Genomic DNA, 144,179 nt, shown 5'->3' on the forward strand with positions numbered 1-144,179 from the left:
CTAATTATAACAGATACTAGTAGATGAGCGATCATTTGTCCTCCTCTAAATTTAATGAAACCATTGTTTTTGAAATCCGCACATTGCACCAAAACATCTCATGATTTACGCTTTATAAATGCAGAAAATTGAACTAAATGAATCTATTGATTATTTACGTTTGAAACATGCACATATTATAAGCGCAACGCAGCGCAGCTTAAAAACATGCTAACTTTCTTACTTTTCAGAGTTAATTGCTCGAAAACGCGCATGCGTAAGATTCTTATTAAGTACCTTAATCAACCAAATTTATCTTTTAATAGGATGAAGTCTGTATTTCCAGGGGAACTGTCTTATCATGTAATTATTTACTTTTGCTCTTCAGGGACAATGGAGGAGATGATTTCAACCTTCTGTATATCAAGCCCTGGTGCAGGGTAGGGCCTTACGCTGTGGGCATATTCACCGGATATGTTCTTTACCGTACTGAATGCAAAGTTAGGATTCCTAAGGTACATGTATTGTTTATTAATAAATATATACACCGAATCTTACCAGAACAATTTTGAAAACAAATGCTTTAGTTTAAACTATTGTTGCAAACTTAAGACTGCATTTTAAATAATCAAACTTAATATCTTTTGGTTCATTCACTACTAAAACCTTTTTGCTCTGTTACTTTATTCTCATCACAATGCTTATATACTAGCTAAGAAACATGAAAATCTCATGCATAAACTTCGCTATAAATAAGAACAAAAACGGAGTAAGTTTTATATAATAAATTACAGAACTTATGTAACATAGCTGGCGGAGAAATGCTAGTAAACAATAACAAACGGAGCAACCTTTAAACAATTACTCAAAGACAGAGCAATCTAACGTAAAAACAACTTGCATTACACTAACTGACATATATATGTTTATTTTAATGACAGTTTATTAATTGGATAAGATAAACCTTGCTATTTGCGACAACTATACTCTTTTTTACAACGAACGTGGAGTAAGTTAATTTAACTTAAACCAAGTCCCTCCCGTTGACACGATTTTGCACGAGAATGCGGTTGTGTTTTTGGGAAAACACAGCTCCGGGAGAAATACCCCAGACCTTTTTTAGAAGCGAGTTGCAACGGGAGTCAAGGTGTCCGATTAGCTCTACGCTAAGCGCAATAATGTTATTGCTTTAAGGGCTACGCCTTACTAAGTTTAGTTCATACCACAAACCATGAGATTTGAAAACGATATACAATTTTTGAAGGTCTGGAATTTGCTTGGATGGGCCATAGCCACAGCAGTTGCTCTTGCTATACTTTATGGACTGTGGACGCCTGACCTGACACCGAAACTCGGAGAGGACATGTCAGCACTTTACAATGCGACAGCGAGAACGGCCTGGGGTGCCTGTATTGCATGGGTTATATTCTCTTGTGCAACGGGGCATGGCGGTATGTGATCTTTACATAAGAAACAAGTAATTGTGGTCATATTTTTGGACAATGGTGGTGATCAAACCAGCACTCTTGTATTAAAACGGAAAACCTACACTAATAGAACAATCTCACCATCACATTTAACCATTATATTTATGAAACACGTTCGAATATCACGCTAAATTGTATTAACAAAAGCATTGTTCGGGATTGCATGACTTAAGAAATAGGTCATTACAATATGCTGAATTTTTTTTTTCATATTAAGGTCCAGTGAACGCCCTCCTGTCCTGGAAGGCCATTATACCATTGAGTCGGTTGACCTACTGTTGTTACCTTGTACATCCGGTGGTCATGTACACGTACTATTACAGTCGACGGACTCTTATGCATTGGTATGATTTGGATCTGGTAAGTTATATTATTTTATTGTCCTTATAACCTGCTTGTATATTTTAGCCATTTGTTTTGCTTAATCCAAATGTATTATTAACTTTCAGTGGTTTTACTTTTTAAATGTGTATCCAAAACACATTTTCTGTACTATCACATTTTTACTTATCGGTTTATTATAATCCGGTATAACAATTTAAAATAGGTGATAACTGTTTAAACAAATTGAAATGTTTTTCATATTCATTGTTATTGCGATCCCATTTAGATTGTAACCGTCATACGCGTTCAAGCAATCAAACATTAATATATCATTTTTATGTATCAATTTATCGATTTTGATTTGTTCCTGTTTACATGACGGTTTTTGGTGTTCATTTCGTCACACCCATAATTCATTGACGTTTATACTTTAGAAAGTTATTTAATAAATTGGTATAGCGCCATAATTAAAAATATATTATCTCTATTTCAGAGTTACTTGTTCCTGGGAAACCTTTGCCTCTCATATGCAGTTGCCTTTGTCGTCTCACTTGCCTTTGAGTCACCGATGATGGGGTTGGAAAAAGTAGTGCTTGGACGAGGAAAGAACAGCTAGATCCGCCAGTCCCATTTTTGTTCTTGATATTTGTAATGTGCAATAGTAAAGTGACTTGATATTTATAACGATGAATGTTCTTGCGTTGTTGTCTAATCATGTTTTGATAAAATGCGTATTGGTTGTCCAAATTCGAAAACCTTGGAAGGAATTTTACATTTATCTTATATGTCTTTATCGTAGTTAGTTGAAACTGATCGAGTTGTATCGAACATCATTGGGGAATGTGTCAATATATGTAAAAACAGGTTCACAATCTTATTGATTTTATGTCGGCAGTTGTTCATTTAATGGGCAGTGAATTACCCTTTGATTTACGCCGTTGAGGGCAAAAAACGGAACGTTGTTTACGTTCTTGTTTGTTTGTTTTTTCAAATATAACTCCATTTTTACATTTGCTATAGTTTGTGTAAAAATATTAGTTTTTTTAAATTTGAAATGAAAGGAAACGGTCGAACATCCAAAACTCGAGTAATATTGCCATGCCAAATGTTAAAAATACATATACAATAAATTATCAAGGCGCCGACTATATTTGATATTACTCAAGATATTGCTCCAATTAAGGGACCAGTTCAAAAAATGCAGAACAGTGCTTTCAATATTTTACACGTTGCACGATAAAATGTGAAGTTCAATGTGTCTTCTAAAATTGTACACTTTAATTGATAATAAAACCTTAAATTATAATAGCCTGATTATCATTTTTTTTTTTTTTTTTGATTTCAAATACCAACTTTCCCCCAAATAGATGAAGGTTACACGATACTATTACAATATCCTTTATGTTTTTAAACCTCCTACGCAATAATCTCCCTTGGCGAGCAGCAAAAAAGCGAGTTTTGAAAAATTAGCATTGATCTTAATTGTTTGTTTTGAAAATGCTACTAGTATTCGAAAGAATAAATTCCAGATAATTCCCTCTTTATATATTGCATATTTATCCCCGTTCTATAACTCTTAAGAGTAGAATGTGTTCACAAAAACAAATACAATATATAAAGCCCGGAATTCACATAACATGCCGGTACAAATAAAGGTGAATTGCATGCTAATGGGATTCATGTATTAGACCATTGACCCTATTGTTTTCGAAGTAACGTGTATATATTTTGGGTATAAAAACCAAAATATCTATACTTCCGGGCTTAAACTTTTATAACAATATAATCAACCATAATTTCCTTCGGACATATGTATACCCAACATCTAATCATTGAATAATAACCTTTTTTTGTTATCTACATGCACGTTTTTTTTCTTATTTTTTTGTGCCGACTTGATGCTATGCATAATTTTTTTTCTTGTATTTATATGGTCTTAATTTACCAATAAGCTGCTTAGTTACTTCTTGTTTTTCAAACGTTAAGCGTGTTTATCGAAATTTGGATTCGCAAATGCATTGCGTAACTTCTATTTATAAATCTCTAAAATATAAGTGCGCACGCCGTGTGACGTTGTTATTTTCTTGAGTAAGCTAGAATTGCTAAAGCAAGCTTCCGTATTGATCTAGATTATCGAATTATAAATCACGTCTGGCAAACGCGTGTTTCAATGTGTTCGAGTTGAGAGTATTATTTGGATTTGGCCTCTATTAAGTAGTGATATCGTTTTGCTAATGCCTTTGGCATATTTTTTACTCAAACGGGGACGTTTTGGATTTACGTATATATTGTTTTTTGTTAAAAACATTCTTTACAAGATTGTATGTACTGAATTTGTTGGAAGATAATTGGTCAACACATTTCACATGTAGCATGATATTATTTTGAAACTGACAAAGCAATTTATCAGATGGAAACAAATTCAGATATGTCTTCACATTTTTTTATAATTATGACATTCACATATGTTAATGTAAATAAAAACGTGTTTTATCCTTCTCTGTTTTATATTGAGTTGCTTTTTTGACTCGAACATAAATACATACAATAGCATTAAAAAATGCAAATCAGAATAAGGAGAAACTGTACCAAGTTTTTGAAAATGCAAGGAAATACCATACACATGATTGACGAATATAATACCCTGCATTTAGTTGTACAATGGATTAATAGATGTAATATGCAATTGATAATACTGGGTTTTCCAATGCTGGCACAATCAAAAGTAAAATTCATCTAACAGATCAATGGGCAAAATGAATTAATTCGCCAAGCAAGAAGATGTGTTAAATAATTGAATGCATGCAACGTTTAATACATTGTACCTGCATTTAGCAGCACCCAGTTGAGCATCTTTGATGCATTATGATATATATTGCACATGATTATATTTTCAGTTATACTTAGTAGATCAATTGAATTGTGTAGGATTCGTATCCAGAAATATTTACACTAGATACTCTCGCTGGGGAGGGAGGACGCCCATGGATAGGCCAATGACGTCTTACAATAAACGTACGTCCTTCGTTACCTAGCGATAACCACTCTACATGTAGTACATGTATCTTAATAGTTGGGAAGGACCCTATTGTTCGTCCATCGAAGACTATTGGTTAAGGTCCGGATCGTCTGGAAATAAATACAAAATTTGACAGTACAGAGTGTTCATTTCAGGTAAAATGTTTTTGGCACACCGATAACAAATGAAAAATAGTAAAGTGCGCTTGTTAGATTATGTACTCATTTTGAGCATGTATATGTTAATCGTTTTGCCTATTCTCCGTTTATTCTTTGACCACTTGCATCAAAGTGTGGGTGCATATTAATACAGATATTGACAGAGTGAATCCCCGGGGGCACTGAATACATCAATAGTAAGAAAATAGCAGTTTCTATTTTGTAACACTGAACACGCCAGACAATATCGGCTTTAGTGATATAACATCAACAAGACAATATTTGCTTCAGTGTTCAAAGAATAAAGACAATATCGGCTTTAGTTATATTACATCATCAAGACAATATTTGCTTAAAGGCCTAGTTTAAGGAATGTTTGTCATGATAATCCCCTGTTGTGCATCTCCTGCTAATTGCACTGGTGTCACAGTAGGGGCCAATTTCTTGTGTATTCGTTTATTGGCTCAGGGCCATTTAGGTTCCATTTCTATCATAAAACACACCAAGCTGCACAGCAGGATACTCAGATCGGAGAACTGATAAGACAATTAGGCAATTAGGATAAGATCAATTAACAGAGGTTGTGTACAAATACACGTTTGTTTGTTTGTTGTTGTTGTTTTTTTTTTTTTTTTTTTTTTTGGGGGGGGTCACTTAAAGAAGGCTTCAATTAGGCATTTAAATGATATTACATCACCAAGGCAATATCGGCTTTAGTGATATTACATCACCAAGGCAATATCGGCTTACGTGATATTACATCATCAAGACAATATCGGCTTTAGTGATATAACATCAGCAAGGCAATATCGGCTTAAGTGATATTACATCACCATGGCAATATTGGCTTTAGTGATATTACATCACCAAGGCAATATCGGCTTTAGTGATATTACATCACCAAGGCAAAATCGGCTTTAGTGATATTACATCACCAAGGCAATATCGGCTTTATTGATATTACATCACCAAGGCAATATCGGCTTTATTGATATTACATCACCAAGGCAATATCGGCTTTAGTGATATTACATCACCAAGGCAATATCGGCTTAAGTGATATTACATCATCAAGACACTATCGGCTTTAGTGATATTACATCACACTGGCAATATCGGCTTGTATATATATATTTATATGAACCAAAGGAAAAGTGATGATCCCCTGATGAAGTTGTACTTTAATAGTTATGTATGAGTTTTTAATATACGACATTGTTCTAACCTTATTAGTCAATGCGAGAACATTTGATATCAGACAGACGATAAATTATTGAAATTAATCTAGAGGTCACTGCTTATGACACTGACTAAGACAGATACATTTCATTATGACTTACCTTTGCTGGACTATGTTAAAACAACAGTTTACTTTTTAGACTGAACTTAATATCCATTGAAAATCATTCGATATATATGGTTTAGCAACTGGTTGTGTCAGTAAGATTAATATTAAAGCATTAAGTGTTATGTACATGTTAAACTCGGTTAGCATTGCATAGCCGCCAACAGATATATTGGTTTTTACCTCCAGTTAAATAAGATTACGACCACACCCGTTCGCCGTCAAAGTATCAATTTATTAAATAATTAATATCATGTTCCTTTAATGGACCAATATGTTCATTTTCTTCCTAATCAAACACTCACGCACACCAACATTAGTCCACGCTATTTTCACATTGAAATAATATGTATAAAAAAATCATGCCTTCAAGGAAGATCAGACCTTTGGCCAGCTTGCAAACACATATACAAGAGAGTACAAAATGAAAGTGCGAGAAAATCAATTTAAAAATTAATCAACCTAGTATAATGATTGATTGATTAATCATAAGATTGATTAATTGATTGATTGTTTTTTTGATTGACTGATTGATCGTTCGATAACTTGATTGATATATCGATCGATCATTTTTTCGGTTGATCGACTTATCGGTTGATTGACTAATTTATCAATAAATCGATTGATCGATAGATAGATTGAATTGATTGATTGTTTGATTGATTGATTGAATGATTGATATATTGATTGATTGAAAAAGTTTGAGTTCAATATAATTTAATTTCGGTCTTTAATCTTGATGCTTGCTTAAAGGTAACTGTTATTTTGTAGAACGCTGTGTATGTTTTAATGTGTTTTAACCCGTACCAAAAACTGTTTGACAATTCAGTATTGATTGCACAATGATTACTAAAATTGTTAAATCATGTCAACTCCTATCATGACTAAATATCTTATAATCATGATAATACAAAGTGAAGTGATACAGATACGAAACTTTTCGTACAAAATATAGGGCTACATACGGGTTAACACAAGTCATTATCTAGCTCAAAACTCATCTAAACAATATCTAAATATTTTGCCTTATTCGTTTGAAATTTACAATACGTGAATACGGACACCAAGTTTAACAATATGGTTAGACCAACGCTTTGGTGCATGTTTATATTAACATTTTCAATACTTGTACATTGTCAGAATAACTATGTGTTTGGGGACTTTTTGAAAGAGATCAACCACGCTTATGATGGTCCCAAGTCTGTTGAAAATTGGTCAAAAGAAGTAAACAGTTTTCGAAATGGTTTGAAAAGCGCTACCGACAAAGCCGCAGGATATTCCACAATAAGGGATGACACCATCCAGCAAGCTGCATTCCTATTGGTTGAAAGTTTGGCAGCACCCGAATACAACGTTAGCGAAGAATGTTCCAAGAGCACCAATCTTGTTTTACAAGAATTGACCGCAGGACAGATGTGGGCAATACGAAGTAAGTTTGAATAACGCTGAGTTTGGGCTTAACTGAGAAGTGTTTATAATTATTGTTGCAATTTATCTGCACGGTAGCGATATAACGGTTTCAGGTCCATTCTACATGTTACTGTCCCACAATGGCAGCTAATGTGGAGATGAAAACAAAGACAACCCTCTAAAACATGGTGTGCAATGGAGTGTATTCTTCAGTGATTTTAATTCATTCAGGAAAACTTAAAGCTCGAACGATGGTTTACTTATGCATTAATCAAGATATAAGACTCTGAGTGAGTGTTTACATTCAAGTATTTAACGAATTCATGTCACATGTTTGTATTAACCTTTAAGGTTGATATCGGTAACTGTTGAAGGAGATATGCAATCAGATCCGATACAATGGGAGTCTAAAACACTATTAAAGTCATATCTTAATAATCTAAAGAGATTATTGAAAATTTATGTCACTGTTTCTCTGATGTTATCCCGTTTCACTGTAAAAAGAAATAAACGCACACAGAACCGGAAAGAAAATTCTATGATGTCATGTTCGATATGATGTCATTTGGCTAAAATTCGGCACAGTATTGCTTTTAAAAATCAGTTATTATTTTGAATTAAATATACTTATGGAATACAGAGAAACTGTTTGAATCAGTGTACGATAGCAATATATTTAACTACATGTTAACCAAAATTTGAAATTTGCAATTTTGCAGTATTCCAATCCCATTATATAAAGTAATGGCTGGTGCTGCTTGAAAGGCCCTCAGCCGATATTTGTATGTTCGGACCTGATGAGTAGTAATTAACGTACACGATTACTTGAAACAAATCATATGTTTGTACCTTGTATATCCAAATGTTCAGTTATCGACAATGACGGAAGACCCCTGGCGTCATTTTCGCTTTCCTTACGGCGTTATATTCGGGATAATGTACATTACACTCCTTCCTATTGTATTCATGCAAATCTCTTCCAACCTTTAGTGATTGATGCCGCCGGGAAGCTCCCTAGCGGTCTGTTCGACCTTCACACTACATGGCTTGGGGATTGGGAGGAATGTCTAGCTATCGAGCCGTTAGTGAACGATACGAGAACGAACATCTCATACAAGCCGTTTGATACACAGTACTGCACGGCTGTGTTTCCGATTGGAACAAAAGACGTAAGTTATTTTCTGAGTTCATTGTTCGCACTTAATTATTACTGAGTTACATGTTAAGCTTATAAAACATATTCTCAGTTTCTCAAGGAACCATCTAAGGAATGCATATAACAATGACAGTTTGATTGAGGCAAAGTGAACAATTCATTAGCAACATTTGTTGATGCAACGTTGCCTCTGATCCAAAAGTTATTTCATGAATCCCTTGTTTGTTAGAATAAACAATTAAATAAAATATTGATATTGGGTTTTTTCTTCAGTCTCTCATGAATAGAATGATATACCAACCAGCCACAATATACAATATGGAATGTATCAAGTATGCATCAGATGACATATACTGTGTCTGTGCTCAACAAAAATATTTGAATGTAACTTAAATTTAAAACAAAATAAGAGTGTTTTGATGAGACTCTAGAATAAATTGGCCAGTAGTCTAATTGAAATCAATGAGGTATGTGTCAGGATAAGGAGAAGTATAATATTAAATACAACCCCTGCCACCGACCCGGCTCAATTGGTACTTGAAACCACAATGCCATGTTATGTCACGGAAGAAGTTTACCAATCGTTTCTTTATAAAATATTTATTTCTATTCTATTTTTAGCTTGTATATGGTCACCATTTATGAATACAAGAAACATTTCATATTCAAAGGACACTGACAAGTATAATTGTGTTTTGATTTATCTGTTCTTTTTGCTATACCAAGCGTTATCATCAGCTGCTTTGTTAAAGCTAGGGGTAAATTTTAAGGTTATACAGAGATCGCATTAGCATGAGTTGTGTACCTTGTTGCTAAAGACAACGCAAACAAAGAAAGCATTCTCAAACATGTTACAAAAATACACAATTCTCGATCACTAACACTCAGTTTCCTTTAATAGTATCATCAATTTGTCACCGACAACCCATGTGTTACACGATAGTGTACTCTCAGTTTGATAACAAAATATTTCTACTTATTTTTTCAAAAGACAGTTTAGCGTGTGGAACATTTTCAATACGTAAAACTTTTATGACCACTTAACGATGCTAGAATGGATGTTGTACCCGAACCGCTTTGTCTATCACAATAAAACAATAAAAATAAACCTCAATCAAACCAAGAGGTGCTATGTTCACACTTGGGACTTGCTATCGATGGATTACCCTTACCGAATGTAATAACATGTTGTTGTTTGTTTTGTTTCAGTCCGCCACTTCTTTTTTGACTGGCGGAAATGTTTTAAACCTGAGAGTTGGTGTATGTGTCCCCCTGACATGTTCCAACTGGTCTACTGCCATCCTGATTCATAATGGTATGATGGTGTAACACACCCCTCCCTATTAAACCATTTGTAGCATAATTATGCTTATATCTCAATCATGCCAAAAAGCCAAAAAAAAACACAAAAAACGTTTGAGTATTTGCGTACCTGATAGTGATAGGTTCTACGACAGCCATTTGAAGTCACGGATACTAAATAACAAAGGCCCTGAATGGCACATACTGAAAGTACGTCTCACCTTCAACTTAAATGACGCATTGCAAATGGTTTGCCATGATTAAGGTGTATTTTCCATCCACCCCGACATTTTGATTGTGTGAGCGTCCATCGAACATGTAATAGTAACAGCACACACAACCTGAGTAAATGTACATTCTAGTACGAGTGTTGCGGTTGTCGTAACTGCTTTGTTCCTTATTGTCAAGGACAACGTTCAATAAATAGCATAAATAGCGTCGTTATTTAATAGTAAATGGCAAAACTGTTACGCCCGTTCTGATTGTTACCGTCCCGATATCGGTGTTATTGTGTAGACAAAAACAAAAACGTCTTAAACATGGTACAAGCGTGAATTAGTCTACCGATGGAGGGCATGAGGACAGGGTATTCTAGGAGTGTTTAAGTACCCAAATACATCTCTAAGCCGATTAGTCGCCCTTAAACTGATTGGGTTTCAATGCCTCTATGGTTATTAGAGAATTCACTATTCACGATGTGTTCTTGCACTACCACCTGTGGCTACCTGAACATATGAACGATGCAGTTAATTTAAAAGTTAATTGAGCAATGTATCTTTTTGTTTTTGTATGATCGGTGATATTCGCATAAATCACTTACATTGTGTTATCGTACTTGTCTTTGTAAACGTGTCCAAATTGCACATATCTGGATGACCTAGTTCACAAAAAGAAGTCTCTACATACAGTATGCTTACACGGTGTGTTTTGCAACCTCTCTATTTTTTTGCTAAGAAAAGTGTTCTCTTATGATATCTAAGAGTTTATTTTAACATGGGAAGAGTTCCATAATTGAAACTTTACATTTTATCTTTTTCGAAAAAGTAATATACCTTTAAAACGATGGAAAATATAGTTATAAGCATATGTTAATGATATGCCAATTCTATAAAACAAAAAGGTTTCGCTGTTCAATACCACATTATGTGATTGTATTGATGATGTTTCCAGGGATCTGAATCTGGCTTAGTATCTTCATCTTGATATTCTTATCCTGAATTATCATGTGTTAAGTGAGCACATTTAAGGATGAAGAAGTGCACAAAAAGTAGTTAAAGTGATTTTCACGACGTATATTATTTCCTTCTGATTTGTTTTCATTCTGTGTAAAATAAACACATATCTGGATGACATATAATCAACAAAAGTAGTCCAAACGTGTTTCACAATCTCTATATTCTTTCCCTTTTATTTTTTCTCAATCAGGTTCTATTCAAATGAATGCATATGTGAATAGCGTTGTGCACAAAAGTACTCCAAACGTGTTTTGAATATCTGTATTCTTACCATTTCAATTGTTTCTCAATCTGTTTTCCTTGCAGCACTAGTCCAAATGAATAAACATTTGAATAACGTTGCGTACAAAAGTTTCCAAAGATGTCCAACCGCTGTATTCTTACCCTTAAAAATGTTTTTTTTTTCAATCTGTGAATCTGTTTTATTTGCAGCACTGCAAGCCATTCCTTCGAATATAACCAGAGATATCGTTGGGCCTTATGTGACATGTCAGCAAAACTCTCTTCCTTGGTCAACGAACGCAATAGTAGTGCTGTGAGAACGTTTTTGATTTTTAAATTAAATAGCAATTATTCCAAATTGTTGATTAAGCTTTATACACACATTATATAATATTTTCGATGCGACGGCTACAATTCAACAGCAAGTGTAAAATTATATTATTGCAGGAAAAAGGCTTGTTCGACATTGTCAGATACAGAGAGTACTTATGTTACTATAACATGTAAACCATACTTTCCACTTTTTGATGGACTTGATCATTTTATTACAGAACATTTGTTTAATAAATGTTAATAATTTTAAGGGTCATCTGTGGTATGTTTGCTTTCGTCATGTTAGCTGCAACTGCGTATGATGTTACAATCAAGCACGTGCTAAATACACCACCAAAAGAATACCCACCTTTGGTAGGTATTACTTTCAAACATATTATTTAAGATATAAGTGAGTCCTTTTTAGAATAAGTCAAATTTTGTTATATCTTTCAAAAATAACCTTAAAATTATGTTCTATGGACGTAGACCATGGCTTAAACTTTAGATTTGATCGTTTCTATAAGTTATTCGTTCAAGCAAATCGGTATTCATTATTCATCGGTATAACATTATACGTATTGCCATATGAAATTCGTTTTCAGAATCGTGTTTGAGTTTTACCCAAACGACGAAACAGTCTTTACTTAACTGGGGTTCCTTCATTAAAATATATTTCGTTTACCTTAAACTTCAGCCTTCAGGAAATTATCACCATGACAACAATTACCACTCAAGAATGAACGGGAACGAGTCAAGAATGACAAAATATCAACAAGGTAATCCATCGCGATACAGCTACGCGTATTGTATAATACTACAATACTTGTAGAGTAATAACTGTATTTACATGTCTTTCAACATTATTTGCAGCTACTGTAGTTCAACACAAATCAAATTATTTTCCATTTAATTCTAATGATATCTTAGCATTAACCACATACTTATGTTCTGAAAATATTGACCTCGTTAAATGTTAGTGTAGTACTGCTATTCAAGTTTAATAGTATTATCTATTCGCAACTAGAACACGAACGTAATCCATCGGTTTGTTTCTGTACAAATAGCACTGATAAATAAGGGCAAAAAGGATCCATTTAAAAACAAACTGTACACATGTTTATTACATAGAGGGATTATTTCTAACTTTACTTTGATTAAGATGCACCTCTATAATTTAGACGTATTTGTTTCTGTTCCCATAATAATTTTGACCCATGTGGTACACCTTAATATATTGCGTTTGTCTTGTTCGTTTGTGTCTTTCGGCTTGTGTGTTTCGGTCTACTTATACTTAACAAGGTGTAATATTAGTTTGTTGTGTATTCCTGTTGATGCATACAGTTAGGTGACATAAAACAAATATACTTTATTTACGTTAATTGCAGGCATACATGGTCGTCTTCTGTTATCTTTTTCCGCCTATACGAATGCGCAGAGGATTTTGAGTACAATGCAACCTGCAAAGACACTAACCAGCATTAACGGCATCAGATTCATAAGTATGACGTGGGTTGTCTTGGGGCATACGTACGTCGTTGGGCTAGGAATGATAGGTTTGTGTTAAATTGAGGCCCTACTATCACGCATTATCTAATCAGCAGTGAATGAAGGCAATGATGAATGACCATACGATTAATTTAAGTTAACTATTGAATACCAGTTTCAGAACTCACACTCGTCAATCTGCTCGTACGACTCTTGATGAAAAAACTTCCCTCATTTTATTAGGAGTTGTGTGATCACTGAAAACACTTGTGATTTTAAGCTTAGAGTTATATCAGTGTTTTTTTTATGTAACTTAGTATATCGCCAGACTTATTTATACCATGTAAGTTCTCATACGACACAGTAATGTCTTTTGACGGAGAGGTTTATTTTAAGTGTTTTAATTTCTAAAACTAAAGTGGCAATGGCAACACCATTATAAGTATGTCATTGGTAAGCTAGGCTTTCCTTTGACTTTTGTACAATCTTGTCTTTGATATGCAAGTGTTGATTAAGAGTATGATATATATTAATATGTATTTATATGGTATATTCGATTAACTTTTTCAATGAAAGTACAATATTTTTTACGGAATTGCATACTTATCGATCGAGCGTTTATGTATTTATACAATATTGATTGGGAATTCATCTATTATATATGTTTTCATCGGGAATTAATGTATATCATACATTTTTCATCATTTGGTACTGTGTGAGAGTGGTTTTATACAGTTTTGATCTAGTATAAATTTCTTTTTACTTACAGATAACGGTGCAACATTTCTACCGTTAGTGTTCAAACGATTCTCCTATCAAGTAATTGTTAATGCAACCTTTGCCGTCGATACATTCTTTGTTTTGAGGTATGCTGATGACAAGATGTTTTGTTTTTTAGTTATTTCTTGCACCTTGGTCCATTGGAACAATTAAAGTGTTGGTTTGTGGAGTACACTATGATTTTGTTTCTACTTGATTTGAAAACTTATATAGTGGTAACACTCCATTCATTTTAAGAAACAATAGTAATTGAATTTAGTAATTGTAACAACTTATTATTTATCATTTCCGTGTGTGAATATATATATGTGTGTACAGAAAGATCTACTACTTTGTCAATTTATCAAGCAAAGAAGAAGAGGAATTTAGTGTATTGGACTTAAAGATAAAGCTCATCATCCATCAACATGCTTTCAAATATAAATATTTTCAATAAGCTATTTTATATTCAAATCAAATTAACGTAAGACATATAAACTAATCATACATACATAATAAAAAAAATCCATTATGGAGAAAATGCATCAAGACATATCATGAAAGTGATACAGTCACTTATAATTGTATCACTATTAATACGAAATAGTTTAATTATATACAATGCATACATTCTAATAATTAATCTTAAATACATGAACATTTATAATGTGAAAATAACAGAAGAACTAACTGTACACACATTTTTAATGGTTTTCTCAGTACAATTTCCATGAAATTTTCATCTGATCTATTACACACAGCGGACTTCTTGTTGCTTATCTTACGCTGGGAGAAATGAAGAAACGTGGAGGTGCAAGAAAGTTCAACTGGGGAATGTTCTACTTTCATCGATTCTGGCGGTTTGTTTGCTGTTGCTTTTTGATTCCCTTTCTGTTGTGTGTCTTTTTGCCGGCAATGTTCCGATCATTGTGTAATAGTTAACATTCACTTATCCTAAAAATCTGCTTAAAAAGCTGATGTATAAGCTTTTACGTTCACATATTACGATAAAGTGTATTGTTGTTTAAAACAGTTTAAGAGAACGTTCCAAAGTACAATACGTTTCTTTAAAACACTCGTTAACATAATAATGTATCGATTGTTCTGTCACAATCGAAACACGCTCGTATGCTGTTATGTTCCCTGCAGATTGTAAAATCACACTCTTTAAGATGCCTTTTTCTATCAATATCAATCACGTCATTTGACAACAAACAGCGTGGATATCTTCGTCCTTCAGGCTGACACCCCCATACATGTTGATTCTAATGTTCTACATTCCTTTGATTAAACACTGGGGAAATGGTCCACTCTGGCCCCAGCAGGGGATTGAGGTCAACGATTGTAAAGACACGTGGTGGACAAACATATTGTATATAAACAACCTTGTTCGGACAGATGAGAGGGTACAGATATTTCTTTGTATTTCAAATATCAGTCTGTGTGCTCGTACATAATTATTCGTACATATGCTGTTGTTTTTTGAAAACCGTATTTTCGTTAATTTTATATTCAAATGGATGTGCCAAGATATACAAAGTCGTATTATATTAAAATGTCTCAATGTATCCTTTAATATATACCGTCATAATCTTTAATATATGCATGTATACAATTACATACTGTTACTTGGTATAAGGGGTGTCACTGTAGTTTTGTGGCATGATTTACGTGTGACTAATTTATCTTGAAAATAAGACGATGTGTGCCATCATACCCTTAAATTTGTATATTAACAATTTCATTTTAGTGCATGGTGTGGTCATGGTATCTTGCGAACGATATGCAGTTCTATGTTATAAGTCCGTTGATGATAATATTGCTGTTCACGTAAGTTAATTGTTCTAAAGGACCCAATCATACTTGCACGCTTTTCTACATTTGCTCCGCTTGTCAAATATCTTTGAACTAGCTGGCTTGCAAACTACTTGGCAACCTTGATGTACAACGACGGGTGTTGTTTGGTCATAACTGTTTCACCCTTCTAACACAAGGCTATCTTTGTGCAAATTTGCAGACCCTGTTTAGTTCATGACGTGGTCCTTGTCCCTTGCCAAAGATATGCAATTTTACATCATAAGCTCACAGTAGCTGGTATTGGTTATGTGGAAAATTTATATCATGCTCCTTAAACCACAGTTTGTTTCTGTTATAACAGTCTGCTTAACTTTGGTTTTGCTGTTTTACCATAGCCTTGGTGTTGTCGTTTGCGTCTTCGGGATTCGTATTTTAAGGTTCCCATAACTCAACACTTGTTAAAGATAGGCACATAACACGTTATCATATGCCACATGTGACAATATGCCCGTGTGTTTATTTCACATTCATTTCGCTTCATTACCAACCATAACAGTACAATATAATACTTTGTCCTCCAGTTTATCACAGCATCAAAAAATATATAATAAAACATTGCATGGAATGGTCATATTAAGACCAACTGTGTTCAAGTATTTACATTTAATACAATTAAATAATAAAATGAACTTATAAGCATTCTTAAGATTAGATCGTAATTGTGTTTAACTGTTGTATCCTCTGATTTAAATATATATCTATATTTTTTTAATATTACAACTAATAACCTATAAATTTAGACGTACCTCATAAAATTGTAATTTTTTGTATATACTCTTGTATGTATTTTGTTGTGTTCCTATTCGTGATTACTTACATACATGCGCACTGTGCATAATGGCGTATCATGTTGTAATCATATGTCATTGACTATGTGTATTGTACAAGTCTGTATGTCTCTCTGCCTGCCAGTCTGTCTGCCTACCTGGCTGTCATATCGAAATCTTTTTCAGTTCGCGACTATGTGGAACTATTTGTTGTGGCGCATTCGTACTTCTAAACTTCATCATTGCCGGTGTTATATCAAAGGTTCACCACTTACCGGCAAACATGGTTTTGGGGTAATTATTTTTAATACAAATATTACTTTGATTACTATTTTTCTCAAAAATAGATTTCCGATTGTTTGTTTGTTATGTTCTATCAAAGGTTTACCACTTTCCGTCAAACATTGCTCTTCGGTAATCATATTATTAATAAGTATACATTTATTTCTTCGAATACTATATCATTGAAAGGTAGTTCCTACAGTCTTTTTGCAAAACAGAAAATGAAGATAATTCTTTATACTAATAACATACAGACGACATTTTGATTTAATTATATATTCGTGACCGAAATCAGTTAATTGTCTTCAGTACACATAACTTACACGCAGATATTTTAAATATGTTTAACTACATGATTCAACGAGTTCTTAAATTATGCAAGAAAGTGCCAAGTGTGAGCTATCATGATAGGATGAGTCATCGTCCGTCATCCATTCGTCGTCCGTTGATTATCGTCAACATTTTCCTTAAAACATCTCTTGCGAGAATAACCTTATTCGCTTATGTTAATCATATCGGTACACATCCAGGGTTACTTCAGCAATCTGACTGTTTTTGTTGTATATTACTAACGGGCTAAATGTCCCGTTGCCTTTGTATTAGCCAGTTCGCATGCACAAGCCTCTTAATTACTCACTGAACAAAACAAATTAATGACTAAATTGAAATTTTATTGTTTTTGTGTTAGGTACTAAAAGGCAATTTGGCCGTTGTAAATTGCTGAAAGGATTATTGGTTGTCTGGCGTTTCAAAATGATTAAATGATTTAATTAAGTGAATCCGTCGAAAACTAAACATATGTACTGGTAGTTATAAACAATCACAAACATTCTTTTTTGCCATATATTAGAGTGTTTTTGTTTTATTTGTGCACTTCAGTGATACCGGGGGAGATGATTATGACCTGCTGTATATCAAGCCCTGGTGCAGGGTAGGGCCATATGCTGTTGGCATATTCACCGGATATGTTCTTTACCGTACTGAATGCAAAGTAAAGATTCCTAAGGTAGTGTTTATTAGATAGTATACATAGATTCTCGCCACATTGATACCACTAATAAGATCAGTGATTAAAGAGTTATGAACGGACTTAGCTTTTGAAACTGTCATCAATCGGATTTAAGTTGTTTTACCGTTATTCGGACAGCAAAATGAATGAGAAATAATCCAATACAGTGATATGTGTTTCACTGCCCGTGCTCTGCCACTTATGACAATTATGATAATGGCCTTACTTCTCGTCTTGTATGTGCTATTGTACATGTATTTATCGCATCGTCGATGTATATTGTAGAATACATGGTATTATGTTGCCCTTTGATTTGGCTCATGGGAGCTTTAACTAGAACTATTTCATAACAATTTAAGATAAAGGTGTATAAACTTGTGCAAAGTCACTCTCGTTGGCACAATATTGCTCGAGAATGGAGTACCCGAAGAAAACCCACATATCCGGCTTAGTGGCAACAAACCAAACTCACATGCACCAGGGTCGGGAATAGTACTCAGAACGCCTTGGCAATTGCTCTAACCATTGCCCTAAGCGGACAGACTGACTGCAGTTGCAACTAGGATTTATCACATCTTTAATTTTAATTCAATAATGCAATCGCCTTGAATGCTACGCTATACTTTCTGTAGCTAATACCACGTATTAAACAAATGAAAATACTATATACAATCGATTGCAGGTCTGGAATATGTTTGGATGGGCCATAGCCACTGCAGTTGCTCTTGCTATACTTTATGGATTGTGGACGCCTGACTTGACACCGAAACTCGGAGAGGACATGTCGGCACTTTACAATGCGACAGCGAGAACGGCCTGGGGTGCCTGTATTGCATGGGTTATATTCTCATGCGCAACGGGGCATGGCGGTACGTCATCTACACATGTGATGCATGACAGTATATCAAGCATTAACTCTGAAGTCTTCATTCGTAGGAAATATATGTTGCGCGCAGAATACTTTTAACTTTATAAGTGACTGGGATGTTTTCTGTGACATGTCATAATGCTGGCAAACAAGTTCATATTTCAACTCAGTTATTTATCACTCGCATTAAAAGAATGCATCACGCATATGCTTGTGATTTGGTAAGATTCATTGTCTTATGATTCGTCTAGTATATTAAACTATACTAGTTTCCTTAAACTCGATTGTGACGAAAGCTGACAGTTTATAGAATCAGCCTCAAGTCAGACTTTTTGGTAAAAATAAGTACTGGTGCTCATTCGAGAAATCACGAGGACGTAGCCTTGGTTTGGATCAAACTATCAATATCTTGGTGAGAAGTGGATACCTTTACTACTTGACCACTCTCCATTTCACATTTGCCTATTACAAGTAGCCAGCACGTCCAAATATTATGATTATGAACAAACAATATGTTACTTCAAGATGTAAGAATAATGTTATTACAATATGCTGAAACTGTTTTCTTATATTCAGGTCCCGTGAACGCCCTTCTGTCCTGGAAGGCCATTATACCATTGAGTCGGTTGACCTACTGCTGTTACCTCGTACATCCGGTGGTAATGAATACGTACTATTACAGTCGACGGACTCTTATGCATTGGTATGACTTGGATCTGGTAAGTTTTTACGTTGTTGTTTTTATACCTGCTTGCGTTACTGTTCATACATTTGTTTAAATAAGCAGAGTGTAATGTTGACTGTTTTACTTTTTCAATGTTAAAATAACAATGCCCTTTCTGTACTTTTTTATATCTGTTCATTGTAGAAACTAGTTTTAAAATTAAAATTTTACAATTATAACGGATGAACTTTATTTATAATGGCCGCATTTGGGTATAAATAAAAAATAAATTTAATTTAAAACCTTAACTAGTCATCAAAAGTTGAAAGCAATTTTCGAATATTGTTGACACTCACGTTCCAAAATGTCGTGTCCCAGTTCGTGTGTCAAGCTCTAGATTTAGAGTCTAATTTCGCGACTTTAATTTCGCGCTAAAGCAGAAAACTACATATCCATGGAACGTGTATGCACTAATTCAGTATTGACCAATGATTGTTTAACACGTCTAAATCACAGCGAGCTATATACAAGGCCCGTAAAGCTACATAGTTTTTTTCAATAAAACAAGATTTACGATAAATCGGATTTAAGTCAAATAAAAGTAAAAATGCTTGAAATCATTAATGTAACTTTATGTTGAACGCACATTTATAAAACGAGACTGTTTTATCGAAAACTAGAAAATCTTCCAAGATGACACAGATTTACATAACAATCTTTTGATGTATATGCCCAGTAAGGCCTTGCAGTAAAATATAAAAATAAATTGGGTTCATCCTTGACATAAACAAATGTAAACAATTTCTATAAGATATTTCTCTTTGCGTGTGTTCATTTTATAAACTATAATACGTCATTTTTATGTATCCAACTTTTTTACTGGATATGTTCCAGTTTCCGTACCTGTTAAGGTACTCATTCCGTGGTGTTCATACTTTGGGAATATTTATCAATGGGTTTAGGATAATAATCAAAAAATACAATTCTCTATTTCAGACTTATCTGTTCCTGGGAAACCTTTGTCTCTCATATGCAGTTGCTTTTGTCGTCTCACTTGCCTTTGAGTCACCGATGATGGGGTTGGAAAAAGTAGTGCTTGGACGAGGAAAGAACAGCTAGATTTAATATAGTCCCAAATAGCTTCTATTTGTTGCTTGACACATAAGTAAGGCGAGATAGATTTGTTTTTTGTTACTCAAACTTGCCGACACCATGTTTTGTTATTTTCGAAACAATATACGTTCCAAAAAATGTGATGTTTTTTCGCCCGTTTCGGCCCAATAACGCTGATGTTCAAGCCGACAACGATATTTTCATTCGATCGTCAACATCTGGTTTTGCGACTTCATGGCTTTAATCCAAGCAACATGGCCAAGATGGCCAAAAACATAGAAAATATTATTGGGCTTTGCATTCAGTTCTTTGGGACCATTGTTACACAAATCCCAAGAAATATTATAAACGGATATTCATTAGAACGTTTGAAAATCAGAAATGGACACTCTTCATTTAATAAAACGTGTAAAATAATCCCAAATAGCTTCTTATATTTTAGACATTGGTAATGTGCGATGGGAAACAGTCTGAATATATATATATATCGATTTGACACAAAAACTAAGTTATAATGTATACAGTTTTTTTTTTCCGAAATAAGTGAATGCTTTTTGGACTAAAGTCTGATAAAATGTTCTTTCATAAAGATTGGTCAACTTCTTGCTACCCAAAAACATGTTACAAAGAATGTCTGTTTTACTCCCGAAAAAGATCGTTCCTCAAAAAAATTCAACTTTTGGCCTTTCCCATAAAACTGTTGCACTGTGGAAGGCCCTTAAAAATGATGATGTTATCGGTTCTTCCAAACAGGTGTTATAATTTAAAACGTGGAAATGTTATCGGTCCTTGTGTAGGTTTAAGGAAAGGGCGCTGGTATCAGTTGTAAATTTATGTTTGATAAAAACTATTATATTGTTGTAGGTCATTTTTACGTCTAAAGCTATCAAATAAACAACTTTATCCTAAAATCACATATATGCTGAATTATAATTACTTGTTTTCAATATTTAGAACTGTTGATGCTATTTTAAAAGTTTAACATTTCTGAACGAGGACGATTAAGCATGCATTTGTGAAGCATAAACCCTACGTATAATAAATACAGCGGTGAAAAATATATTTATGATTCGTTGTCTTCCAGGCGTTATCAAATTACAAATGTATGTGTAAAATTGTTAGAAGCTAATTTGCCACCTATTGCGACATTACCTTTACAAAAGTATTTAACTCCAGAAAATAATCACCATAAAGATAGTTCTAAGAAGCATATTCAACGTTGATTAATTTATTTACTGGAGCGATTTAACAATCAAGAGGGAGAGAGAGAGAGAGAGGGGGGGGGCGAGAGAGAGAGAGAGAGAGCGAGAGCGAGAGAGAGCGAGAGAGAGAGAGAGAGAGAGAGAGAGAGCGAGAGAGCGAGAGAGAGCGAGAGAGCGAGAGCGCGAGAGAGAGAGAGATGATAAATATATGTATTATAATGTCTAACTTATTTTACTCTGATAATAAAAAAAATGTATTATTTGTGTATAGTTAAATAAATATAAGCTATATTTTGGCGGTTTTTTTTTACAGGGGCATAAGTGGCAGCGTAGCTATTTAAAGAAAACAAACCAACATTTGTACATGTAATTTTTATCGGTTTACAAATCATATTCTGTTTTTGTTTTGATAAAAATCAAATGTCAGTTAAATAAAATCATGCATTAAGATTAAATAACATAATTTGTATAAGCCGATAAAATATGCCCCTTTTAAGGTTAATAAACCTTGTCGTTTCATTACCTTTAATTATTGATTGATAGATCAATTGAAAAATCGATTGATTGAAAGATCGTTCGATTAATTGATTAATTAATTGATTGTTCAATATATCTTTTGATTAATTTATTGGTTAAATAATTGATTGATTGATTGATTGAATGATTGATTGATTGATTGATTGATTGATTGATTGATTGATTGATTGATTGATTGATTGATTGATTGATTGATTGATTGATTGATTGACAACGGTTATTGCTCAAATCGGTCTTGCTTCAAGGTAATAGCTTTTTGTAGAACGTTGATTATTTGGCCTGTACATAATTAGTAATGAATTGATAAAACGTATCATGGCTAGATACAGATAAGATACTATACAACTATAGAGGTACATACAAGTAAACACAGGTCATAATCTAGCTCAAATCACGAGCCAGCGTTTAAATATTTCCTTTCATGTGAAATTTACAATTCGTGAATACGGACACTTAGTTTAAGAATATGGTTAGGCAAACCTTCTTGTGGATTTTGATATTAAGTCTTGCAAAACTTATACATTGTCAGAATAATATTGTGTTTGGGGACTTTATGAAAGAGCTCAATCAGGCTCAAAATAATCGTCAATCTGTTGAGAGGTATTCAAAAGAACTTAACAGAGTTCGAAATGCTGTGAAGAGGACTACCGACAAACATGAAGCCGCAGGATATTCCACAACAACTGATGACACCATCAAGCAAGCTGCATTCCTTATAGGTGAAAGTCTGGCAGCACCCGAATACAACGTTAGCGAAGAATGTACCAATAGCACCAACATTGTTTTACAAGAATTAACCGCAGGCCAGACGTGGGCAGTACAAAGTAAGTTTCCATTACACCGAGGCTATGATTTGGTGAGCTAAGTAATAGTCACGATACCCACAGCCTTAGTTTAGAGGGTTTCGGATAACGTAACATGTTGTCAAGAACACAGGGCTACGTCCCACGTAAAATAATTCTTTTGTAGCACACTCAGTGACAAATATTACTTATTTTTATTACTTGCCTATAATGGATATAAAATGACATTTAATTGTGTTTTTCCATCAGAAAAGTACGCCGATATATATGCAAACGGAATGTCAATTCGGAAATGACGTCCGAGTCATGTGCCCACTTACGTCATATTTGGAAGTTAAAGATGGAAACATGTCAAAACAGTGAACCATTCCAAATTTAAAACTATGAAGTGTCATTTAATCTCATTAATAAATCTCTACATTTTTCATGCTTTTCTGATGTTCGATAAAAAACGGTGGATTATAGTTTGATAATAAATGTGAGGGGGTTAATGGCATAATTGGCATAATTGCCCGACGAAGATGAGCACGTGCACCACTCACGTCAACTGGCGAGGGGTAGGCAAATATTTACACATGCATTTGCTTTCCATTGTATTTAAACGGAACAATCGGTGCAAGAAAAAAGTGCATTCGTTTTACCGTTAACAACACGCCGTATGTTTCAGTAACCAGAAGTTTAAATTTCGTATTCTGCTACAAAACTTAATTTATCCAAGCAAAATGGCTAGCTCATTCAAGCCATAACCTTACTATTATTTTAACGGTTAATGCTGCTTGAAAAAGCAATAGAGGAGCACATGTAAATAACTTATAGGACATGAATTTTTGAATCCCATCGTGTCCGTCATATTTTGACTAAACATGCAGTGATCGATGATGCTAAAAGCTCCCTGGCTGCATTTTGATGTACAATACACTACTTTCGATTACATTCTAGTAAGTCTCTCTTATCCTTTAGTGATCGATGCCGCCGGAAAGCCTCCTAGCGGTCTGTTCGACCTTCACACTACATGGCTTGGGGATTGGGAGGAATGTCTAGTCATCGAGCCGTTAGTGAATGACACGAGAACGAACATCTCATACAAGCCGTTTGATACACAGTACTGCACGGCTGTATTTCCGGTTGGAACGAAAGGCGTAAGCCATTTTCTGAATTTCTTGTTTGTATCTCAAAAAATGTAATAAACAACTGAGTTACACATTGATATGTAAACAAAACACGCTCTGTCTCTCAAGGCCAGAATGAAATTCCATCCAGCTGAGATTTTTGTACATAAATGGAATGTATCCAACAAACAGATTTTGCAGTTTAAAAGTACCTTCCATGTCGGCTCGTGTAAGATAGGTTTATCCCAACCCGAGGGTAAGGTGTTTTGCGAAAACAAAGTTTTTCTTCCACCTCAGTGAAGCAAAGTAAAGGGAAAATGTATTTTTAAGCTGGAACTCATTTGTGCGTAGTGGAAATAATGCGCGTATATATTTGTAATGATTTGTGGTTGTCATAGATATGTGTGCAGTGATTCAAAATATTTAATAATCAAATCGTACTTTAAATAGCTCTGAGTAGAGTGCATCATTATTTCTTGAATGCTGCGTGAACATTTTTGGGGATGTCATTTAAAATGATTTATTTGGATTTTGAATATTGCCACAAGACATGGTTTCAATGGTGCTACAGACGACAGTCTTCAACAAGGGGAAAATTGCGTTATGACAATAAAAAAGTAATTTCATACGGGTATGTGTTTATCTTTGCCCGTGGGAACGTATCTATCATGTGTTTCCGGTACGAATAGAAAATTCTGACCCGAGGGCACGCGCGAAAGCCGGTAACGAGGCTTGCTGAGGGTCCCGAGGGTCGGTTTTTTCGATCCGGACCGGAAAAAACTGATTGATATTTTTTCTTGCATACCTAAAATTATGAACTTGTGGAAAAATTGACCTAGAAAACGCACTTTTGTATGTTTCACCAAAAAGCGCGTGCGACGTTGTGTACTGTCATAAAGCACAGTAATTTTAAATCACTATCGACGTCAAATAGTTCCTTTTAAACCGCACTTTTACGGTTATTTTTTTCAATTTTAATTAAAAGTGTTGTATACTTATATTTTTGATTGGGCTTTATTAGAATTGCATAATATACTTTTTATAAACCATACAATAAAAGAAACAAAAAGTGGCGCGTTGTTGCGCGTGCCTCATCTTACATGGTGGTGTAATCTTCATCACTTCATCTTTGACAACCCCTACACAAACCTGAGCATGTACTTTCAGTTTGATAACAAATTATGTCCATTTATATTAATAAGGCGGTTTAGTGTGTGAAATATTTTCAAAGACCTCGTTGTCAAAGATAAAAAAAAAACATCATTTAACGATGCTAGTCGGAATCAATGGTGTACACAATACTCGTGTGAAAAACTACAGAAACAAGCTCATTAGCCAAAAGTTTAAACATAAACCCCGTTTAATGGCATATGTTAACCACCTAAGACGTAGAGCACACAAACAAAAAATCACAAACAAGAACGGTCAGTAAAATGTAAATTTACTGGGGGTTTAAATCAGTTTAGTGCACAAACCTCACTCTTACCCCTACAATCATAGATAAAGAAAACAAGTAAAAGGTAAATCTTATCAAAGTATGCATTAACTTGAGGAAACTTAATAATTAAACAAATAATAATAAACTAATTAGGTAAACCCCAAGAAATTCAATGATTTGAGATCCCAACTCTATCTGCAGACGAAGGAAAATAATTCAGAGTACCTGAAAAAAACAATATTACAAACCGCTTTGACTTTGACAATAAGACATTGGAAACATGTCCTTATCAAACCAATAGGTGCTTTACTCTAACTTGGAACGTATTTAGTGTTGTCGAAGAATTACTCATCCCGATTGTATAGCACGTTGTTGGTTCTTTTGTTTCAGTCCGCCGCCTCAGTGCTGACTGGCGGAAATGTTATTAACCTGAGGGTTGGTGTGTGTGTCCCCCTGACATGTTCCAACTGGTCTACTGCCATCCTGATCCATAATGGTAGGAAGGTGTATCACAAAAACATTATGATATTGACATTTGTTTTTACAGATATGTTCCTTTAAAACGATGGAATATATGGAAATTAAAAAAGAAAAACAAACAGTAAATGAATAAAATGTAAGTTGATTATAGTGTTGTTTGTTTGAGAAATCTGAAACTGGAGTAGCATTTACATTTGATAATATTTCTTTTATAAAGTATCTCAACCTGTGTTAATCAAATATCTGAATAACGTAGTACACAAAAAGTAGTCAAAACGTGTTTCACAATCTCTATATTCTTGCCCTTATATTTTTAACACATATCTGGATGACGTCGTGCACAAAAAGTAGTCAAAACGTGTTTCGCAACCTCTCTATTATTTTCCGTCGAATTGTTTCTCAATCTGTGGATCTGTTTTACTTGCAGCACTTCAAGCCATTCCTTCGAATATAACCAAAGATATCGTTGGGCCTTATGTGACATGTCAGCAAAATTATCTTCCATGGTCATCGAACGCTATAGTCGTGCTGTGAGAACGTTTTTGATGTTTAAGTATATGATAATAAAAATTGATGCAGAATTACTTACCTATCTTTAAACACATAAGTAAATAATATATTTTCACATGAAGTAAAACTACTTTGAAGCTACAGAGACGATTTCAAGGCAGGTGTAGTATTATATATAACTTTTGGATAAAGGGCTTGTGTGATATTGTTACAAACAGGGTACCACCGTTACTATATGATTGTGATATGTTTTTGATAGACTGGATTATTGTACATTTAGAGTAATACTTGTGGATCCAATTCTAACATTCAAATTTAATCATACGGCAAATAGCACGGTATCGTATTAAAACTTTTTATTTGTTTACAATGTTCCGAAGTGTTTTTTGTACATCACTCTGTTACCATCGCATTGTAGACCATTAACATGAACTTCTTATGTTGTATATATGTTACAGTGAATGCCAACAAAATGCAGATTTAAGAATATCACTGTAAATAATATTCAGCGTCATTTGCGGACTGTTTGCCCTCGTCATGTTAGCTGCAACTGCGTATGACGTCATGATCCAGCAAGTGCTTAATGAACCACCAAAAGGATACTCAACCGTGGTAGGTAGTACTTACATACACATAATTTAAGATTTTGGAAGGTACTTTTAAAAAAATAATAAGTTCAGTATTTAATAAAAAGTAACATTAATGCTATAGTTAAGCTCTATTAAAGTAAAAACATGGTGTAGTTTGCTTATACTATTTAACTAAACTGTTTTTTGTGTAAACTTTTGATTGACTTATATTAGTATAAAGTAAATTAGGGATGATATAAAAGCTCTCTTTTAAGTACATGTAAATACTTTTCAGCCAAACGGTCTGTCTAAACTTTCGTTATTCGTATTCCCAAAATGAAATTCGACACAAAATTGAGCTTTTTTTAGGTTAAATATTGTTCGTTTGCTTCCAATTTTAGGCTTCAAGCAATCACGAAAACTACAACAATCACAACTTAAGAATGGACGGTAACACCGGAAATGGATATGGGTCCAATGGCAACTTACGTAATGATCACGTGATAGACGAAGCTATGGCCATTTTAGAAGGCTCTGCTGGAAGAGTTTCACACTCAGGCAGAGATATGGACAAGGTAGAACACGGCGAACATAGATTGAAAAAATATCAGCCAGGTAATCCATCGCAATTGCTACTTTTGATACACCTGCGTGAACTAGTAATGTAATATCAAGGTAGATGTTTTGCTAAGGATAATGGCTGTATTCGCATGACTCTCAATCGTATTGCAGCCGCTGAAGTTTTACTCAAATAAGGATACTTTTCGTTTTATCATAACTTTTTCTTAGCATAAACCACAACATCTATCTTTGATAATATTGACCTCGTTAATTATTTTTGCTGTCATAAAAATCACTTTCAATACCTTTTCAGCAAATATAGCATGAACGTAGTACATCTTATTTTTCCTTTAAATTCAAATAAATCTATAAACAACACTAATACATTTATTCACAAAGTTAATCATAACATTTAAACACTGTACACATGTTTCATTAGACAGAGGGAGCTTCTTTAACTGATTCTAATTTTTAGGGGTTCAACTGTTAGATTGAGACGTCGACCTCTATATGTTGCGGTTTATCCAATATGACTTTCGACCCACGTGGTTGACCACAAATATGTTATATTTCGTTTGTCTTATTTGTTCTTCGCTTTTGGGTTGTGGGTTTTGTTTCACTAAACAAGGTAATATGACGTTTATGCGTATTCCTGTAGCTTTATACAGTTAGGTTACATAATTAATACATGTGTTATTTACATTAATTTCAGGCAAAGGTGGTCGCCTCCTTTTATCATTCTCTGTCTATACAAATGCGCAGAAGATATTGAGTACAAGCCAACCTGCAAAGACTTTGACCAGCATCAACGGCATTAGATTCATTAGCATGTTGTGGGTTGTCTTTGGTCATACGTACAGTGCTGGTACAGCCATAATAGGTTAGTGTTTAATTGAGCCATGCCAAAGTACGCTTGGAATCACAGGTATGTTAGAGACCATATAATTGAGCATTTGGGCTAGGAGTCATAGGTATATAATATACCATACAATTGCGTATACGGGCAAGGAATCATATGTATATCTGAGACCATACTATTGCGCATTTGGGCTAGGAGTCATAAGTATGCGAGAGACCATACCATTTCGTATATGGGCTAGGAGTAATAAGTATATGTGAAACCATACTATTGTGCATGTGGGCTATGGATAATAGGTATATAAGGGAGCATACCATTGTGCATTAGGGCTTGAAAAAATAAGTTTGTGAGAGACCATACCATTGCGCATTAGGGCTAGGAATTATGGGTATTTGGGATACCATATCATTGCGCATTAGGGCTAGGAATTATAGGTATTTGGGAGGCCATATCATTGCGCATTAGGGCTAGGAATTATGGGTATTTGGGATACCATATCATTGCGCATTAGGGCTAGGAATTATAGGTATTTGGGAGACCATATCATTGGGCATTAGGGCTAGGAATTATGGGTATTTGGGAGACCATATCATTGGGCATTAGGGCTAGAATTTATAGGTTTGTGAGAGACCTTACCATTGCGTATCGCGGGTAGGAATATTTGTTTGTTAGAGACCATACCATTGAGCGTTAGGGCTAGAAATAACAGGTATGTGAGAGACCATACCATTGCGCATTCTGACAATGAATTGTATGTATGTAAGAGACCATACCAGTGCGCATTAGGGCTAGGAAAATGGGTTTGTGAGAGACCTACCCATTTCGCAATAAGGCTAGGAATGTTTGGTACATGTAGAAGCATGCCATTGTGTATTAGAACTAGATATCATGAGGTATGTGAGAGACCATGCCATTGCGCACTAGGGCTAGATATCATAGGCATGTTAGAGAGCATACCATTGCGCATTAGGGCTAGAATTAAAGGTACGTGAGAGACCATACTATTGCGCATTAGGGTTAGGAATTATAGGTATGTAAGAGACCATACCATTGCGCATTAGGGCTAGGAATTATAGGTATGTGAGAGACCATACCATTGCGCAAAAGGGCTAGAGTTAAAGGTACGTGAGAGAAAATACTCCTTTTTTCAAAATACCATTGCGCATTAGGGCTAGAATTAAAGGTATGTGAGAGACAATGAAAATTGCGCATTGGGGCTAGAAATGTTTGGTTCGTGAGAGACCATATCATTGCACATTAGGGCTAGGAATAACAAGTATGTAAGAGACCATACCATTGCGCATTAGGGCTAGGAATTATAGGTAGAGAGAGGCCATACCATTGCACATTAAGACTAGGAATAATAGGTATGTGAGAGACTATGAATTGCACATTGGGGGAGAAATGTTTGGTACGTGAGAGACCATATTATTGCGCATTAGGGCTAGGAATTACAGGTATGTACAAGTCCATACCATTGCGCAATATATGTTAGAGACCATACCATTGTGCATTAGGGCTAGGAATTATAGGTAGAGAGGGACCCTTACCATAACGCATTAGGGCTAGGAATTATTGGTATTTAAAAGACCATATTATTGCGCATTACGGCTAGGCATTATAGGTATGTATGAGACCTATTTATTAAGCATTAGGGCTAGGTAGTGATGGGCCGATGATCGCCGATAATCGATTATATCGGCAGATATTCGTAACTTGGCGTTCGGCGACCTCGTTGTTCCATAATCGAATAATCGAAAAGAAGAAAGGTTGCTTGAATCTAGTGAATTTCTAACTTGTTATAGCGCAGTAACTTAGAGCTAAGGGAAGTAACAGCTCCTACGAGTTTTAACAGTACTTTTCTTTAGTTTTTCATTGTGTTCAAATCGCTTTATAATGGCAGACAGCGGCCCCGATCTGAAAATAATTTATTACCCTGGTAATTGGTCGTCCAGGTGCTGGAAAAGCGCAAATTATTTCGGCAAAATGGTTAGGGTCATTCAAGCCCAGATTTTTATGAAGCTAGGCTTGAACGACCCTAGCTATGCTCACAATCATATGAAATTAACGTAAAAATCAGTTGATGTAAACACAGGAAATATTTGTAGAATCGAAATATTTGCCGTCTTATTCCAAAAAAACGTAGGAAAAGGTTTGCTTTTTTAATTTCCAGTTACTTTTAATTTTAATAGTTAATTCCATCCAAAACCAATTTGTTATGTCTCTTTTTTCAATTTAAGTCATTGACAAATGACAAAATGTATGTATTATACAGGATAAGACATTGTTGACCATCGCTTTCGGTTGATAACTGCCCCAGTGAAAATTTTATACACTCGGGCAATTATTCTTTGCACTTGAGTAATTATAAACCAAAAGCCATGGTCAACTATGTATAATTTTATAAATAACAGTCAACTTAAGTGAAACTTAACATGAAATATTCCCTTACTTCAAAAAATTTGGAATATTTATGTTTTTAATTATTTTTAGAATTATTCAATGTGCAAGAAATAATACTTGTTTTTCGGCTGAATTTTAGAAATGAAATACACATGAAAACTAAGGTCCTTGTTGATATATATATCAGAAAATGATGCTTTTGTGACACTGTCCGATTAAAATTACAGCCGATTAATCGGATAATCGAACGATCAGGGTCTCCGATTAATCGATTATGAAAATACAAGCCGATTGCCCATCACTACGGCTAGGAGTCATAGGTATATGAGATACAATGATACGATTGCGCATTGGGGCTAGTAATTATCGGCATTTGAGAGACCATATTATTGCGCATTAGGGTTAAATATTATAGGTATGAGAGACCATACCTTTGCGCATTAGAGCTAGGACATTTAGGTATGTGAGAAACCATACCATTGCGTATTAGGGCTAGAAATTATAGGTATATGAGAGACAATACCATTAAGCATTAGGGCTAGGAATTATAGGTATGTGAGAGACCATACCGTTGCGCAATATATGTTAGATACATCCTACAATTGCGTATAAGAGCTAGGAACTATATGTACGTGAGAGACCATAACATTGCGCATAAGGGCTAGGAATTATAGGTATATGAGAGACCATGCCCTTGCGCATTAGGGCTAGAAAATTTAGGTATGTTAGAGACCAAACCATTGCGTAATAGGGCTAGAAATTATAGGTATGTGAATTACCATACCATTGCGCATTATGGCTAGGAGTCATTGGTATATAGAGACCATGCCATTTTTCATTAGGGTTAGGAAATTTAGATATGTGAGAGTCCATGCCAATGCGCATTAGGGCTAGGAATTATACATATGTAAGAGACCATACCATTGCGCATAAGGGGTAGATATTATAGGTATGAGCGACCATACCATTGCGCAATAGGGCTAGGACTTATAGGTATGTGAGGGACCATACCATTGCGCATTAGTGATAGGAGTCATATATATATGAGACCATATCATTGCGCATTAGAACTAGAAATTATAAGTATGTTAGAGACCATTTCATTGCGCATTACGGCTAGAAATTATTGGTATGAAAGACCATACCATTGCGCATAAGGGCAGGGAATTATAGGTATGTGAGAGACCATACCATAGCACATTTGGACTAGGAATTATAAGTATGTGAGAGAATATATCATTAAGCATTTGGGATAGGAATGACTGGTATGTAAGAGATTATACCACGGCTCATTAAGGCTAGGAATTATAGATGGAGTGTGTGTGCTTTTTGGGAGTTTCGTGTTGTTATTCCGTGTATCTGATTTGTTTTTCAGTCCTAATAATAAGTCCCTGTGTCATTAAACGGGGTAAATGTTTATAATTTCCACAACTGGACATATTTCTGTTGTTTTCCATATAAATATTAATGCATTGATACATATTGATCGGAACTTATTAAATGTTTCATCAGTAACTCATGTATATGATGGATTTAGATCGTGAGATAGTGTGCGTCCGTGGTTTTAAACATCTTGATCTAGAGTTAATGTGTTTTAATTCCAGATAACGGTGCAACATTTCTACCGGTAGTGTTCAAACGATTCACCTATCAAGTAATTGTTAATGCAACCTTTGCCGTGGATACCTTCTTTGTTTTGAGGTATGCTGTTGACAAGATTTTAAGTATTTTGTTATTCCTAGTTCCTTGGCTCATTGGAGAATTATGCAACAAAATACTCTGTCTCATTTCTTTAAATTACTTAATGTGACACTCTTATTCAAAATCAATACATGTACACGTATAACAAATAAATTTTAAGTGATATACCTTCAACTTCTTACTAAATAATGAATTTATGGAAACTATTATTAACTGATAACAATATTATAACCATGTATTTAAAAGCTAAAAACGCAAAACTATAAAAATGATTGGTGAATGCTTAAATATTTACTGCGATCTTCTATCGTCTCATAAGGTAGCAATGCCGTATTTTCTGCAAACTTCCTTCAAATTAAACTCCGAATCCTTCATAAACACCATTGTTTTCGACATTTGCTCATCCTTTTTAATATCTTAAAACGATTGTATGAAATGTGTTAAATCTTATTTTGGAGTAAGACTGCATCTTTAAAAATAACAGTTCACCGTTTCTTTCTACCAATACTACTACTAGTACTTCTCAAATAAACAGAAAATGTATTTGACTTCAACATTAAGTTCATCATCCATCAACACATATATACAGTCAAGATCTGAATCTAAAATTGAAATTATCGTAAATCCTATTCATTAATCTTCAAAACGTATCATACATAGATAACATGTCAACACATATTATTTTAAGTAAGAGTTATTACTGTATTCGTATAAAAACAAACTTACTTTAATTATATACACAGATTAAAAATTAATAATTTATTATCAATTTTTAACATTCAAAATATGAAAACAACATGAAACTAAGATTGTATAAATATTTACAATGACTTTCCACGAATTTTTAATCCGATGTATTATTACACATAGCGGACTCCTGGTTGCTTATCTTACGCTGAGAGAAATGAAGAAACGTGGAGGTGCTAAGAAGTTCAACTGGGGAATGTTCTACTTTCATCGATTCTGGAGGTTTGTTTTGGATTTTTGTTTCTTTTTTGGCTTTTTTATATATATTTTTCTATTGTATCATCGTTCAGATACACTGATGTTAATGACTTGCTTAAACTATGTTTGTGTCTGCGTTAACACGTTATGATATTGTGTACAACGAAATTGTTTTTGTTAATTCGATTTTAAAAACCAATTTCATTTCACTATTGCACATAGTACATACAAGTTTTTAAAAGTTCTTTCCACTTTTTTTTTAAAAAACACTTACCTTCAACATAATAACTACTATAAATGTCCAGATTGTTCTGTCAGAATCAAAATGTGCTCATTTGAAGCTATGGTCAGTGTATGTAGATAAATTCAAGATGCATAGTTTAATAGATGTTATTAAAGATGCCCATTTTCCATCAATGTCAATCACGTCATTTCAATAATAAACATGGACATATTTCGTTTTTCAGGCTGACACCCCCATACATGTTGTTTCTGATGTTCTACATTTCGTTGTTCAAACACTGGGGGAATGGTCCACTCTGGCCCCAGCAAGGGATTGAGATCAACGATTGTAAAGATACTTGGTGGACGAATCTTTTGTATATCAACAACCTCGTTCGAACAGATGAGATGGTATTTACTTTTTGATCTTAAGATCGCTGGGAATTAAATAGCCCGCTTAGTCAAAATTAAACTCGGTACTAGTAAAGGGGCGTCGTATGTGTCGCATGTTTGCTTTTCTGTTTGTAGATTCACATAGGATCCTCATGCAACTAAACAAAGATTAACCATAGAACGTTTGGCAACAATGCTTGTATACATAAGTAGTCCTTTATAGTACGCGTTTCTTTAAAAATCGTATTAGTGTTACAATGGATGTGCCAATGAGAATGCAAAATAATCTTTATTTCTCATATGTATAAATCTGTGCAATCATATCATTCAATGCGTATGCTAATCATTACATTTAGTGCATAGGTTGGTCATGGTACCTCTCGAACGATATGCAGTTCTACATTATAAGTCCGATAATGCTAATACTACTGTACACGTAAGTTAAATGTCGTAAGCGTTTTTCTAAATTTGCTCTGCTTGTGAATTAACTCCTCTGCACATTTCGACCTCTTGTTTGATATTCAGTGCATGGGTAGGGTTTGGTACTTCGCAAATGATTATGCAGTTTTATATAATAAGCCCAATCATGTTTGTATTGCTTATGTAGTAAGTTTATTTTATGCCTCTTTGGCCACAATTAGAACATTTCATGGTTTTAAGACACAGTTTACATGCTTTTATTTCACATCATTTTGCATGTTTAACGCCATAGTTTGCATGCTTTTATTTTACATCCGTTTGCATGCTTTTACGTCACAGTTTGCATTCATTTTATTTCACATCCGTGTGCATGCTTTTCCACCACACTTTGCATTATTTTATTTCATATCCGTTTGCATGCTTTTACACCACAGTTTGCATTTCTTTATTTCACATTCGTTTGCATGTTTTTACGCCACAGTTTGCATTATTTTATTTTACAGCATTTTGCATGCTTTTACGCCATAGTTTGCATTCTTTTATTTCATATCCGTTTGCATGCTTTTACGCCACAGTTTGCATTATTTTATTTTACATCATTTTGCATGCTTTTACGCCATAGTTTACATTATTTTATTTCACATCAGTCTGCATGCTTTTACGCCATAGTTTGTATGCTTTTATTTTACATCCGTATGCATGCTTTTACCTCGCTTTTACCTCACAGTTTGCATTCTTTTATTTCATATCCGTTTGCATGCTTTTACGCCACAGTTCGCATTCCTTTATTTCACATCCGCTTGCATGTTTTTACGCCACAGTTTGCATTATTTTATTTTACATCATTTTGCATGCTTTTACGCCATAGTTTACATTATTTTATTTCACATCAGTCTGCATGCTTTTAAGCCATAGTTCGTATGCTTTTATTTTACATCCGTATGCATGCTTTTACCTCGCTTTTACCTCACAGTTTGCATTCTTTTATTTCATATCCGTTTGCATGCTTTTACGCCACAGTTCGCATTCCTTTATTTCACATCCGTTTGCATGTTTTTACGCCACAGTTTGCATTATTTTATTTCACAGCATTTTGCATGCTTTTACGCCATAGTTTACATTCTTTAATTTCACATCAGTTTGCATGCTTTTACGCCATAGTTTGCATTCTTTTATTTCACATCAGTTTGCATACTTTTTACGCCACAGTTGCATTCTTTTATTTCACATCAGTTCGCATGCTTTTACGCCACAGATGCAATCTTTTATTTCACATCAGTTTGCTTTCGTTTACGCCACAGTTTTCATTCTTTTATTTCACATTAGTTTGCATGTATTTACGCCAGTTTGCATGCTTTAACGCCACAGTTTGCAATCTTTTATTTCACATCTGTTTGCATGCTTTTCTTCCACATCCGTTTTTATGCTTTTCATACCACAGTGTGTATACTTACATCACCACCGTTTGAACAGCTCTGTCTTTCACTACAGTTGTATGCTTCTGTAACCACAGTTTGTATGAGTCTTTCACCAGCGTTTGAGTTCTTCTTTGACCACCATTTGTATGATTTTATCGCTACTATTTGTATGGGTTTTTTTACCACAGTTTAAGCTTGATTTTGTCATAGCATTGTAGCATTGATGAAGTCGCTAGCGTATTCGGCTTTCAATTATCAACGTGTTCAAAGCTCAAAAAGTGTTAAAGATATGTACATAACAAGTTGACAGTGACAATATGTACGTGTGTATAAAATACAAAGACGACTTATTCATTTGAAAAGAATAAAACTTTATAAACTTGGTGAAAACTAACAGCCGAGCGTTAGCATCTTGTTGTTGTGTTCTTATTGAATAAGTGCTCCTATTTACCTTGATAAAACATTTTCGTATGGTTTGTTTTCAGTTGCTGTGTTTCATGTAATGTATTTGTATTGTAAGAAGGTAAAAAAAGAATCACTCTCTTACTCTCTTGTGAGTTTGTATTTAATTTATTCGTTGTCCACAAACTTCTTATTTTGCATTCATTTCACTTTATTACTGAATCATAACGGGACAGTGACAGCACAGCGTCTAAACAAATGTATCTGTATGTAAGTCTGTCATATATGATTCCATTTCAGTTCGCGAAAATGGGGAACTATCTGTTGCGGCTCATTTGTACTTCTGAATTTTATCATTGCCGGTGTGCTATCAAAGATTCACCACTTAACGGCAAACTTTACTCTTGAGTAAGTTATGTGCATACAACTATATCTTTGAATACTATCATTTCTAAAAAACAGATTGTGCGATTGTTGTCTTATATGTCTAAAAATAATACAAAATAGCCTCACGGATTTCTTCTCGCAAAGATAATTCATTGTAAGTACAACATATAGTGCTTTACACTAAAATATCACCTAATTTATACTCTAACATTTAAAATATTAACATGGAGTAATGACTTATCATACCATACAAGGTGTACAAGTTATAGGGGTATTGCTGTTTTTATAATTGGTAATGATCGGTAAGCAATCAGTCGAAGTGCAGTCTCTTTACATACGTTGGGTGTGTTTTGTCCGACGGATCGTTCCATCAGCTTTTATATTATTAATTTTAATTCGATTTTTTAAACAAACAGTATTATTTAATCGATTTTACATACAGACAATGGAATCGTTCCATGTTTTCATCTTTGCTGCTAAGAGTGTTGCAGCAGAATTTATATTTTGGGATACTTCAGAAGATGAAAGATGAACTTCATTTCTTCGAATGAATGTTATAAAGAAATAAGACAATCAAAATTTATTTCTCCCGTTCTATCTAACCGCTGCAATTATTCATGAAGTTGATAAATCGTGCTTGATTTGTTATAGAATGTCAACTGGTAAATGTATTAGCAATAAAAAGATTATTCCTAAATGGTTAATTTAGAAATCTGACCGGTTGCATTGTTTTTGTACTAGATGGGCTTGTATTCAACACTAAATATAGTTTATGTTTAAGTTTGGTTTCTTAACGAAGAAGTCGGTTAGCCAGGCGCTTCTAGGTGCTCAGCTGGACATGAACAGCAAATGCCTTTATTATTGAGATCAACTTATCAACTTATTCCGATTAATGACTAGATGGAAATTTGACGGTTGTTTTTGATACTAAATGGAAATTTGCAAGAGCTCTTCAAAAAGAATAAATGTATTTTTTTCGCTTTCTCATTGCCTCAGGCATGAGGCTGAAACTAAACAGATATAGTTTATAAAGTTCCATACAGCTTCTGTATTTCCCAGAGATCTCATTTTTAAAAGTTGTTTGGACCCGAAAAGCACTCAAAATCTTAAATTAAAATCTGTTTTTCTTACAGAAGTCATACAATCATGGGTATTGTTTACATATAAGACGGATACTGTGATCGTAGCAAAAGAAATTATATGGAACAACAGCAAAATAAAACTCCCTAATAATAAAACATTTTTTTACAAAGAATGGCATAATAGGGGTCTAAAATATGTCGAACATTTGTATGACTACAGAAAAAATACTTTTTATGACTTTAACGACTTATCGAGACTATATGATCTTGGTACACATGATTTTTTGAAATACCATGCTTTAATCAGCAGTATTCCTGATGACTGGAAAACCCGGTTGAAAAATGAAGGCATATCATATAACACACCAACTTACTTTGTAGATAAAATGGAGGAAAATACAAAAATTAGTAAAATAGTCTACAAGAATTTTATTATACAACTTAAACCTGAAAATAGAACTCGAGAAGAAAACTGGGAATCTCAATTTGATCTTAACTCTATACAATGGAAAAATGTGTACACACAGGCGCTCAAACTAACAATACATACGAAACTTCGGGAATTCCAATATAAATACATAATGAATATCCTTCCAAACAATGATAAGCTTTACACGTGCAATATTGTTGCATCAAGGTTATGTGATTTTTGTGTAATGAACATCGACTCAAACATCCATATGTTTTGGGAATGTCATATTTCGCAGACGTTTTGGGGTGAATTTAGAACATTCATAACAAATTCTTTCAATGAAGTGAGCTTTAGAGAACTATCATATAAAACCATAAGCTTTTGCGATTTAATGCCAAACAAAGAAAAATTTGGTTATCAAATAAATTTTATGATACTTCTAGGAAAATATTTCATTTTTAAATTAAAATGTGAAGGAAAGATACCAACATGTGCCATGTTTGTCCAATATCTCAAGAAACGACTAAAAATAGAGAAAACAATAGCAACAATGAAATATAAAATCAACACCTATAATAGACGATGGCAACAATTAGAACACTTAGTATCTTAGTAAAACAGCTTCAGTATATAGTAGTATTGTAAAGCGCATTTGAATGAAATATCCACCAAAGAACTGTACTTTATAAGATCCATTTTTTTTAAATCAAGTAGGTTTTTTAAAGTTAGCAGGTGTTTTTTATTCATTTTTAAATTTAACATTTATGTTAGGAACACTATTCCGAAACATCAAATACACACCACCTCTCCCATTTTTTATTTTTTTGTCTACCTTTTTAAGTCCCAAACGCAAATAGGTGTTTTCAAACAAAGAGTTAGATCAATATTTATTTGTTTACATTGATATTATTTAGTATAACGGTTTGTATTAAATGGTATACATATATATGTCATTTATAAATGTTTGTATGAATGAACATTTGGGCAATAAAAAACAGAAACCAAAAAACAAAAGATCTGTCTTTATATGAGCGTATTTATGTTAACACTTCAGGAACGCCGGTGGAGACTATTATGACCTGCTGTATATCAAGCCCTGGTGCAGGGTAGGGCCATACGCGGTTGGCATATTCACAGGATATGTTCTTTACCGTACTGACTGCAAAGTTAAGATTCCTAAGGTAGTGTTTATTAATAATAATACAGCGATTCTCGCCACCTTGATGTTTATTTTAACGTCTTAGAAACGGACATAGCTTTTGAAACTGTCAGAAATCAGAATTAATATTATAAATTAAAAAAATATTGAAAATTACTGGGACAAGCCTTAAGTCTCAAAAATGAAATAAAAAACACTAGGGGCGCAAGGAAAGGGCCTAAACGAAAATGAACTAGAGACAGAAATATATTTACTCCACATACATAAATACAAACACCAATAACAAACTAACACCACATTAAGTTGTTTTCCCGTTATTCTGACAGCGGATTGAAAAATCTTGCTCCGGTGAAGTTAGAAGTGTTTTGCTGACTGTGCTATGCCACTAACATCAGTTATGAGTAATGGCCTTCGTACTCATCTTGTAGTGCAGTGTGTGTATACCGCGTGATTATTTACGTCATACATGCTACGTCGAAAGGCAGCATTTAGCTTAAAATGAAGATCTAAAACAAAGATAACTTTTGTTTTACTACACCATTTTAAATGAAACAAAGGGCAGTCTATACCGCTTAAAGAGCCCCGCCTTCGTTTTGTAAACGGAGTTTGATAAGGTGATTACTTTCACCAACCACTTCGACAACTAAACTTTCAATCCAACTCTGGTAAAAGACAGATTGCTGGGCTCCGTAAGCGGCGTCGATTCATCTATGTTTCATTTAAAATGGTGAAGAAATGGTGAAGTAATCTTTGTTGTAAGTATTTGTTCGAAGCAGAATGTTGCCTTCCGACGTAGCATTTATGACGCAATTTATCACGTGGTATACACACACTGTAGTTGCTAATTGGAACATGTTCATGTATACCGCTTCGTACATATGTTTGGCAAAATACATGGTAATTACTTGCGCTTTGATTTGACTGCTGTTAGTTTGAACTATATATAATTTAAAACGAGTATAATAACTGACGCTAAGTCACTCTCGGTGGCACGAATTTGCTCGAGAATGAATTCTTGTTTTTAAATGGAAAACTGGAGTACCCGATGAAAACCCTCTTGTCTGGTTTGGTGCCCACAAACCAATTTCACATACGACCTATCTGTGAATTGATCCCGGGACGCCTATGTGAGGAGCGAGGTCCCTATCTACTGTGCTAACCGGATAACCTAATTCAAGCCAAAGCTAAGATTGTTCCAATTGGTAATGGTAATTAATCTATGCAATCGCTCTTCAGGAAACGATCTATACCATTCATTTCAGGTGTGGAATCTGTTTGGATGGGCCATAGCCACAGCAGTTGCTCTTGCTATACTATATGGACTGTGGACGACTGAAACGACACCGAAACTCGGAGAGAACATGTCGGCACTTTACAATGCGACATCCAGAACAGCATGGGGTGCTTGCATTGCATGGGTTATATTCTCATGCGCAACAGGACATGGTGGTATGTGACCGACACGTGTTTTGCATTACAATATTGTTTTCGTTAAGTAGTGATATTTCATTAGAAGCTGATACCTGTTACACTCCGTATACGTTAAACCGCATCAAGGAATAGGTAGCTCTTTCTGTAATATGTCATTATGCTGAAGACAATGTTCACATTTTCTGTATAGAATTAATCACTTGCATAAATATTACGCATCACGCATATACTTGGGTAGGTAAGTATCTTATGATTAGTCCTGTAGATTGTTTCATACTTGTTTCCAATGACTCGATTGTGGCGAAAGCTGATCAGTCTCAAGTTAACTGGGTAGATACACGTGCCTGTGCTCATTCGAGAAATAAATAAAGAAACCTTATTCGGGATCGATCCCATAATTTGTGAAACGGACAGGAATACTTCCAGACCTCCCTCATCCTAACATTTTCTTTTTTATGTACATAGCACTTCACAGTGTGTCATGATTGCAGTAAAACCTGTGTTACAATTATTCAAGACAAAGAAATTTGGTCACTGCAATGTGCTGAAACCACTTTCACATATTCAGGTCCCGTGAACGCCCTCCTGTCCTGGAAGGCCATTATTCCATTGAGTCGGTTGACCTACTGCTGTTACCTCGTACATCCGGTGGTTATGTTCACGTACTATTACAGTCGACGGACTCTTATGCATTGGTATGACCTGGATCTGGTAAGTTATAACGTTGTTTTTTTTGTTGCAAAACCTGCTTGTTTTAGTTAATTAATACAATGGAAACTTCAGAAGTCAAAACTTTAATAATTAAGCCATGTATTTTTCATACTCCGAATATATTATTGATTTTCACAAATTTATTTTTAAATGCTCTTCTCAAAATACTTTCTGTCATTTGCCTAGAAATCAGTTTATTATAGATGTCAGTTTAACAATTTTTAAACTACTTCTACGAATAGTTTTAATGTCATTTCCGTTAAGATTACTTTATGTGCGTTAATTCTAATAAAACATTAAAATATCTATTTTGTGTATCAAACTTTTGGACAGAATTCCCGTACCTGTTTCCGTTACTCATTTCGTCGCTACCATAACCATTCCGAGACGTTTATTCTCAATTTCAGAGTTACCTATTCCTGGGAAACCTTTGTTTTTCATATGCGGTTGCTTTTATTGTCTCCCTTGCCTTTGAGTCACCCATGATGGGATTGGAAAAAGTAGTGCTTGGCCGAGGAAAGAACAGCTAGATCAGTCATAGTCCTAAATAACTTTATATTTTCTAGTTCCTGAAAATGTATACCAATGTATGTTCTTGTTTTGATTTCTTCTCTTTTTTTACAAGAATCATTCAATGCCTAGCTAGTGAATATATTAAATTGTTTTGAATATTGATTGCTAATTTTTTAAAGGAACATATACCAGTTACATGTTTACCAGTAACATGTTTTTATCTACTGAATCTGTTGAAAAGTTATTAGACATTACATGAAAATGTGTAGCATGGTTTTATTCTGCAATTGACAATGCAATATATCGGACATTTTCGCCACTCGTGAAAATATGTTTTTCTATGACACTCGTGAAATAAAATACGATCTTACACTAAAAGAAACAATTATCCGGTACATATTTATGCTATTGAAATGCATTAAACTGATAATTTGATTATCTTATTTCCGATGTAGCGTGTGTGCAATTTGAATACGGAACAATTCTGTTTATACCGGTTAGTTAGCTAGGTGAAAACGAATGTTTATTATACTAGTGTACACCTTGTTATATACAGATTATTGACTTTCATATAACAAGCCAATGATTTCATTAATTCTGAGGTAATATGTGTCAATTAAAACGGTACAATGTCTGTTTGCATTCCGAGGATCAGTGCTTGCAAAAAATATTTAAACAGTTAATGTTTAGAATTTTATTGTACAAAAACAGTTTATATGTTGCAGGTTACATTTACAAATATCATGGTTACTATTTACACCATCTATCAGCTGTTAACTAATATGTGTCCACTTTGTACTGGAGCAGTAAGTTTTATCCAAGTGTTCTATGCCTGAAAATAATAAACATGTGTCAGATTACCAGTTTTTCACTTCAAAAACGTTATATGAGTAAAATATCTCCATATTTGTATCATTTAAATAGAATGACCTACAGTAATGTGTGTGAGAATGAAAACATGTATTTCCAAATCTCATTTAGTTCTTGGGCTAATTCAAGAGTACTGTTTATTTTTTATTTTTTTTTGAAGAATTGCTTTGACAATAGTTGGCAGTATCGTAAAAATAACATACATATCAAGAAAAGTATCAAAACTTAAAACTTATAACCGGTTAAAACAAAACTTCTTGTTTGATAAACATGAGCAAGAAAAGAAACATAACTCCATCAATGATTGATACTTCAGTGCTACCTTTAGAAATGATGAGTTTGCGGTAAATTATACTTATTTTCAAGGAATTAAGAATTACCCACTTACATTTCGCCAAAGAAATGGGTCCCTCCTGCTATGAACCAGCGCTTTGCTGAAAACATAATGTCAGTGATATGTTAACTAGAGGAACCGTGCGCGTGTGGATTGCCCGTACAGCCGGGAAACCTTGTTGATGTTATCCCTGTCTACAGTGCTATAATCCATCCTACATTTTTGTAATTTTATGCATGAATAAACAAAGGAAAGGCTGTTGTAAATACTTGTTTCAATATTGTACCAATTTAAAACTATATGCTTTTATTTCCAGGTCACCAACTCCTTGTTATGTTTTGATATGTTACGTATGTTTGTTATTCATTTATTGCTATTTTTGTTAGCATATATCCGACTTTAACTACGATTATGTTATCCTGTATCTATCCTGTATCTGGTAGTGATATCGAATTTTATATACAAGCATTGTGAAAAGTCGTTATAAACTTGAAGGAGTGATGATTGTGTGTAAAAGTGTACACTCTATATGGTTTTGTCTTAACAAGAAATATAATGGAAGGTATCAATGCGGTCATTTACAGTATGTTTTGCAAAATACATTTAGCAAAGGTGGGTTGGCAAGGAAACAAAAGTTACGATGACTGCACGAAAACTTACATTTGATAATTAAATAAACAAATGTGTGAATCATTCTACACTTATCGTCTAAAACGAAAGCAGTTTAGTCGTAAAGATCTCTTCCTCTCGACGAAAGGGTCGTATCATTCGAGTCAAACCACAAGTGTATACACGTAGCAGAACTGACATCTGAGTATAGCTATCCTAACAATTGAGTCGATGTTAATAACTATTAACTATTATAAGTACGTTTCAACTAGACTACTTACTCGTATTCGTTGGCTTCGCCCATGGAACTTCTTGTCACCCATGTACTCACATATCTAGAAGAAAGAAAAAAACTATTTATCGGTACTGTTGTGAATTATTATACATAAATAAGAAATCCGAAATTGAAAAACTAGATATGTTTCCATTCTAAAACTATTGATGTGAGTTAAGTTTGTGTTCAACAAGCCGGACAAGCGGGTTTCCTCCGGTTTCCCTCACAAGACCACACTCTCGCAGTTTCAAACCAACTGCAATTTCATAGTATACCTTCAAGTCGTGTTTTAAACCTCTATCTTGTTTGACATATCACATACTTGTGTTTGCCTGGATCGGAGTAGTTATCATTATCAACCCTCCTGCTTCTTTTGATGTCGTCGTAATAGTCGCTGTAGCCCGGTCTTGGCTCGTTCCTCCGATCTGGTGGCATGTACATGGGGGCACTCAGTACAGACTTCGGGCTGTAAATGGGTTTTGATTTGATACGTGAAACGCATTTCACACTTTTGGGTGATATAATCGTTATGTAAGACAATATGTTTTTTAAGTGAATGCATACACGCATACACCATGTAATACATTCTACTCGCATGCATCATCACACTATTAAGAATCTTCAATGCATTATGATATATATTGAACATGAATATGTTTTCAGTTAGACGTATTATGTCAACCATGTGAATTAATCGTACAAATTTAAATACTACTTATGAAATATATACATGTAATCACCGTATGCGACATGTTGCCTACAACTATGTGTGTTGATAAAACTTTGATTAAAAAGCTTAAGCAATAAGCTCAACTGAAATAATTGCAAACCAAAATCGATCGGTCATCGTGTGGAAGCAAAACATTAAGATATTGAAAACTAAATTATGACGGATGACCTAATATAGATGTACGAAAAGGTTAGATAAATTGAGCGATTAATGCGCTACTGCATAAAGCTATTTCACGCCTCCTACATGAGTGGCGCAACGCCTTTTGTTCCGGACTGGTTACGCGGTGACCCAATAGTTTTCAATATTCGGTCAATTTTTTATGCACTTTTGTTGGTAATAAACTGGTTTCGGTTTTTATATGGGTTTCGTGAACTGTATTTTTGTTGTTACAGTTTGAAATAAAACCAAAGAAAATTAATTTAAAACCTTAACTAGTCATCAAAAGTTGACAGCAATTTTCGAATAAAAATATTAAATAAACTTACCCGAATGCCGTTATATTGTTGACACTCACGTTCCAAAATGGTGCTCCGAGCTCTGTAGTTCAGTGTCGTGTCCCAGATCGTCTGTCAAGCTCTAGATTTAGAGTTCTAATTTCACGACTTTAATTTCGCGCTAAAGCAGAAAACTACATATCCATGGAACGGGTATGCACTATTTCAATATTGACCAATAATTGATTAACACGTCTTAATCACAGCGAGCTATATACAAGGCCCGTCAAGCTACGTTGGTTTTTTTTCAATAATACAAGATTAAAAATAAACTTAACTTCGTCAATACTTATCGGATTTAAGTCAAATAGAAGTAAAATGCTTGAAATCATTAATACAACTATATGTTGAACGCACATTTATAAAATGAGACTCTTTTATCGAAAACTAAAAAAATCTTGAAAGATGAGCACAGATTTACATAACAATCTTTTGCTATATATGCCCAGTAAGGCCTTGCATAAAATATAAAAATAAATATAATAATAAATAGGGTTCATCCTTGACAACACTACATAAACAAATGTAAACAAATTTTATAAAATAATTCTCTTTGCGTGTTTTCATTTTATAGAATATAATACATCATTTTTATGTATCCAACTTTTTTACTGGATATGTTCCAGTTTCCGTACATGCTACGGTACTCATTCCGTGGTGTTCATTCTTTGGGAATATTTATCAATGGGTTAAGGATAATAATAAGAAATTTATTTCTCTATTTCAGACTTATCTGTTCCTGGGAAACCTTTATCTCTCATATGCAGTTGCTTTTGTCGTCTCACTTGCCTTTGAGTCACCGATGAAGGGGTTGGAAAAAGTAGTGCGCTTGGACGAGGAAAGAACAGCTAGATTTACTATAGTCCCAAAAAGCTTCTATTTATTGCTTGACACATAAGTTAGGCGAGAGAGATTTGTTTTTCGCTACCCAACCCCGCCGATACCATGTTTTGTTATTTTCGAAAAATTAAAAGTTCCAAAAATGTGATGTTTTTTCGCCCGTTTCGGCACGATAACGCTGAATATCAAGCCGACAACGATATTTTCATTCGATCGTCCGCATCTGGTATTGCGACTTCATGGTTTTAATCCAAGCAACTTGACCAAGATGGCCAAAAACATAGAAAATATTATTGGGTTAAGCATTCAGTTCTTCAAAGTCACACAAACCCCAAGAAATTTTATTAAAGGAAATTCATAAGAATGTTTGTAAATTAGAAATGGACACACTTCATTCAATAATACGTATAAAATAATCCCAAATAGCTTCTTATGTTTTAGACATTGGTAATGTGCGATGGAAATTAGTCTGAACATTATGTATATCGAGTTGACACAAAAACAAAGATATAATGTCTACATTTTTTCCGTAATACGTGAATGCTTTTTGGACTAAATTCTGCTACCAAGAAAACATGTCACAAGGAATGTCTGTTTTACTCCCGAAAAAGATCGTTCCTCAAAACTAAATAAAACATGAACTATTGAAATATTTTAATTTTTGGCGTATCCCATGAAACTGTTGCACTGTGGAAGGCCCTTGATAAAATGATGATGTTATCGGTTCTGCCCAACAGGTGTAATAATTAAAAGCGTGGCAATGTTATCGGCCCTTGTGTAGGTTTAAGGAATGGGCGTTGATATCGGTTGTAAATTTATGTTTGATAAAAACTATAATATAACTGTATGTCATTTTTACGTCTAAAGCTATTAAATAAACAATTTTATCCTAAAATCACATACATGCTGAATTACAATTACTTGTTTTACAATTTTTATTAATTTTTTTACAGGGGCATAAGTGGCAGGGTAGCTATTTAAAAAAACAACCAACATTTGTACATGTAATTTTTATCGGTTTACGAATCATATTCTGTTTTTGTTTTTATTAAGATCAAATGTTAGTTAAATAAAATCATTAATTAAATAACATAATTTGTATAAACCGATAATATGGCCCTTTTAAGGTTTATCAACCTTGTCGTTTCATTACTTTATTGAGTGATAGATCGATTAATAAATCGAATGATTGATAGATCGTTCGATTAATTTATTGATTCATTGGTTGTTCAATATATCTTTTTATTAATTGATTGATAAAAATTATCGATTTTTGATTGATTGATTGATTAATTGATTGATTGATTGATTCACTGACTGACTGACTGACTGATTGATTGATTGATTGATTAATTGATCGATCGATCGATCGGTTGATTGATTGATTGATTGATTGATTGATTGATTGATTGATTGATTGATTGATTGATTGATTGATTAATTGATTGATTGATTGATTGATTGATTGATTGATCGGTCTTGCTTCAAGGTAATAGCTTTTTGTAGAACGTTGATTATTTGGCCTGTACATACTTAGTACTCAATTGATAAAACGTATCATGGCTAGATATCTCCTGATCATGATAATAAAAGTGAAGTTATACAGATAAGATACTATACAACGTTAGAGGTACATACAAGTAAACACAGGTCATAATATAGCTCAAATCACGAGCCAGCGTTTAAATATTTCCTTTCATGTGAAATTTACAATTCGTGAATACGGACACTTAGTTTAAGAATATGGTTAGGCAAAACTTTTTGTGGATTTTGATATTAAGTTTTGCAAAACTTATACATTGTCAGAATAATATTGTGTTTGGGAACTTTATGAAAGAGATCAATCAGGATCATAATAATCGTCAATCTGTTGAGAGGTATTCAAAAGAACTTAACAGTATTCGAAATGCTGTGAAGAGGACTACCGACACACATGAAGCCGCAGGATATTCCACAACAACTGATGACACCATCAAGCAAGCTGCATTCCTTTTGGGTGAAAGTCTGGCAGCACCCGAATACAACGTTAGCGAAGAATGTACCAATAGCACCAACATTTTTTTACAAGAATTAACCGCAGGCCAGACGTGGGCAGTACGAAGTAAGTTTCCATTACACCGAGGCTATCATTTGATGAGATAAGTAGTAGTCACAATACCCACAGCCTTAGTTTAGAGGGTTTCGGATAACGTAACATGTTGTCAAGGACTCAGGGCTACGTCCCACGTAAAATAATTCCTAGCACTCAGTGACAAATATTACTAATTTTGGATATGGATATAAAAAGACATTTAATTGTGTTTTTCCATCAGAAAAGTACGCCGAAATATATGCAAACGGAATGTCATTTCGGAAATGACGTCCGAGCCATTTGCCCACTTACGTCTTATTTGGAAGTAAAAGATGGAAACATGTCAAAACAGTGAATCATTCCAAATTTAAAACTCTGAAGTGTCATTTAATCTCATTAATAAATCTCTACATTTTTCATGCTTTTCTGATGTTCGATGCAAACACTGTGGATTATAGTTTGATAATACATGTGAGGGGGTTAATGGCATAATTGGCATAATTGCCCGACGAAAATGAGCACGTGCACCACTCACGTCAACTGGCGAGGGGTAGGCAAATATTTACACATGCATTTGCTTTCCATTGTATTTAAACGGAACAATCGGTGCAAGAAAAAAGTGCATTCGTTTTACCGTTAACAACACGCTCTATGTTTCAGTAACCAGAAGTTTAAATTTCGTATTCTTCTACAAAACTTAATTTATCCAAGCAAAATGGCTAGGCTCATTCAAGCCATAATCTTATTATTATTTTAAAGGGTAATGCTGCTTGAAAAAACAATAGAGGAGCACATGTAAATAACTTATAGGACATGAATTTTTGAATCCCATCGTGTCCGTCATATTTTGACTAAACATGCAGTGATCGATGATGCTAAAAGCTCCCTGGCTGCATTTTGATTTACAATACACTACTTCCGATTACATTCTAGTAAGTCTCTCTTATCCTTTAGTGATCGATGCCGCCGGAAAGCCTCCTAGCGGTCTGTTCGACCTTCACACTACATGGCTTGGGGATTGGGAGGAATGTCTAGCCATCGAGCCGTTAGTGAACGACACTAGAAATATCATCACATACAAGCCGTTTGATACACAGTATTGCACGGCTGTATTTCCGATTGGAACGAAAGGCGTAAGCCATTTTCTGAATTTCTTGTTTGTATCTCAAAAAAAATATAATAAACAACTTAGTTAGTTATACATTGATATGTAAACAAAACACGCTCTGTCTCTCAAGGCCAAAATTAAATTCCATCCAGCTGAGATTTTTGTACATAAATGGAATGTATCCAACAAACAGATTTTGCAGTTTAAAAGTACCTTCCATGTCGGCTCGTGTAAGATAGGTTTATCCCAACCCGAGGGTAAGGTGTTTTGCGAAAACGAAGTTTTTCTTCCACCTCAGTGAATAAAGTAAAGGGAAAATGTGTTTTTAAGCTGGAACTAATTTGTGCGTAGTGGAAATAATGCGCGTATATATTTGTAATGATTTGTGGTTGTCATAGATATGTGTGCAGTGATTCAAAATATTTAATAATCAAATCGTACTTTAAATAGCTCTGAGTAGAGTGCATCATTATTTCTTGAATGCTGCGTGAACTTTTTTGGGGATGTCATTTAAAATGATTTATTTGGATTTTAAATATTGCCACAAGACATGGTTTCCATGGTGCTACAGACGACAGTCTTCAACAAGGGTAAATTTGCGTTATGACAATAAAAAAGTAATTTCATACGAGAATGTTTGCCCGTGGGAACGTATCTATCATGTGTTTCCGGTACGAATAGAAAAATCTGACCCAAGGGCACGCGCGTAAGCCGGTAACGAGGCTTGCTGAGGGTCCCGAGGGTCGGTTTTTTTTATCCGGACCGGAAAAAACTGATTGATATTTTTTCTTGCATACCTAAAATTATGAACTTGTGGAAAAATTGAAATGTCAATAGAAAACGCACTTTTGTACGTTTCACCAAAAAGCGCGTGCGACGTTGTGTACTGTCATAAAGCACAGCAATTTTAAATCACTATCGACGTCAAATAGTTCCTTTTAAACCGCACTTTTACGGTTATTTATTTTCAATTTTAATTAAAAGTGTTGTATACTTATATTTTTTATTGCGCTTTATTAGAATTTGGATCTACTTATCTGAGGTGGGGAAAAATGCGTCCTCCGGAAGCACTAAAGGGACAATACAATAATAAAAATCAGTTTGTTTATGTTTCTCATATAGGTCACAGAAGAAGGTAACCAATCGTTTCATTAAAAACTATTTATTGTTCTATTATAGTTCGGAAATTATCAACGTTCATGAAAACATTTCATTTCATAGTCGCTGACAAATATAAGGTCATTTTGACTTATCTGTTCTTGTTTTGTACCAAATAATTTATCAGCATCTTAAATAAATAAAGTGATAGTTATTTATTTTATACCGAGTAAACTTAAGCGCAAGTGTATAGTTGTGTGTATGATTATTAAGGACAACGTACACAAAAACAAAGAAAATATTTTAAATATGGTACAATATTACAGAATACTGGATCACTATCAGTCAGTGTTTTATCAGTATCACCACTTCATCTTTGACAACCCCTACACAAACCTGAGCATGTACTTTCAGTTTGATAACAAAATATGTCCATTTATATTAATAAGGCGGTTTAGTGTGTGAAACATTTTCAAAGACCTCGTTGTCAAAGATAAAAAAAACATCATTTAACGATGCTAGTCGGAATCGATGGTGTACACAATACTCGTGTGAAAAACTACAGAAACAAGCTCATTAGCCAAAAGTTTAAACATAAACCCCGTTTAATGGCATATGTTAACCACCTAAGACATAGAGCACACAAACAAAAAATCACAAGCAAGAACGGTCAGTAAAATGTAAATTTACTTGGGGTTTAAATCAGTTTAGTGCACAAACCTCACTCTTACCCCAACAATCATAGATAAAGAAAACAAGTTAAAGGTAAATCTTATCAAAGTATGCATTAACTTGAGGAAACTTTAGAATTAAACAAATAATAATAAACTAATTAGGTAAACCCCAAAACTTTCAATGATTTGAGATCCCAACTCTATCTGCTGACGGAGGAAAACAATTCAGAGTACCTGAAACTTTTCAATAATACAAACCGCTTTGTCTTTGACAATAAGACATTGAAAACAAGTCTTTATCAAACCAATAGGTGCTTTACTCTAACTTGGAACGTATTAAGTGTTGTCGAAGGATTACTTATCCCGATTGTATAACACGATGTTGGTTCTTTTGTTTCAGTCCGCCGCCTCAGTGCTGACTGGCGGAAATGTTATTAACCTGAGGGTTGGTGTGTGTGTCCCCCTGACATGTTCGAACTGGTCTACTGCCATCCTGATCCATAATGGTAGGAAGGTGTATCACAAAAATATTATGATATTGACATTTTTTTTAACAGATATGTTCCTTTAAAACGATGGAATATATGGAAATTAAAAAACAAAAACAAACAGTAAATGAATAAAATGTTAGTTGATTGTAGTGTTGTTTGTTTGAGAGATCTGAAACTTGAGTAGCATTTACATTTGATAATATTTCCTTTATAAATGATCTCAACCTGTGTTAATCAACAAGTATCTGAATTACGTAGTGCACAAAAAGTAGTCAAAACGTGTTTCACAATTTCTATAACCTTGCCCTCATAATTTGTTTTCAATCGTTGTGAAATAATACGTTGTTCACAAAAGTAGTCAAAACGTGTTTCAAAATCTCTATATTCTTATTCTTAAATTTTGTTTTTAATTTGTGTGAAATAACACATATCTGGATGACGTCGTGCACAAAAAGTAGTCCAAACGTGTTTCGCAACCTCTCTATTATTTCCCGTAAAATTGTTTCTCAACCTGTGATTATTTTTCCTTGCAGCACTTCAAGCCATTCCTTCGAATATAACCAGAGATATCGCTGGGCCTTATGTGACATGTCAGCAAAATTCTCTTCCATGGTCATCGAACGCTATAGTAGTGCTGTAAGAACGTATTTGATCTTTAAGTAAAATAAAATTATGCAGAATTATTAACTAATCTTAAAACACATAAGTAAATGATATATTTTAACATAAAGTAAAACTACTTTAAAGCTACTGGGAAGATTTCAAGGCAGTTGTAGTATACTATAAGTTTTTGGAAGAAGGGCTTGTTTGACATTGTTGCAAACAGGGTACCACCGGAACTATACGATTGTGACAACACTTTCCAATTTTTGATAGTCTGGATTATTATATTAGAGTAATACTTGTGAATCCAATTCTAACATTCAAATTTAATCATGCTGCAAAAAGCACTGTATCGTATTAAAACTTTTCACTTGTTTACAATGTTCCGAAGTGTTTCTGGTATATCATTATGTTACCATCGCATTGCAGACCATAAACATGAACTTCTTATGTTTTATATATGTTACAGTGAATGCCAACTTTAAAATGCAGATTTAAGAATATCACTGTAAATATTCAGCGTCATTTGCGGACTGTTTGCCCTCGTCATGTTAGCTGCAACTGCGTTTGACGTCATGATCCAGCAAGTGCTTAATGAACCACCAAAAGGATACTCAACCGTGGTAGGTAGTACTTGCATACACATAATTTAAGATTTTAGAAGGTACTTTTAAAAAAAAATCAAGTTCTGTAAAAATAATAATATTAATGCTATAGTTAAGCTCTATTAAAGAAAAAACAGGGTGTAGTTTGCTTATACTAACTAAACTGTTTTTGTGTAAACTTTTGATTGACTTATATTAGTATAAAGTAAATTAGGGATGATATCAAAGCTCTCTTTTAAGTACATGTAAATACTTTTCAGCCAAACGGTCTGTCTAAACTTTCGTTATTCGTATTCCCAAAATGAAATTCGACACAAAATTGAGCTTTTTTTAGGTTAAATATTTTTCGTTTGCTTCCAATTTTAGGCTTCAAGCAATCACGAAAACTACAATAATCACAACTTAAGAATGGACGGTAACACCGGAAATGGATATGGGTCCAATGGCAACGTACGTAATGGTCACGTGGTAGACGAAGCTATGGCCATTTTAGAAGGCTCTGCTGGAATTGTTTCACACTCAGGTAGAGATATGGACAAGGTAGAACACGGCGAACAAAGAATGAGAAAATATCAGCCAGGTAATCCATCGCAATTGCTACTTTTGATACACCTGCGTGAACTAGTAATGTAATATTATGGTAGTTGTTTTGCTAAGGATAATGGCTGTATTCTCATGACTCTCAATTTCATTGCAGCCGCTGAAGTTTTACTAAAATAAGGATATGTTTCGTTTTATCATAACGTTTTTAGCATAAACCACATAATCTGACTTTGATAATATTCACCTCGTTTGTTTTTTTGTTGTTATTAAAATCACTATCAATACCTGTTTCAGCAAATACAGCATGAACGTGGTATACCTTATTTTTCCTTTAATTTCAAATAAATCTGCAAACAGCACTAATACATTTGTTCATAACAAAAGGTTCCATTTAAACACAGTACACATGTTTCATTAGACAGAGGGAGCTTCTTTAACTGATTTTAATTTTTATGGGTTCAACTGTTAGTTACATTGAGGTGCACCTCTATATTCAGACGTCGACCTCTATGTGTTGCTGTTTATTCAATATGATTCTCGACCCAAAGGGTTTACCACAATTATGTTATATTTCGTTTGTCTTATTTGTTCTTTTCTTTTGGCTTGTGAGTTTTGTTCCACTAAACAATGTAATATGACGTTTTTGCTTATTCCTGTAGTTTACACCTTTAGGAGTCAGACATACTTAATATATGTGTTATTTACCTAAATTACAGGTAAAGGTGGTCGCCTCCTTTTATCATTCTCTGTCTATACGAATGCGCAGAAGATATTGAGTACAAGCCAACCTGCCAAGACACTGACCAGCATCAACGGCATCAGATTCATTACCATGCTGTGGGTTGTCTTAGGGCATACGTACGGTGTTGGTACGGGCATAATAGGTTAGAGTTTAATTGAGCCTTGTCGTTGCACTTTTGGGCTAAGTATCATAAATATGTGAGAGATCATACCATTGCGCATAAGGGCTGCTAGGAGTCATGCTGTGGGTTGTCTTGGGGCATACGTACGGTGCTTGTACAGGCATAATAGGTTAGATTTTAATAGAGCCTTGTCGTTGCACTTTTGGGCTAAGTATCATAAATATGTAAGAGATCATACCATTGCTTATTAGGGCTTGGAAAAATATATATGCAAGAGACCACACAATTGCGCATTAGGGCAAGGAAATATAGGTATGTGAGAGACCATACCACTGCGCATTAAGACTAGGAGTCATAGGTATGTTAGAGACCATATCATTGAGCATTTGGGCTAGGAGTCATAGGTATATGAGAGATCATACCGTTGCGCATTAGGATTACGAATTATAGGTATGTAAGGGTACATTCCATTGCGCATTAGGACTAGGAATTATAGGTATGAGAGAGACCATACCATTGCAGACTTTTGCTAGGTATTTTAAGTATGTGAGAGACCATATCATTAACCATTTGGGCTAGGAATTATAGGTATGTAAGATACCTCACCATTGCCCATTGGGTCTAGGAATTATAGGTATGTGAAAGACCATATCATTGCGCCTTTGGGCTAGGAATTACAGGTATGTACAAAACCATATCATTGTGCATTGGGGCAAGGGACTAAAGGTACGTAAGAGACCATTACTTTGTTAGTTTGGGCTAGGACTAATTGATATAAGAGAGTCCATACCATTGCGCATTAGAGCAAGGTATTAAAGGTATGTGAGATATCATATCATTGCGGATAAGGGCAAGATATTAAAGGTATGTGAGAGACCATGCCATTGCGCATAAGGGCAAGATATTTAAGATATGTGAGAGACCATACCATTGCGAATAAGGGCAAGGTATTAAAGGTATGTGAGATATCATATCATTGCGCATAAGGGCAAGGTATTAAAGGCATGTGAGAGACAAGACGATTGCCCATAAGGGCAAGGTATTAAAGATATGTGAGAGACCATACCATTGCGCTTTTGGGCTAGGACTTATAGGTATGTGAGAGAAAATAATATTGCACAATACATCATCTAAAGCAACGATTATGGGAGAGTTTCATCAAAAATCCAAGAACCGATTTCACACCTAAGAATTATGTTCAACAAAACTGTTTAAAATCTCCCTTTAAAAATACCTCCATGTTCATTAGAGAGATGTGTCATATCTTGAAACACTTGTGCATTTAATCGAAGAGTTACAACAAGACCTTTGCAGGTCTTTGATGTTACACACACAATATCAATATTACCAGACTTATTATCATCATGCAGCTTTTCATTTAACACAGCTATGTACTTGGACATAAAAGTACATTTAAATGTTTTAATCTAAATAAATGTTTAAAATACACCGCAAAACTATCATAAGCATGTCATAGTTATGTTTGGCTTTATCTTTTTATCATTATGTAAGTGTTGATTGAGATTGCGTTATATGTTGATGTCTTTTTAACAGTATCTAGCTGGAATAAAAATATAATTTCATATAATAAAAAAATCACATCAATTGTTAGTTTTCGGAATTGCATACATTTGTGATCGAGTGTTAATGTCACTATTGTAATTTGCTTTACTCAAGTTAGTGCATTCTTTCATAATATTTATGATTTACGCTTTTGCTTCATTCGAGATTGTTGGGATATGAGTGAGGTTATGAACACAGACGAGTTTAAACCCCAAATAAATTTACATTTTACTGACCGTTTCAAGGCGCTACCCTACAATGCTTTTTAAACAACCCTTTTTGTATATATTATACATAAAGTGGGTTTTGGGGGAGTTTAGGTTTGTTATTCCATGTTTCTGCTTTGTGAGTATTTGTTGTTGTTTTTTTGTTCTTATAATAAGTCCCTGTGTCACTTACAGGGGATAATGTTTATAATTCCCAAAACTGGACATGTTTCTGCTGTTTTCCATATAAATATTAATGTATTGATACATATTGATCAGAACTTATTACATTTTTCATCAGGAGCTAATCTATATATAATGCATTTCAGGCCCCGATTTCTCGAAACTTCTTAAGTCCCTTATAACAGGATTAAGCAAAGCTCACTATTTTTGGTTTTCAATGAATTGCATAATGTTAACTTCTATAAAAGATTTTATACTTAATATAGGATTTATCTTCATGATAATCAGAATAAACCAGTTTTCATTCATCAAAATTTAATATTAGTATGTAATTTGGCTTATTGAAATAAGCTACTTAAGCCTGTTAAGCTTAAGAAGTTTCGAGAAATTGGAGCCAGATCGGGTGATACTTTGCGTCCGTGGTTTTAAAAATCTTGATCTAATGATAATGTCTTGTACTTCCAGATAACGCTGCAACATTTCTACCGGTAGTGTTCAAACGATTCACCTATCAAGTAATTGTTAATGCAACCTTTGCCGTGGATACCTTCTTTGTATTGAGGTATGCTGTTGACAAGATTTTAAGTATTTTGTTATTCCTAGCTCCTTGGCTCATTGGAGAATTATGCAACAAAATACTCTGTATCATTGCTATAAATTACATAATGTGACACTCTTATTCAAAATCAATACATGTACACGTATAACAAATAAATTTTAAGTGATAAACCTTCGACTTCTTACTAAATAATGAATTTATGGAAACTATTATTAACTGATAACAATATTATAACCATGTATTTAAAAGCTGAAAACGCAAAACTATAAAAATGATTGGTGAATGCTTGAATATTTACTGCGATCTTCTATCGTCTCATAAGGTAACAATGCCGTATTTTCTGCAAACTTCCTTCAAATTAAACTCGGTATCCTTCATAAGCACCAATGTTTTCGACATTTGCTCATCCTTTTTAATATTTTAAAACGATTGTATGAAATGTGTTAAATCTTATTTTGGAGTAAGACTGCATCTTTAGAAATAACAGTTCACCGTTTCGTCCTGCCAATACTACTACTAGTACTTCTCAAATTAACAGAAAATAAAGAAAATGTATTGGACTTCAACATAAATTTCATCATCCATCAACACATATATACAGTCAAGATATGAATCTAAAATTGAAATTATCGTAAATCCTATTCATTAATCTTCAAAACGTATCATACATAGATAACATGTCAACACATATCATTTTAAGTAAGAGTTATTACTGTATTGGTATAAAATCAAACATACTTTAATTATATACACAGATTAAAAATTAATAATTTATTATCAATTTTTAACATTCAAAATATGAAAACAACTTGAAACTAAGTTTGTATACATATTTACAATGACTTTCCACGAATTTTTCATCCGATGTATTATTACACATAGCGGACTCCTGGTTGCTTATCTTACGCTGAGAGAAATGAAGAAACGTGGAGGTGCTAAGAAGTTCAACTGGGGAATGTTCTACTTTCATCGATTCTGGAGGTTTGTTTTGGATTTTTGTTTCTTTTTTGGCTTTTTTATATATTTTTTTTCTATTGTATCATCGTTCAGATACACTTATATTAATGACTTGCTTAAACTATGTTTGTGTCTGCGTTTACACGTTATGATATTGTGTACAACGAAATTGTTTTAGTTAATTCGACTTTAAAAACCAACTTCACGTCACTATTGCACATAGTACATAAAAGTTTCTTTCTTTCTCCAACTTTTTATAAGTACTTTCCACTTTTTTAAAAAACACTTACCTTCAACATAATAACTACTATAAATGTCCAGATTGCTCTGTCAGAATCAAAATGCGCTCATTTGAAGCTATGGTCAATGTATGCAGATAAATTCAAGATGCATAGTTTAATAGATGTTATTAAAGATGCCCATTTTCCATCAATGTCAATCACGTCATTTCAATAATAAACATGGACATATTTCGTTTTTCAGGCTGACACCCCCATACATGTTGTTTCTGATGTTCTACATTCCTTTGATCAAACACTGGGGGAATGGTCCACTCTGGCCCCAGCAGGGGGTTGAGATCAACGATTGTAAAGATACTTGGTGGACGAATCTATTGTATATCAACAACCTCGTTCGAACAGATGAGATGGTATTTACTTTTTGATCTTAAGATCGCTGGGAATTAAATAGCCCGCTTGGTCAAAATCAAATTTGGTACTAGTAAAGGGTTGTCGTATGTGTCGCATGTTTGCTTTTCTGTTCGTAGATTCACATAGGATCCTCTTGCAACTAAACAAAGATTAACCATAGAACGTTTGGCAACAATGCTTGTATACATAAGTAGTCCTTTATAGTACGTTTTTCTTTAAATATCGTATTAGTGTTACAATGGATGTGCCAAAGAATACAAAATAATCTTTGTTTCCTATATGTATAAACTGTGCAATCATTTCATTTAATGCGTATGCTAATCATTACATTTAGTGCATGGGTTGGTCATGGTACCTTTCGAACGATATGCAGTTCTACATTATAAGTCCGATAATGCTAATACTACTGTACACGTAAGTTAAATGTCGCAGGCGTTTTTCTAAATTTGCTCTGCTTGAGAATTAACTCCTCTGCACATTTCGACCTCTTGTTTGATATTCAGTGCGTGTCTAGGGTTTGGAACCTCGCAAATGAGTATGCAGTTTTATATTATAATCAAAATCATGTTTGTATTTCTTATGTAGTAAGTTTATTTTATGCTTTTTTGGCCACAATTAGAACATTTGTTTTTCACCATAGTCTCAATGCTTCTTTTAACACAGTTTGATTGTTTTTTTACCAAAATTGATGTGCTTCTGCCACCACCGTTTGAACAAACTTACATGCTTTTACGCCACAGTTTGCATGTTTTTACGCCACAGTTTGCATGCTTTTACGCTACAGTTTGCATGTTTTTATTTCACATCAGTTTGCATGCTTTTACGACACAGTTTGCATGTTTTTATTTAACATCAGTTTGCATGCTTTTACGCCACAGTTTGCATGTTTTTATTTTACATCAATTTGCATGCTTTTACGCCACAGTTTGTACGTTTTCATTTCACATCAGTTTGCATGCTTTTACGCCACAGTTGGCATGTTTTTATTTCACATCAGTTTGCATGCTTTTACGCCACAGTTTGCATGCTTTCCTTTCACATCAATTTTATGCTTCTCATACCACAGTGTGTAAATTTATATCACATACGTTTGAATAGCTCTGTCTTTCACTACAGTTGTATGCTTCTGTAACCACCGTTTGAGTGCTTCTTTTATCACCGTTTGTATGATTTTATCGCCTCCAATTGTTTTGACCACAGTTTAAGCTTGTTTTTGTCATAGCATTGGTGAAGTCGTTTGCGTTTTCGGCTTGAAATTATCAACGTGTTCAAAGCTCAAAACGTGTTACCGATATGTATACAACAAGGTGACACATGCAGCCAGTGACAATATGTACGTGTGTTGAAAATACAAAGACGCCTCAATTATCAGAAACGAATAAAACTTTATAAACTGGGTGAAATGAACAGCCGAACGTTAGCATCTTAGTGGTGTGTTCTTATTGAATACGTGCGCCTATTTTCCTTCATAAAACATTTTCGTATGGTTTGTTTGTAGTTGATGTGTTTCAGGCTATGTATTTGTATTGTAAGAAAGTAAAAAAGAATCTCTCTCTTACTCTTTGTGTGTTTGTATTGAAAAATAAATGTTTTATTTACCGTACTCGTTGTCCACAAACTTCTTATTTTGCATTCATTTCACTTATTACTGAATCATAACAGTACAGTGGCAGCACAGCGTCTAAAGAAAAGTATCTGTATGTAAGTCTGTCATATATGGTTCCATTTCAGTTCGCGAAAATGGGGAACAATTTGTTGCGGCACATTTGTTCTTCTAAACTTCATCATTGTCTGTGTTCTATCAATTATTCACCACTTACCGGCAAACATTGCTCTTGGGTACGTATTGTTTATACAACTATTTCTTTGAATATCATTTTTCAAAAGAATAGAGTGTTCGAGTGTTGTCTTATATGTCAAAAAATAATACAAATTGGCTCGATGAATTTCTCTTCGCAAAGAAACAACATGAAATTATGACGTATTATATAAGGCAAGATGTACAAGTTATAGGTTCATTGCGGTTATTAGTAAAGAGCGGTGTAATCATTCGAAGAATAGTCTCTTCTCATACGTTGGGGGTGTTTTTGTCCGACGGAGCGTTCTTTCAGGATCTATATTAATTCTTTTTTTTACTAACAGTTGTATTGAAGCAATTCAACATACAGACAATGAATTCGTTTCATATTTTAATCATTGCTAAGAGTGTTGCTACAGTAGTTATATTTTGTGATACTTCAAAAGATGAAAGATGAACTTCATTTCTTCAAATGAATGTTATAAAGAAATAAGACAATCAAAATGTATTACTTCCGTTCTCCCTTACCGTTGCAATTATACATAAAGTTAATAAATCGTGCTTGATTTGTTATAGAATGTCAACTAGTAAATGTATTAGCAATAAAAGATTATATTAAAATGGTTAATTCAGAAATCTGACCGGTTGCATTGTATTTGTACTAAATGGGCTTGTACTCCACTCTAAATATAGTTTATGTCTAAGTCTTGTTTCCTAACGAAGAAGTCGGTTGACCAGGCGCTTCTAGGTGTTCAGCGGGAAATGACACGCGAATGCCTTTATATTAGCCAGTGCGCAGTGCGCGTGCGCGATATTCGAAAAAACCCTCACTTTATAGAACCGATTAATGATCATTACTATATGGAAATTCGACGGTTGGTTTTGATATTAAATGGAGATTTGGCAGTTGTTAACTGATGGATGATTGGTGGCAAGACCACTTCAAAATGAATAAATCTATTATTGTGCTGTCTCATTGCCGTAGGCATGAGGCTGACATTAAACAGATATAGTTAGTAACAATGTCATATATATCTTCTGTATTTTCTAAAAGTCTGTCTTTTTGAGCGTATTTATGTTAAACCTTCAGGGACGCCGAGGGAGACTATTTCGATCTGCTGTATATCAAGCCCTGGTGCAGGGTAGGGCCATATGCGGTTGGCATCTTCACCGGATACGTTCTTTACCGTACTGACTGCAAAGTTAAGATTCCAAAGGTAGTGTTAATTAATAATTATACACCGATTCTCACCACCTTGATGTTTATTTTAACGTCTTAGAAACGGACTTAGCTTTTGAAACTGTCAGTAGTCAGTTTTAATTAATAATAATTAAAAAAAACTGGGACAAGCCTAATAGTCTCGAAAATAAAATATATAAATCACCATTAAGGGGCGCAAGGAAAGGGTCCAAACGAAAATGAACTAGAGACACAACATGATAACTCCACATACACATATACAAACACCAATAACAAACATATACCACATTAAGTTTTTTTTTCCGTTATTCTTACAGCGGATTGAAAATTCTTGGTCCGGTGAAGTTAAAAGTGTTTTGCTGACTGTGCTATGCCACAAACACCAATTATGAGTAATGGCCTTCGTACTCATCTTGTAGTCCAGTGTGTGTATACCACGTGACATTTTACGTCATATATGCTACGTCGAAAGGCAGAATTTTGCTTAAAATGAAGACTTAAAACGAAGATAACTTTTGTTTTACTACACAATTTTAAATGAAACAAAGGGCAGTCTATACCACTTAAAGAGCCCCGCCTTCGTTTTACTGCCGGAGTTTGATAAGGTGATTACTTTCATCAAACACTTCGACAAACCTGTTTTCCAGACATGTTTTGACAGTGCTCCATCAGACGATCGTATTGTAAAGGTTTGCCGAAGTGTTTAAAGAAACTAAACTCTCAATCCAACTCTGGTAAAAAACAGAGTGCATAGACTGCTCTATGTTTCATTTAAAATGTTGAAGAAATAGTGAAATTAAAGTACTTTGTTTAATGTATTCGTTCGAAGCAAAATATAGACTTCCGACGTAGCATTTATGACGCAATTTATCCCGTGGTATACACACACTGTAGTTATTAATTGGAACATGTGCATGTATGCCGCTTCGTAGATATGTTTGGCAACTACATGGTAATTACTTGCGCGTTGATTTGACTGCTGTTTGTTTGAACTATATATAATTTAAAACGAGTATAATAACTTACGCTAAGTCACTCTCGGTGGCACGAATTTGCTTTGTGGAAAACCGGAGTACCCGACGAAAACCCTCTTGTCCGGTTTGTATCCCACAATCCAAACTCACATACGACCTGTCTTTGAATTGATCCCGGGACGCCTAGGTAAGGAGCGAGTTCCCTATCAACTGTGCTAACCGGGCACCCTGACTCCAATCACAGCTAAGATTGCTCCCATCGTTAATGGTAATTAATTCATGCAATCGCTCTTAAGGTTACGCGAAACAATCTGTACCATTTATTTCAGGTGTGGAATCTGTTTGGATGGGCCATAGCCACAGCAGTTGCTCTTGCTATACTATATGGACTGTGGACGACTGAAACGAAACCGAAACTCGGCGAGGACATGTCCGCACTTTACAATGCGACATCCAGAACAGCCTGGGGTGCTTGTATTGCATGGGTTATATTCTCATGCGCAACAGGACATGGTGGTATGTGATCTACACATCTACTAGATTATTTCATACTTGTTTCCATTAACTCGATTTTAGCGAAAACTGATAAGCTTCAAATTAACTGAGTAAAAGCACGTGCGTGTGCTCATGAGAAATAAAGAAACACTATTCGGGATCGATCCCATAATTTCTTGAGTGTGAATCGGACACGTAATCTACCAGACATCTCTCACCCTAACGTATAATTATTATACGTAGGTGGCACTTCACAATGTTATGATTTTAACAAAACATTTGTTACAATAATTCATGGCTTAAGAGTTTGGACACTGCAATATAATGAAACTGTTTTCATATATTAAGGTCCAGTGAACGCCCTCCTGTCCTGGAAGGCCATTATACCATTGAGTCGGTTGACCTACTGCTGTTACCTCGTACATCCGGTGGTTATGTACACGTACTATTACAGTCGACGGACTCTTATGCATTGGTATGATTTGGATCTGGTAAGTTATAACGTTGTTGTTTCCAAACCCTGCTTGTTTTAGTTAAATAATACAATGGAAACTTCAGAAGTCAAAACTTCAATAAATAAACCATTTATTTTTTATGCTCAGAATATATTATTGATTTTCACAAATTTATTTTTAAATGCTCTTCTCAAAATACTTTCTCTCTGTAATTTGCCTAGAAATCAGTTTATTATAGATGTCAGTTTTAATGTCATTTCCGTTAAGATGATTGTATGCGCGTTGATTCTAATAAAACATTAAAGTATCTATTTTGTGTATCAAACTATTTGACAGGATTTCCGTACATTTTTCTGGTCCTCATTTTGTCGTACCCATATCCATTCCGTGACATTTACGCTCTGTTTCAGAGTTACCTGTTCCTGGGAAACCTCTGTTTTTCATATGCGGTTGCTTTTGTTGTCTCCCTTGCCTTTGAGTCACCGATGATGGGGTTGGAAAAAGTAGTGCTTGGACGAGGAAAGAACAGCTAGATCAGTCATAGTCCTAAATAACTTTATATTTTCTATAGTGTCTGAATATGTATACCAATGCATGTTCTTGTTTTGATTTCTTCTTTTTTTACTAGAACCATTTAATGCCTAGCTACTGGATATATTAATTTGGCATTGTCATGAGGTCTTAGTTATAAGGTGACGTTATTGTTTTAAATATTGATTGCTTTTTTTAAGATAACATATACCAGTAACATATTAACCAGTTACATGTTTCTATCTACTGAATCTGTTCAAAAGTTATTAGAAATTACATTAAAATGTGTAGCATGGTTTTATTCTGCAATTGAAATTGCAATATATGGAACGTTTTCAGTTATATTTTCTCGTTTTCTTAAAGGTACTCGCCCACGTTTTGGATCATAATTTAGTTTTCCTGTAAATGCATATGAAAACACTTTTGTATCATTATTTTAAGCTATGATATCGAACTTGCGAAAACTACAATTATTATATTATGAGAATTTCGGTTAAAGTGGGGTGGAAACCCACGCCTGTCAAATCAAGAAAACACACAATGGAAAACCGACTTTAACATATTAAGTGGCGGATATTTTGACCTCTTACAATACATTGTTAACATCATAATGCAAACAAATCATGCAACAACAAAGTCGTTATTAAGTGACCAATTGCGTTGTTAACGCTAATGAAACTTGTGGCCTTTCAAGGCGGTATATGAGAAAAAAATCGACATTGGCTAAAGGGTTTCAGCTTTTGGTATTTTATATTTAACACTCCTTATGATTTGCCACAGTTGGTTTCGTCCAACAAAAAAGTGAATTTTACAAAAACAGTGGCGGGTATCTTTATATTCATGAGATCGACATAGAATAATGTAAATGGAAACCGTTTTCATTCCTGAACTGTTTAATATGTTGTTGCTTTCTTTTTCTCTAGACATCATCATGTAATTATTTGCTAACATTATGTAAATCATCAAATAAAGAAACATATGAAGTAATCTGAGTACCCTTGAACTTAGCAACAATTACATTTAAGTGCTCAATTCGCTTTATACAATTCGAAATGAGGAGTAACTGTACCTAGTTTATAAAAATACATATGATGGACGGATAGATCACCCCAGATTTCACATTTTTCTCCTACATGGTATCAAGAGATGTAAACCGCAATTCCTATAATTGGGTGTTCAAATGCTGGCTTGGAAAAAAAACTTTCTTTCAAGCTTTTCAATGAAATATGGAGTTTTATCACTGAAAAAGAAACAATGATAATATAAAACTGATACTTTCACTGCAAACTAAGCAATATCTATATAAACTTTATGACTTTGAAGTTCAAATTTTCCGGAATTTTCACACAACAATTTATTTATTTATTTTACTCCACCCGCGTAAACATTTGTCAACAACCTAGCATGGTCTTCTAATCACTCTTTATCTGGACAAGGACTCTAGCTTCTTCAAGCGAAGCAAACTGATCCCTAATATTGTGTGGTGATTGAAAAGCCATATATCATGAAACGAATGTATTGTACATCTGGCTATATTCAAAGTATTGAATTTCATAAAGCTGACCACAATTTCATATTTTTTATATAACTGACCAATGATTCCATTATTTCTAAAGTAATGTGTGTCAATTAAAACGGTACATTTTATGTTTGTAGCTGTGAATAACTGGGAAAACCAGAATGTATAGCATTCCGAGCGTCAGCGTTTGCAAACAGTTATACAAAGTTAATGTTTAGATTTTTATTGTACAAAAACAGATAATAGGTAGCAGGTTACATTCACAATGTCATGGTTACTATTTACACAATCTATCCGCTGTTATCTAATATGAGTCCTCTTTATACTGGAACAGTAGGTTCTATTCAAGTTTTCTACGCCTGAAAAGAGTAAACATGTGTCAAATTACGGATGTTTCACGTCAAAAAGGTTATATGAGTAAAATATGTTCATATTTCTATCATTTACATAGGTATATCCACAGTTATTTGTGTGAAAATGGATATGTCCAAAACTGTTGTTATTGTTTTGTGTTCTTGAGCTAATTGAAGAATTGTGTTGACCATAGTTGACAGTATCGTAGAAATAAGATAAACACACATATGAAGAAAGTATCAAAGACCGTTAAAACTTTTTGTTTGATAAACATGGGCAAGAAAAGAAACAGAACTCCATCAATGACTGATACTTCAGTGTTACCTTTAGAAATGATGAATTTGCGGTAAATTTTACTAATTTTCAAGGAATTAAGTGTTAACCACTTACATTTCGCCATAGAAATGGGTCCCTCCTGCTATGAACCAGCGCTTTGCTGAAAACATAATGTCAGTGATATGTTAACTAGAGTAACCGTGCGCGTGTGGATTGCCCGTACAGCCGGGAAACCTTGTTGATGTTATCCCTGTCTACAGTGCTATAATACATCCTACATTTTGTAATTTTATGCATAAATAAACAAAGGAAAGGCTGTTGTAAATACTTGTTTCAATATTGTACCTATTTAAAACTATATGCTTTTATTTCCAGGTCACCAACCCCTTGTTATGTTTTGATATGTTACGTATGTTTGTTATTCATTTATTGCTATTTATTGTTAGCATATACCCGACTTTAAATAAAATTATATTATCCTGTATCTATCCGGTATCTTGAGGTGACATCGAATTTTATATACAAGCATTGTGAAACGTCGTTATAAACTTTAAGGAGTGATGATTGTGTGTAAAAGTGTACACTCAATATGGTTTTGTCTTAACAACAAATATAATGGAAGGTATCAATGCGGTCATTTACAGTATGTTTTGCAAAATACATTTAGCAAAGGTGGGTTGGCAAGGAAACAAAATTCTAAGTTACGATGACTGCACGAAAACTTACATTTGATAATTAAATAAACAAATGTGTGAATCATTCTACACTTATCGTCTAAAAAGAAAGAAGTTTAGTCGTAAAGATCTCTTCCTCTCGACGAAAGGGTCGTATCATTCGAGTCAAACCATAAGTGTATACACGTAGCAGAACTGACATCTGAGTATAGCTATCCTAACAATTGAGTCGATGTTAATAACTATTAACAATTATAAGTACGTTTCAACTAGACTACTTACTCGTATTCGTTGGCTTCGCCCATGGAACTTCTTGTCACCCATGTACTCACATATCTAAAAGAAAGAAAAAACTATTTATCGGTACTGTTGTGAATTATTATACATAAACAAGAAATCCGAAATTGAAAAACTAGATATGTTTGTATTTCCATTCTAAAACTATTGATGTGAGTTAAGTTTGTGTTCAACAAGCCGGACAAGCGGGTTTCCTCCGGTTTCCCTCACAAGACCACACTCTCGCAGTTTCAAACCAACTGCAATTTCATAGTATAAATTCAAGTCGTGTTTTAAACCTCTATCTTGTTTGACATATCACATACTTGTGTTTGCCTGGATCGGAGTAGTTATCATTATCAACCCTCCTGCTTCTTTTGATGTCGTCGTAATAGTCGCTGTAGCCCGGTCTTGGCTCGTTCCTCCGATCTGGTGGCATGTACATGGGGGCACTCAGTACAGACTTCGGGCTGTAAATGGGTTTTGATTTGATACATAAAACGCTTTTCACACTTTTGGATGATATAATCGTTATGTAAGACAATATGTTTTTGTTGTTTTAATTGTATGCATACACCACGTGATACATTCTACTCGCACCCAGCAAGACACAATTTAGCATGTTCGATGCATTATGATATATGTTGAACATGAATGTATTTCCAGTTAGACGTTTCAGATCAAACATGTGAATAATTCGTACAAATTTAAATACTACTTATGAAATATATACATGTAATCACCGTATGCGACATGTTGCCTACAACTATGTGTGTTGATAAAACTTTGATTAAAAAGCTTAAGCAATAAGCTCAACTGAAATAATTGCAAACCAAAATCGATCGGTCATTGTGTGGAAGCAACACATTAAGATATTGAAAACTAAATTATGACGGATGACCTAATATAGATGTACGAAAAGGTTAGATAAATTGAGCGATTAACGCGCTACTGCATAAAGCTATTTCACGCCTCCTACATGAGTGGCGCAACGCCTTTTGTTCCGGACTGGTTAAGCGGTGACCCAATAGTTTTCAATATTCGGTCAATTTTTATGCGCTTTTGTTGGTAATAAACTGGTTTCGGTTTTTATATGGGTTTCGTTAACTGTATTTGTGTTGTTACAGTTTGAGATAAAACCCAAACCTGTGTAATCGTGTGTTGTTTTTTTTTCAAAGAAAACCGAAACCGGTTTTTGAAACTATCGAAACTATCGAAACCCCTACCGGGGGGGTCATCGGTTTGTTCCAACCAAATACTAGTTGACTTTGAAAAACAACATGGCGAACAGTGATCAAATACGTGTGTTGAAACCTCTTCATATAGAACAGGCAAACGAGCATCTGCATGCGGTATTTATTGTTTTTAAGAAGTTCAGATCAACCGGTCTCTAATGAGCTACGATTACATGCATTTTTAAATAAGCAGGATGGAATCTAGACACTATCGGGGCTACTGGAATATATTTCTACTTCACAGATTGTACGTACCAACAAAGATGTAGTGTAGGAAGGGCTCTTTAAAAATCACACACATTTATTATACATAAATAAGACTTTCATAAAAACAAACCGATTTCTACATAAACTCCCTTGGCTATTTTTGATATACAATGTACGTTAAACATGGCAAAATAAAAATTCAATTGTTTTCAACCATGAACGATTTTCAGATAGAATACACGAATCCAAAAGGTTGGGAAATTAGGGGATGAAACATCGCGCCACCCATCGATAGCCACCGTTCTCATTGTAGTTCACTTATATATGGTTGATAAATATCTCTCCATTGTCAACTCCGTGATCACAGGTTCGATTCTTAGCCTTACCACAAAAATACTAAACGTCTCCCTGGAGGTACGTCAAACGGGAGTCTATTGTGTCAGTGCTATTCACTGGCGTAGTTAAATAACAAGGTTATATCTAACTAGGGTTACATAATATCTGTCCTTCACCCCAGAAGGACTGATTCTCTCGCTGGAACAGACGCCTATTTACAGACCAGTGATATCATAAAATAATGTACATCCCTTGCAACCTACCGATATCCACCTTCCCCATTGTAATACATGTATCTATATGGTTGGGAAGGACCGTGCTGCTGTTCGTCCATCTCCATTGGCGACGGCCCGGGGCGTCTGGAAAAACATGTTATCATTTGACTGTAAATTCAGCGGTCGCATATAAGATTCTCCAATAAAAAGATATTAATCGTTATCCGAGAGGGACATTACATGGGGACCTCGCGTGACTGTGATAAACACTAGTGCACATTAAAGAACCAGAGTAGCTCTAACAAGAGTTACATTTTGTCTGTGCACTATGCTTCAAACCCCTATTATGACTAACAATGTTAACGGAGCACCCAACGAATGGTCTTGCCCTAGTAAGAGAAGAAATAAACTTACCCTCAGCAGTTTTGACATATTATAAAATTGGCTTAAGTGATATTACCATCAAGAAACACTTAATCATAGTTGAAAGATACCAAAGTACCTGGAGATGATAAAGCCACTATAAGCTTACCTCCCATAATTCGTTTCGTACACGTACGGTCTTCTGGGCGGCGGTTTTCTATCGAAATTTTCTATCAACACTCGTCGACTGCTATGTTAAATGTCAATACATCAATATGGACAAATATGATACTGCTGTAAAATGTGAGCAGTCATGTTTAAGTTATTTTCTGTTTAAACAGTATTTATTTTGACAATTTAACACATTTGACAACATTTAACAAAGATAAATACAAAAATATTTTTTCGCAAGATGTTTTAAATTGACCGGAAATGACTCACTCCCTCCTTCGTTTTCGGTCCCTGTACCAGATGGTGCAGATCATGATCGTCAGGATAATGATGATAAGGCCTGCAACCGCCGCAACGACTCCGATCAAAATCTTTGTATCATCTTCTATGCTACGTCCGCTTCCCTGTGATGGTGCAGCAGTCACTGTGTCGACTGAAGTATATTTGGTTAAAAAAGTATGATTATATATAAAACAATGAAACTACTGGACAAGCCCGTTATCCTAAAATTTAAACTTATTTCAAGGCCAAGCAATGATGAAGTTTTCAATATTCTAACAAATACAAATGTGATTTCAGTAGATCTATTAATGTCCTCTCAATAAAGGGACCACGAACAGCATGCAAGCGGTAAACATGACGTCATAGTATATTGTACCTCAAATATGATTGGCGTCGTCCATTGTATCACTTGTTGTAGGGTACAGGATACTTTTCACGCAGATTAAGTTTTTTTTTTCAATTAATGATATATTATGATTTTTGAAATAATAGATTTAATCAAATATATGATTTCATTATTTGAATATGTATATGAAAAGCTACAGAGGCCTAAAACGGCTTATTTCGAAGTTTACTGCTATTCCAACTTGTGCTTGTCTTGGTTCCGATAATGTTACGAACAAAACTCTTACATACCTGAACATGATGGCTCAGACGAGTATGACCACGTCCCGTCACTCCGACAGCTAAACTGATTATCTCCCGTCAATGTAAACCCGGGGTTACACCCAACTGTTACACTTGTACCGGGTGTCCGTTCGTCCGTGGAAGTTATTAGTTCTCCTACATTGTCTTTTGTGATAAACAATGTTTCATTGGTAACTGTGCTGAGTTGTGGGCATACTGAAAGAAAATGATGAAATAAGGTATTTAGCAGATTAAGCGGAGGGGATTGGGGCGGGGGCAGATTGGTGAAAAGAAACAGAAGTAAAATCGCCCAAAATGCACTATTTTGGACTAAAAGTTTCATAAGCATTTCGGGAGGGGCGCATGTCAAAAGGTTGCGCCCCTTAGTCACATCCCCTCTAACCCCAATTCCTCGACCCGCCCCTGCTTTATAAATTATTTCCACTAATGTATCATTTGACATACTAGTCCATGTTAGTTTTTAATCGGGTCAATGAAATATAAATAACAAGATTTATAAAATGAATTATTTTCCCTTGACGTTTGTTCGATCTAGCTGTACAAAAATTGTACGACCGTGGTAGATCGACCGGAGCACTGGCGAGCTTAATTTGGTATGTCTTTTCATTTTAGAAGCAATGTTCTTTTACGTATCGTTTTTATGGATATGTATGTATTGACTGCTTCGTCTTCTCGTTAATAGTTCTTGAATATGAAACTGTAAAAGTAGGGGGAGGGTTTAAGAGTGTGTAAGGTTTATCCGTGAGTTTAGGTTTTTCCCGCCATGTGTGACTTCAACCAGCCCCCTCCCACAAACAGAGTTTGGTTGGGCAGTGTTAAAGAAAATAATAATGGGGTATTGTAACATGTAACGATAAGAATCGTCTCCCTTTGCTGTATGCACGATATTTAAAGGATAATTATTTACCTCCATTTTGTAACAGTATTTTGTTATAACAGTCAATTATTTGAAATATAACGCATTTGTGTAATAGCTGATCTATCTAATATCTGTTAATTTCTGTCGAAGTATCTGAAAGTAATACAAGATGTTTGTTGCAATTTAACCACATATGGTTTATTTAAGTAAACACAAGTTCAAAATAAGTTCAAAGAGTGAAATCGTCAACTAAGGTAATTTAAAACTGGATTTAAATTTGAAAGCATTTTAATATCATTATCTTTGAGGGAAACGCGGTGTTATAATTCGTTCACCCGGGCGCGTACATTAACCTCTAACCCTTTATAAATGGATGCTAACGTGCAAAACGGATTTGTCTTCTTTATATAATAGTTTTATTCATGGTTTTGAAGTTTGTCTTATGCTTGAGATGTTTTTGAATAGTGTTTTGCTTAACGTTAATGCTTAATTTGACCCGGGTTTTTTTGAAAATAGAGCCATCGTGAAATACCTTCGTTATGGCCATATAAAATGCCCTCAAATCGTGGATAGTCTTGTGAACATGTCAACCAATAATCAATTGATGTCCCAGGCTGAGCTTTGCTCTCACTCTCAAGAATAAAGCACCGATTATCCCAGGGTAATCGCAGACGCATTAATCGAGATTAATCGCATAAACATATGTAGCAAGGTGCATATTTCAGTATTTTATCAGTTTGTGTGTTTGGTATGGTTCTATATCGTATATTGTTTTGTATTGTTTGTGGATCGTCGTGTTTAGTGTTGTGCTACGTGGTTATTGTCCTCTGTGCGTTACTGTCCGTCTATGTCCGTCAATGTCCGTCTATGTCCGAGTGCGTCAGAGCGTGAATACTGGTTATGCGAGTTTGTCTAAATTTATAGAGTGATTGATTGGTTCATAATGCATTTCCCCTTTTTCCCGCTTCATTGCACACGCCCTTATTTATATATACACATGAATCATTCCGTTCTGAATCATCATCGACGCAAGTCAAGATTTCAATTGTAACAGTTGTTACTATATTCTTACTTATTTAATATTCGCTCTTATCTTTGAGCTCAAATATTCATTCATATTTAATTATTATTTAGACGTGCCTGGTAAGTTTATTGCTCATAGTTCTTAGAATGTTTTATGTATTTAACCGCGAAGTCTCCCTTGATATATTTACCGATCACTGTCCATTGTCTTTGTATTTTGTGCTATTAATAATATGATTATGTTAGCATATTCTTTTATATGTTTTATTATATGTTTTAGGTTTCGTTCTACTACGTATAAATAAATATATTCGAACTCCGAAGTTGAGTGGTTTTGTCTTGGCACACCCACACTACACATATGGACTCGATTTCATCGTTTTGTACAAATGCTTACGATTACCCTACGGTGGGTATACGAATATTGGTGACTGTACCACAACAGTAAAAAAGTGTACGACTAAGGAAGTTTTTTCACAATTGATCAATTAGCTGTTTCAATCGTCTATTGCGTGGGGAGTCGTATTGACAGTTAAAGAGTCCTGTCAACTAGTACTTCCTCGTAGTAAACTTACAGTGAAGGCCGACTACGATCATCAGCTGTTACGAAAGGCTACGGATACCTTCCTGGTGCCCGCAAGAGTATGCCCGATCCAGTTAAGACTGTATAACGATTGCATTCATAATCTGCCAAGAATCACTTACACGACTCAATCAGATGCAGTCAAGAATCACCACGATTTGTAAAAGAAAATCTTGGTCTCTCGTAGCCCAAATCGTGATTGTAAAACCAGGCTTTAGATGTAGGTTTTGCCCATGCGAAAGGACAACAAAACGCATTATAAACTAATTCACAGTGAAACGTTTTACACGAATAATTTTATGTTCAGCATTTAATGCATTTAATATAATATACCATTCATAGTTTGCATTGCAATGCTTTCTTGCAGAGGCTGACGATCAATATTTGGATAAGTTTACGGCTATCCTGAAACAATTATGGGACTAAGAATCCATTCTAAGTACAACGACTGTTCCGGGAATCATTTACCTCTGAATTGTTGATACAAAACCGAGTCAGATATTATATTTGAGGTCAAAGCATAACTAGAAATGCGCAAAACTCTTGAGCCGGTCTTAAGAGGAGCGAGCGTACGTGCACACACTTCCCAGGTAAACGCACTATTTAGCTCTAAAACGTCGTGTGGTGTTGTAAGGGGTCTTTGAAAGTTTGGCTTAGTGTGGTCTAAAATGGTGCACTCTGTTGTAAATTACGCTAATTTTCGTGTGCCCTATCAGGAAACGTGAAACAATAGAAATTTAAAAGAAAAAGTATGTTGCATTATTATAAATTTCAAATAATAATAGTAATAGGGATGGGACCGAGTTTTCTAGTAACCTGTTCTCATGTGATTGTCCGAGTACCGAACACTTCATTCACTCTCCGATTACTTGGAAAAACAATAAAGGAACAAATCAATTTGCTTTGTTTTTATTTTAATCCTAAACACAATGTTAATAAACAAGCACCTTTCAAAGCAGAAAAAAATGTGCGGTTCCTGCAATCCATGCTTAAAAGAATGATTTGTATGGGATTTATAGGGCTGATTGATAGCCGGTATCATAATTATAAGTTCTATAGATATAAGCATTAATTGTACACACGCAATTAAATGTATTATATAGAGTATATGCATTCATGTGACAATGGCGCATGTTACATTCCGTTAATTATCTCCATGTCATCAAAATTGAAGCACTCATTTATCCTTGCGCATTAGAATTATTACATTTAACTTTCATAAGTTAACACAATACATATAAATCTTCCGAATTCAACCGGTAAACATAATATAAATCCTCACGTCAACAAATATCAGTGTTTAAATGCTATGATGTGAGTTAAACGGTAAACATTAGATTGCTGCATGTCAAAACATTTAAACCTATAATCTTACAACATCTAGGGTGGTATTCAAAATTCAACTTCAGTTAATCTTATGGTCATAAATCACTGACTTAAATCACTATTTGGGTCAGTTATAAATAACTAGTTATCCGATTAGCTACATCGTTCTTAGATCCAATTAAGACCTATATTGAATATCAGCCCTAAACTGTATTTGGACCTACTTTTTTAAAACCTGATCGTGTAGTTATAGACCGATTAAAGCGAAACTACTTACATGTTCCAGACGTCATATTGCTGTCTGTACGCTAAGCAAATGAACCACGAGGCCTACGGGGGTTCACGCATACCTGTAAAAATAAAGTTATATTAACACAATAATATAAAACCTCAATCATTGTTTTTGTTTTACAACACAGTAAAGGTTACATGTATGTATGTATTTTATATCTACACTGTGGTAATACTATAATAAAAATGTTTTGTTAATTCAGATTTCTGTGAAATTGTTGAAATCTTGAATTGTTTATCTTGCTTCAAGAAGCAATAATGATTATTTTTTACATTGATCAATAAAGTTTTATGTTACTTGTTAGGAAAGTTCATTCTTTGGGTTGGTCATATAAACTGTTTCGTTTAAACGGCACGCATATAAAGTATTTGTTTCGTGGTATTACTGCAATTTTATTTTGAATGGAAGTTTCTATAGTATTCAAGCCTCCATTTAGACCTGGATAATACACAAGTCCATTTTTAACAGACCGATTGCAAGAAATAGATTTACCACTTGACACCTATTTTATATTGAATGTTAATTGATTATTTATTGTTTCATTTTTGTCCAAATTTCGGCAGCAATGTTTCTGTACTGTTCTTTCAAAATCAATGGTTTGGTTGCATCAAAATTTCAAATTGTATATGAAAATACAGATTCTACAAATTACAAAGTTCTTCCGAATTATAAAATAATAAATGCGACAAAGAGGTCCAACAATATGCGAAATTCCTACTCAAACTGTCTGTAATTTATGTATACTTACAATATTATGAGAAATCACTATGTATTTCCATTTACTGAATGGCACAGTTATGGTTTTATAAGACATTCAAGACTGCTCTCAACTCAACTTATGTATATTTCCACCGTAGAAACCATTATGTTCAAATAGATGCGCATGTCGCGACTCAAGTTTTTGTACGTAGCAAATTCAATTACATCCTCCTCAATGGATTTAAGTTTGGCGCAGGTATTTGGGTTCTTGATTTTTTATAACGCGAGTTCTATACAAGAAAACCAATCTTCATCTATTTGACATTTTACTCCTTTCATTTCATCTATACAAATGTAAATTACGTTCACCTTGAAGAATTCAAATTCACTTATATCTTAACACTGTGAAACAGACATGTTTCAAATCTATAAACAATTTTTGTTTCATTAATGGTACAGGGTTTCCAATTTATAGGTGATTATAGAAAACCAACATCAATAGGTTGTTAGATGTTTATGAAAATGTATGCACGAGTTTTAAAGTGTAGTTATATTGAGCATATTGAGAACTAGTTTTCATATACATTCGATAACCTTGTTACTACATACACTTTCAAGAACGAATATATCACTGTAAATCAACTTTTGCATCTATATCGAGAAACGTATGGAAAAATGTACGGTTGCTGTGTCTTTTTGTAGGAAATTTGCAAACACGTGCACGATATTAGTATATGATGTAAATTGACGTGACGCCACTTCCGATAGAGTATGGAAACGACAGTATTTCTCGCGTTTATTTGTAATGACGTTCGATGGAAATGCCGGAGACGTTTCGACTACCGTTTAGAAATTGTTCCGCATATCCTATATATCAAATAATATCAACGGCCTGTGATTATTAGATATATATATGGAATGCATTTCGGATATGTTAAGACAACATTTACATATATACACCCGTGCGACGGTGCGACGGACAGCCTAGCAGTGAAATGACGTGTACCTTACGTTTACCTTACCTTCTGAACTAAACATTAGGCTCAAACCCCGATATAAATTGCTTGGTTTAAACTGTATTCATTTTGATAAATACTGGTTAAACCAAACAAATGGATTGCTTAACTAACCCATATTTCGTATAAACAATAATAGTGTTATATGTTTTACAATATCATGGTATTCCATGTCAGGGGTTCCAAGCATATGTACGGTATATTTCATTTAGTTTCGTTTTGTTCCGTTTTAATTATGTTAAAATCCAATTTCAAGAATAGTCTTTCACATTAATAAAGCAATGTTACATACAATGGGTGCATAACAAATTAGCAAGTTACCCGTTTAAAAGCACATTAAATCCATGTCTTGTAACGCAATTTCATTATCATCCTGTTTTACTTACAACATCAATGTTTATAGTCAAATATCACAAATGATCGGGTTTTTTCACTATAAAACTTCTATAAAAAGGAGACTATTTTGAAATTAAACCAAGTTTTGTTACACCACGTTTCAGTTTAACAACTACAACATTGTTTATGGAAACAAAAGGTCAGCTCGTATTTCTCACAACCACCGCTCAAGCCAGTGTGTAATAATTTCATCCTGTTGTAACGAACGCCAAAAGTTTAAGTGAAAAAGTAATCGACTTTATACGCTACAAGTTCGTTTACGGACATTAATTCACCATATTTATGGAGAAAAAAATCTAAAATCAACACGTATCATGATTAGGCAATGTTTCGAAACTTATAAAACACATAACAACATCTGTTTCCGCGGTTAATTGTTTATATGATGTTTAGCAAAACTGAAATATTTACTTCTGTCAAAACTGAAAATAATATGCTGTCAACTGTAAAATGTTAAATGCACTTGAGATGTGATCGTATATTGTTTAAGAGAGTACATTGCCTATGGTCACAATGTGCACAGCAGTGAAACAATATTTAAGATCTTCTCCCGAGATCATGCAACGTAAACCTCGATATTTTGCTCAAATTTAGTCATCGTTTAGGTTTTGTAAAGCTGTAACTTATTTTTGTTGAAAGTTTACAAACTTTAAATTGTACATGTTTGAACGTTTTGAAGTTGAATTGAGGCAACTAGAAATTGTCTAAACACTTAATTAAATGTATGTCATATTCTTCCCACGGTAAAAGAAAATAGCACACTCTATACATACCATTGGAATAAATACATAATAACATGTATTCGGATATTATAACACTTACTTGAATAGTGGATTATTTGTTTTATTACTCGCACAATAGCAAATTCTGTAAAATGGGTTTAGTCCACATATTTTAAGTTGGCAATATTTTGTTAAAAGTTGTTAAAGATCGGTTATTTTACATGCTTTTGTGGTCAGCAGCTGAAAGATACTCATTTGAACAGAGTTTTGTAAGGCTAGAGTCATTAAATTTCCCATTGTGTTTCTAACGCTTTTCAGCTAAAATGAGCATTTTTCCTCCAACCCCAGATAAGCAGATATCTGGCCATAGTGGAAATGATTATCGTACCCACGGGCAAAGGGAAAAAGTACCCGTAGGGAACTACATTATTCTCGACGCAAAAAAAATCCATAAAAGCAAAAATAGTTCTACCACAGTTTGTTTTACTGAGGAAAGAGAAAAAGCATCAACCATGGCCGCTCGTGTATTAAAATATAGGTTCATCCCGACTATCTCGCAGCAAGGCACTAATTACATAGTCTGGTGCACCAGTCAATTGTAACCACGCCCCCCCCCCCCCCCAGGTCCGGGTGTATACCGGGGATAGCCGGGGAAATGGGCCGTGTTCTAACCTTCCAGGTAGCCCCGTAGTGCCGGGTGAATGCGGTGGTTTTATCTTTGCGCCAAAATAGCAGGGATTGGGTTTTATCTAGGGTCCCTGGGGTGCAGGGGCATATGGAGGGGATTTACCAGCAGATCGGATTTTACCCGGGCTTGGCTGGACCGAAAGTCAAAGTCCCCGCTACTCCCCGGACTTGCGGGGGGGGGGGGGGGGGGGCGTGGTTTCAATTGACTGGTGCATAGCATGGACGAACTGCAGACGTCTGTTTCCGTCGTTAAAGTAGGAAGGGCAAGTTAAACGTTAACTTTTAAGAAACGTGTAAAAACTGTGAAAATGAAGGACTATTCCGACGTGTTCTAGCAGTTTATTCCACGCTCGTAAAGTGGAAGGCAAGAAGGATGAATAACAAGTTCTAGAAAATGTATTAACCGGAAGGCCATGCGACATAATATTGTACAAAATGGCGACAAATACAAACATCCGTACAACTCTATAAACTGAAACTAACACACAAAATAACCCAATATATGAATTATGATACATGTTCAAAGTGTAAGCAAATAAAACAAGTCGATTTGTTGAGTAAGACTGTATACGAAACTTATTAAGATAATACGGCTGTTTTGGTAACCTTCAGTACAAAGATGAAAAAGATAAAAACGGTAGCTACTAAATTGAATACAAATATCATTTAAACCTGAAGTGAACCATATCTAGATGCTCTGTCTCAAGCAGTTGTTTAAAGAGGCCCGAATTAGTTTTAAAATAAGTTTAGTGATTTCAATAATTTATTTTTGGTATTCATGTTCAAGTCTGTGTTAACTTGAGAGAGCTACACTTTGCCAGAAACCAGAAACCTTGGCCTATTGTTCTATGGGATGATATGTTATTGCAACAATTAAGTTGATTTTTATCAAACACTAGCTACCAAATCAGCGTTGTGTAGGGCAAAAAAATCCCCACCAAATATTTACTAAGAATGGTTCGACGTAGCATTTTGCTCAAGCTACAGTCACACCGACACCGGCATCAACGGAGAACCCCGGGTTAACACGGAACAACATTGATCAAGAGATACTTTGATTCGTGGGTGATTATGGTTGAAATGGAGTGGACGGTCCCTCGACAATCGCAAAACATCGTCACCTGCCCGGATTCAACAAGGATCCCGGATCGGCCAAATTTCATAAACATATGTGTATATTATGGAATGACATTAAAAACCGCAAATGCTGAGTTCGGTAGTATAATGTATTGTTTTAAAATGGGAGGCAGCTAGTCGTAGCTATGCAATACTCCTAGTGCAAAATGGGCAGTAGATAAAATTTATACCGGAAACCGGCAAATAGTGCTGAACATTTTACAATGAGTTCCTTTTATACTACACAAAAAGAAAAACAAACCTGTTTCAAAATAAATATAACGAACCGCGTGATTTTGAAACACGTTTCTATTTGCAACAAGGAAGTGGCCGTTCTTGAAAAGTGATTTATTTATTTTTTGGATCGTATATCTTAATTAATTGAATCGTTATACAACATAATCACTGTTAACTTGTTCCCGATGGATATGTTAGTGAATAAAGCAAAATGAAAGAATACGCTATACATCTGAAGAAAATAGTTTACCCACAAAAAAACTTTTGACCGGCTACCGAACTATTGATAAGCCATTCAGCATCAAATATTGACCGTTGAATTATATACATTAATAATAACTGCTTAATACATGTTGTTGTAAACAACTCACACTTTTGTTTCCTTTTCATTCAGTGTTTATTTTTTCATTCAAAAAAGCATACAAAACACATGAGTTCAAATTACAATATATAGTAAAAGTAAAACCATGGTGACATTTGCGTCCGCAAAGTAAAAGCGCGTGGAGATCTTATATAAGTGAACGATTTATCTTGCCATAATAATGATAATGATAATATTCATAATAATGATGATGTTAATAATATTAGGTACGTTATCATTAATTTATTATACTACGAAATGATATCAACATTTATTTGATTTCATTTAAGTACAATGATATACAATTTCATTAGCACACATAACGGTCATTTTGGGGTAATAAAAAATACTTGTATGATAAAAATAATTAATGAAACAATACTCACAGTGGTCAGTGGTGCCTTTTGTCCCTTTCTAAACTGTAGTCCGTGGTCAAATGTCTTTCATTAAATCATATCGAAAAAAAGAAAAGTCGAAATGTCGTTGATAGAATCATACAGGTTTACAAAGTCATGCTTCATCCCTCATTTTGGGGGAATAGTATACAGGTTCACGAAGCATGAATAATAAAGCCAACAGGGTGTATCGATTGTAGGCCACTCAAACATCTTCATCTTTCCCGTTTGTGTTTAGATAGCTAAATCAACATTTTATTTCTGATTCGAGGCACATGCACATTTTTGTTTTACAATTGCCCTAAGGCATTGATTCTCACCAAGTGTATGGATGCATGGAATTACTTGATCCAAATGTTCGTTACAAACTGATTTTGCAATTTTACATTTATCCGCGGAGATTAATGTTATATTTTGAAAATTCATGAGGGCGTATATACTTGCAAATAATAATAATCAAATCAAATGTTGGTACTAAATTTAATCTAACAGTCAAAAACAGTATCAAAACTGTTCCTCTGCTATCACCATCCTAACAATCAACGATTCTTTTGCATGAAGCATTATTCATTCATTTATTAAAGTCTCATCCACATATAATCAGTTAAAACATAGTATGTACAAAACAGGATACATAAGCGGCCATTCTATTATAGAATTACAAGAGACTATAAAACTTTTACATAACATTTCACAGTGTGCAAACTGCTTCAAACAACACATATGAATACATTATATATCATTGTATACTAAGACACAATAATACACTAAAAGTAGGTTGAGTCATTTAATCGTGACATTAGGTGTCTAAAAGAAGTCTTAAAAGAGGGAAGAACATAAAATGTAACAGCTGTATCTTTGGTGCTTTAAATAAGCTCTGGTAAGAAATATTTTAATAAACCATGTATCACCTCTAACTAGGTTAGGAGCAAACAGATTAACTGAGTTTTACTTCTGTTGGTCTTGCCTTAAATGTGAAGAATTATTCAAAATGCAGCCATCCATAAAAGCGTGTCAGTCATGCTTTCTCGATTCTAGTGAACGCCCTTTATTTAAAACCTATCTTGCTTATATTTGGTTTAAGAAGTCTGAAGTATTTATGTATATAGGTTGTAAAATGACTGCTTATATGGTCGTTAAAATATCTAAGCAAATCGATTTCTCATTATACCCTTTTTGACAGCAGCTTAAATATCTTTTAAAGTTTAATTCAATGGGATGTAAATTTAATTTTGAAGATATTTAAATTTTTCGGTGAATAAGATGTGTTCGGAGATTAGGTTTTTTCAATGATAATAATAACCTAGTTGTTCACCAGACATAACCCATATTATATATGACCTAAATGAATAAAGACGATTTCGTCTTAAAGGCCTAGTTTAATCCGTCTATAAGTGTAATAAGACGTTTATTGTACACAACCTCTGTATTGATCTCAATCTGATTGTCTTATCAGATCTCCGATCTGAAAATCCTGCTGTGCATTTTTGGAGGTTTTATTATAGAAATGGACCCTAAATGGCCCTGAGCCAATAAACAAATAAACAGGAAGTTAACCCCTACTGTGACATCAGTGCACGCAATATGACCGATCTTGTGATGACGGCGTTTTACAGCATTTGGCCTGACGACCTTATGACAAGTAAATTGGGTTTGATATACACATGTAGTTTGGATCGAGTGTGAACGCATTTGCACGCGGATGTGAATCACTTCCACGCCCATTACTGGATCTATATAGTAATGTTGTCCATTCCGAAGGGCAAAGAGAACGTTCTCTGGACTGTGTTAGAGACGGAAATCTATACCACTGTCTTACGCTCAATATGCAATTTCATATATATTCTAATCAACCTAATCTTTGAAAAGACGAACTAGTGACCATGGTCGATAGAAGTTGTGACTTTAATTTCAAGGGCGTTTACAATGTTTAACTATTGACATTATATGTGGCACATATTTTGTTTTAGTGCTTATATTTAATAAGGGGAGATAACCCGCGCCTTCCTCTCAATATACCTACGTGGTTATTGTGTTATTGGGCTTGCCTTGGTGACCACGTACTTGATTAGGATCAATTAGAATTTTACAAATGAAGTTCTTTGGACAGTCATTGGAGTCATACATAATAGGATATTGTGCTACTGGGTTGGCGCGGTGATCACGTACTTGACTTATGATCTGCAACTTATCATAATTTTACAAATGTAGTTGTTTGGACATTCATACATAAAGGGATATTGTGCTATTGTGCTTGCCTCGTTGACGACGTACTTGACTCAAGATCCGTTACAAAGAGTTTTACTTCTGTAGTTGTTTTCACATTTCTTGGAGTCATACCTACGTGGTTATTGTGTTATTGGGCTCGCCTCAGTGATCACGTACTTGACTTAGGATCCGTTACTAAGAGGTTTACTTTTGTAGTTGTTGTTCGGACATTTGTTGGAGCCATACCTGTTGTTATTGTGTTGTTAGGTTTGCATCGGTGACAACGTTCTTGACCAACGATTACTTACTCAGAGCTTTACTTCTGTAGTTGTCTGCACAGTTGCTGGTCATGCCCTTTCGAATAATGTGTTATTGGGTTTTCCTCGGTGACCACTTGACTAAGGATCTGTATATGACTTAAGTATAGTTGAAAAATTGTCAGGTTCATACTTATGCGTAATTGTTGCATTTGGACTTCTCTCGATGACCTTTTATCTCATTATCCGCTACTGAGAGCTGTTTGAACAGTTGTTTTATATGGGACTGATACACCAAATGGCTTGTCATTATATACACTGATTATTCTACTATTGGAGTTGCATGTGTGGTTACATTCTATTCACTCACAGCGGACAAGTAAATTAATAACATCGAGAGTTAATCAATATTTTATTTGGTACAAAATAGTGACATGTTGATTAAATATAGACAAACGTACATAAGCAGTAAATTTGGCGAATTATATTTATAACAATTTTATACTGAAGTGTTTTATATAAATCAAACATAGTATAAGATATCACTATGTTTTGATAATTTGAATTACGAAAACGGTTTATTTATAGTAAATAATTCAATTTCACTTAGAAATTAAGCTTTTTAGATTGCTCTTCATTCACGCTTTTCTAATGACACACATGTTGCTTCTTTCAATCAAGAATTGTCCTAAAAAAAAGTTCATGAAGTTGTCTTTATTTTACGTTTTCGCAGTCTAAAATTAAGATGAATATAAATTGACTAATCGCAATGAATACAAGAAGGTCAATGATTTATAAAGATGAATCAGATGCAAATCTTACAAAGAATTTCTCTGATAAAATGCCAAATTCGCTACATGTGTCAGAGGCAAAAATGTAGATAAGTTAAACTTAACTAATCGCAATGAATACAAAAAGGTCAATGATTTATAAAAGTAAATCAGAATTTCTCCGGTAGAATGCCCGTTTAGCCAAATGAGTCACACATAGTTAACATACAACATCTTGTTTTCATTATACATGCTTATTTAACATAGTGCGTGCCTGACGCCTGACATGGTTTGTGCGTTGCTAGGTAGTACACGGCACATGCACTTCATAGCGCGGCAAAAGAACGCGTTCTCAATGTACAATAATGTTGGCAGCTTGTTCTGCAACTTTCGATAATGAAATGTAGTACAAATACGATTCAAACATATCAGGTGCAAGGCAGCTGTCAGTCAACTGTCAATCAAATGACGTTAATGAAAGCTTTAAGAACCTATAATTGGTCAAGTAATGTTTTGATTAACGAATTGCAACAGTTTCATTTACAATATTCGAGCATGTTGTCATTTAACATTTGAATGCAGCAAACACATGTATTATTGATATGGCTAAATAATTTAACTAATATACTTCTACATCAAGCACTTTACAACGGCTGTTCTTCTTTCACGAATGCATACATGCATACGATATATGAGAGAGCAAAAATAGCACATGTTTAATATTTATACATGGACATGTATTCTAAATATGTACATGTATATATGAATCGGAGTATGTTGATAACAAGAGCAACTCAATCGGAGGCTATCGCCCGTCTGTTTTTGCCTGGTCGAGCAAGGCATACACCTCGACGTACACAATAGCCAGAGTTATGCGACTTGGCGATGCCGCGCATGGATGTCTTGTCAAAATGCACATATGTACAGTGTATCATGTTTTCATGTAGAGTCGAACCCCGTTGCCTCGAACTCACTTGGCTCGAATTCCTCGATGGCTCGAATTTTTCGAGGCTCAAAGTATTTTCGCCGGTCCCTGCGAGTTCGAGCCAAAGGGGTTGAACTGTAATACGTTAATAACGGGATTTAGGAACTGGTTAACATTAAAGTGCTTGCGCGCAGGCGACAACAACTTCGACACCAAAGGTAGGACGAAACCTCGACGATTGTTCTTCAATTATTGGCTTGTAAAATGTTTTACAATATTTAACACAGTAATATATAAATATGCAAACAAAACATAATGTTCGGCATAAATCGGAACACTTCGGCCATGTCCGCCATATATCGAACCTCGGATGCATGCCGTTTCATTAGTAAAAGTAGTGTGTAGAATTGATATTAATAATAATAATAATAATATCAATTATTTGTAGGGTTTTAACTCGCATTTTTACTAAGTAAAGTGTATTATTGCATTAATAATTACAATTCCTTAGACTTGCACCCTTGCTTAACTGCTGAATTGAAATAACTGCGCGATCTTCTTGGAGCCTAGTTAAATGAAATCATGCTGACATTGTTAACCGTCCATATACATCAGAAGTAACTTTCGCAGGAAAATGGCCGTGGTGCTCCGATTGGCTCGGCATTTACACATACTTTTAACACATCATACCGACACCTTACCGAGAGGTGGAAGCTAAAAGGTTATATCTGCTTCTTTATTTCATGGCACTTACAACCTTATTGCGTTCACCTCTCAATACAGTCTGCGCATTTCTTTTACAAAATAATCCCTTGTATCCCAGCTTATGTTTCATCTAAGACCATAGAAACGGATCTCTTCCGGCCTGGTACGCATTTCTGAAAGGGAATAAGGTGTGAACATCGCGAGTACAGTGATGAGAAGTAGAATAAGAGAACTCGTGGATATAGGCCCCCAACGCTCAAACATTCTTTTAAGCGTAACTGATTTGAGTATCATTATTCAATTAGCAAAATTACTTTCTTAAATATGATTTTATAAAACAAAAAGAAAATTCTTATTGATCTCAAATACTCTTTTTCTTTACAAGCCTCAAAACTCTTTAAAGACAGAACATTATAAAAACACATCCAAATCAAAAATAGTGTGCTGAGCTTGATCCTGTGTTTTCAGGGACATGAGATGTTTCGAGAAATTGGGGCCGAAGATAGAGCACGTAAAGTTAACAGGCTTTCTGGAGCATTGCTACCATACTTTATACGTTTATATATTGAAATACTTTTGGGACATAGGACTATTTTCATGAAAGGCGTTAATGTAAATAAGTCAAACCTAGATACTGATGTAGAAAGTGTTAAACCGGCTTACTCATTAAATGCGTCCACAGGTTCCGGTCGTCTCTGCCACTCCCCGACATACCTGAAACACATATGAAACATGAAGGGACTGTACACCATATTGGCACCAAAAAGGTTTTTTGTCTGTAACGAATCTCAGGACAATTGTTTATTTTTTTTTTTTACTCTTTGATATCATAATTGTAAAAAAATACCAAATTGTAAAAAAAAAAAAATCGAGTCGGGGACCGGGTTCGGTGTCGCCAAAATTACAGTCCAGTGTTGTACCCACTGTGCTACGAAGGCTTACTCTAAACGGTTGGAATATTTAAGCTATATACCTAACTAAGTAATATCACGTGATAAAATCGACTAGCCAATCGCGCATAAGGAATGAAATCTGTTAGGTAGACATGCCTAGTAAAAAAAATAATGAAAGAATACGAAACAAATGCGAAAAATAAATTAATTGTAAACTATGTGGTACTTCAGTGAGTAATGTTCAATGCATTGTACATATCGATAGCAAGTTTTTGTCACTTTTTTTTCGACAATTTTATTTTTTTCGCTATTTCATCATACGAAGTCCCTTTAAAGATGCCACAGTTATACGATCCTGCCTAGATTTTTTGCTTCAGTCTCCTGTATTTTTTTGGTGTCAAATGATTGCTATTTGTTGATATTTATCTATTATTATAAAACTATGTTACATTACAGACCGCTTGACTTCGAAATTGGGAGATAAATCACTGCTTGACTCATGGTAAATTGTACAAGAATATGTATAGTCTGTTTAACGTTAAATAACGAACTTAAACTTTAAGTTAAAGCATATTATTGCATAAATAATGAAGATTCCGAAGAGTATAGTCATTAGACTTTAAGTTAAAGCATATTATTGCATAAATAATGAAGATTCCGAAGAGTATAGTCATTAGACTTAACTGATAATTTGAAATTACTAAGCGATCTACGTGCAGAGTAGTTTAATGTAATGAATTCTGACATTGTAAACCGATCATATGTACTTTTCGATGTAAAATGACCAAGGTATTTTAGAAGAAGAAATTATGATGAGTTCAACAAAAGGTTGCACAATGTACAGATATGGTAAATCTGATGGCAGAGAAGCAGTGACTACCGTCTGTTGTGTAGCATACTGCACTACCTGGTACATATGTACTTACGCGGACCGTCGCAGGTCGTGATGACTCCTCGTTCTTCTCAACGCCCCACCCCCATAACCGTACTCTGACCGTCGGTAAGTATTGGTCCGTGGCAGGAGGGCTTGGTCGTCAACATACCTGTTTGTAAGAAGTGCGACGTAGCGATAGATATACGGGTATGCTAGTACATGATGTCATTGCTTCAATATCACAAAAATGTTTAAGTCAATCAGCAACCTCAATCACAATTGTTTACCACAGAACCACATAGCATGATATTATTATTAGTAGTAGTAATATTTTAATGTTTAAAAAGGGCTTGTTCGCTACGAGCACTCCGCCCATCCTTAATCATTATAATATTACTTCAGGTAATCTAGTACTCAAAATGATGTTAACTGTTACTTAATTGCAAAAGAGCGCAAAAATATAGATACGGCTCATTATGTGAAACAGTGGTATATGATTAACACGAACAAAAGTTTCAATGCTTTTAATTACATGTGTTTATCATTGCTACGATAGACGGGATTGGTCACCAACGTAATGTTGTCAAACCAAGGTTGACCTATCGTACTTCTCAGCCTTACTCCGTCGGTAAGCAGCTTCAATGTTGATAGCTACTCAACACGATCTGTAGTAGGTTATCTCTCTTTGAAATCCTGATTTCAACAATGAATATGATTCAGAATTGGACACGCCTGACACTTATTTTGAAATATTTAAGTAGGTGATTAGATTAAAGAATGTGCGTAACTAACCCATGTAACTCTTGCATTTCTCACTGAGCTAACGCCTTAAAAAGGGTTAAACAAATAAAATAGGTAATTTCCTTAAAGAACATACTTAAAAAGAGTTGTAAAAACTTTCCACTTTAAATGACGCACACAGCGACACTTTCCATTACAGAAAAATGAGTATTGAAATGAGGTATACAAAAGAAAAGTATTACTGTAACCTTATTTAAAAAGTCAGAACATCCACTACTAAAAACAGTAGAAAAAATGTCAAAGCAAAAATGAATAACACAGAATTATATTAAGTAAAAGTCAGAATAACTTAAAATCTTATTGATTGTTGTTTAGATTTTGTTTTATTTCTTCATTTAAATTACCAAAACATGAAAACAAAGCAACACAATAAACCTCAGAATGATCTCCGAAGACATTGTATAATTATGTTGTATTCTTACGCGTACTTATGTTCCCGCCCTTAATGTCATGGGTCGACCTGTGACAGTGAACATGTGCTAATATCATATAAGTTTTTGAGTAATTGCTAAGGTTAAGGGTTTTGCAAGATGGCGACGACAGCGACAACACTAATGTTATAATAATAATGTTTCTTAAAAGAACAAATGAGACATATTGGAAGTAGCCCATTAAACAGCTGTGCCGTGTATACCGTATAATGATTATTGATATATGATGGTTTATTAGCATTTAAAACACTTGTTCACCTGGCCCAAATTCTCGAAACAACTTATTCGTAATAGTCTTAAGTAGCTTATTTCATTAAGTCAAATGTATCACTTAATCTTGATTTTAGTTAAAGAAATTGTTCATCGTGATTATTATGAAAATAATGACCTTTCAAAGTCCAAGATCTCTTAAGAATGTTAACAGTTCACCAATAAACTACACAGAAACAGTTAGCTTATAGCCTTATCCTGTTTTAAGAGACTTTAGATGTTACGAGAGAACGGGCCAGGTGGTTCATCTAAATGTTGAAGTCATAACATAGTTCATAGGTAAGATTTACATATTAGCGCTTATCTCCAAAGCCTGTTACCAATACGGAAAAAAACAGCCGAGAATTTTCGATTCCTTTAAAATTCAGCAATAGAAGTCTTACTTTAGGTAGATCACGTCCTGTTCACGTCGAGGCGCGTCATTGTACACTACTTCGGGTGCTGCGACCGGAACTACAATCGGCTCTTTGTGGAAAACACCGTCCCATCGATTATCGCTGAAAATAATACGTTTAAAGTTTGGTTATGAACTTAATTAAATAAACGGCTTATACCACTGTCGGAGCTAGTATTTGACGTTATAGGGGCGTACCTTAGTGTGTCCTCTTTTGAATTGCGCCATCCCTTAGAACCCAAATATGCATGGGGTGGGGATGGGATACTCCCCAAAGAATATTTAAACACATTTTTGTCCTAAGTGGTGCTTTTTAGGCGTTTGTTTTTTACTTTTTGTTCTATATTGAAATAAAAAGTGAAAATGGACGATTTCAGGGGAGGGGCGCTGGGTGCAGCCCCGCCCTAGACTTGTTAGTGTTTGCAAAACTGGCTCAAACTAGAGCTGTCACAGGAGTAGCTAATACCCCCCAAAAATGCCGCCATACACGCTTACTTGCCAATCATGCTGAGTGACAAAAGTGACAAAAGTGTTGTTGAAGAAAAGTAATAAAATGCGAGTACATATGTCCATAAAATGCAATCAAAACTCCTCTGCTTGAAGTCCATGTACTCATCAACTTGGTTTTTCCATGAAATATATTTAAAACTGTGGTTACTGGTGGCCTTTATTATGAAGAAGACTGTTTATAAACATTTGAAATGGTGTGGTGTTTGTATGCAGTCCATTACAAACAGTACTAGACTGATTCTGAAGCACTTGAAAGTGTTGACCATTAATGCATTGCATGTCAGCAAATTAATGTACGTTCATCATATATGGTTCTTGTACACTCCACTTTCTCACATTGTGCTACACCATCGCATAGAGTTTAATTAATTTCCATTTAGTAGTTTTAAGTGCCGGACAAGAAAAAACAACATAGGGCGATAACTGTAATTAGTTGACATAGTGATACATATAGTTCTTGTGCACTGCACTTCCTCTCGTTGTGCTTTACCATTGTATGATGTTTAGTTAAATATTATCTAAAAGTTTTAAATTACAAGTTATGCTCTGGACAAGGAAGAGTAACAAAGGGCAATAACTCTTAAATCAGCAAAAATAGAGTGATGGTTCTTGTACACTGCACTTCCTCCCATTATGTTATATCATCGTATGACGTTTAATTAAATCAATCCAATAGTTTTCAAGTTATCCTCCGGTCAAGGAAAAATTGCAACCGACCGACCGACTGATCGACCGACCGACCGACCGACCGCCCGACTGACCGACCGACAAACCACAGGTTGACTACAATAAACAAAGAACTTAGTTTGACGGGAGCATAACAATTACGTCTCTAACCTGTAATATCGCTTCTGAGGAGGATAATCACCGCGGCGGTCGAAAGAGTCGTAATAACGCGCCACGTCAAGGGAGCGTGGCTTCTGGTAGTATACTTCCGTTTGCGGGGGAGGAAGAGGCGGAAGTCGTTGCGGAGGTGGAATTGGAAGTGGTTGACGGCTGTACCCTACGTCAAAGGGAGGTGGAACCGTCTTTTCATAAACACTAATATGGAAAATAAATGTTTCAAAAAATGTTAATTGAATAACTTAAAAGTAAATATCATGGCTTCGTCTAAAAGACTAAGATTGAGAAAATTGATGCATTCAACACTTATTAACAAAATAATAAAAGGCTCAAAATTGGCGCTATCCCCACCCACCCCCGCAGCCCCCCATCCCCCAACCACAGAAAAAATTTGAAAAAAAGATAAAAAAAAAAATGAAAAAATAAGAAGGTTAGGAGGGTTTATTACGCTTTCTGTAAAAATTGATTGTCATCATTGTACTGTGGCGCTTAAGTAGTCAGTATATCAGTTTGAATGGGTATAAAGCGTTTTTGTTGTTGTTGTTGTTGTTTTTAAAACATACTTTATAAACGGAAGTTAGTGCCTATTTCGTTAGTAAGATCTGTGACCCAAATCAGGAGTATTTTATGGCCCTATAACTTTTTTGTAAACATGGGCCAATGTGTGTAAATTAGGTTAAGATATTTTAATCAGACGTACTACATTTGTTTTATTTGGCGCTTTAAATCGATCATTACAAAACTCTTATTATGACAATTATGCTCATTATTAGCTTAAGTCAAATTTGAAAAATTAAGCCAGCATTAATATTGCTGTTAGCCTGCAATAGAATATTTTGCAATTTGAAAAATAATTTCTGTTAAAATATATTAAGCCATTTTACTTCAGATAAGAACTGATTTATGATTACTTAAAATACCGACACTTAAAACACACACGGCATAAAGATTACCAGTAAATAATACGATTCGACACATTTTGGGAAAGTACATAATTAAAATATTAAAGTGTCTTCGAAGTCAAGATTATATTGAGTAAACTACCAATAAACTGGGCCAGTCACTGTTTTATATATACAGCTTTACTAACGATTTACTGAAATAAATGTATTTGAAAACTTAAGAAATACTCCCGTCTCATTGAACAAAACATAATGTTGACCACTAATACAGCTTAGTGTTTGTGATTATAGTTTGTCTACTGATCCAGCGTATATGCAAATCCACCGATTTATCTGATTAATAACGGCTGACTGTTGATTAATCCAAACAAAGGAATGGCATATGTGAATAATACCGCCATGCCATTAAATAAAATATAATTTTGAACACTAAGATACGTACGTGTATGGTGGTCTGTCGTCGAAGATTGTCTCTTCGTGAATTATGCGATCCTTGTATGGTCTACGTTTACTAAAAAGAAACATGATGAGAATGTTTAATTTGATCATAATATAGCACACCATGTGGTTTAAAGAGATGAAACAGAATCTTTCCTTAACGTGTAACATATTAATGATGATGATGATGATGATGATGATGATGATGATGATGATGATGATGATGATGATGATGATGATGATGATGATGATGATGATGATGGTGGTGGTCGAGCATAATGAAATTTGATTAGACTTACTAATGTTTATTCCGTTTTGTGCCACAGAAGAGACACGCTATAAAGATGATAATCGCAATAAGAATAAGGCCGGCCACGCCCACACATACTCCTATGATGATCTTCTGCTCGTCTGTCACTGGAAATGAATGGTTAATATCCGCATGTATATATGTTTTAAATATGCCATAATGCGTTCAATCTGAACATGGATTCACATCACATGTGACACAACTTGGATTCATATTACATAGGGCACTACTTGGATTCATATTACAAAGGGCACTACTTGGATTCATATTACATAGGGCACTACTTGGATTCATATTACATAGGGCACTACTTGGATTCATATTACATAGGGCACTACTTGGATTCATATTACATAGGGCACTACTTGGATTCATATTACATAGGGCACTACTTGGATTCATATTACAAAGGGCACTACTTGGATTCATATTACATAGGGCACTACTTGGATTCATATTACAAAGGGCACTACTTGGATTCATATTACATAGGGCACTACTTGGATTCATATTACATAGGGCACTACTTGGATTCATATTACATAGGGCACTACTTGGATTCATATTACAAAGGGCACTACTTGGATTCATATTACAAAGGGCACTACTTGGATTCATATTACATAGGGCACTACTTGGATTCATATTACATAGGGCACTACTTGGATTCATATTACATAGGGCACTACTTGGATTCATATTACATAGGGCACTACTTGGATTCATATTACAAAGGGCACTACTTGGATTCATATTACATAGGGCACTACTTGGATTCATATTACAAAGGGCACTACTTGGATTCATATTACATAGGGCACTACTTGGATTCATATTACATAGGGCACTACTTGGATTCATATTACATAGGGCACTACTTGGATTCATATTACATGTGACACAACTTGGATTCATATTACATAGGGCACTACTTGGATTCATATTACAAAGGGCACTACTTGGATTCATATTACATAGGGCACTACTTGGATTCATATTACATAGGGCACTACTTGGATTCATATTACAAAGGGCACTACTTGGATTCATATTACATAGGGCACTACTTGGATTCATATTACATAGGGCACTACTTGGATTCATATTACATAGGGCACTACTTGGATTCATATTACATAGGGCACTACTTGGATTCATATTACATAGGGCACTACTTGGTTTCATATTATATAGGGCACCACTTGGATTCATACTACATAGGGCACTACTTGGCTTCATATTACATAGGACACTATTTGGTTTCATATTACACATGACACTACTTGGATTCATATAACATATGACACTACTTGGATTCATATAACAAATGGCAATACTTGGATTCATATTATACGTGACACTACTTGGGTTCATAATATATATGACACTGCTTGGATTCATATTATTTATGGCACTACTTGGATTCATATTATATATGACACTACTTGGATTCATACAACAAATGACACAACTTGGATTCATATGACATATGTCACTACCTGGATTCATATAACATATGACACTACTTTGATTCATATATTAAATGACTCAACTTGGAATCATATAACAAATGACACTACTTGGATTCATATGACATATGTCACTACCTGGATTCATATAACATATGACACTACTTTGATTCATATATTAAATGACTCAACTTGGAATCATATAACAAATGACACTACTTGGATTCATATTACATGTAACACTACTTTGAATCATACTACAAATTACACTACTTGGATTCATATTAAATATGACACTACTTGGATTCATATAACAAATGACTCTACTTGATTTATATTATATATGACACTGCTTAGATGCATATTACATATGACATATCTTGGATGTATATTACAAATGACTCAACTTGGATGCATATAACAAATAACACTACTTGGATTGATATTATATATGACACTACTTGGATACATATTATATATGACACTACTTGGATTCATATAATATATGACACTACTTGGATTCATATAACAAATGACACTACTTGGATTCATATTGCATATGACACTACTTGGATTCATATTACATATGTAACTACTTGTATGCATATTACATATGACATATCTTGGATGCATATTACAAATGACACTACTTGGATTCATATTTTATATGTGGCACAACTTGAATTCATATTATATATGGCACTACTTGGATTGATATTATATATGACACTACTTGGATTCATATTATTTATGATACTACTTGGATTCATATAACAAATGACACTACTTGGATTCATATTATATATGACACTACTTGGATGCATATTATATATGACACTACTTGGATTCATATTATATATGACACTAATTGGATTCATATTATATTTGACACTACTTGGATTCATATAACAAATAACACTTCTTGGATTCATATTACATATGCCACAACTTGGATTCATATAACATATGACATTACTTGGATTCATATAACATATGACACTACTTGGATTCATATAACATATGCCACTACTTGGATTCATATAACATATGACACTACTTGGATTCATATAACATATGACACTACTTGGATTCATATAACATATGCCACTACTTGGATTCATATAACATATGACACTACTTGGATTCATATAACATATGACACTACTTGGATCATATTACAAATTGATTCTTATTACATATGACACCACTTGGAATCATCTAACGTATGACACTACTTGGATTCATATAACATATGACACTACTTGGATCATATTACATATGGATCCTTATTATATGTGGCACAACTTGGAATCATCTAACGTATGACACTACTTGGATTCATATAACATATGACACTACTTGGATCATATTACATATGGATCCTTATTACATGTGGCACAACTTGGATTCATATAACCTTTATGACTTAGATCGTGAAATTGTTCTATAAATAATGTTGAACTCGGCTTGGCCATCTTGTCAATGAGCGTTCGACAAATTATCGTAATATCTCGAGTTATATAGTTGAATACTAATGGAGTGGATGCAATCGAAATAACTTTTTTGATTGAAGTGAACATGCTCTTACCTTTTAAGTTAAGCTATTTATTTCGAAACACATTTAAACGCAACCAAGAATAAAGGTTTCAGGTTTCAAAAAATCGATCGCATGATATGTTCAGCCTTAAAATGTAAGCTTTTTCATAGATTATTTTAATCGACTTACATGCCATGATTTACTCAATATTTCAGAAACGCTAATGAAGGTTCATTATAGTTGCTATGTGTTGAATCAATTTGTTCCCCTCCCCGATAGTTGAGTTACGCTGGGTTTGGAGGGACAAGTATCGAAAATCTGGAAATAAAGAGCATAAGATGTAGTAAGACAGTTCTAGAAAAAAGCACATGCACATTTCGTAAATTCTGTAAACAAGCAAATACATTGATGACGCAGGAGTTTGCGAGATGCTAATTTCTGTATATTGCGTAGCTTGATGAAAATGAAGAGTTAAAAATTGTACCAAATGTCAGGATATTCGAAGTCGGGGCAAACATAATATGTATGCATGGACGATTTTAAAAGTACATATATAATCCATTAGTTTTATTTCTTTGTTTCATCAGATAATAGGAACAAAAGCATTTTACTGTTGTTGCTTTGCAACGAAAACTTGGCTTGATGGATAAAAGTACACTGATCTCCAAATAGACAATTGAAAATTAACTGTAGGGACAGAAAAACAACAACAGTTAAGTAGATTCTACAATGTTGACTTGGCCTAATAAATAAAACGTACATTTAGAAGCTTTAAACTGATCTCCCACGGGCAATTTACATTGGAGTAATTAATGTTTACTATTATCGGATTTAGGATTATATTTATCTGAACCATTCAATGACGGTATGACATTATCCTCATATATATGACTCACCAAATATCGAATATTTAGACACGCGTTATTAATTTCAATTTTGATCTCAAAGGCGTTTCCCAATACGAAGACAAACATGATGTATTTATATGTTCACGCCAGATACTGGTGACTATGTGCATAGACTACACGACAAGGTTTAAGCTGAAGAGCCTTAGAAGGGTGCTGCAACTTGCCCGTTTCTGGAAGTACCCTTCTACTCTCTTGAAGACCAACATGTGCACCCTCCTGCCTTCATAGAAATCAATGCTTTTGATATTCTAATATGGCATTTGTTTATTTTTAAAACATATCATATGAGTATACATACATAAAAAACTGAATACTTTGGTAGTTAAAACATAAAAGAACACAAATTAAACACAAATTCTATCACTTTCTGTCAAATTGGGAAGATAATTCCTCATGGCCTATACCGTGTGCCCTTTCCACCCCTTAAAACCTGCCCCTTATCTACAGCACCCTGCCCTTCTGCAATTTCTCAAGATTAAGCAAGATACTTTTTGGGTAACGATAGTGTGATTGTAGGTATTCTAAACCTACATCAATCATAATATACGACAACAGGGCAACACCATCTGGAGCCCATTATTTTACGAACATATATATAATGTCTTATATGAGGTCACTTTAGACAGAGTTAAACAGTTAACTAGCAGGCGGACTAATACTAGACAGACATACGCGGCTAAGTAGGTGTACCGCCCGACAAGTATACGTACACAATAAAATTACAAAATATATTTTCTGTTTTTAGATATCTTAATATACATCACTACATCACAACATCTGTACACTTATCTTGTTCTCCTAGTGTCCAATATACATACTCCACAAAACAAATTAAACAAGACATATCTTACAATATCAACACCAAATTAATACATACGACGAGTATAATACATCCAGGTACACATGTATTACCAGTGGCAATGTTTACAACCGGGTATCGTTATATGGTACAAGAGAATTTCACCTTATAAAATGACACATGGTCTGGGGTCAACTATCGAGTTGTGGTTACTCAGGTGTGAACATGAAATGCTGATTATTTGACCAAAGCATTAGCCATTGTGTGTATTAGGCCAAGGCATTGTAATCGTCGTTATGATGGTTTTGAATGAGGATATCTCCCTATTAGTATTTTGAAAACGCTTAATTTATCTATTTTCAAATGCAATAGGAACAAACTAAAAGCGTATATTACTTTCTATCATTTAAGAATTCCAAGAAAACTACCAACCACGCGTTTTTTTTTGCAAACGTGCTGCCACCGCGGGGGAAATTGCGTCATCTCGGGAAATCGCGGCTTAATATTCCGCGGGAGCCAACCTGGTGGTGCGCGTCATCGCCGCGATCATCTCTGCTACCGCGTACGACAATATGCACGCGTAAAATCGCCGCGATACGACTTACCACGATTTTTCGAACAAGGTGACAGTTGCGTCTTCATACTTTCTCATTTGCAAAGTATAGTTTTTAGGGAGCAAACTACACTTTGAGTACGAACCAAGCTTTAATAAAACTGGCTAGAAGTATGCATATAGGACGGGAGTAAAGAAAACGCCTTCAGAAAAATGACAGCTACCTTAATAACCGTAAACTAACAGTTCGCAGCGCCGCGTATCAAGGTGGCTCAAGGCGGTGGAACGTGGTGGAAGAACGCGGTGAGCATTATGCTTCAATTGCCGCGTATGGTGAAAATTAGATTAACAAGATAATGTCCGCGGTAAGGAAATGTGGCGCTGCGATGTGCAAAAAACGCGTGGTTGGTAGTGTATAATTAATTTTTTATCATAACTAACTTTTGATAAAAATAAATAAAAATAAGATTAGCTTTGTTTTGTATGTAGGCGTTTTAGTAAATGAGACTTGAATGTATAAAAACATCTTGAAAGATATTTCCACATACAATACTTTAAAATGATCTTTAGTTTTCACGATATTGTACAACATGTTTGTAGATAATATATTGCAGAATTATTCATTTTGTTCTTCCATGCATGTAATATTTGTTTTGTGTTTATACCTATGAGCTGTAAATGCATAAGTCTAATAAATATTCTGTCCTATTATGTATACATAAAAGCCTTGATCGCTATATGGTTTTAAATTTGCCAATCAAAAAAATTGTAAAAACTATTTTTTCACAATAATGGGCTTTAATTGAATAAATCAAGTATTCTTCATAAAAAGGAATAACTTTATATACATATTTATAATACCCGCCGTGTTTATCAAAAAAGCTTTTACCGTAATGTAAATTATATAAAAACTTTTTTTTTAACATACTATGTAGATGCAAGCGCGGGATGGGGAGATGGGACACTCTATAGCTATAAAACCTATCACGGTCATGTATAGCTACAAACAGTTGCGAAAACTGAGCAACGAACTGAGTACACGATAAACCAGATTTGATACAGGTATCATATCAGTTAGACTCATTTTATGTTCTTTCAGCTCAATATTATATAGTTGACCGATAACTATACTCCCTAAAAAGAAGGCTCTTCAAAACTAATAAAAACACAAACGTTTGAACGGCCTTAACTTTTGGCCATCCCCACCCACTTTTGAACTGTAAGGACCATAAGAGTGAGCATGTATTAACTATATCGGTGAAGCAAACGCCTGCAGGGTAACAGCAAAACCTCTCTGATGGTTTCTTTAGTAGAGCATGTACATCGTTTTCTATTACACCGGATAGGAATTTCCGGTGAATCCAGCCGTGCTGGAAAATCCATCTGGCATCCCCCATGCCAGATGAGTCACGCGCTGTGACGCAATACTTACAATATTCATTTCTTTTATTTTACACTCTTTGTAACCATAATTATGAGAATTCAATACATGAGTTCCATAAACATTAACTTTACAAAAAATACACCTTCAAAACAAAACAAAATAACCCTTAAAAGACGTGATACTGAAGGAACTTCTTGACGTATGCAGTGAATAAAAATTAGTGCGCATCATGAGTCAGTAAACATCAACGCACGCGCTTTTTGGTGAAAATACAAAAATGCGCTTTTCCATGTGTTTTTTTTTTCACAAAAAAAATGTAATCGAAGGTGTGCTAGGAAAAATATCTATCATGTGTTTGCGTTCCGGATAGAAAAATCCGACCCTCGGGCACGCTGCGTGGCCGGTAACTCGGCAAGCCTCGTTACCTGGCAACGCAGGTGCCCTCGGGTCGGATTTTTCTATCCGGAACGGAAACACATGACAGATATTATTAGTCTTTATTACTGAAGACACGTGTATGCGCCGGACTACAGCAGTCATCGTTTGCAAGTTTAGTGATAAAGTCAAGTAACCCACTATCATTGTCTAGGTCCTGTTACTTGACACAAAATTACTCGACGATGTGTTTGATGTCGATAATGACAAAAAGAGATGAGAGCTTGTACAAAGCGATCTTTTCGTATCACGCGTACGTGACCTCACTTTGCAAACAACTTACATTCTTTTTAAGTGAAGTTTTTTGTGTGTGTATATTGCTGTGTTTGACAGCCAAAATATTTAAATATGTTTTGTTTCAGTGTTCCAGTGCACTAGAAAAGCAGCTATGTTATGCAACATATGACGTCGTTAATGGCGTCCTCTCAGGAGAAGTAGCTCTTTGTCCCTCCCAGGAAGCTATCTTTGAGTATGCCCGTCCAGCTGTATACTTTCTATTAGTTCGAAGTACAAATCTGCAGTTGGAAATGCAAATACATTTATCATTTAGTATACCCTACACACCTTACGACACTACCTTTCCTATAGAGTCTGATAATGTTTGGTAAAAACGTCAAGGCTTCTTTGTTTTTCTTTTCGGACAAAGGAGTCAAATTTAACCAATGCATATTAATTTTATTACACATATCAAGCTGAATGACGCTCCAATGGCATTGATAGAAACTACACTCCGGGAATATTCAGAACTGCAACCAAATGCTATTACATCAAGAGATCTAACGACGTCAAGCAAGTTTCGAATGCCAATGCAGCGCTTCAGAATGGATGTAGACTTTTTGCAAGTTGGCCTACGAAAAAACACGAATGGTGGCGAATGACGAATACTTCCGAAGGAACCTCATCAAATTTCCCAACAACGACTTTCCAAACTTGACATATTTCAAAACATTTTATCTTAGAATATATACCCTCAGCATTGGGCAACATAAACGGTACGTTTAATTTGAATTTCAGTTATAATATTTCGATCATTTCTGGAAATGACCTGTTACAGAATTTGTCCATATGTGCTCATCAGAAGGCAAATGATAATAAAGTGGTTGGAACAAATCATTTCATACGTTATCTGCTCATTCCCGCACTTGGCAAGATTAGTTATATTCCATAACCATATACTTAGCAAACACAGTGGATTCTACCATAACGAACACCAGATACTATTACAAATGTACCAAGGCTCGAACTCGACCTAACATATCGCCTCGTCATGTCGCACGCAGTGACGTCACAATATGAACGCATTGGTGCAAACCAACCGGCTTGGGTACACGTGACATCCGCTTTGCTATGTTCCTTCTAGCACGTCTCCCTCTCTATCCCGCTCTACCCCCCCCCCTCTCTCTCTCTCTCTTCCTCTCTCTCTCTCTCTCTCTCTCTCTCTCTCTCTCTCTCTCTCATGGCATCATTTGTTTTCCTCTTATTTTTCAAAATGATAAACTACATGGAGATGGTGTTCCGTTCGAGTGAATAGTTTTTCCTAACATTTTGTTTTAATTAACTGTTCTTGTTTCATGATTTCACAACAATAAAGGTGTAAGTATTTTAAACGTAAATCCTTTGACCGAACCAGTTAGACAATCCCATTATGGAACCACCATGTCAACAAACATTCTAGCAAAGAATCATTTACACACACCTTGAATTTAAACAAAAACACAACCTTGCCTAGTTTGCATTTAGTTCAAACTTTCTTTATTTTACAGCGTTTGCAAACAAATTATAACAACATTATATTAATTACTATCGTTAGGACGATGTTACGAATGAGTGTGGTCCCGTGTTTCTGAGGGGACCGGTGTACCCGGAGAGGACCCAATTATCCGGCTTGATGACCACAAACCTAACTGCCATGCCCCGAGGTCGGAAATCGAACAAGGGACGCTTTTGTGAGAAGCGAGGGCGCACACCATTATTTTAATGTCGCATATAGATTTAATGCTCCGTTTTCTTGTGGGAACAGAGAGCATACTTTTCCGGACGATATTTGGTGTATGTACATTAGACATATCGCAGAATACAACTTAAATGTAGCTTATTATATGTTGTTTGTACATGTGAGTTCATGTGATCTTATACTATGTTGGTTGGCCCACTTATCATCTTCAGTGAATACTATGAGCAGGCTATCTTAATTAATGTGTCAAAACCAGTATTCACTCTGCCGTTAAGGTAGCTCATTTGGCTGTATTCGTAAGCATCAGAGGGTGATATAATACAAAGGAGTGCGTGGGAATATCGTATGTCAAAACGAAATTTTGAATAATAAATTGGTAGATTCAACCATTTACTCTGTACCTTATTTTCGCTCCAGACAAAGTGAATGGAGTTTCGTACATGAAAATTTGTTTAAAGGTATTGGTATGAATTCGGGTTCTCTCTCACTGACATTTGTGGCAATGTTTTATTCCATGACAAGTTAAAGACAGTTGTCTTGATACAGAAGTAGTTAATGGTATTTATCCGGGTTACTCAAGGGTGTCTTATTTCAGAAATATTTAAAGGCAGCGGTCGTTGCCTATGATTATTTAAAGGCAGTTGTATCAATGCAAATATACTTAAATACATCCGTCTTAAAGCTGCACTCTCACAGTTATACCATTTTTACAACTTTTTTTTTTGTCCTGGAATGAGGAAATTTTAGAATTTTCGAGTAATTATCTGAAAAATAATGATAAAAGATTGCTATTCAACTATCTATTACTTACCTCGTATGACCGATCTTTTTAAACGTTTATTATCTCGATGGATCTAATAATTTAAACGTTTATTACCTCGATTCATTCAGCATTTGAAACGTTTATTACCTCGATGGATCTACCGATTTTAATGTTTAATACTTCGATGGATCTAGCATTTAAAACGTTTATTACCTTGATGGATCTAACAATTTTAACGTTTATTACCTCGATCGATCTAATAATTTTAACGTTTGTTACCTCGATCGATCTAATAATTTTAACGTTTATTACCTCGATGGATCTAATAATTTTAACGTTTATTACCTCGATCGATCTAATAATTTTAACGTTTATTACCTCGATCGATCTAATAATTTTAACGTTTATTACCTCGATCGATCTAATAATTTAAACGTTTATTATCTCGATGGATTGAGCAATTTTAACGTTTATTACCTTGATGGATCTAACAATTTTAACGTTTATAACCTCAATGAATCTATTAATTTAAACGTTTATTACCTCGATGGATCGAGCATTTGAAACATGTATTATCTCGATGGATCAAGCATTTGAAACGATTATTACCGCGGTGGATATAGTAATTTAAACATGTATTACCTCGATGGATCTTACAATTTAAACGTTTATAACCCGGATGGACGTTATAACGTTATTGTGTCAACAATTTTAAAAGTCTTTAATTTCGCTGAGTTGAGCATTTTAAACGTCTTAAACTTTTATCTATACTTTAATGATATTACGGATCATTTAAGCGCAGTTATGACCAAGTTCAAATCTGGGATTAACTCAGCTTCTTTTTGGAGATGTATAATATATAGCACAACATGATGTCTCAGCAAATTTGAGTCATAAATTTCTAATAAAATGTTTCGCACTATAATGGTTTCTCAAATATCTCTCGTATGTCGATGGCGAACACGTTGTAACTTAAAACCGACATCTGTTATTACCATGTTAAAAGAACATGTTCACTGATTTTATGCTGGCATTTCTTTTAGATTGTTGAAATGCCAGATATTCATTTGTACATAATTTAATGATTCGAAGCCTAAGGTATTTCAATTTTCAATAGCGTTACTGAGGATTTTCGACAAAATAGAGCATCTTTGTCACATTTTCCAATTAATTGAGCTAATTTGAATTTACGTAGATATGTTATCATTGCTACAAGCATTTTGTTCATATTTGTTCAAAATAAAAAACAGCGATGTTCACCCTATTGAACATGAACGAGTTCGTTTAAAGTTTAAAGGTATATAGTTTAAATGATATATAAAGTCAAGTTTGTTCATAACACTTTGCCAAGAAACCAGACAGCAAGGTTGGTTGATAAGAGGGGGTAGGGAGGAGAGCTTATTTACCCTCGTCATAAGCTTACCTCCACCCCGGTCCATGTAGGTTTTATTTCATTATGCTTAACATCTCTTACAGTAAATTTTATATGGATATAGCAATTTAGTACCTATGAAAGGTGTGGTGATGCTGTATACACTGTATCAAGCAATAATAGGAAAGAGAAAGATTTAAAATCTAGTCTCAGCGTCTGTTTAAACGTAAACATAGTACATAAAACCGATCATTGAAAACTGGTTAAAATAACCATTGAGTTGATATGGTATAAAGATTAAAGAAACATGAAATGAATCATTGGAAACACAAATTACACGTACTCGAAGTTCAAGGGTTGTCTTTGAGTATTTAAATATAAGGTATTGATTACATTTTGTAACCAGTTGAAGACAATCATAAGCTGAACTCGCTTAGTCTCTTGTCTAGCTCTATCGAATAATAATAGTTCTCTTTCAAAACTACATGCCTTTAACACATGCGTATAGATTAACAAATATTTGCAATAGTAAACTTGTTCAAATATAATTAAATACTACTCTTTCTGAAATACGAACTTAACGAAAGGTTTAACCAACGTAAAAATAACTATATAAACAATAATAAATTGAAAATGTAAAAAACACTTACCTACTCAGCTTTAAATTCCAAAATACGAGTGTAAATAGCCGATAGTGTTACTATTGAGATACAACTTAATGTAAGTCCATTAAAGATTTTTACGCCCAGTGGGTATTGGGTGTGTCACACTTCGCTGACGCTAGTTCATTTTGATGGGAGTAGATATTTACTTCTGTATACAATTGAACGATTTTCACAACTATGGGTAAAGAATGTGACGAGTAGAATAAGCCAATACTGATAGCATGTATATATGTTATTTATATCATTCAGACGGCTATATACAAACTTTTTTCAATTTTTTTCTTATTGGTTTAAGTTTGGATAGTTTAGTCATTTGAACACGATTTTTGTACAATTAATCATAAGATTTCTTTAAAGTTAAGGCTTTAATTTAAGTAACGTGTATTAATATACTCGTATTGTGGAATATTCCAATATTAATGACCTTAAGGGGAGTCCGCATGTTTAAGTTGCATGCCCTTTAACGCCGACTATTCGATCAGTCCCTGTTGTTTTAAATACAATTCGTAGGCTTACAAAAATACTGATACTAAATTGGAAATCACTGAACCAATAAGATTTTGATATAAATAAAGGCACTGAGAGTGCTGAGCGCGGCAATAACTTAATTATACTGAGACTGCGGGCGGTGTTTTTCTTGAAAAATGCAAAAATAATATTGTCTGAAAACTAAAATCCTCAAAACTCTTAGTTCAAATGGCATCAAAGTCAGAATAACAAACTTTGGTCTAACATGTAAACACTGAGCGAGTAAGCACTGAGTCGTGTTAACTAGCCTACCGGATGGATATCTATTTATTAACACTCCCAGCAGGAAAAACACCATTTAAAAGCAATTCTTCAACGTTGAAACGTCGGTAAGTAATGGTTGGTCTCGAACGTGTTGAAGACATTGCGATTTCAACTTTGAACTTTGATATGTTATTTTAAAAGATACTAAAACTTAGGCTAACATTAGAGGATGGGCATTTTAGTCATTTACAAGTAGGAACTATTTCAAATAAGACTTATTATCTCCCACGAACGGAGTGAAACTCGAGATTCCGAACACCTCAAATTTAATCAATTTCAGGCCTACAAGTCCCAATACTATAAAACTATAATAAAACATATGCGTAAAGGATTTTTAATCTATTGTTTACGAATCTAAAGGAACAAAATACGCAACGGCTACGCTGAAAATGATGTTGGCCTTAATGCATTGACCGTGAATAAAAATTGTATTTTCAACATTGATGCAACGCAAAGTCATTTGTTGCTAAAAACATTTGTTGCCTAGTAAGTGGTTGATAAGGAGAAATGTTTGGATGCTAAGTTCATTGGTTGCTAAAGAAGAAAATAGTTGCTAAATAAATCATCATTGATGCTAAGGAAAACATTGGATGCCTAGTATTTAAGAGGTTGATAAGGAAGTCATTGGTTGCAAGGATGTTCCAGTTAAGTCCGTTCTGTGGAATTTGGATACTAAGTTCATTCTGTTCATTTCAATCAATATCTTTTTCCTATGATGTATAACTTCAAAATAAATAATGTGATCAAACAGAACATTTTGTCCACTTAAACTTGATATCAAACTTTAACATGCATCTGCTTTAAAATTAGTTACTATAGCCTGTCAAAGCAGGCAATCCTGCACTTGGGTGAGAATATCCTTACGTAAGTTTATTTACAAGCTCGCGCATACGCTGAAATCGAAGAAGGTTACCATTTTCAATTTTGTTTTTTTAACAATAAGTTGGCACCGGGGTGCTATAAAGATGATAAAGAATAAACACGATGTTTTACATATATTATGACGCAACTGGCTAAAATAAGGACTAGCGTCAATATCCCCTTGCAGTGGTCTAGAATATGCTCTCAACAAATATATTAATTAGATTGAATAACGCACTTGTTTTAACATAATCATGTGGAGTTCATTCACATGAATGTTGGTGAGGTTAAGTTATAAATAGTCTCACTTATAAATAAAAAAGGTGACGGTTGTTCACAGACATAGTGACCAATGAATGATTCTGGATTAAGGATAGGTTGTTCAAATCAGCAATTAATTACACTGAGCTGATCCAAGTTCGAGTATAAAAAGTGTGGAACAATCGAGTGCTTGCTCACATATTACGTTGACGCTAATTCTTTCAACATTTCTATTGAGGTTTTTGGAAATAACTCTTTGATATCTAAACCGTAATTATGTTACAACTCAACACATACAACGACACATATACTGACGGGGCTTCTAGTGAAAGCGATACATTTTCGGAGACGATCACTGAAGTATTTTCTTATTTTTTCGGTATGGCGATTATCATAACGAATGGATTTCTGATATTTTATATTTCAAGAATACTTAAGTCCACGCGCAACAAAGCTTTTACATTTCAACTATTGTATATGAGCATGAACGATATGATATTCGGATTTGCATTTTTTGCTATGAATCTGCGTGTTTACAACTGGATTACTTCCCAAATATGCGGGTACGTTGAACTGCTAGCATTTACAGTGACAGTGACTTCACGTGTTGTAATATGCATTATGTGTTTACAGAGATACAAAGCAACTAAGAATATTACACGTCAAACTGTTGTATGGCAAAGTAAATATACGCACATTTTCGGATTGGTCAATGTCATATTCGGGATCTTGTTTTATATCTTCATCGTTCTAGTGACTGGTGAAATAAGAACAAATGTCAGCAGTGAAATATGTACTTTTATAACAGTATACTCCGTTAAAAACCTACGAACCTCAGTTTTACCTGGAATAGTTATCTTAACCACTGCTCTTTTAGTATCCGATGTTCTTCTGTTCTCTTCGTTTAGAGCTATCAGGAACGCTCGTGTACATCCAGCAGCTGTTGCACATATAAGCAATCAGCAAAGTGGTGAAACAACAGCCGTTGACCAATCATGGATGAGACGTACTCACGTAACAATGCTGATTATGTTATTTAGTTACAATTTAGGCGTTGTTGGTATAGTGCTACTGATAATATTCGTAGGAATAACGAACCCTTTGTCACTTGGTCGCATTAGTATGGCTTTGTTGCAGATTAACGGGATTATCAACCCATTTGTATCTATCTTTCGAGTGGGGGATATTACTAGACTTGTTATCGGCGACCTTCAATACGTGAAACACAACATTCTAAATATACGCTAGCTATGATTTGCACATAGCATTGGCAATGCTGTTCGGCTTTGATAAACTTGAAAACAATCGTTGTATATATAAAATGGCTGGCAATGTCTTTGCGTTCATGCTTGCATATGAGTATTATTCTCTTCTGCTCAGGCAAAGCCACCGAAATCGAGATAAGAACAGTTTTTAACGTCAATGAGTGTCAGACATCGATCGAAGTCACCGAGTGCCCCAACTCATTCTAGGAGTCTCAGCAAACGCGACAGGATTGGATTCATAAAACCTGACAAATTTTACAAATAGGAAACTCACCAGGAGCAGCATTGAGATAGGATTGCTTTAAAATTACATTGCCTTAAACTATTCCTTCATTTACAATCCCACCTGGAAGACTTCATACATACTGGTACGCGCGCAATTTCCCGTCAAAAGAATACTATTGAAACAAATAACTATTAATTTGTTTAAATAGCCAGCAATTCTGAAATGATAATGATTGTATATTAGAAACCGACGAATATGCACAATAATTATAGTCTGCCTTTGTTAAACTTGTTTCTTCAGAAATGTGTAAATAATAAAGCGTATTTGTATTTGTTGAATATCATTTTACTTCGTTATTTTTCGTTAGTATTTGACAGAGATGAACATACGTTAAGTTTTTGTTATTTAATATTATTAAAACTTGTTACAATAATAAAAGCAAAGTGTTATTTTGCTGTTGTTTTTAAGTTTTTGGAACCTATGTTAACAGCGAAAGTATTTTCGGTAAAAGTGCTTAAATGCGAGGTATTCTTTGAAAAGAGCAACGGATAATACGTCTCAGTATACATGTACGCTGTCTTTTTTTCCACAAAACATTGACAATGCTGTTCGGCTACAAAAAAGGAAAACAAGCCTTGAATATATCAAATGAATGGTCGCTGCGTGCAAATCAGCAAAGTTAGAAATATACCGCATAGGCAAAGTCACCGAAATCGCGATAAGAAAATATTTCAACGTCAATGAGTGTCAGACATAGTCAATTATAGTCATTTATTAGTACATGGCGGAGCCGAGCCGTTTATGATTGATCATAGATTAAAATAACGCGGCGAGATGTAGCTGAGACTGTTATGAGCATGTTAATTTCAATGTAAAACTTTTTAATTTAACACTATAGAAGCTTATTTTCAGAGTCAACTTAAGTCATTTTCGTGGGGTCGAAATGCACCTTTCTCTCACACTGGACATGGATATTCGTTTCCTTACACACAGCTACAGCTAAAATACCCAAATATATGGGAATGTTTTCCTGTTGATCGTTGTAAACCATTCTTGCGATATTCCTTTCTTATATTATCAACTGATTTATTTAATATTCCAACAAACAAACAAACAAGCTTCATCCACTGTTTTAGAGAAGGGATGTAACTACTGACAATCCGTTCTTAGTAGTGATATTAGTGATAATAGTGTTCTTTATTCTCTCGATGCTCAAAGGAATTTGTTGTATTTAATTAGCATTATATATTGTTTTTTGGTCATTTTTGGTAAGAAATAGTGTTATTTGAAATTGTAACTTTCTTCTTGTTGCTCAGTTTCAACTTGTAGTCTTACTTTGGGGGAAATGTAAGTGAATGTAATTTCGAATATGCTTTAAAGTTTGGACAAATACAAAAACATATCTGCTATTTAAACTCTATACACTCGATGCCAAATCATTATTAGATAAAGTTTATTGTTCTTTTTAGTAACTGTGATGACCGATGTTTAGACGTCTATTTTTACGCATAGTTTCAGCAACACATTTTATTTTTTTTTCGTTTCCCTGGAAATAGGGTAAACCAATACACTATAGAAATTAAAGTATTTAACACTTTCTTTACATTTTGGGATTGATTCTCAGCCTTTCATAAGTATGTAACTGATCTCACACTAATGGACACTTTCATTGGAACAAACATTGGCCAGATTGGCATTTTGTTTTGTGATTATGAAATATATAGCTGCTAAATATGTTGATCAGTACTTATGCGAAGTTAATTTCATTTCATTATGAGATTATAGTATAGGCCTGTCTAAATATGTATGCATGCTAAACATTCAATTTTTAGAACGAGGCTCAGATGGGTCAGATGTAAACTTTGGTTTCTCATATTAATGGCCATTTCAGGTGAATATGCGATTCCAAGTACTTGTGTGCGAGAATTCAAGATTTCTTATTATCATTGGTGTATATGCGACTGTAATTCAAATTAAAGATATGATACTGAAATCAGTTTTCACAAATGTCCAATAGATGGGAATATAAGAAAACAATTGGTCGGGAAATAAAAAGAGAACTATGCTAAGATTTCCAGGTAAGCCTTTTCATTAATAAGAAAGCTATTAAGTTGAGGTTAATGCAATAGACGATACTGATTGTCTTTGGTAATATGTATTTACTGGCTATACTAGATGTCAAATATAATACAAAAACTTCTGGGTATTGATGCAAGAATTCAAAAAGAACGGTTGTCTGTTCCAAACATTTTAAGGCAGAGGATGTTATGGGATGAAGACCTTCGAAAACATTAAGGCTAAGGAAGGGAACAGGGTCTAACGTTTCTGACTGGAGTGAGGACACGACACCTGACATATTGTTCACGTGAAAGTCCACTGCAACAACACAACCCTAAAATCTAAAACTAAATTAAACTAAAATCAAACGGCAGTCTGTTTGTTTCTTTAATGAACACAAACAATTTATAAATGCCTTTCTGCCTTTATCAAATTGTGCAAAACAGCCATCCACTTAAACTAAACAATTCAAGGCATACAAATATTCAAGAACTAGGTAGTTATTAATGTAACATCGGTTGACGAATTAATAATTATTTCAGATTAAAATTTGATGATGATGATGATGATGATGATGATGATGATGATGATGATGAAAATTTGAACACGCAGTTTATTATGGGACGGTTTCTTGTTAGCTGTTTCAGCAAGGCTGACATACTAATTAATTATTTTGCAGGATTCTCTTTATAGTTAAAATTTTGTCAATGTGTCTAACCATACGCTTCTTTTCAACTGTAAAGACAATTGTTCAATCATGGTCGTCTGACGATGTGTAGATCAAATTTAGATAGTTCAATAAGCTTTAACCTATTCAAAAAGAACATGTAAAGTTTGATTTTTACATTTTCAAACGTATCTGTATTACAGAGTATTATTTCAATGTAACAACCGTTATCACACCAGACGAAAAAGTCATTTCCACAGCAAACATTAAGGGCTTTGGCACATTCACACTGTACATCTGCAAACAGGTCATCTTCATTTTTCATGTCAACTTCTATCTGAAATTTAAGACAAGATATACCGAGTCAATTGCTAAAATAAATCAGATTTATAGCATTGCCCTTGTAATATATGACAAAGCAATTAAGTGTTCAGTTTTGTTTTCAATATTTCTACATGTACACTTAAATTTCCTAACAATAACATAGATATTTTGACTTTCTTCTTGATCTGTGACATCTACCAGTTTCATTATATACTGACTCTGTTGGCTAAACTGGAAATGAAACAGAATACATATGTTATCCTAAATGGGATTCATTTTCACAAACATACAAAATATTCTAATGCAATACTCTAATGTTGGATTAATTGAATGATACATATCCTTGATATTCAATTGTCAAGACATTCAACATGATGATAAGATCATCAGATAGGTGGTTAATGGTCACTAATTAACCATGGTATTTATTTTGAGATTAGAATTTTATATCAAAAACACTCAATACACATGTAGATTCCCTACAAATCATAAGATTTTCGAGAGAATGACGTTCTATTATGTATACATGTTAAAGATTGAAAATGTCCTTACCTTAAAGGCAATGAACAAATCCCTCATTGTAAAATTTAGAGCCAGCGTGAATTGATTTATTCCCTACAGAAAATTAAGTATCCTTAATATATATGTATTAGCGTCGATCAACGAAATAACCCCACCAAACCAGTATACATCCCACCTGTATCAAATGTCAGTCATCGATGTAACCTTATCAAAGAAGGATACCGACCACATTGCAATGTTCATGTTTTAGCGTCAATCAACGCAATGACCTAATCAAACCAGTATACCTCCCGCCTGTATCAAATGTCAGTCATCGATGTAACCTTATCAAAGAAGGATACCGACCACATTGCAATGTTCATGTTTTAGCGTCAATCAACGCAATGACCTAATCAAACCAGTATACCTCCCGCCTGTATCAAGAGTCAGTCATCGCTGTAACCTTATCAAAGAAGGATACCGACCACATTGCAATGTTCATGTTTTAGCGTCAATCAACGCAATAACCTCATCAAATCAGTATAACTCCCGCATAGTACCATTCCTGTGTCAAGAGTCAGTCATCGCTGTAACCTTATCAAAGAAGGATACCGACCGCATTATACTGTTCAGTATCAGCGTCAATCACCTTTGTGACCTCATCCAATCAGGACATCACCCGCGCCGCGCTGTCAATTAACACCAAGCTATGTTTAGTTGGCATTATTACCTTACTGTTGTTAATTGTAATTCAAAAATAGCCAAAAAGTAAAGCACAAAATCTCACCCAATGGACAAAAAGTAATTTGTCATATGCAACGACCATGAGGACAATACCTTTTTCACTAAAGAACAAGGGTTCAAATACAGGAGATCAGCATATTTTATTTGGCAATGATAATCTTCGACAACACATACTTTTGCTCGACCAGAGTAAAATGAACACTTACGGTGTTCAAGTCGTGGAGATTCGTCAATTAGTGCTGCTGGAATTTTACTTTAAGATTTGTTATAATGTATCTCTGAGATGTGATAGTGTGTATGTAGCAAGTTTGTTTGATCCCCCACTCGTTTAAAACATTTAATTCTGTTAGGGTTCACGACCCTGAGCCCATTTCATTTATTTTATTGGAGTACAAATGAAAACAAAAACATTTTTTTCATTAGGGCAAACATTTCCCTAGACACGCCTCAGTGATTCCATTCCGTCCAATGGTCAATTATTTTGACAGTCCAGTCAAAACACTTCGATTCCAATTTAGAAATTAAGTGAAATCTAAGGTGTCATTTCAATACAGCACATGAGCTGAGATATTACAATATTGTCATGTGGCCTCTTTAAGGTCATCTACAAAGTGTGTAAGCATGGTTCTCATGCTGTAAAGGCATTTTTGCTTCTTGTATTTCATAACAGTACAAATACAATAATGTGTTTTTCAGACTGTCTTTTCCAACGGTCCTAAACGTCGAAAAAGCAATGCCCACTTGGAATTGAAAGTCAAACTCGTAGGGACTATTTTTCAATTGAATTCAATCATTGAAATAACATGACGTTTCAAAAGGGAAGAAATTCAAATTTTACTAACACTTAACCCGTTTTAAAGTTTATTCCCTTGAGAGGATATTTTCAAATTAATTTGCCATCAATAAGTGAAGTGAATTGAGCTTAAAATAGTCTGGCTTACCTTTCAACATAATGTTATTTTAACCGGTCAAACACCTGTTTTGATTATATTGCCATAAAATATTATCTTTTACCAGTCTTCGTTTTGACGATCACTGTTCAAGAAATGAGTTTAAAGATACAATGCTGACATCTATAAGAAAGTGTCCTTGTTAACATGCAGATAGTGAAAAAATATCGTACGTAATTTTTAATTTTCCGTGCTTACACACTTTTGTAAAAGACATGAACATCTGAGCACAAACCGTGATGGAATGTGTTGTTTGAATTGTTGCCAAATTAACAATTTTGCGATGAATAAACTTTTATTAATGGATGTGTTATATATATACAATGCATTCCAATGGGCGGGCAAACTCGTGGCATTTTTAATCAAACACACGTGCACATGGGCGAAACCCCCCCCCCCCCCCATATATATATTCACTTTCATGACGGCAATCAAACAGTTTTGTAATGAGAAGAGCATGATGACTGAATAGGATGCACATAATTGCATAACATCGGAGGTCAATGTAATCATAACAAAAATCATACACACATAGACGAGCTATATTACGATAAGAAGTAGTCCATCGTTCTTAAAGATTTGTCACCTGGTATTCTACCGTTCATTACATGCATTTCATTAAGCTCATCCTCGGCACCCCAGTATCATAACCTTTTATGGCGACATCTTTTAATTATTGCATCTGTTTTTTACGGTTCGACTCGTTAAAACATAAGGTATCAAAGTTTGAATCTGAATATAACTCATGTGAATGCATTTAATGAAAAAATTCTTTGTTATGTGCAACACAATCTTGTAAATATTTTATTCTCAAGGTAAAATCTCCAATTAGACAAACATTTTGAGACAGATTATCAATGTCGTTTTGCAAAACAAGAAAAGGGTAATCAGCTGCATTTGTGATTGCTTGTAACGCGCCTAGTAAAATAACCCCTCGACCCATAATACTTTCCAATAACTCAAAGCGACACTCTTATTCAAAATCAATACATACACATGTATACCAAACATAAGTTTTGAGTGATACACCTTTAACTAATTACTAAAGAACGCATTTATGGTAAATATCAATAACTGACAACAGGATTGCAACCCTGTATCTAATATTTGAAAAGGCAAATATATTAAATGATTGGTGAGTGCTAAAAGATTTACTGTCATCTACTATAGTCTCATAAGGTAGACATTCAATGTTTTCTGCACATTTTTAAAAATTAAACTTGGTATACTTCATAAGAACCATTGTTTTTGATATATGTTCACCTTTTTTGGTATATCAAAACAATTGTATTAATTGTATGGTTTGCAAGTACATAATAATGCACTTTAAAGAATTCATTTGACATACAAACGTCAAGTCTGTACAGCTGCCTGACAATTTGGCGGTTAGGGCATGCCTAGTTTCTACGTAAATGGAAATATTAAATATATTATAATACACATTGGAACAAAAAATAAAATCAAAGCCCGGTAGCAACGTTGAAGTTATGCTTTCAAAAACTTTAAAGCATAGAACATCGTTCAAATCACATTTTTTTTCCTTTCCTGATAGTATATCAAACTTTATGGACATGTTAGCCTTACGGCTAAAACACCAAATATGCCTCAAGAGTTTTATTTATAAAGATCCAGTGTAATAAATTGGTATATACTGGAAATCGTGGCATGCACCAACCTTTCTGTTCGCGTGAAACTATGAGAGAGACGCTGGCAATGTTGAGCGGGGGAAATATATATACCAGAAGAGTAAGGGGCAATGAGAAGCTTTGTTACGACTTCTTCACATACAGTATATTACCTATATAAATTCGCCAATATTGAAATAGTTTATAAAAGATAAAGTAGGAATTTATGAAAACATATGCTTAATATAGTTCCGATTCCAAATATATATTGTTAAACAAAAGCTTTTAGCATTTCCAAATAGTTTTTATGTGCATATATTTTAGAAATAGTGCTTTAGGAATTTTATTGAAAACGTTAATATTAGCCACTGATGGTTTTACACACAGTGAGTGTGTGATAAAAAATCGTTCTGAACTTATGTAAAACCAAATTCCTTTATCGCTTCCGATCGTAAAAAAACTCTGGCAAAATTCTTCAGTTACATAAGGAACATACCTATTTATTTCAGAACCATGCAAGATAATCGATTTCGAATTTGTCCGAAAAAAAAAGAATATCGTTTAGTATGTTTACGTAATCTCTTTATAACAGAATATGACAAAATAGAGACAGTTGTGAATTTGATATGCCGTCGTGTTGAAAAAGACGAACCATAGGTGTCATATAAGCTCTCATTCTCTGAAAAGCGGAACCTTAAACAATTAATTGTCGAATCATAACCCGGCTCCAATTTCTCGAAACTTCTTAAGTACCTTATAACAGGATTAAGCTAATCTCACTATTTTTGTTGTTGCATAAAATGTGTTATATTTACTTCTTCATGATTTTTTAGAAATTGTGTAAAAATAATCCGTATGATTATCAGAATAAACCATTTTTCATTTATCAAAATCCATTTTCAGTATGTATTTTGGTTAATTGAAATAAGCGACTTAAGCCAGTTAAGCTTAAGAAGTTTCGAGAAATCGGGGCCCGATCTTAACAGTCATTTGGTGCCTTTGATTAGAACAAGGCAACATAATATAACATACATGGATACTTTGAATTTAACAAATAATGTGGTAAATAATCTTAAACATGTCAATTTGAGAATGAATATGTCATGCAAAAGAAATTCCAAACAAAGTATTACCTCTTACTAGAGTAAAAAGCAAACTTTTGGTAAATTTAGTAAAACCGAATTTTGAACAAAGAAATCTTTTATTTTAATGTATTAGAACTGATTAGTCTCAATTCTGACAGGCAATACAATTTTAAATTTTAAATTGCACACAGTTCCCAATCATGCAGACATTTTTTTTTTTTGATTGGATAGTGTCCCAGTCGATCCTCAATAAAAGAAAACTAGTACTGGGACAATACTCATAAACCATCCTAAGTCAATCCCTATCTTAAGTCAGGTTATGTAGCTCACTGGTCATATGATATAATAACGTATTATTTGAGGAATCATTATCGGGGTATGATCGAAATTTGGCTGGTCAATAGGTTTCGAGTCCGAAGGACTCCATGCGTACTTTAACCAGCCCAATTGTGTTCATATACCCGATAATGACATCAATCCCGCAATTCATTACTTATATTCAAACCAATAGTTCATTATTCCGTTCAAGAATCGTAAAAAAATACTTTATTTCGTTGAAGAAAACCTTTTAGTAAGCATTTTTACCCATTCGGTAGAACGACCCGACTGTAACCGGAAACAATTTATCAAATGACGTCACAATAACGCGGGAAAATATCAACCACTTGAAATCACTTTTAAACGTAAACTTGAAACACCTATGGCAACAAGACATTAAACGTATCATATATTAACATTTTCTAAAATTTTGATTTATTTTTACGGGACCCGCGAACAGTACAATACAAACAGTAACAAGATCAACAAACTTCATGTATGTTATGCGATGAATTGCGATCCGAACATATCCAAAGAAGTTGCGTTCATCGGATGATAAGCGCAGTTGCCGTAAGGCAATTCATTGAAGGAATGGAAGTTGAGGTGTAAAAATTATGCAATATATTTTATCTTCATTGATTTTAATGAATTTAAATGCTTTAAAAACAACCATATACCATTATTTTTCAATTCGACTATGAAATTGTTAAAATTCAGCTAAAAGTTAAAAATTACTGAAGAAGTTTATGCCCTGTTTTATTACCCAGAAAACGGATTTTAGAGAAATCAGCTGTTTTAACAATCAAACTTAAATAAATTGGTATAAACAATTATCTCAAGCACATATTTTACTTATTGAGTTGCCCTATAAGCCTCACAGCGTTCCTGGCATCTTACCAGTACTTACTAGTCCATCCTTATTACATGAAAACAAGTCCTCATACAACTGTGCGAAAGTAAGATACACAACAAGGTTCAGGCGTCATGCTTTCAATAAAGTGTCCAAACTAGACGGTCCTACCGACAGAATTACCAGGTATTGCAATTCATCAATTTAACATCGAAATTTAGATATTGGCTCAGGGGTTATCATAAACAATTACCCCTAAATGATTGAATTGTGGTGTGTTCGACAACTGACTGGTAATTTGCGCTGAACGTTTGAATAATATACGATTTGTCAAGCTGTAAAAATGACGACTTTGCCATTTAGTTAAAACGGGGAAATTCACTGCACTGTATCATTTATTTTATATCACTGCGCTGTACCAACCATGTCACACAATGTACTGACAACTAGTGCTTTGTTTGAACAAAGACTTTATCCGGGAACATGAAATGTAAAACGGCACTATATATTTGGTGTGTATCAACGAAATTACTTTCTTGGACAAATGCAGTGAGAAACAGCAAAATGCATTCAATAATAGCCTGTAAATTCGTTCTCATTTCACGTCGATTATATTTTTCCATGCAAATGTAGCTTTTGTCCTGAAAGGAGTTTATAGTTGATAAAGGTACCAACGATTTTGAAAAATTAAGAAGCAGGATCACAACTATATCTCTGCTTCAAATTTATGCTATAAACGAAGACATTGTCCAAATCGTGTCTTTTAACATCCCAGATGGCGGCTTTTACTTAAAAATATGAATGGTATGGTGATTATCCGCCCTGTTAGTAAGTTATGTTTATGTTACAAGGTAGTTTTCTTTATTATATATGTTTAATACATGCAAGTCTTACCTGAGTAAACCTTCTTGTTATATAAACAATTTTAAATGATCTGTTGTTCAATAGATCATTAACAAATTAGTAGTTTACATGTTTACATTTTCAAACCATATCAAACCATATGATTAAAGTGAAACAAAATATTATATTTTCATAACTTACAATTCAACTATCTGTGTTTGCAATAAAAAGGTGTATCAATTGACTAAAACAATAAGTAATTTTTGAAACGTACAAAATGTTTCAATACAATCAGGCTCAGCTGTACGACCTTTCACCATGCATGCAAAAAGCAACGCAGACACATGTGTTTTACTTCCTATAAAAATGCGTAGTCAAGTAATATTTATGTTTTCTTCGTTGCGACTGCATTAATGTAAGTTATAAATCTGCCATCAAAAACAGAAATCAATAGCCTAAATGCAAGCTTGATTTGGAATCGAAAGAAATGTAAAACTGTACTTGGCTCAGGTGCACGGCATTCTCACCAAATTGTCACATCTATCTTAAAAAAAAAACAAATATGGAAACTTAATGTTCTGAACATTGGAACATTTTAAATACTTATGTAGTTTTTGTGCCGGCTGCATTGAATAAAGTTCATGATTTAGAAAATTTATATACACCTATAATACTCGTATTACTCGTATGTAACAATTTTAAGTAAAATAACAAGCAAAATATAGTTGTCACAACTGTGGCATTCAGCATAACTTACGTTTTAATTGTCTCCAGTTTCGCAGTTCTTTTTTAACTAGGTTTATCACATGACAAGAAAACCACAACTATTCCCCGTTGCCTGAGCGTTTACGTAATCGGACCATGTAAATTAGACCTTAAAATCTCAGACTCGCCCTTGGAAAGCTATAATCTGTCAAAGTATTAGCAAAGGCTTTATTTCATAAGCAGGTTGATTATTATTTCGTGAGCAAATATTTAAAGGGACTATACACCAGATTGGCACCAAAAAAGTTTTTGTTCTGTAACGAATCTCCAGGACAATTATTTAATAAAATGATTTACTCTTTGATATCATACTTGTAATAAAAATACCAAAATGTCAACAAAAACGGGTTCCCGGGTTCGTACCGGTGTCGCCAAAATCTCTTCATGACTGTGTGTTTTATTCAGGAAAATATGTGAATCCGCGGCCATAACCTTGGTGTAGTGTGATTACTGACAGTGACTGAAAATTAACATAAAGCTAACAGTTCATTGTGCGTTTTCAGAGATGCCTATTTAAAACTGAGTGTTATGTTTAGACCATTCCATAACATACACACACATAGAAATTCGATCAATTGTTAATTGAATACCCCGAGCGCCAGGTTTTAGAACGCCACTCAAAGAATGACATTTAATTGATCAAACTCAAAGATGAGCTACACAATTTATCAATACAGGCTTTCATCGAGACAAAATAAAACCATGACTTTCAGAATAGCCAGAGACGTCAAATAAGGACTAAATCATTTACTGACCATATCAGGTAAAGCCTTGTTGACAGATCAGTGTATTTGGTCGGTTTGATTGCATTGTGACCTCCTGAGCTCAACGGTGCCTCCCTCCGAATCATTCCATAGTGGCAAAAAGTGTCATCATTCAAGTTAGCACAAGATAGGTAAAGTAGTTTAGTTATTAGAGATGGCTTTAATTTGCTTTAACTCGTTTTGAATTTCGATGTTAGAAACATTAATAAGAATATTATGCAGGGGACCCAAGTTCTAAGTGAGGAGATATTGAGAAAAAATGGAAGTTATCATGATCTTTTAGCGTCAGTTTTGAGTTGTTTTAAACCATGTTCCCAAGGTAAAATTGTCATTATAAGCTTTGCAGTTTATCTGCAATTTCAACAGACTAAGTGGTGATGAAGTGGTTTGTTGAGTATGGAATCGAACTATTATAGATTGACACAAGATGGAAAATGCTTAGTCGTTTTAAGTAGCAATCATCCAAATACTGTCGAATAGATATTCCTATGAAGGTAGGCTCTTATTCGGTTGGGACATGAAAAATACATTGGTTTTTAACATTTTCTTCTTGTTCAATACACAATACGGTTATGCAGAATTCAGTCAAACTCGTTTGATACAACGAGAGCGAACTTGGAATTTATTTAAACCGTGGATATAAAGGCAGTTTTTTGGAGAGTACCTGCCTTTTAGTTTTTGACGATGAATTCCTGAAACAAAATATAGGGGTGAATAAAGCATCCTTACATAACTAAGCTTTCAGTCCTTTGATTTTATGAAAATTTTGCTAATTCATGTTATCTTTTAAACCTTTTTTGGCTGACTCGGAGTGTTTTGGCATGTGACGTCATTTTTTCTAATATTTTACATAGGTAATCATTTGGAAGAAATGATTAGCTAATAAATGTCGTTTTATTTTAAATAATGTTTCCTTTATTTTTCAAAGTTTAAGTACAATGATGCTTTTATTATGAAACTGTATATAATCACACACATTAAAACGTTAACATTTTATAAAATTATATACGGCAGACTGTGTGTGATGCTCATAGTTTCAAACAATGACTGCATCGTGTCTTTGAAAAGTGTTTGCATTAGATGCTCTGAATTGTATTCCTTCGAATTGTATTCCTTCGCCTGCAGATAGAGTTGGGATCTCTAATCATAGAAGTACTTGGGGCTTACCTATACGTTTATTGTTATTTGTTTTTAATTATTAAGTTTCCTCAAGTTCATGCATACTTTGATAAGATTTACCTTTTCTTTATTAAGGATTGTTGGGATAAGAGTGAGGTTTATGCACTTAAACTGATTTTAACCCCCAGTAAATTTACATTTTACTGACCGTTCCAAGGCGGTACCTAACAATCCGTGATAAACATACCTAGTTTTTATATATAGTTTACAAGCACTGATTGGATGCCAAGCTCTCCTAAGCTGTATCACAGAGGGAATATTAACCTTTGATCACAAAAGTGATTATCTTCATCTGTGATCACATGTGCCCCTTCAATAAACTTCAGCAAATTATCGGTGATAAAGAACTTTAGCTCATCTGAAAAAATTGATGAAAATTATCATGTTGGATCATATGCCTTTGCACGTGAATAAAATTTCATTCAGCAGCTATATATGTTTAGACACCCAGCAATGGCTGCTATTGTGAATATGGATTTAATTATGGAAACTATATTTTGTCAGTCATGTTTTGGAAATAACTTTAAAACACTTCATTGCAAACACATGCCCTAGAAATAAGATATTTGGCCCAAAGTTGTTGCCATACTGTTTGTACAATGCCATTCTTTGACATTTGGCAGCGGTCTGGGTAATTTATACTTTCAGTGATAGCTTCAGTTATTTTTGGTGTCTCACTTTTCAAGCTTCATAGCAAGCAAGCCATAACTTTTCAGTATAAATGTAAGCACAAAGCAGTGGTTCCTAGCAGTGCTAATATGTATTCATTATAGCATGAAGGGAAAACAACTTCACAGTTTTATGACATTACTGTTTGTAGTGTTAGTAGATAAGTATTTAACCTGTGAATGTCTTCCACAAATTAGCAGTCATTTTCGAATCAACAAATTTTCAAAACAGCAGTCTGTATTAGAAAAGAAATGAGTTTTAAGTAAAACAAGAGGTTTTTCTGCGGAGGAAAAGAAAGATAATACAATGTAATTGAATTTGTTAAAACTTAACACGTATCATCTACCACATGTTTTACGTTTTGTTTTTACTTTGAAGCTAACATTACTGCGGAGAATTTAGGGTTAAGAAACCCAGCAGAGGCTGCTATTTTGAATAAAGGTTTAATTTTGGAAACTTATTTTTGTGAAGAAGACCTTTCAGGAGGTTGTGTGTTTCAGTAATAATTTGGAAGATGCCTGAAATTTTCCCTTCTGGAATATACAAAAAAGGAGAAAAAATGATTATAAAATGAAAAACAGACTGTTTTGCTGCCATTGTTGGGACACTTATTTATTTGGGTGTTTCTAGGGAGAAGCAGATGGAAATTCATGTAGAAAGACATTTGTCTGATTTATGTATCACTCAAAAGCCGTACAAATTTGTCTAAAACGACTAAAATGTATTATTCATATATTTCAACTGCCATTGAGATAATTCAAACAATATTTATATTACATGTCTTCGGGTGTAACTATGGAATATTTATTAGAAAAGTTTGTTGAGTATTTGAAGAATCAAGGCCCGGGTTATAATATGAACAATGTTGTATTATTTCATTCACATTTATGCTAAAATTGTATTGAAACATTGAAATTTGATGTTGTTATAAAACTAGGTGATGTTCTGCTTAAAATATTTCACAATAAATTGATGTTATACAGATATTGCGTTTCACATTGGCAGATCTTTGTTCCCTGAGTTCAGACCTTTGGGTCACTTTCTCTGGCCTTAAATATTATTTTCAATCATATCGCTTAAACCCCTGTGGCGGGGTATACAGCTGTCCTTCAGAGTGCTTTGTTGTTACAAACTTAACATTTAATCAAGTCGCGTGTTGTAATGTTTGTCAAATCCTACAATTAAAATATTCTAAAAAAACGACCTTTCCTTCACTCATTCTTACATACTTTATGGGACCTCTAAATCGATTTCTGATGATATTCAATTCAATGATATTGAACTCTTGTTGGAATATGAGAATCCCATCTTTTTACTCAAACATGTACACTGGAATCTGCCTGTTTGTGTGCTCAGTTAAGTGACCCTCAGTTCGGTCACTGAAGCTGTGAACACTCTGCACACACAGTAAACAATAAAGCTCCATTAAATGGCACCCGTGTTCAGTAAATATTCTAGTCATGGTTCAAATAAAGTATTGTCAGTATGAGAAAGTGTTTCCAACTGTGTAAATCTTGACAGACCTGCAATTGTGTGGCCACTCAATGCAGAGGAAAAATCGATTCGCTTTTTTGTTAAAATATGATTGAAATTAGTTCAACCTTTGAAGAAGTATCGCTCAGAAATTAAATATTTATCAATATTTAAGCAACAAGAGGACCAACCTAGCCTTACATTGCTCACCTGAAAGAGATTGTACAAGTGTGTGTTTTTCCTAAATTTGACCTGGTGACCTTGTTGTCAATCATGAAGATGGATACAAATATTACATTTATTGTCCTTTATTGTTTACATGTTTTTCCAGGGTTTTAGAGGGACCATACTTTAAACCCTAAATGACCACATTTTGTAAATTAACCTATATACCACTGAGGGAAAGATGACATAAAAAGTGATCTCTAGATAATTAACATTTTTGTTTACAAGATTTCACTTAATGACATATTTTGAGCCCATACGTCTAAATTTCAAATATGAATTAGATTTGAAAAAATCAAAAATACTCAAGTTTCATGAAGATCTGATAATTACTCAGGCCACTACAGGCAACTATACAAACAGTATTGGCAAACACGTCGGTGACAATAGACAATGGGAATGGGCATAGAAAACCTTAAGAGTTTAAAGCATACACGTGTTTGATTATAATACCAGCGGAACTGCAGACGCCCTCTGTCCATCAGCTTTTTATCTGTCAGCATCCTGTCTTGAATTTTGCTAAAATGTGTCATTCATTTAAAATCTGAGGGTAGTGCTTGAAATATTGTGAACAAAGGTATTTTGATAGAGCGATATAAAGATTTGACCCCAGCAAAACATAAAAAAAATGTATTGTGACAACATGAATGCTCTTAAAGTCCTTCAAGTGACAGGGTCTGAAAAGGCTAATATAATTATTATTTAATCAATATTCTATGGGTTTGCCTGTTCATTAGTGGGTGGATGTTTATAAGTCATCCACAGTAGTACAGTTGTAGCGAAGAATGGTTGTTCTAATTACGAAGTGGACGCCGCCTCAGTGCCTCTGCAAATCGGTTAAATTAGGTTGGTATCTGTGGAAAAAGACGAGGTGTAGCACCTCACCAGTGGGATCCAGGATACCCTCATTTTCTTGGCCGTAGAATATGGCATAGTACGCCAGCCCACACTTCTCTCCGCCACTGTACAATCCTTAAATATAAACTTGAACACATGTCAAAATGATTTGAAATTGCAGTTGAAAAATCATAAATGGCGTCGAATAGGAAAAAATGTCCCTTACAACACAGTGGCAATAAGTGAAAAAAACAGTCGTTTTCAAAAAAAGTAAAAATCCGAAATAAAGAACTTGTCTTGATATGTTTTCTTAGATTTCCATGCTTTTGTAAGTACCGTAATCTACTGATAACATCTGGTGTTTGCCTGTATATATACACGAGGTTTCGAGAGCAACTTATTTCATCTTTTAAGTGAATGACGTACTCAACTGATATGCAAGACAAACATTTTCGGGATCAAAATGTAGACAAATGCAAATATGTATGCCAAAAATGCAGTATTAGGAACATCTGAAAACAGATTTCAAAATTTCAAAACAATACCATCTATATATATATACATATATATATATATAGCTCCTACTTGATTTTGTAAAGCATGGGTGTAATAAAAACAATGTGACATAAACATGACATACCTTTACTTATGAACAGACCTGTATTTTATTGAACTTTAATCTGCTGATTTATGAGCTGACAAATTTCGTGAACAGTGTGTTAAAAAGAGTTGGTTTAAACAGTATTTATTTCAAAATAACATTATAATGATATACACATTTGAAGCATATACAATATTAAATGGTTGTCCGAGATAGTGATACATGGAAGGAATACAAATGAAATATGCACAAATGAAAATAATTTGACAGAATTGAGAAGGAAGCTATGGTAGCTTATACTATGCCTCGCTACTGTCACTTTTTCAATTTGCTTGAAATGGTGTAAATGTTGTTATTGTTTGTATATCTATGTAATCGTTATAATTTGATGGATAATGTGGAAGGTGTGACGTCAAAAATGCGCATAGGGTATGAAAGAGAGTAGTGTAAAGAGTAGGTGGAGGGGGGGGGGGGGGGCATGGATAGGTTAGGTGAATTGTAGAGTCGAGATTGTTCTAATTTATCTTAAGGAGATTAAAAACGTTTAGTTTGGCGAATGAAGTGATGATCGTGATTAAATATCATTGAGTTTGTCTGGTCCGTGTCGTTTTTGGATCCAAACAATAGAACTTGAAGTGACATAGGCTTTATAGCAGTCAATTGGTCGAATATGTGATGCCTTTGTGCATGGTATAAGGGACAGGTGAAAAAGAAATGGTAGGTGTCCTCAATTTCACCACATTGGTAATTTGGGCTATTGATAATGTTTATAGAGAACAAATGAGTTGATCACTTCAAGCTAACGTTACTACAAAAACACTTAAAAAATATGTTTCTTCAATAAAAACTAACACATAATTAAGGACTTTTCTTTATATGTGAAACCTTTTAAGATATTATTTTAAACAATTACAGAAAATGTGCAAATAACAGAGCACAGCGGCCCGAGTTTAAGTAATAGTCATTAAATGTTTTTATGTTGTTGAAAATTATTATCACAGTAGAATTTGATGCCAGTATTGTTTCCAATTTTACTGTATATATATTTGTCTGCATCATTTATCAAACAGAAAATAAAGTAATTTTGATTTTGCCACACTGATAAACAATGAAGTACAATTTTGGTCATATTCTACCTGTCATTTTTTTCTTTCTTTGTCCATCATTTCGATACCTTATATATGATTGATATTAAATGTACCTTTGTTATAGAGCACAGACCACTAAGCACTGTGTTACATGACTCAAAAACTAGTAACAAAAAAAATGATTTTCTATGTTTGCCTTGTTCTATGTTTCTTGTTTGTGAATTTGTGTTCTATGTCTTTGGCGTTGCCCATTGCCACTAAACCGGGTTTATGTTTAAACTTTTTGCTACTGAGCTTGTTTATGTAGCTTTTCGCATAAATTTTGAGAGTGCGGTCGTTCTCTAAATTTTGAATCACATGCATTACCCTCTGTTTGCTGAGATCTTTGATCTCTGCTCCTCAACATTGAAAATACAAATAAAAATGTTCATTCGGTAATATAAATTGCTCATGATAAGCATTGTTAAATAATTCATCTACATTAAAGCGAGAACATGTTTTTTACATTTTTACCAGTTATCCCTCGTTGATTAAAAGGGCTAATTATAGCGTACATAACTGAATTTAAATTTGAATTATACTACGAAATGTGATTATGCAAACTGCTGTTTCGAATACATAATACACAGTGTCCGCATACGACTAAAGTTACAATGTTGTTGTTTTTTAAATTCAGTAAGTAGTATAGTGAGAATATAAAGCATAACAAATTAATTTTAGATAGGAAATTCAAATAACGACGATCAGAATTCGAAGCTAGCAAATTGAACATCTAATAATAATTTGCATGTGTACAGCCTTAGATCTGAAGTATAAATTAGTTGTTCGCATATTTCAATGAGAATTCGAGTTACGTCAACAAGTACAACGCTTTAATAACAGCATATTAATCAATAACACAAGTGACAAACAACAATGTTCAATGCAATTCTAAAATGCAACATACTTAATGAATTGCATGTTAGAATGTCATAAGGCATAATGAGTTAACTAGTGGGTGATCCTTTCCATAATACTCATTTCAATTTGTTCTTTTCAACCTGAAAAAAAGCTATGGTTCTTTAAATGCAAGTGTTTAATTTCATTTGCTCAATTTGAATAAATATTTCCCACGACCACAAATTTGACAATTATGACATTTTATTATCAATACATTTTTTTAACCATCCTTAACTTTTGCAATGGGCACTTCTTTATTTTACCAGCGCTTTCATTTTGCCAAAATAACTCTAACTTCTAGATCAGGCATTTTCCATGGACGCAAAATCCTTGATAATCCTCCGTAATAAATAGAGTTAAAATAGATTAGGTAAAACCAATCAATCCGAACGGATGCCGAGGAGGATATTTTATTTTTGATTATAAATATAAACTTGTTTTCCCAAGCCTGGTATGCAGATGTATGCATATGTTGCTAAGCTGTTACATAAGCCCGCCTGCCCCTTTGGTTCCCATTGCATAATTAACGCAATGCTCAACAAAATACAAGTGGGTTTGAGTAAGATATACATAATTGTCTACATTGTATTACCATTTGGCTGATCCAATTAGATTGCGTAGTAAGAATTATAAGCAAAGTAAGGCGTGCGTATGCAATGCACGATACATTTATTTGACAGGAAAATTAACATTCCTATAAAAGCCCAATACAATAGTGCAGCTGCATAGATGCATATACATACATCTGAGGAACATTAGTCTATACGATTACGCAAGAACGTCCGAGAAAAAACAGTCTGATTGTTTCTTACATCTGATTAACAGGACAGCAATATATTGAGGGATAAAACAGTTGAGGTTTCATCAAATATTTGAGTACTTTGGCAAATCAATTATGATCCTTAGGGTGAAATTCGTATTTTTCCTATTAATAAAATCAAGTATTAATTTTAATATCTCCGGAACAACAACCAGCCACACTGCTGTGGGGACCGAAAGCTTAATTCTTTCATTGTTCAGCAAGGAGGAAAGGGGGTACTGCCCCGGAACGGACGTCAATCTAACGAAGAGGTCACAATTGTTTGACAGAAGGAATCACTCGGAAAGTGCTCTTTGTTGCGCAGGTAATATTGAGCATTTTAAGATGCATTATTACGATTTCTATAATTTATATATTATATTTGATCATCTTTAAGTTGCAAAAGCTTAACAATTATTTTAAGAACTAGGGTCTCATTCCTTCATTTTCTGTGTTTTAGATAGTTCAACTACCGATTACACTGATGCATGCGATATGGACGGTGCAATTTTATTTTAAGATTTAAAAAATAAAACAGTTGATACTGTTGAGTGGCGTCTCCTGTGTTCGATATTTGAATAAATGTTATACAAACCTCCATTTATAAAATGGGTGAAGACACTGTACTGTTACAAAATGTCAAAAAATCCAAAAAACGGATTGATCTCCGATTTATTTTCAGTATATCGTGGTTAACGGCAGGGCTATCCTCTTTTTGCAATGCTTTTATAATAACAGCTGAACGTATCGTTAAGAAAACATGAAATTTATGATGGTAAAAACATCCAGGGAAACATATTAAAGTTACTCAGCTCGCATAAGACGCAACTGTATGTTTAAAGAGTCATGGTGAAATACCAATTGTTCTTAATATAATTCAAGAATTTGGAAAATACTCAGGACTTAAGCTTAATAAGAGTCCCTGGATTAGCAAACGTAAATTAAATGAAATCAATAGTGTGCAAACTATTAAGATCACCACGTACAACGTTAACTCACTTAGTGTATACTTTGGGGAAAATACAAATACATGTTTAAATTAAAGCTGGACAGAAAAAAAAAGAAAAAAAAAGAAAAGTGTAAACAATTGATTGATAATTAGAATAAACGAAAATTTACATTCTTTGGCAATGTAACGGTTATAATAAAATCTTTTTCAAAAATTGATATACCTGGCTCACAACTATGTAAACCTTGATTCAGTTATAAAGATTGCTTGTTCCATGATGTTCAAGTTTTTTTGGAGTGGTAAAACAGATAAAATACAACGCACAACAATTAATGGTAACAAACTTGGTTTAAACCCCCAGTAAATTTACATTTTACTGACCGTTCCAAGGCGGTACCTTACAATTCTTGATAAACATACCAATTATTTTTTTATATGTATAGTATTTATGCACTGTGCTGTTTGTAGAGTTGTGTGCTGTTCTATGTTTCTTGTCTGTGAATTTGTGTTCTATGTCATTGGCGTTGCCCTTGCCACTAAATCGGGTTTATGTTTAAACTTTTTGCTACTGAGCATGTTTCTGTAGCTTTTTGCATATATATTGAAGATGGTTTTGAGATACCCGGTTTTAAATATATTCCTCAGACAATGCAATTAAAATGGATTACTTACTTACCAATACAATTAATGCAGACTCGATACTAATGCTATCAGTAATAGTAGATAAATTTATTATTTTCCTAATTTTTAATATGAACTATCAGTTTATCTATTAAATATATATCGATAGGTAGAAAAAGGTAACTTTGTTTAATAAAATTGGTAAATTCTTTGGATTCAGTTTAAACATTTACCCATTTATCAAAGCAAAATATCAGACACTTCAATATAATAATAAATAGTTAGGGGTAATAAATGAATATAAGTTTAAAATAAAAATATTCTTTTTAACAACTGGATTGACTCTAACATACATGATCTGATTTATGTTATATTAAATTTGGGCAACAATCAGTACAAATTATATTCTTCAAAAGCTAAAACATAAACAAAATTGGATAGCAGAAGTAAACTTTTAAAGTAGGCCATTCATAACAATTGGAAAGAAATTCTAAGATCAAATGTGTCTACAAGGACTAAAGTCTATTAATACAAACCTTAAAATTAGTTTCAAGAACAAACCACTCAAGAACTTGACAAACAAAAAGTGTATATCCAAATTTGTACATTTTAAGGAATGTCATACAAAGCAATATATCCATTATTATTGGGAAATACATTAACAAAAGGATATAGTTTTCAAGTTTTATTGGCAATATCGGCAACACAAGAGCCTTTGGCCATGAATAAGTAACATAAAACATATTATAATTCTTGCTATTATACTTCACATCAATTCATTGTTGATAATAAGGTCAAACAGATTAAAATAAAGTAATTACAAAAGGTATTGCAAAAAAAACGTTTTATTCACTTGGAAATCGAAAGATTGTCTGTGATGTATTTATCCATTGCAATAAAGTAGAAAATTATGAACATTTGTTTGTTAAATGGCACACTTTGTCATCGTTTTGGAGTGATATAAGGCAGTTTTACAAAACAAAGTGAAAGATAGAAATCTCATAAAATATAAAACAAAGTGAAATGGACTAGAAACTTGACCAAAAGGAAAGAAATATTGCAAACATGATTTTCAGTCAGATTCCTTACTATTTCCGCTTTATTTGAGAAAGAAGATCGAAACAGATAAACATTATGCACCATTTATATTTTGATAAAAGAGTTCTTCAAACTCATTAAATAATTATTTTTTTTCGCTTTTTGTTCAGCATATTAAAATATTAGGTAATATAATATTGTTTAAGAACCTTACAAAGTGTATCTACTTTCTATCCGACACATCGTTTGATCGTTTTGTTGAAGCTCTTTGTATATGTGTATGTTTTATAACAGAGTAAACGGAGTGTCGTAGATTGGCAATTTCAAAAAAGAAAAACATCAATTCATGTGTAACGTCGAATAAAGTAAAGGTTTTAGGACCAAAACATTAAATTCATTATCAGTCAACATAATTTTTCAATATAGCATCATACATAATACAATAACAAATGGTATCATGACATATTATGAAAGTAAGAGATATAATGTATTCATGTATAGATACATGAATCATGTATACAGACTAATTATCAATAGTAAATACACTAATCACCAAAAAAACATCATTGAGTAAGCATATTAGTACGAATTTTACGCGCCCAGTTTATATAAGTCATGAATTTCATTATAACCATCTCATTTCTAGCATTTATCAAAGAATTTAAGTATGTTAGATCTTTCAATATAAAACGTGGGTATATTACGTTTAGGTATCACTTTATACTAATGCATATACACAGAATATGTTACTTATCTTTAATGTCCACATATACACATAGTTCACAACATCAAAAGTGTCTGTCAATGCGATTTCTTCAATATCGGCTATTTTTAATTCTGAAACGGTGCCATGACATTTTCATCAGAGTCAATAGTAGTAACAAATAATCAGAAATGTTAAAATATAAATAACGCTCGTATTACAAATAAGTCTAAAATTCCTTATGTTTAGTAAACAAAGAATTACAACTTATATCCTCTCTCCAGCAGTGCATTTAAGATATAATCATTGTTTAAGTATAATAGGAATATTTTTCTTCAGTTAAATAAGGCTTTTCCTACGCATCACCAAAACCATACCAATATAATATGTGTTTAACATTATTCAGTACGTCATTCAAAGAGAACGTATACATATAACATATACATATAATGACATTATTTTACAATCTTCTGTATATAATAATTATAGCAAGTACTATTTTTCTACAATACATGTTTACAAAAAGTGTGCGTCTTCCTAATTCACCATAAATGGCAACACTACTTGCAGATAATGTAACACCTTAAATACGTTTACAGAAACGCAAGTGTATCCGTTCTATTATCTCCGATTTCTTAAAGCCCCATACTTCCGATAAGTAACTGAGTAAAAACTACAAATGCATCAAATAATTGGCATATTATCTTCGCCATAATACTTTAACATTTTAGATGTTATTTAAAGGACGTCTATTCAATAACTGTACATTTTAATTTAATGGTCAGTAACAATTTCTAAATAGTTTTCTAAAGAATCTAGGGGATTGTCACGATAAATAAAGTATTCGTAATTTCTTGGACGCTCTCGACGTCTATAACAAATAAGTTTTATTAAAGTTTACTCGTAGTCCCTATCCGTTATAATATGTATTTAAACTGTCCAAGCTGCGTTTCATATCTTCCATTTATTGATAGAAAATTGATAATCTCCTCAATAATTATTCCACTTTCAATATTTTACTGTAAATATAATTCCATATCATATTCGACCAAACGAAATTATACATTGATATAGCAGTTTGTTACACCTTTATTCTTATTCCGACACATCTTTGACCACATGGGCATTTCCATTCACATTGTCAAAACATTTCTTCACATCGACATATTTGCAATATAAACGTTTCCGTTATTGCTCGTTATCCAGAATCGTGTTAATTACGGATCTTAGACATTATATGGCGTCTGTTGTTGACTTAATATAAACATGTTTACCTCTGTTATTAATAACCGTATAGTTAAATTAGGTGACGAACATAACATAATTTCGGATGGTCAATACGGATTTCGAAAAGGTCGATCTACAACTGGTGCTGTTTTTATGCTTTATCCATTAATTCAGAATTATCTTTTTGAAATGTTAATATGATGAAAAGTTTTGACACTATTTAAAGAAGCGTATTACGGTTAAAGATGTACAAATTTGGAATACAAGGGAAAATACTTCGCGACATGTATCAAATCGTCAAATCTTGTGCAATATCAATGTCTTCATATTCTTATTTCTGAACTTACGCTGTTAGTATGCATCAAGGAGAAGTTATGTCTCCTTTATTATATCCTTTATTTGTAGAAGATCTAGAGTTGTATTTACAAAATAATATGTACTCTGGTCTGCACTTAGATGATATTATTTTGATATTGTTATTATTTGCTGATGACATGGCCATTGTACGCAAATCTCGTGAAGATATTCAAATTTAATTTAATAATTTATCAAGTTATTGTTATGCATTCGGATTGTTCCTGTAGCTTTTCGCATAAATATTAAATGCAAATACTGATAGACAAAACTTTTGGGCTTTTGAATATTGATCGGAAAAGCCCTAAATGCAATGAATGTCATGATTTTTATTTTAAACCCAAGAGTATGTGTCAACTTTTTGACGCCTTTATTGGTTCCATCTTAAATTAGTCAGTAGAGGTCTGGAAATTGACTGAATCTAAAGAAATAGAGAGAATTAACTTATTTTTTTGTAAAAGATTATTCAGAGTAAGACTTAAAACTTGCAATGCATGTGTTTATTGGGAAATAGGCAGATATCCTTTATATTTGCATAGATACATACATATATAAAGTTTTGGTTCAAGACTTACAATATCATTATCGAATCAGTAAATAACCGAGCTGTGTATTATTGTACTTAAGGTGGAACTGACGTCAGTGGCATATTTTGAAGACTCGTAGATTCAAAACTGTTCCGAATATTGAAAAAAGTAAAAACAGTCCCTAACTGGGCATATGCTCTTTTATTCGTATACCAATATTTAGACAGTAACTCGAAAAAAAAAATCATAGTCGCGTTCCACCTTAAGGTTGTCGCAGTTAAATTTATAATGTAAAGAAGATGTACATGATTTTGGATTTAGCCACGTCTTTGATAATGATCTCGATATTGATGTGCATATTTTCATTGAAGCTTTTAAATGTAGACTCTACGATACAAGATTGGTTCACAATAGAAAATAGTAGCGCATTGGATATATATATATATATAGAACCGTCAAATCTTGTTTAGCATATGAAACTTACTCAGATGTTCTACCAGGGAGTTTAAGATTTTACTTATAGACTATGAGCAGAAAAGGTTTTGCTACCCTACCCCCACCCCTGCCTGAGGGATTTTTGTAGACCATGATTTTGTTACGTAGTTTTACACACCAATAGCTTTTCAGCTAAAACCAAAGATGTTTCATGGCGCACTATACTGTAATTTACGTTACTTCAAAACTTGCAATATTTTATGATGAAAAACAAGCATCAAAATATCTGCATCGATTTGATGAGAAATCTGTAATTAGACATTAAACTTTAGACAATTTTGAATAAGACATAATATCAAGTTAAACTTTTACATTTATATTACGTTACATCATCAAAAAAGAATGTTGGCTGTTTTTTTATATTAGACAAATAATGCCTACAATGAACATTTCAGTCATTTTGCAATCCTATCTATACAGTGAACCTTGTTTATGGCACAAAAGCAAATAACAAAAAAATAAATAATATTATTAAGAAAAACCGTCACATTTTCTGATGAATGTGCAAGTAGAATACGTTACATTGTAAAAAAATACGTTACGAACAATTTCTTAAGCAAAGAGGACTACATTTATGAACTTCACACTTTTCACATCACAATTCAAATTAAATTAAATTGCAAAAACAAAATGAACGAGCTTCAAATTCAAATGAACGATATACGACAAAAAATACTAATCGGCATATAAAATACTTTACTTTAAGTTTCATTTACATGACATTACATTTTGACCCGATTAGTCATAACGTACCACTCCTAAATATTTTATGTTATTGGACTAGAAATATCAATTACATTATTTAATGGAAGTAATATTGTGTCCGTCAATTGTAGTTTACGTTACCGGTGTTAACAAGAATATCATTAACCATGCAGCGGGACTATAAAGTTATAATTGTACACAATATGTTAAAAATCACAGTCTAGAAATTTGCTCTACACCCTCGTGGGTTACTTCACGCCAATACCAATGTAGACTCATGATGACAGTGAACATAGGCCCACGACAATACCAATATAGACTCATGATGACAGTGAACATGGGCTCACGGCAATACCAATATAGACTCATGATGACAGTGAACATGGGCTCACGGCAATACCAATATAGACTCATGATGACAGTGAACATGGGCCCACGGCATAACGTGACAAATTGTAATGCTCAGACATCTTACCAATTTTGCATCATTTAAATGAAAAAAATGTCTACACGTTTTTAAAATCATACGTTATAGTTATTTTTTATAAAACATTCTGCAATCAATGAAGTCAAGTAACCTCATTTAATGTTCGTAATACTTTTAAAAATGTACTCGTACTCCAAATTATGATTTACCACAAATAATGCAAATTTTTAATAAACCAAAAAGGATAAATAAATGTCGAAAACAATTGTTCTTATGAAGGATACCGAGTGTAAGTTGAAATTAAGGCGAAAACAACACGGTATTTCTACCTTATGAGACGAAAAAATATCACAGTAAATCTTAAGTCAATCTCAGAAAACTGCGTGTTCAGAATTAAATACACTGTTACAATCTTGTTTTCAGTAAATGATATTTTCCAAAATATTGCGTAAGTAACAAAAGTAAAATTGTGTTTTTTTTCACTCAAAATCTATGTTTGTTATGCATGTGTGTGTATTGATTTTGAATTAGAGTGTCACTTTAACCGGTATGCGCGTAATATAGCAACATCCTGCTCTAGGCTGTATCAGGTTCAACTTCAACTACGATGTCAGTCATATTATCAAGCACCATCTCCTCAACGTCCTTTTCCGAGTCACTGTAATTTTCTTCTTCCCTAGTACACAAACTTTTGATGATATATTGTGAAACACTTTTAACACACGTCCACACGTTTTCAATACTACTTGAACCTTTTATCCAACCACTTCATTTATATCTCAAAGTCGTAGTGGGTAATTTTCATGGAAGTATTGCCAGACGTACAATTGCTCTACAACTCATGTTGATTCTGTAAGACGAGTCTAGTGAGAAACCCTGAGAACCTAGGTTCTTTTTACAGAATGTGTCATATCTCAATTTGTTTACCTTTTTTGGCTTACCAGCCAGCAGACAAAGCATTCAATTCCTTCAAGAATGTGACCAATATATATGCAAAATGCTACAGAAACATGCCGAGTAGCAAAAAGTTTAATCATAAACCAAGTTTAGGCAATGAAGCCGTATGAAATTGGTAATAGTCCTTTTTCTAGGATTTAAAGAGGCGCCATTGTTGTATCACACCTTGTAAAGCTAGAAAAGGCAAATATTACTGAACAAATATATTCTCCTTAGTTTTGACCAATTTCATTTTCAAAGAAAAATCTCCGCGTGTTACCTACACCAGTATGAAAAAACCTGAAATACCTCGTTCAAACCACTAGGACATCTGGAGATATAACAGAAAAACGTTTTAATGCCTGCCTCTTGTTATGATGAAAACAATGCCTCCTTGTGAAATATTTCATCATTGGCACCTTCAAGACTTGTAAGATTTTAGCATATTTTTCTTTGAACAACAGGGTCTCAAAACTTTTCAATTTTCTACTGGTCGAAACGTAAACATGACTGGTATGTCATTGTTGCCTACGTAGGTTTTATCACTGGTTCAAATTAGAAATAAAACCAGAATAAAATGTGTGTATAACTAAAGTGATTAATTTAGAAAAGGGTATTCATAATTTAACAGCATCACTCGTTTTCATGCAAAATATAACTAAAAGTAACGTAAATTACACACGCGTTATCTGCACAATGATAAGAAAGTTTATGGATTTATTGATGAAATCGTCTAAAACGTATTTAAAATATGACATACCTCTTTCATAAAGCAAATTAACACGACTTTATTCGAATAAGCACTCTTTGTAACATATTATTTCTATAAAAATGTTGCTTTTTGTGTGACGTTTTAACAGTAACGTCATTTACACTAATTCGCGTGGTATGAATTATTACAAAATCTTCATAGAACTTAAGAACGATGATTTACCAACTGTTATATCATAAACGATCATTATACGTAGAAGAAATAGTACAGATAAGACTTAAAAGTAACTTCTTAGGGTAACGTAGTTTAAAAGTCCGTAACTCACTTATGCCCCCTCCCTCAGAGCGTAAACATATCTCATCATTTTATGACATTTTGCTGAAACTTTTAGAAATTCAAAACCTTCAATATTTCCCCTGGGACGGGGCATGGCCAATTGGCAGCTTAAAGGGGCTATACACCGTATGATGAAATAGCGAAAAAAAAGAAAATTGTCGAAAACTGACATAAAAATGGCATCGATGTGTACAATGCATTGAAACTAACTAACTGAAGTACCACATATTTTACAATTATTTTTTCGCAGTTTTTTCGTATTTTTCCATTAAAAAAGATTCCTAGGTATGTATACCTAGTAGAATTCATTCTTATGTGTGATTGGCTAGTACATGTTATCACGTAATATTACCAAGTTAGGTATATAGCTTAAATATTTTTACATTTTGGTATATTTTTTTTTACAATAATTATTATGATATCAAAAAAGTAAAACATTTTATTAAATAATTGTCCTGAGATTCATGAGATTTTGTTGGTGCCAATCTGATGAATAGTCCCTTAAAGGTCTATTAAGTCAATAACAGTTATCTGTACATCCACTTCATATTCAAACTGGTAGATATGCCACAAAATAGAATACGTAGAGCTCAAAGGTATTGTCAATGCTGTAATTCTTTGGATATCGAAGACGAATTTCACTATACATGCATCTGTTCTTATTATGTTGCTCTTAGAAATAAACATCTAATGCAATACTGCTTCGTAAAGCTGTCAGTGTTTAGATATATCCAGTTATTAAATTCAACTAACAGAACGGAACTTATAAAAATATGGATCTTTGTTAAAGAATATCTTAAAAAAGATCAAGCTTACTATATGATACTACTAAATTACATTTATTAGCCATGTTCACCTTCCCATTGATTGCTTATTGATTTTTTTATGCATATTTGAATGTTGTTATGCGTTTTATTATTGTTTGTTATTATCATTGCTCATACACGTTGACGTATTGTATCACAAAATGTATGTGTTGTGACAATGTACTATGTGCAAGTCAATAAACTGTAAGTACGTCTGTCTGTCGGTCTGTCTGTTGAAAATCCCTTGCGAAAACCGAATTGTAAATCTGAAACATTGTTGACCACACATTTTACAACTAACCTCAATATCGGAAATACGCTTCAAAGTTGTGAATTATTCATGCACCTTGATGAAGTTGTGCTCAAAAGGTTAAACACTCGTGCACACACAAGAAACATTATTTTCACAACAACGTTTTTACAAATGCGTACATTTATCTGGAATGGTTAATTATATAATTACTTAGATAATTAAGGTTATTCTAATATTAATAATTATTTCAGATTGTAGCTGTGATGAAGACTGTGTATTTTACAATGACTGTTGCTTTCCTCCCAATGCAACTCCGCAGTTTGACTCAGATGAAAAATGTGTTAAAGCCGTTAGTGTGCAAAATTCCTCGAGAGTATTTAACTTGCCGCCTGCTTTCTACATGGTCACAAGTTGCCCTAAGTCCGCTGTTGGTGAAAACAGTATGAAAGACTGCTGGAAATTCAAGGACGTAGCACCTTGGGGTCCTATGCTGCCGGTGTATTCAAAGTCAAAACACAAAATTTACATCAATGAGGCGTGTGCGGCGTGTAACGATGTGTTTGGTGGAGTTCCTCTTAATCCTACATTCAGCTGTTCAACGCTGCGTCATACAACCACGCTCACATTGATTGACATATTGGGAGATGCTGTTGCATTAACCTCCGAATGTTTTGTGTACCTAACAGAGGAAGGTGTCGAGTATAGTTACCTTATTTCAAAGAAACGTTGCTATAGTGGGATCATTTTAAACACGTGCATATGGTTCAACGGTATTCCCCTTTCTCATTTTGAAATTTCGGCAGAAACTATTGCTGACTTATGTCACAGTGAATTTTATTCACCTACCTTTACTGGTCGACTCGTTTATAAAAATATATTTTGTGCAATGTGTTTCGAAAATCAATTCAACGAATGTCTCTTTTTTGGCGGAAAAGAAATTGAACTTCCGGGAGCGTTCACGCTGATAATCAGTGGATCCTGGCTCACATCTTACAAAACGCGTAAAGGAGATCAACCAGCCAAACCCTTAGCATGTAGAATACTGCCTGATCACACGCTAGTAAGAAATTATGATTATTATTTTATATTGAGAATAATATTAATAATTATATACAACTTCGGGTGGTGGTTTTTAAACAAAGAGGTGAAAAAGTGATGTTTTTTATCTTTTATCTTTTACATTTTAAAACCCAAATTTTAATCAATTCTGGAGGGGTAAATAAAAACGTTTCTTCAACCCCATTGCAGTTTTTAATCTTTATAGTAAAAACATACATATTATTTTGATGCGGGTGTCGTATGTTTGTGTTGTTTTTATTAAAATTGAGTATGATGGTTTTAAACGTTTGCCGATTCAGTACCAAAAGACAGGGAATCTGAAGCTTAGTAGTTATAATTCATTATGTTCGTTTTTATTTTAAAATGTATATATTCATAGTCCTAAAATCATTTTACTATTGAGATTATTATATAGGTATAGAATACATAAATTATATAACATTATGCTGAACACAACGGAGATATATTTGGACGATTACACAGCCGGGAAAACCGTATTGAACGAGCCTTTAGTTAAATGTGTTTCCCATCTGTGAACTCTTCCATACTTAAAAGAGCAATGTTACATAACTTGATATGGTTTTCCTAGCTGTGAACAGAACAATGGTTAATAACCAGAAAGACCGTGAACAAGAAAGTTATATTAAGAATTTATGAAATGAAATACATTGTTCAAAGGTCTATACGCTTAGACCTGGCTCTAAGGCAATATGATTCTTAAAAGCGCATTGAGTATAAGATATGTTATAGTAGATGTTATGTAGGGATACTCGATACTCCTGCTTCGGTTACGTGCACTACATACGACGCTTTTTCGACAAAATTTTAACTTGTAATTTCATTCTGGACTTAATTTTGGTAAAATTAGTATATACAAATTCATTTTAGCTCGATTGTGACGAAAGCTAAGCTTATAGAATCACTCTCGAGTCCGTTTCCTGGGCAGAAACCAGTACTGTGTCCTTTTTTGAGAGGCCATGAGAAAGTACCCCTGATGGGGATCGAACTCACAACCTCTTGGGTATTGAGATATAATTAAACTATAATATTTCCACAAAATATCATTATTTTCAGAAATATTGTAATTGACTTATATATAAAAGACGTATGCACTGAAATACACATGTTGAAATACAAGACAAGCGAAATGAGTTTTACCTTCCATTCCAGGATACCAGAGATTGCAGGCCAGTTCACTGTCCAAATGGCCAATACAGAAACAAAGACGGTGAATGTGAAATTCCAAATATAAGCTGGAGCACAAATGGTCTTGTACTGTTTCTTAAGTTATCCCCGACTGACGATATACATGTAGGTGTTGGCGAAGAGGCTTATTTGTTAATATCTGTTCCTCTGAGACGCGGATGGGTCATGCATAGTGCATTCTATACAGTATCTGACAATTATGGAAATAATGATAGTGTAACTGTTCAATACATTGCACTCGAATTGATAATGAGAATAGACCAGAGAAATTATCTAAACATAGATAACGAAATGTTAAAGGAAGTGATATGGGATTTACAACGTTCAATGCAGCAAGAATGGAAAATCAGCATCTTTGGCAAGCAATCGTTCTGCAGAGCTGAACTTATGCCTTACCACTCGACCCGACTAGTCGAGATAGGTCCCAACAAGTGGAGCTTTGTTTTAAATAACAAGTCTTCTGACACGGGATTCAGGAACAGAACAACAACCGTACTTACTTTAGCGTATGTACGTGGTTTTCGACTCGATGTAAAGGACATGGTTTTTATCGGCAAACAGTTTATTTGTAATCGAGTAGTTTTTTGCGGAGATGAAATTGTACTTTCTGATGATTACTCTGAAGTAATCATAAAGAAATTTGATATTCATCTTACTGAACTAGCATTTGTTGCCACAAGGAGTACACATGATGTCAAGTGCGCGAAGGTGTGCATTGATGATGTGTTGTTTAGCGTATATAACAGTGGACTGGTATTAAATAACCATGTTGTTGCGAAGACATTGATAGTTGTCAAGAGTGCAATTTTATTTTTGAAACTTCAATATTGACATAGAAACCAGTGGAAACAATAACTTATGACACCAAACACACCGTAATAAACATTAAATTTTAAAGCATATCAAAATTTAAAGCTTGTGTATGTGTCGTCAGACTTCTGTTAACCAGGTGTGAAATCCTTAAACCTGCGCTCTCTGTATGACCACTCTATCTGTTGATGTCAACGAATAAAAACATAAATAAATAACAAGTTTAATCCGGGCTCTTCAAAACACTTCTACCTAATAAAAAGGTGCATCAAAATTTGATCACAATGTATTACTTAGCCACCAGTCAACCACAAACAATAACGATAAACATTCAAGCGATACCAGCTTTTGTTTCAATGTTGACAAAATCCGCCTGTAAGTATTGTATAGAAAGAGAACCGAAAATCGGAAAAATCAGAAAAATGCATACAGACAAATGTACTTTCCACAATCGTTTTTTAAACTTTCAATGTGTCTTAAAGGTCAGTTTAAGGAATGCTTGGCATTACAATTTCGTGCTGTGCATCTTCCACTTATTGCACTGATGTCACAGTAAGGGCCAATTTCCTGTTTAATGGTCTATTGGGTCAGAGCCTTGTAGGGACCATTTATATAATAAAACTCCCAGAACTGCACAGCAGGATATTCTGATCAGAGATCGGATAACACAATAAGGCAAAAAGGATAAGATCAATACATCGAGGTTGTTTACAATACACGATTATATTTTTTTTTTTAATTTTTATTATTATTTTTTTTCATTTTTTTTGTGGGGGGGGGGGCACTTATAGAAGGATTAAACTAGGGTTTTTAATTGTAAAAAAGTTCTTTAACTGTGATATTTTCTTAATTAATATAAGTAATTAATATCAAATGTAAATACGCAATTTGAATGCTTTAGCTATTGTCTTCAATACATCCCCCACAACATACTACAATGGATATAGTAGACAAAAAATGAAACGAATTTATGATTGAACAATGAAAATCATTTGTATTTCATGACTTAAGGTTTGTTTGGACTATTACCCGACCCATCAGAAAGAACACATCTTATCGTTCAGTTTAAAATGTGACAGATTTATTGTTATTTAAACAACATACAATAATAGCCAAACAAAATAACGAAAATGATATAGGTATGAACTTGTCATAAATACACTATTCATTATCTCGACAGAGCAGCACCTGTTTCTTCAACAACACTCGTGTGCAACTGCTCTGACGGGGGTATATCTGTGACTTAACATCTCCAGTGTTATATTTTTTATTTTAAATATAATGCAAACCAATTAAGGACTAAACACACTCGAGTGCATCATCTCTTATTAAGGCTACTCAACGCCAATAAGACATCATTTTTAGCAATCAAGCCCTTTCCGCGCCAAACAAAACCCATAGAAGCTTTACTAAAGCCTACTCAATGCAAAAACGACCATCTTTCAACCATTACGTCCATTCAGACCTGAACAATTTGTGACATAGGCTAAAAGATTAAGATTCGTAATGTGTGGTGAAGAATTATATGATATATTTGGTCAATGAAAAAGAAATCGTGTGGTTTGTTTCGAATATTCCGGTACACACTGTAAGTTAGTTTTATTTAGAGCAAGGTTCCCTTAATTTAAAAGTGTTCACATGTAAACCATTTTATCTTTACACATGAATACAGATAAAAAAATATAGAACAACTATAATTTTTCTGCAACAACGTTTCACTGAACTATTTATTATAACGTATTGTAAGGGTATACAAATAATAATTTCAAGCTTGACTTACTGATCCTAGAGTTCAAAAAAGTCATTTTAAGAAAACTCTTAGCATACTCTTAAGATTTGCCTAATTAAAGAAAGATGAATAACCTCCAGATACCTCTTATCAATTTGACATTTCACGATGTTAACTCTAGACCAATAGTTTTCTTTAATATCGCTGATATATGTATGACAATTGCCATCATCAGCAGGGAAAATATCCAGGTTTTTGTGACAAACAAACGGAACATCAGGGTCAAATATCAACACAGGCGGGTGAATTGGTTTGTTCCTTTTCCATTAGGATTTCATAACCAGCCACTTATCAGCCCACATGTAATTTTGTTGATATCGGTCTGTAGTGATAGAGCGGCAGTTTGGGGTCTTCTATATCAAAGGGACTTATTCATCGGCAAGAATATTTGAATCTCGTTTACAACATAATTTTTGTTTACAAGAAACAAACGAGGACCCACGATTTGGCCCCACGGAACTTAACTTCCGATTGATTTAGTGCTGGATAGGCTACCGCAATTACCACACGCTGTTGCCTATGTTCTAAGAAGTTTGGCAACCAAGACAGTAAGCAATCACAACGATCTGCCTTTTCCGAGTTTATCAAATAGAACACGGTGCCAGACTTTATCAAATAATTTATTAATATCAAAAAAGACAACTCGTATTTCTAAACCATTGTCGAAAGCTTGACAAAAACTATAATAGAGGTAGGTAAGCTTCTTTACAGTAGAATTATCTGGAAGAAAGCCGGATTGGAATTAGGTATTGTGATTTATGGATAAAGTTGAATACATGATTGAATATACTTATTTCATAGACCTTCCATATTATATTTAAAAGAGGGATTTGACAATAATTTAATGGGTTGTCAACATTGTTATATACCATTTAGTATTTTAAGCGGTTTAAAAGAGATACAATACAATACTTTTAAATGATCAAATGAGTTCAGCATTTGATCGAAATAATATACATGCATTAAAGATAAGCTTCAAATGGTTAGTAAAGATAGCATATTGTCCTATATTGTATTGTATTATGATACATTATAGTGTAATATTGTATGATTGCAAATATTATAATGTTATTAATTATGTAATTTCATATTGGCCCAGAAAAACTCGGCCAATATGAAATCACCTAGTTAATAAGTATTTAATTAATTAACTATTATGTATGGTGCAACATTTTGGTTAAAACATTCAAATAACTAACGTTAGTTCACATTGAAGCCATATTTATCTCTTATTCGTCCATGCTGTCTGCTTTTCTAGACTTGATTATGCTGATTTTGACGTGCATTCTTTTAGTGAAATAGCAAATACTTATGAATAAAGCACTGCACAGTCTAAGGAAGCATGTCTTTACGTCTTAATTTTATAAAACGTTTGAAAAAACATCAAACACTTCACCAAAAAGGTTTAAACGAAGCACAGTTTTCAAAACTGTCGGGAAAACAACGGAGAACAAAATGGCTACCTTTTGTTCATCTTTTATGCGCCAGGTGTAGGCTGCATTTTTCAGAGCTCCTGAATATTAGTAGGTTTGAGTGATTTATACCTGGGCTTATATTCTGAAAGTTGGACATAGTGGATGTTATTTTATTGTGATTGCAGTGGTGTAAAATTCAACTGGATTTTGTAAATGATTTTAGAGTTATTTGGATTTTAAACAAACATTTTGAGACATATTTTGAAAAGTATTTCATGACCTGCAGCAATTATGTGTTTTACTGAGCGAAAATCATCACGGTTGGTGTATACAAGAGCAGAGCTGTACAGTATTGGACAATTATCAGGTGCACAAAGGAGGCTTAATCCTATGACTTACAAATCATTGAAGCAAATTGGCTTAGCACAATACAGAGGGACTAGAGGTGGTAGTTATCAGATTAGGCGACCATGGGACACTAACAACGGTGTAAATAGCAACAATTTAAAGTTACTGCCCCAACAAATTACAAGTATTGTTGGGTCTAATATTGGGACTAAGTCAATTAAAATATGTGAGCACTATGGGGGAAACATAATACGTATTCAGCCCGACAACTGCACACAAACAGCAGGGAAGAAAAACATAAGAATTTGCTCCGTAAATACTCGATCAGTTAAAAATAAAACATTATCAATATGTGATTTTATCCTTACAAAGGACTTTGACATTTGTGCCATAACCGAAACTTGGCTCGGTAGCTCTGTAGATAAGTCATGCACCAGTGAACTAGTACCAGAGGGTTACAAAATGAAGCATGTCCCTCGTAGAGGTAGGCGAGGCGGAGGGGTAGCCATCATTCACAAAGCTTCCATACACATCAACATTATTGCATCAAGCAAAGACCATGATTTTTCTCAGTTTGAGTTCATGGATTGAAATGTGGTTATAGGCAAACATTCAATACGGCTTGCTGTTATTTACAGACCACCCCCATCAAGAGAAAATGGCCTGAACGCAAACACGTTTTTAGAGCAAGAATGGCCCCTTTTCTTATCGAAACATGCTACAGAAGGCAACTCTTCAGTAATTGTAGGAGACCTCAACTTTCATCTCGACCAACCTACAAATAGTGACACCAAAAAGTTTAATAGCAATTTAGATGCTTTTGGCATGCATCAACATGTTGCAGAACCAACCCATGTTGCTGGACATACACTGGATGTAGTGATAACCAGAGATAATAACAATGTCATTTC

The 144,179-nt window shown here is 34.2% G+C and overlaps 6 protein-coding genes and 1 long non-coding RNA gene across 13 annotated transcripts in view; 4 read left to right on the plus strand and 3 right to left on the minus strand.

Annotated features, from left to right (window-relative positions):
- The window catches only part of LOC128224599 (nose resistant to fluoxetine protein 6-like), a 15,568-nt gene extending 13,087 nt beyond the window's left edge, over positions 1 to 2,481 (plus strand). For both annotated transcript variants that reach the window (XM_052934515.1, XM_052934516.1), the window contains exons 13-16: positions 368 to 494; positions 1,244 to 1,430; positions 1,684 to 1,826; positions 2,284 to 2,481. In XM_052934515.1, coding sequence (XP_052790475.1) covers positions 368 to 494; positions 1,244 to 1,430; positions 1,684 to 1,826; positions 2,284 to 2,406 — 580 coding nt within the window. In that variant the 3' untranslated portion in view covers positions 2,407 to 2,481. The remainder of the gene's footprint in view (positions 1 to 367; positions 495 to 1,243; positions 1,431 to 1,683; positions 1,827 to 2,283) is intronic.
- A 4,895-nt stretch (positions 2,482 to 7,376) lies between these two features.
- LOC128224600 (nose resistant to fluoxetine protein 6-like) lies at positions 7,377 to 21,234 on the plus strand. Its single transcript, XM_052934517.1, has 16 exons — positions 7,377 to 7,741; positions 8,713 to 8,891; positions 10,088 to 10,193; positions 11,848 to 11,950; positions 12,222 to 12,324; positions 12,647 to 12,728; positions 13,338 to 13,505; positions 14,207 to 14,303; positions 14,958 to 15,056; positions 15,437 to 15,602; positions 15,947 to 16,026; positions 17,007 to 17,114; positions 17,982 to 18,108; positions 18,794 to 18,980; positions 19,556 to 19,698; positions 20,640 to 21,234. Exons 1-16 carry the CDS (start codon positions 7,390 to 7,392, stop codon positions 20,760 to 20,762), a joined length of 2,223 nt encoding a protein of 740 aa, XP_052790477.1. The 5' UTR covers positions 7,377 to 7,389; the 3' UTR covers positions 20,763 to 21,234.
- Positions 21,235 to 22,866: 1,632 nt separating this feature from the next.
- On the plus strand, positions 22,867 to 43,921 carry LOC128224598 (nose resistant to fluoxetine protein 6-like). Its single transcript, XM_052934514.1, has 16 exons — positions 22,867 to 23,319; positions 24,259 to 24,437; positions 26,236 to 26,341; positions 26,753 to 26,855; positions 27,345 to 27,447; positions 27,806 to 28,019; positions 28,678 to 28,845; positions 32,832 to 32,928; positions 33,799 to 33,897; positions 34,341 to 34,506; positions 34,845 to 34,924; positions 37,029 to 37,136; positions 39,664 to 39,790; positions 41,031 to 41,217; positions 41,768 to 41,910; positions 42,318 to 43,921. The coding sequence occupies exons 1-16, from the start codon at positions 22,962 to 22,964 to the stop codon at positions 42,438 to 42,440; spliced, it is 2,361 nt and encodes a 786-aa protein (XP_052790474.1). The 5' UTR covers positions 22,867 to 22,961; the 3' UTR covers positions 42,441 to 43,921.
- Positions 43,681 to 44,971, minus strand: LOC128224601 (uncharacterized). The gene is made up of 3 exons (XR_008259502.1): positions 44,833 to 44,971; positions 44,518 to 44,571; positions 43,681 to 43,727 (listed from the first exon to the last, which is right to left on the minus strand). It is a non-coding gene; the product is annotated as an uncharacterized LOC128224601 (long non-coding RNA).
- Positions 44,972 to 48,243: 3,272 nt separating this feature from the next.
- Positions 48,244 to 66,856, plus strand: LOC128222860 (nose resistant to fluoxetine protein 6-like). Its single transcript, XM_052932011.1, has 16 exons — positions 48,244 to 48,678; positions 49,603 to 49,781; positions 51,929 to 52,034; positions 52,553 to 52,655; positions 53,143 to 53,245; positions 53,594 to 53,807; positions 54,487 to 54,654; positions 57,051 to 57,147; positions 58,027 to 58,125; positions 58,585 to 58,750; positions 59,086 to 59,165; positions 60,483 to 60,590; positions 61,640 to 61,766; positions 63,054 to 63,240; positions 63,568 to 63,710; positions 64,085 to 66,856. The coding sequence occupies exons 1-16, from the start codon at positions 48,321 to 48,323 to the stop codon at positions 64,205 to 64,207; spliced, it is 2,361 nt and encodes a 786-aa protein (XP_052787971.1). The 5' UTR covers positions 48,244 to 48,320; the 3' UTR covers positions 64,208 to 66,856.
- Positions 65,932 to 80,627, minus strand: LOC128222861 (uncharacterized). 5 transcript variants are annotated; one of them, XM_052932012.1, is made up of 11 exons: positions 80,465 to 80,627; positions 74,830 to 74,902; positions 70,750 to 70,956; positions 70,102 to 70,264; positions 69,830 to 69,910; positions 69,346 to 69,441; positions 68,795 to 68,821; positions 67,631 to 67,774; positions 67,311 to 67,364; positions 66,469 to 66,514; positions 65,932 to 66,083 (listed from the first exon to the last, which is right to left on the minus strand). In XM_052932012.1, exons 2-11 carry the CDS (start codon positions 74,843 to 74,845, stop codon positions 66,078 to 66,080), a joined length of 840 nt encoding a protein of 279 aa, XP_052787972.1. In that variant the 5' UTR covers positions 74,846 to 74,902; positions 80,465 to 80,627; the 3' UTR covers positions 65,932 to 66,077. The 5 variants fall into 5 exon arrangements, with proteins under 5 accessions (XP_052787972.1, XP_052787975.1, XP_052787974.1 ...); XM_052932015.1 differs by having other exon boundaries at positions 69,830 to 69,907; positions 80,465 to 80,620; XM_052932014.1 differs by lacking the exon at positions 80,465 to 80,627 and adding an exon at positions 76,881 to 77,153.
- Positions 80,628 to 83,333: 2,706 nt separating this feature from the next.
- On the minus strand, positions 83,334 to 104,007 carry LOC128222971 (uncharacterized). Of its 2 annotated transcripts, none has more exons than XM_052932168.1 (9): positions 103,833 to 104,007; positions 95,200 to 95,328; positions 91,994 to 92,111; positions 91,699 to 91,767; positions 90,349 to 90,552; positions 88,991 to 89,104; positions 87,158 to 87,274; positions 86,002 to 86,052; positions 83,334 to 85,511 (listed from the first exon to the last, which is right to left on the minus strand). In XM_052932168.1, the coding sequence occupies exons 2-9, from the start codon at positions 95,204 to 95,206 to the stop codon at positions 85,469 to 85,471; spliced, it is 723 nt and encodes a 240-aa protein (XP_052788128.1). In that variant the 5' UTR covers positions 95,207 to 95,328; positions 103,833 to 104,007; the 3' UTR covers positions 83,334 to 85,468. The 2 variants fall into 2 exon arrangements, with proteins under 2 accessions (XP_052788128.1, XP_052788127.1); XM_052932167.1 differs by having other exon boundaries at positions 103,829 to 104,007.
- Between the last annotated feature and the right edge of the window lie 40,172 nt (positions 104,008 to 144,179).

This window comes from Mya arenaria, chromosome 17, assembly GCF_026914265.1.
Source record: "Mya arenaria isolate MELC-2E11 chromosome 17, ASM2691426v1".
NCBI classification, from domain to species: domain Eukaryota; kingdom Metazoa; phylum Mollusca; class Bivalvia; order Myida; family Myidae; genus Mya; species Mya arenaria.

Coding starts and splice junctions, on each gene's coding strand:
- LOC128224600 (XM_052934517.1), top strand. CDS start 7,390: ATGGTTAGACCAACGCTTTGGTGCATGTTTATATTAACATTTTCAATA. Junction 7,742..8,712: donor ACAGATGTGGGCAATACGAA/GTAAGTTTGAAT, acceptor TCCAACCTTTAG/TGATTGATGCCGCCGGGAAG. Junction 17,115..17,981: donor CCGGCAAACATGGTTTTGGG/GTAATTATTTTT, acceptor TGTGCACTTCAG/TGATACCGGGGGAGATGATT.
- LOC128224598 (XM_052934514.1), top strand. CDS start 22,962: ATGGTTAGGCAAACCTTCTTGTGGATTTTGATATTAAGTCTTGCAAAA. Junction 39,791..41,030: donor GCAAAGTTAAGATTCCTAAG/GTAGTGTTTATT, acceptor CATTCATTTCAG/GTGTGGAATCTGTTTGGATG. Junction 41,218..41,767: donor ATGCGCAACAGGACATGGTG/GTATGTGACCGA, acceptor TCACATATTCAG/GTCCCGTGAACGCCCTCCTG.
- LOC128222860 (XM_052932011.1), top strand. CDS start 48,321: ATGGTTAGGCAAAACTTTTTGTGGATTTTGATATTAAGTTTTGCAAAA. Junction 53,246..53,593: donor CAAAAGGATACTCAACCGTG/GTAGGTAGTACT, acceptor TTCCAATTTTAG/GCTTCAAGCAATCACGAAAA. Junction 60,591..61,639: donor CCGGCAAACATTGCTCTTGG/GTACGTATTGTT, acceptor TTAAACCTTCAG/GGACGCCGAGGGAGACTATT.
- LOC128222861 (XM_052932012.1), bottom strand. Junction 69,442..69,829: donor TACGAAACGAATTATGGGAG/GTAAGCTTATAG, acceptor ATGTTTTTCCAG/ACGCCCCGGGCCGTCGCCAA. Junction 67,365..67,630: donor TCCGATCCAGGCAAACACAA/GTATGTGATATG, acceptor TCTTTCTTTTAG/ATATGTGAGTACATGGGTGA.
- LOC128222971 (XM_052932168.1), bottom strand. Junction 90,553..91,698: donor GACGACAGACCACCATACAC/GTACGTATCTTA, acceptor TTTCCATATTAG/TGTTTATGAAAAGACGGTTC. Junction 85,512..86,001: donor CCTGTGGACGCATTTAATGA/GTAAGCCGGTTT, acceptor ATTCCCTTTCAG/AAATGCGTACCAGGCCGGAA.